At 38.6% G+C, this 106,248-nt stretch overlaps 3 protein-coding genes across 4 annotated transcripts; 1 reads left to right on the top strand and 2 right to left on the bottom strand.

The window, feature by feature from the left end:
* The first annotated feature begins 3,280 nt into the window (after positions 1 to 3,280).
* On the top strand, positions 3,281 to 23,729 carry LOC135478252 (tubulin monoglutamylase TTLL4-like). Its single transcript, XM_064758525.1, is given in 21 exon segments — positions 3,281 to 3,331; positions 3,333 to 3,405; positions 3,408 to 3,521; positions 4,426 to 5,494; positions 9,877 to 10,018; positions 10,056 to 10,092; positions 10,294 to 10,530; positions 11,359 to 11,469; positions 12,389 to 12,465; positions 13,467 to 13,661; positions 14,532 to 14,614; positions 14,759 to 14,887; positions 15,929 to 16,051; positions 16,918 to 17,016; positions 18,080 to 18,214; positions 19,757 to 19,891; positions 20,679 to 20,790; positions 21,566 to 21,776; positions 22,402 to 22,475; positions 22,780 to 22,886; positions 23,473 to 23,729. Coding segments are annotated over 21 exon segments (3,498 nt in total). The 3' UTR covers positions 23,657 to 23,729.
* Positions 23,730 to 37,237: 13,508 nt separating this feature from the next.
* LOC135477959 (coiled-coil domain-containing protein 148-like) lies at positions 37,238 to 54,197 on the bottom strand. The gene is made up of 13 exons (XM_064758196.1): positions 54,118 to 54,197; positions 53,595 to 53,753; positions 50,923 to 51,307; positions 49,491 to 49,669; positions 48,351 to 48,549; positions 47,302 to 47,449; positions 43,924 to 44,130; positions 41,999 to 42,139; positions 41,417 to 41,535; positions 40,464 to 40,581; positions 39,591 to 39,641; positions 38,827 to 38,913; positions 37,238 to 37,523 (listed from the first exon to the last, which is right to left on the bottom strand). Exons 2-13 carry the CDS (start codon positions 53,659 to 53,661, stop codon positions 37,374 to 37,376), a joined length of 1,851 nt encoding a protein of 616 aa, XP_064614266.1. The 5' UTR covers positions 53,662 to 53,753; positions 54,118 to 54,197; the 3' UTR covers positions 37,238 to 37,373.
* Positions 54,198 to 61,270: 7,073 nt separating this feature from the next.
* On the bottom strand, positions 61,271 to 94,559 carry LOC135478071 (polypeptide N-acetylgalactosaminyltransferase 13-like). Of its 2 annotated transcripts, none has more exons than XM_064758338.1 (14): positions 94,520 to 94,559; positions 81,810 to 82,375; positions 80,132 to 80,303; positions 78,978 to 79,144; positions 77,354 to 77,458; positions 76,891 to 76,993; positions 76,264 to 76,434; positions 75,381 to 75,498; positions 72,643 to 72,823; positions 69,850 to 69,989; positions 69,393 to 69,491; positions 67,850 to 67,984; positions 62,514 to 62,592; positions 61,271 to 61,409 (listed from the first exon to the last, which is right to left on the bottom strand). In XM_064758338.1, exons 2-14 carry the CDS (start codon positions 82,012 to 82,014, stop codon positions 61,354 to 61,356), a joined length of 1,731 nt encoding a protein of 576 aa, XP_064614408.1. In that variant the 5' UTR covers positions 82,015 to 82,375; positions 94,520 to 94,559; the 3' UTR covers positions 61,271 to 61,353. The 2 variants fall into 2 exon arrangements, with proteins under 2 accessions (XP_064614408.1, XP_064614407.1); XM_064758337.1 differs by lacking the exon at positions 67,850 to 67,984 and adding an exon at positions 66,810 to 66,947.
* Between the last annotated feature and the right edge of the window lie 11,689 nt (positions 94,560 to 106,248).

Here is a 106,248-nt window from a genome sequence, read left to right as displayed (position 1 = left end):
GTACCACAGCGGTTAGTGAGTTATTAGTGGACTGTTTTTAATTCTGACAACCTAACAACAGGTTAGTTTTGTATAAACATGAGGTTGACATCAGTTTATGCTAGGGAAGGTTTAATGCGCGTGTGAACTGAGGTTAGTGTTCCTTGCTGTCAATCCGACACATTTGGGGCTGTTTCTCCGTAACTCTCGCAAATATAATGTTCGATCAGAGTTACCCCACTCCACAACTACTAGCAGGCCATAATTTATATACCTTTCCAAAGAAAACAACATCAATCAACATTAAGACATCCTAAAAACATCTATGAAACACATGGCGTATCCATACTGATCGTTTGAATATAACTTTCCAGAGCTGAAGTGAAAACGAAAGTGATTTCGACAGCTCAAATCTCACAGCTTTGGAATAAACAGCGTCTAGCAGATCTATATTTGTTAACTAATATCACTTTCTTATCCTAGATCAATAAGTTTTACAGATTGCTAAGTGAAAACTATTCCAAAATCTTGAGCAGAAACCGATTTAGTCACCAAAATACACTGGGTAACATTTCTCACCATGAACAACTATCAAATTTCGCCCTTCCCGCCAAATGTGGAAGGACACCTTTTCTACCTTTCTTGTCGAAAGAGCTCCACACTCCATCCGACTTACCTCCCTTTTATTCACAGCCGCAAAGATGCCAGCCAATTAAAGCAAATAAGACAATTATATAAAAAATATTTTCGTTGTGATTGTAAACAAATAGCCGCTTCACACCCCTTCTCGCAAAGACATGTTATAAAAATGCGTAATTATCGCCAAGTCTTGTCTTGTTCATGAGATGTAAAAGCCCAAATAAAAGCACAAATTCTTATGTTTAACAAAGTTCTACGTCACTGTAGTTCAGGTTTCCCACACTGACACAGCATAAGAGAGTGCAGTGTTTCCTCCCCCCTTCCTCCCCAACACAAAAAACCCGTTAACTATTAATGTGTAAACTGAACCTCATTTAAAGCTCATAATTTAACCATGTTCCTGCACCACTTGGTAATTTTTCTAATTTTTTATTTAGCAAACATTTCATTTAAGTCAAAACTTCAACTCCCTTGCCAATGTATCACGTTGTCTTTTTCATACGTTTCTGCAGTCAGTGAAATATTTGATTTAGAATAGAAAAAGACAGGTTCAAGGGAGGTAACTGTTTTAAATCGAAAATATTTGAATATTTTTAAAATTTGGCGAGTTGTCTTCTCATTGCAGCACATTTTGGCGCGCTTTAATGGATATAAAAATTTCATTGGTCAATCAGATCTCATTCGATGTTGTGATTGGTCTCAAGCTACAGCACGTGACCCTGCTCCCTAGCATCGAATTGCAGTTTATGTTGGTTGCGGTGGAAGGTTGCAAACAAAATTCCTGTCTAGCGTTTTCGGGAAATACGTTATGGTTGTAAGAAAACATGAACTCCTCCAGTTAATTCGTGAATAGGATATAGTATTTGGATGCAGAAAGGTAACGACATCATATTTTTACAAAGATTTTCTTAGTGCTATTTTGTTAAAGCTTTGCAAATTTGGCTTCTCGAAAAGTGCGCCTGTTGCTGCTGTTGTTGTTGTCAACGAAGTTGCTCGCTTTAATTTTATTCACTTCACAGTTTTCAGTGGTTGATGTGAAAGTAGAGATAAAAACTGCCAGTGTTGCTATTCCCCATTACGATCTGTTACTGTTGCAGTTTATTATACACATTACTGCAAGATATCATGTCTTGTCTGTTAACGTTGACAGTGATGATGATAGGGCTAGTGCATGTAGGTATAGCCCAAAGCTTACATGGAAATTCCTACCGTAAGGCCTAGCTCAGGTCATATAGACTTCCACGCGGACCATTTCATAAAAAAAGTTGATCGAACCCTACCTTATTTTTGCTATCCACTGATTCCCTAAAACGATTGTCTTCGTTTTCAAACAGGTCTCGTGCAGATAAAAGGCATCGACTTAAAGACCTGCTTTCCGCACCTACCACATGCCTCCATACGCCTCCATACTTGTCTACTTGATTTAGAATAGATTTATTACAGCCATGCAGGCTTCCATGATATATATACGTTCCTCAGCAAATGCCGCCATCTTCCCATGCGCATGTCGCAGAGGCGCACATACTGTGGAAGCCTTCATGGCTATAATAAATCTATCTGAAGTTGGGAAGGGACATATGGTGATGGTGCAGTGGGTGCGGAAAGCAGGTCTTTAGGTTGGTGTCTTTTAGTTGAACGAGACTTGTTTGATAACAAAGACAATTGGCCTGAACCGTCATTGAGTACAAAATGAACATTGTAAGTGTCGAGACTCCAACGACTCTACGCCAGTGTAAGAAAAGGAGTTGGAGTCTTTCGGGACTAGCTAATGATATAATTTCTTTCATTCGGGTTGTTATCCTGTGTTTAGCACACTATATATTTATTTATTTGATTGGTGTTTTATGCCGTACTCAAGAATATTTTACTTATACAATGGCAGCCAGCAATGTGGTGGGAGGAGCGTACGAGCGCACTATATAAAATGTATGTGCAAACTAGCTGATTGAAATCATTGGGGTCTATGTTGAAACATTGTATTTTGTTTGTATTTTAAGTGTCATCAACTTAATTGATCAAGCGATATTTTTATTTCTGACTGTTTCTAACACCATATGGTCACGCTGAAGCACTCTGAAAAATTAAATGCAGAGCTTTAATATTTTGTTAAGATAGATAGGAAAAGGTTAATTCAACAAAGCACTGACTAATAATGTGCAGTTAATATATACATGTATATAGTGACCATTTTGGAAAGCAGGCATTTTGGCTTGACACTACGGGAACCCAGCAAATGCCTGGCTGCAGTGCTCACGATGAATCCAAACTCATCATAATGGCTTCACCTTACAGTGACATAATGACTTTATAGTAGAAACTGATACAATGTAACATTCCATTAAATTTTATGCCTTTTTCCCCCGACCATAATGCTGGCCATTGTCATGGCATTGTTCATGCACAGTGCAAATACTTGAGAAACATGGCAGTTTTCATTTCCTTTTTGGTTTACTTTGTACAAATTTATTTTGGGCTCCTTTGAGTGTCTTGCTAAAGTAATTTTTTTCACACTTCCTGGAAAAGTTTCAGTCTCATTGGTGAGGAAAAAAACATCTGGTTTACAAAATACACACGTATAGTATATACACAAATAAATATTTGTGTTTTCTCCAGACATGAGATCCTTGCCAGTATTAGGAATTCATTGGTGAGCAGATTACAGATGGGGGACTCGAACCTAGGAAAGCTGACGGCAAGTCTGGAGGAGCTGTCTTTTGAAGAAACAGCTGCCACTTCGTCAGCAGGCTCGCAAACCCTTGCTACAGTACACAAACCAGCTGACCAAACCGTGCAGCTGTTCAACCAGTCTGATATCCTAGCCTTGAGGAATGCGGCCAGTAGCACGGGTTCACCCTACAGTTATGGAGCAAGTGGCATCCCTTACATGTATATGCTCCCTTCAGGTATTGTCTGGTTATCAATTTTTTTAGGCTTTGCTCAACGTGGAAAAAAAGAGGTCTTAGTTTGGGTACCTTTCCTACTTTATTATGTGTATCTTTACTACAATATTCCTACAAGTCTTGCAGCTTAACGCTTAGAGCTGTAATTACTGCCAGATACGGCACATAAGGTAGCGGTTCAATCCTGGCCATTGACAGGAAATTTTTAATGCTCTGTTTGTTCATGGGGCCTTGGTGACAATAAGTGGTTGACAGCATTCATAGGGCCAATTGCACAGTTGTACATGGAGAGACATGTTAACTGTTCTTAACTGTTCGCCAGAGTTTGTCAGTAAATTGTAACAGATCAGTACGTTACCAAGGCAACCCTGTTCCCTTCACCCATTAAACTGACAACAGTCATTATGTGCATGTATATGTTAAAAAAATCTTTAATATGGTGTTAATGAACAAGCAAATAAATAAATACTTGCCAGACACCATGTAAATGTATATTAGTTATTAGGAAGATTTGTTAGTTATGTACATACAACCGCCATACAACTGAAAAAGAAGCTAGTATGGGCTGGACTTGAGCTCACAGTGACTGCAGTGGTGGGAGGGCTCCTGTGTCATCGTGCCACGCTGGTGTACTAACCACCTTGGTCCCCTTTGCAGATTTGCACAATTTGTAATATCTATACAGTGGTATATGTCCGTACATATGTGTACAGTGAAATTGGAGTGAGATTTGAAATACAAGTTATATGTGTGCTATGTGCATTATAACATCCAACTCCTGGTGCATGTAGAACATTAGGATAGATTTGAATGTTCAAACAGATTTTTTGCAAAAAGTAAAGTGTGTCATGTTGTTAGCTCATGTTTTCGAATTACCGTAACAGTCCAGGTGTTTCTTCCTTGACAGGTAAAGTTATATCGACAAGCTTCAAAGCTGCCCCTGATACATCACAAGCAGGAGGAGGAGCCAAGCCTGCACCACACCCTACCCCATCCCCTGTGGAACAGGGAGAAATTAGGAAATCCCCACCAAGACATCACAGTCACGCCAACCCATACAACAGACCTCTCAGTGCTAAGGACCTGGCAAACATTGCTCCTCAGTATAAGAAGCCTGTGAAAAAACAGTACTGTGGACAAAGTAGTTCAAGACGAGACAGCACCGCCTCAGGAGCATCAGAGGTGTCACCCAACACTAACTCCACATCTCTGCAGACAAACTCCTTCATGCGTCCACAAAGCGGCATGCGGAGGGAAAAACACACACACAAGAAATCTGCCCCGTCTTCTGCACTTTGCTCTGAAATAGATCGCCTAGCCGAGACGCTACGTTCTCAAACAACAACGGACAAGAATCCCCCAGGAAAGGATGCCTGTAAGGCTTTAATTGAAATTGGCAGCCTCGTGTCTGGCATGACTAGCGGTGCCAATGGAAGAACAGTCATACAGACAGATGCACCCTCTGAAGAGATACACGCTGTGGCCTCTGTGCCGTCACACTGTTCAGATCTTAGTTCTGCGGATGGTTCGCAACCGTTGTCCTGCACCTGTCAGTCTCGCTCAGAGTCATCTGTGTCTTCCAGCGGATCATGTATGCACCAGTCATCTTCCAGTTCCGACTGCTGTGTCAGTGTGCGAAACCCGAACTACACTCCCACAAAACCGTACTGTATGGTGAGAGAAGTCGGGCAGGCTGAACTGGATCAAAGTGGTCAGCAGGTGCTTTCGCCCAATCAGACCCACCCATCCTTGGCCTCACCGCTTCCTGAGGGCAAGCATGCCTTTCAGTTTTATCGAAAAGGATCGAAATCGCATGAACAGCTTCACGAACACGGGATACGACTGAAAGGCGACGGGGCACCTGCCACATCTTCACTTTCTGCTAAGTCTAAAGACGCTGGGAACAAACTAACGCAGTCCTCGGACACCCTCTCTGTGAACGACAATGACAGTTCGGACTGGGGATCGCCCTCTGGGTAAGTCTGTTTTATGAACACTGGGTCATTGATGTTGCTAGGTACTTGCCCTGTTTCTCTGACGTACTGAGACCTCAAAGGACACACTAAACTCACTATTGACACATCAACACTCCCAATTTTCCCCTCTGGTGATTCTTCATTGTGAACAACAAATGCTTGTTAAAAACCTAGAAATAAACAAAACAAACAATAGAATTCACCCGGTCATATCTAGATACATGTACATGTATACTTTATTTTATATGAAGCGCATTTTGCTGACTTGCATGTTTCTCACTTACAACAATGATACTCAGGTGTGGCACATACATTATCTGCATTGACTGTATACAGTAACTGACTGGTATGAGATGCACACATTGCCAATTGAAATGATGCTGACCTTTTGAGATCATTGTGGAGTTTGGTATTAAAAATGCTTCACAAGTTTTTTTCAACAAAGGAAATTTCCAAAACCTCACTTCCATCAGACCCCTAGTTAGCAGTTTGTCACGTGGCGCAGCGCAATGCCTGGAGGTCCGCGCCCTGCCTCTAAAAAACCACTTTATTTGATTTCCTGTCCTTTTCTGCAAAACAGTACTGTAAAGACATTCGTGGGCTTGTATTGTATTCACTGAACAATGCTTCAGATTGCAAGACTTTTTTTCCCCTCCAAATATCGAGGAGTAACTATAAAAGCGAAAATCTTTGTTAGCTTCATAACTCCTACTCCGAGATTCTAACATTCAGCCAACCGCGCATATATAATGCACAACTGTAGATCAACAAGCTTGTATTGACAAGTTGTTAATTGTTAAACTTAAGACAATTGCCAACAGCATGCCCAGTTCGATTCAGCTGAAGAGGGAGCGTCAGTCCACCCACAAAAGACAAACCGCACTGAACAAGACTGTTCGATTTTTTTTTACGAACTGGACGAACGCAGCTGTCAAAGCAACAACAGCGACAAAGTGCTGCCTCATACTCATGAATTAATCTTGTAGGATAAGAAAATTATTATACAAAGTTCTCCTCAAGCAGACCAGTCAAAACTATTCAACAAAATGAACTTTATTTGAGTGACGTCAAGTGACGTCAGTCAAATAAAACTGACGTCACTTAAGTGACATCAGTCACAGGGCGGTGTTTTGTTTCAAATGCCTTACTCACTATTATGTCATAATTCCTGAACAAATAACATTCATGTCCAGGTTCTTTCCCTTTAAGAAATAAATTAAATGTGATACTTATGTGATGTCTGTAGGAAAGGCTTACACCTAAGTGTGAAAATATCAATTTTTTACTAACAGTGGAGGAGAGCTCCATTGATGACATGGTATTTACAGTGACATGTATTTAAACCAGGACTCAAACTAGATTAAAAACTGGTATTGAATTACAACATAGCCATCAAGAGCGATGGCAAGTTCTTGGCAACCGTAGGGAATGCAGACGCTCGGCTATTATGGCTAGGACACTCATGCCCCACGTCTTTCATAAATCCTGGCTAGGGGTCTCTACATGTAATAACAATAATTTTAGGGAAAATGAAAAACTTGTATTGAGGTTCATTTATACATGTACAGTACGTGTAGCTGACATGTGTAGTGTTGATCTGTATAATGCACTCTCAGGACTCATAGTCTGTTAATACATGTACTTGTATACGAACATTTATTCAGGCAAGGCTGCTAGTGCCATCAAATCTTCCCCACACATGATTGAATAACTCTAGCTGTTCATTAAGCCTGTTAATGTGACAATGAAAGTGCACCTGCACTTAGCAGTTAGCAGTCAATAGAACAACAGTTGCTACCTTGTTACTTCCTTTAACAGGGGAAAATGCACACTGCGTTTAATAGGTTTTATGTCCTGACCTGTGGTTTAAGGGGTCAAAAGATTGTTAGCTCAATGGGCTTTGATCAGTACTTCTGAATGGGGGCCTAAGATCTGCACACATGTATGAACATGTCCAAGGGTTGTCCCTGAGTAAGGGATTTTCTCTTGACATTATAATAGGCTTTACTCTTTGAAAATTTACTACTGTTGACTGTGTAAACAATCTGAGGACTGTCAAATATACAGCCTTTACTCGACATGATTGACAGCTTGGCTGGCAGGAAGCCAGAGGAGTGATTTTGATCTGGACTTTTGCCTACATGTACAAGTATACCTTTGTGACAGGCACAGATTAAAAAGTTGCTTGTTTGGGGTAACACTAAATTTACATTTATATGCACCTCACTGTACCCAATGGAAACGCGTACCCCCTTCCCAAAAGTTGTGTTTTTTTTTTTATTTATTTATTTGATTGGTGTTTTACGCCATATTCAAGAATATTTCACTTATACGATGGTGGCCGGTATTATGATGGGAGGAAACAGGGTAGATCCCGGGGAAACCCTAGACCAAAGTACGGCCGGAGAGGAAGCCAACATGAGCTGGACTTGAACTAACGGTGACTACATTGGTGAGAGGCTCCTGGGTCATTACCCTGTGATACCGCGCTGACCAACTGAGCTACAGAGGCACTGTTTTTTTTTATTTGACAAGCATGGTTTGCTACGTTTTGTTATGTCAGGTGAAATTTCTTTTGCAAATACTTATCCAGAATTTGTCAAGCAATTTTTTGACCTTGTTATTTCAGAAATGACAATATGAAAATGATTTCGAGTTTTGACTTACATGTAAGATCGCTATGTGATCACAAGCCCTGAGGTATTATTACATAGAAATGACTGCTGCATGATGGGAAATTTCCTGATACAGGCGATGACCAAGGTTCCAAAACTTGTTTCCTGTCAAATAGATGCATAACATTGGAATGTCTTTTAAATTCCAACTTCTCTCTCCCTCCTCCCAGTCAGCAATAACAGTGTTTAATAACATTTTACATTGTGTAAGAAAGCTTTGATGTTCAAAGGCAAAGAAAACACTAAGAGAAAAGTATTTATCAGATAAAAGACCATTAAACACTGTCAACAAATATAGTTCCTTTTTTTAGAATTTTGCTAACCTACTAAAATTCATTTAAAGCAAAGGAGTCTGTAATGGTCTGTTGAGACCCGTAGGGTATCAGTGACATCACAGCAATATTTTGGCTTCAAATAGTTTGTTTCAAGGTCCATTCATAGCTCTAAATGAAGATTCATTTTGAATTATGAAATATACATGCTGTAATCTACATGTACATGTATGTGTGTCAAATGACTGAAAGCGGAAGTGATATCACTGGTCAAAAAACGTCACAGCAAAAACCAAAGTTTTAAATGCATTTTACTAGGTCAAAAAACATATAAAAAAAAAGAATTGAACTATGGTCTTTCATCTGAAATGTTCTTCATGTCAAGGCAAGTCAGAATGTTTTGGAACATGACATAAAAGTGACAGCATCCTTAGCTTTACCTCAGTTGGCATGCTTCTGTGGATAGCACTAAATAGTGAATAATTGCAGATTGTTAGACATGTAGATACATGTACACTGTACATACCAGTAGATTCTTCTATACAATTCAATGTTTGAAGAACATTGGTACTAAAATACCATAGACGACTTCATTTCCTCTCTACCTCGTCCTGACTTTTCTCGTGTATTATGTTCGCAGTTTGAAATTTTCTGTTTGCTCTGTTTAAAATTGATGATTTTTACATGAAAACAAGACATTGTTAGTAAAAGCGTTGCTCATGCCTCCTTGCTTCACTTATAATGTTAGGGGAGTAGCCATTCCAGTTGTTGGTACAGAATTTTGCACACAGCTGATGATAACGTGGCATGTTTCATTTCCCCTAAAATTTTCCCAGAGGCAAGTAAAAGTCATGAGGTCAATGCATTGACTTTGTTGCTGACACTTACATTTTTCCACTGGGATATTATCCTACCCTCCAAACAAACCTCAAAACACTTTTCTAAGCGGTCTATAGAACTGGCAAAATGAGTAATGTAGCCTCAGACAAGTTTCGGTCTGCAGTGATTTACAATGAAAAAGCTGTAGTTTCTATTTTGCTACAAACGATATAAACAGTTGGGTTACACGTGTATCTCTGATAGATGCCAATTGTTTTGCTTGATGATAAAGAAATGGTATTTTATGCCCATTAATAAAGAACAATATTAATAAAGAATATTTTGAGTGAGATTGCTCAAACTGACCACACAGAGAATGCATGTGCTATTTCTGTGAAAATCTACATGGCAAATGGAAGAGGGAGCCAATAAGATTAGTGTTCCTTGAAACTTACTACATATATTTAAGTTGACATTAAACAAAAATTAAGATTGTGCAGATCATTGCAAACTAATGGCACTAAATGACTGGTGTTCTTCAGCAGTTTATTCAGGGGACATAATATTCCACGGGACATTTTTCTCAAGCTCATGTAGTGTTTTGGGTTTGTTTCAGAGAGCGCCTGCCTGGTGATGGAGAGGCTAGTACTGATGACTATGAAGAAGATGATGAGGTGGAAGTTGATGATGACCTAGATGACATTGATCAGGAGGATGAGGATGCTATCGGTGACCTGGAAGACGATTCACTGATGACAGTATGAAACATTTGTGATGATAAACTTCCTTGCGAAGGCTAATATAAAGATAGATGTACATATGAATATACAGTGTTCTTCCATTGCCCCTTTTTACTGATTTAATTGAAATATTCATTGGGAATAAGAGTTAAAAATTGCAAACAAGATAAATGAATTAAATACAATAAACATCATTGAATCACTTCTATAAAGTTTTCTGATGTATTTAGTCATGGAACTTGCAGAATGAAATGTGCTATTGGATGTATGAATTTTGTTAATTTTGTTCACAGATGATCTGGATAACTATTCCTTTACCAGCTCCCCATCAAAACGCCCCATGTCGGTGAAATCACGTAGTAGCGCTCACAGTGCGACTCCATCGTGTCGGCCGCTGAGTTCGACCAGTGAGAAGCACCACCTGCGATCGCGATCGGTCAGCTCTGACATGCCAGTATTAGCTGCTCTAACACCGAGCCTCTTCAGCAACATTCCACCAACCATAAACTTTGTCGCGGAAGGGGAAAAGGGTAAGAGATTTTCTGAACTGCCAAAAAAAAAAAAATTTGGATAACTTCATTTATTTTAAATGTAATCAATGCGGAAAAAACAAGGTATTGTAAGCAGAGCCACTCGGCCCTTATTTTTTTTAGAAAACGTGACTGTAAAAAAGACATAAAAGTAAACTGATTTTTATGATGAATGAGATGATTATAATTCGAACAATTCATATCCAGGTCCTTTCAAACTAAACACATGGGCATGCCACATTGTAGCCCCAGTACACTGAAGTACACTCGCACTGCAATGTCACAGAAGAAAAAACGATGCGTTCTGCTGTCCTTTGAACCTGCTGTGTACATGTAGCTCGTCCTCGAGTCACTCATTGTGGGTACATATTTGTGAGCTCTTCGAACACATGCATGAGTAGTATGTGTGCTCGTCAAACACATGCATGAGTAGTATGTGTGCTCGTCAAACACATGCATGAGTAGTATGTGTGCTGGTCAAACACATACATGAGTAGTATGTGTGCTGGTCAAACACTTGCATGAGTAGTATGTGTGCTGGTCAAACACATGCATGAGTAGTATGTGTGTTGGTCAAACACATGCATGAGTAGTATGTGTGCTCGTCAAACACATGCATGAGTAGTATGTGTGCTCGTCAAACACATGCATGAGTAGTACTCAAGCACTGTGATGTTATAGTATTTTATAATTTTTCCTTGCCAATTAAAGCTCATTGTGTAGGCTGTCAGAATCTCACTGCGAGATGTTTTTTGGAGTTTTTTTTTTTTACCTCTACACCTCTTTCAGTTTCACGTAATTTGAGGTTTTCCGTGCCTTTTGTTTCAGTGGAGAAGTTACCATGGGAAATGAGGAAGTTGCTTAAGTGGAGAATGAGTCCTATCACCCCAAATGTGGTCAAGTCGGCTCTTTCCAGATCTGGATTCCGCATCACTAAACGTAAGCTTTGGAATGGGACAAACAAAATACAGCAGAACATGTTTGTCATGGTACATAAAGTTACAACCATGTGCTAAGTTGATTGTAACTACCATGATACATGTAGGCCTTTAACATGTTTGTCATGGTACATGCAGTTACAATCATAAGCTAGGTTGATTGTAACTTCCTTGATATACATATGTGCCTATAACATGTCTTGTCACGGTACACGTAGTTACAACCACGAATGCTAAGTTGATTGTAACTACCCTGATACATTTATGCCTACAACGTGTTTGTCATGGTACACATGGTTACAACCATGGGCTAAGTAAGTTGATTGTAACTACGATGATATATATGTTTGCCTATAACTTGTCTTGTCATGGTACATGTAGTTACAATCATGCGCCAAGTTAATAGTAACTGCCATGATGCATGTATGCATACAACATGTTTGTCATGGTACATGTAGTTACAATCATGCGCCAAGTTAACAGTAACTGCCATGATGCATGTATGCATACACCATGTTTGTCATGGTACATGTAGTTACAATCATAAGCTATGTTGATTGTACATGTTGTAACAGTCATGCTAATTTTATAGTAACTACCTTGATACATGTATGCCTATAACATATCTTGACATGGTACATGTAGCTACAGTCACATGCTAAGTTTATAGTAACTACCTTGATACATGTATGCCTATAACATATCTTGACATGGTACATGTAGCTACAGTCACATGCTAAGTTTATAGTAACTACCATGTTACATGTATGCCTATAACATGTCTTGTCATGGTACATGTAGTTACAATTAACTTAGCCTCCATTTTGCTAGTGAAGCCTTGCTCAGGCTATACATGTGTCATGTAACAGGGACATGCAATGCGACATCACAGATCAAAATGATAATGGGTATTCTTGCAGGCAACCATGATTGGGTGGGCTGCTTCGGTAAACATATGAAATCCCAAGCCTTCAGATCTATCCGAGAGTATCAAAAGGTGAGTGATAGTGATGTAGAGGTTGTTGGGGAAAGTTAGTGTGCAGTGCGGGTCAGGATATGGATATTAAAACCACATAATGTGCTCTTTCAAAGGCACAGTAAGTTGTAGATGTAAAATGGTCACCAATGCTACCCTAATTCCTCAACCTTTTCGCCAGTGAAAAGTGCAATTTATCCACAGTTAGGAGTCAGAACTACATTGGTTAGACTGGCCAATTTTAGGACTTCAAAAAAAAAGTATGATTTTATTTCTGTACACAGAATAAAGCCATAAGAATATATTTGAATAAACACCTTGTAAAGAAGCGCAAAGGTTGAAGAATTATAGTATGGTTTATTGTCATCGCCCTTTGTTGTGTATAAGTGTTTGTTTGTATCCAGATCAATGGTAGTTGAGTGACCTTTCAGCTCTGATTTCTTTTCAAGATCTTTCCAGCTTCCGTGGGATTTTGTATGTGGTGTGAATTGCTTTAGAAGCCACATAATCTGGTGATGTGATGATTTCTTCAAATGAATGACATATTTTTGGGTTAGAGAACTATTAAAGTATCAGTCAGTAATTCTGAAAATTTGTGACAATGACAGCCACAGGCTCATAGAACTACCAATTCTATCTCGCTAGCAATTGCTGCGCTGCGACAAACAAGTTAACTGCTTGGCATCCATTAGCTATTAAAACTTACATTATATGTGTTTCATTGTTAAATTACATACATTAATTTCCATTTCATTATAACAAAATTTTGTGACTGTGAACGGAATGGAAAATGGAGACCCAGCAAACGCCCAGTAGCAGGACGTCACAATAAAGCCAGAGCATCGTTACAGTAGAAAGTAATACATTCTAAATGTCGTGTTACAATCATATTTTGACATATCAGTGGTTCGAGGCCTTGCTTCACACTAGCATCACCTTGTGGGATTAAAAAGTATGCCAGCTCCCCATTGTTGTTAACAAATGTGACATTTTGCTAATGTCAATCTTGTTTTCCCCGCTAGATCAATCACTTCCCCGGGTCCTTCCAGTTGGGTAGGAAGGACAGATTATGGCGCAATCTGTCACGAATGCAGGTTCATTTTGGCCGTAAAGAGTTCGGTTTCTTCCCCCAGACGTTTGTGCTGCCTTTTGATCTTAAACTCTTGAGGAGGGCTTGGGAAGATGGTGGCAGCAAACAGAAGTGGATTATCAAACCGGTAGGCTCACGCTGCTGGACAGCGTGCATATTTTTATACGTGGTCACAATGTAGAAAAGGACAGATAAAAAAGATTATTTTTTTTTGAGTTTTGTTGAGTGCACATATGCAGAAAACTTTTTTTTTTCATGTGTGATTTTTCATTGATGCAGCAGTACATGTAAGGGAAAACATCCTTTTGTTAAAGAGGCCTCCTGGTTGGTATGCCAGCACAGCACAGTGATCCAGGAGCCTCTCTCCAATACGGTCACTGTGAATTCATGTCCAACTCATTCCAGCTCCCTCTCTGGTTGACAGTGAGAAGGTTTGCCAGCAACCCTGTGGATGGTTGTTGGTTTCACCTAAGTTCTACCCGATTTCCTCCAGCAATAATTCTGACTGCTGTCATTTAAGTGAAATATTATTGAATACGGCATAATAACCAATCAAGTTAATAAATAAATAGGGGCCTCCGTGGCTCAGTTGGTTAGCGCGCTAGCGCAGCGTAATGACCCAGGAGCCTCTCACCAATGCGGTCGCTGTGAGTTCAAGTCCAGCTCATGCTGCCTTCCTCTCCGGCCGTAAGTGGGAAGGTCTGCCTGCAACCTGTGGATGGTCGTGGGTTTCCCCCGGGCTGTGCCCGGTTTCCACCCACCATAATGCTGGCCGCCGTCGTATAAGTGAAATATTCTTGAGTACGGCGTAAAACACCAATCAAATAAATAAATAAATAAATAAATCACTTTGTTAAAATTTGCCGAGTATAATTTATTTAATTGATTTGTTCATAGTCATGTGTATTTGGTTTAGGAAATGAGGGTGCCTGACCAGACTGTCTGGCTTACAGTATGAGCATTACTTTAATCGTTGAAGTGATTCTGCTTTTTTTAGCCAGCGTCTGCTCGTGGGATTGGGATAAAGGTGATTCACAAGTGGACACAGATTCCTCGTCGACGCCCAGTCATCGTACAAAGGTAAGTAATAAGAGGCTATACCTGCATAGTGGCTCAGTGTAGACCAGGTGACTCTATTCTCAACAAGTTTCCTCTTAAGTATTCAACATCTGTTTGACAAAAATAATCTTTTCTTTTTTTTTCCTTGTTTCTGTTCCTGTGTAGATACCTGGCTCGTCCGTTCCTGATCAACGACAGTAAGTTTGACATGAGGGTGTATGTGTACGTCAGCAGCTGTGATCCCCTCAGGATTTATGTCTACGAGGACGGACTGGCCAGATTCGCCTCTTCCAAGTAAGCCATGTAGAATAAGCACTTTTTTTTTTTTTATTACAGAACAGCCATTTCGTTGGTTGAAACAAAATTTACCAGTGTAACAGAAGAAACAGAGAAAAAAGAACCTGAGAAAAAAGAACCTAGAAGAGAAACAGTTCCAGAACTATGTAAAAACAAGCAACAATCTCCTCAAAAGGTTGTATGCATCTGATCTGAGATAGCGGTCTTGATTGCAAATAACCTGGTCAGAGATTCAGATTTCTGAGCTCTTGTTTAATAGATATTTTGATGGGAAAAAATACTTTATTTTTTATATTGCCATGACCAAGATGGGCATAGTGCCATCTGGATGATGTTTAAGGGGAAGATAACTCAGTTCTGTAATGGGCTCTGTTTCACTGAGTTATCACTGAGTATTGTTTCCTGTTCCATCCTTGGTCAAAGTGTTTCTTGATTACCATGCTCTTATTGTTCGTGGGCCATTTGGGCCGTCTTGATTGACCTGTCATCCACTGGTATTGTCTACAAGTCTGATGGTCAAATGTTTTGAGTCCGCTTCGGGGGCAGTAGATCCATGGTCAATCCTGGATTGAGTCACACCTAAGACCTTAAAAGAGGAAGCTGTAACTTCCTAGCTTGGCGTTCAGCAATAAGGGGATAGTGGAACGACTGGTTGACCCGTATCAGTATCGCGGCTCAGACAGGGCAGCTTACTTGCCATAAGTAGGGCGCCTCAGTGAAGCAGCCCTAGATAAAAGAGCGGTGGAAATCCGTCCTGCAACAAGGGGGCACATCACATGCACACTAAGGATTCCTTCGTCGTGATATGACTGAAAAAGTTTGAGTACGACGTTAAACCCCAATCACTCACTCACTCAAATGTTGGAAAACTTGTCAGTAACTTGCACAAAGTTGGTGGTTTTTATCTCGTTTATCTCTGCTGTTTATCTCCACCCATGAAACTAATGGCCATCATCTAAGTGAAGAAAATTATGGCATTAAACAGCAATCAAATAACGAATAAAATTAAACAAAATGATCAAATGGTTTTGTGTTTAGATACTCATCAGCGATGAAAAACCTGGCTAACAAATTCATGCACCTGACCAACTACAGCATAAACAAGAAGAACAACCAGTACCAGAGTAACTCAGACGAAACCGTGTGTCAGGGACACAAGTGGTAAGCTTATACCTTCAACCGCTGAACACTTTGTTTAGTGTCCTCTGCTATAAATCGGTAATGTGGTTGATATTTTTTATTTTAGCGGATGGTCTGTTTCATGTAATGTGAGCTTTCTTAAAAATATAAGTTCGTAAAATGATACTTTTGATGCCAACACTTATGTTTTTCTTATAAGGAATTAATCAGTCTTCTGTAAAAACTCTTTATGTGGCTCTGTCAGGTGGATGAATCAATAAAAATTATGCAAAATGTGAAACAAAGCACTAAACTTTGGCTGAATTAGGTTATTCCTACTATCTGTACAGCTTTAAGTTATAGGAGACCATTTGTTGTCCAGAATTCACCAATAATTACTGAAAGAATCAGGGTACTAAGGCGTTTATTTCTGTGTTGTAGGAGTCTGAAAGCACTCTGGTGCAATATGAGGAAGCAGGGTACTAACAGGTTTATTACTGTGTTGTAGGAGTCTGAAGGCACTCTGGTGCTTCATGAGGAAGCAGGGTGCTAACAGGTTTATTACTGTGTTGTAGGAGTCTGAAGGCACTCTGGTGCTATATGAGGAAGCAGGGTACTAACAGGTTTATTACTGTGTTGTAGGAGTCTGAAGGCACTCTGGTGCTATATGAGGAAGCAGGTTACTAACAGGTTTATTACTGTGTTGTAGGAGTCTGAAGGCACTGGTGCTACATGAGGAAGCAGGTTACTAAAAGGTTTATTACTGTGTTGTAGGAGTCTGAAGGCACTCTGGTTCTACATGAGGAAGCAGGTTACTAACAGGTTTATTACTGTGTTGTAGGAGTCTGAAGGCACTCTGGTGCTACATGAGGAAGCAGGTTACTAACAGGTTTATTACTGTGTTGTAGGAGTCTGAAGGCACTCTGGTGCTACATGAGGAAGCAGGGTATTAACTCATCTGCCATTTGGGACAGTGTGAAGGATCTCATTGTCAAGACAGTCATTAGGTATGTATCCACTGTTACCATTATCAGTTAAGATTGCTTTGAGTTCAAGCTGAGCTCATCCTGACTTCCTCTTTAGTTATACATGGGAAGTTCTGCCAAAAACCTGCAGATGGATTTGGCTGTCTTGTTGGGTTCTGCCCGGTTTCCTCCTACCATAACGCTGACCGCTGACATATAGGTGAAATATTCTTGAGTATGGCATAAAGCACCAATGAAAAAAAGTAAAATGAACATTATGCGGTAAAGACCAGTAGATTTTTCCAAGCTTTGCCTGGTTTCCGGCAACCCATATTAGCATTGTTATGAACTCAAATGCTATGGTGTGATTTAGAGACCGGGGCCTCCGTGGCTCAGTTGGTTAGCGCGTTAGAGTGACCCAAACGTAATGACCCAAGAGCCTCTCACCAAGGCGATGGCTGTGAGCTCAAGTCCAGCTTATGCAGGCTTCCGACGTATGGCCGGAGAGGAAGCTCACACCTTGCAAGTTCTTACTGACGTACATGTACACTTGTATTGTGTCCTGATGGGTGTTCCAAAGACCCTCTGTTCCATAGATCCTCAGCTCCATAGACCCTCTGTTCCTTAGATCCTCTGCTCCAAATACCCTCTGTTCCATAGATCCTCTCCTCCAAAAACCCTCTCCTCCAAAAACCCTCTGCTCCATAGATCCTCTGCTCTATAGGCCGTTCTATATGGAGCATAATGAAACTAGCATGTGAAAAGAAATAATCCAATCAGAATTCTGTAATATTATCGCTCTGAAGCAATGCATGTTGCTCTTCTACCAGTTTGTCCATTGGTCCCTAGATAATAAAGTTACTGGGCCACCAGTAAAATACATATACATGTATATGTGTAGATACATGTAGTTGCAATATATGGTTGGAAAGTTGCAGTCTATTTGTGGATAGCTGCAATGATGCATGTTTTGGATAATTGACGTATATTTGTGGATAATTGCAATATATTTGTGGATAATTTCAGTACTCACATATATGTGAGGAGTTGCAATATATGTTTGAATACTTGCTGTACAAATTTTGTTTTTTTCTTCCCAATGCAGCGCGGAAGCCTGTATGAACAGTTTGATCAAGGCCAATGTGAAGAGTCGCTACAGCGTTCACGAGCTATTTGGGTTTGACATTCTACTGGACGAGGCCTTGAGGCCATGGATCCTGGAAGTCAACATCAGCCCAAGGTGAAGGACGGACATAAGGACATAAACTGGTCTAATGGGGTAGTTTCGAGTTCAAACCCTTCCATTGCTAAAGGTGAAAAAAGTCCTATTATATGATGTGCCTTGTCAAAAATGTGAAAAAAAGACTGAAAAAAGTAAATTAAAGTAGACGAACAACGGAGCAAGTTGAGAAGCTGAACATTTGTGAGGTGTCATTTGTGCATCTGGAACACGGTGAGACACAACGTCAATTAAGTTTTTTTTTTACAATATACAGTAGGACTTTTTTTACCTGAAATGAAAGAGTATTCGAACTCAGAACGCCTCTATTGGAGGATCTGCAGCCCAAACGGCCAAATGGGCTGTATCCAGCTACTCCAGCCCATGTTTGTATGGCTCTATATAGTATTTTGTTACTGTCATAACATATCACTGTCTCTAAACATACATAAAAACTACAGTTTTTATCCCAGTAAAGTTTGTGCCCACTTTCACAAAACTTCATAAATCAGTTTTCGTTACTTTTCTCGTAAATAACGTCGCCTTGTGACACTATAACCTAGACATCTTTTATGAAAAAAGTTATGAGAAATGTGACTTAGGAAGTTTTGTGAAAGTGACCCCAGGAATTTAAAGATGGATTTAGGGGTAGTATTTGTCCATCAAAGTTTCATTTCGACACTTTTGACCTTTTACAAGCATGAGTTCTATTCCGAGTCTTTGTCTTATTCTGAGTGAGGTAAATCCCAGATGTGCGGAGAAAAGGGTAGGCTTAAAGCTCAGTTTGGTTTGTGCAGTACACCAAACAAATAGCCAAATGAAATCAGGACATGTTGCCGACATGACGTAGGCACTGTATCAACACGATGTTGTTCGTTGTGTTTAACTGGGACGTGTTTAACTGGTCGTGTTTAACTGGGATGTGTTTAACTGGGTCTTGTTTAACTGGGTCGTGTTTAACTGGGATGTGTTTAACTGGGTCTTGTTTAACTGGGTCATGTTTTACTGGGTCATGTTTTACTGGGTCATGTTTAACTGGGTCTACTCTTACTCCACATCGGGCCAACACAATGTCGGCATCATGTCTGAGCTGGTTCATGTGTCTGAGGCCCCTCTGAGCTGGTTCATTTTACAGCTGTAAAGGAGTGCACAGTGTATGAGTTTTGACAGCAAAAACTTGCGTAATTGTTTTCATATTTACGTTTTCATTCAGACTCGGTGTTTGTGTGTATTGTACTTTAAAAATGCCCAGAAATAAATATAATATCTATGGTATATGGCATACAATATTAAAAATTTTAATGTGTAAGATATGTTAGAGGACTGTACATGATCGACTGAATTTGAGAATCATAGAACAATTTTTGTAGGCATACGTTGCTGCTAAACAGTATTTAAATGACTTCAGCATGATCTGTACAGATCTCTTGAGAACAGGAAAGGGGCTATTCCTGGGACTGTAGAAGAAGATTTTGGGATTTTTTATTTAAGATAATGTGGGAACATGAAAAACCAGAGCGGTGCTGTCTGCTTAAAAAAAAAATGTCTTTTCTTTGTTTCTAGTTTACATTCCAACTCACAGCTGGACATTAACATCAAAGGAAACATGATTAAGGATATGTTCAACATGGCTGGGTTTCGAATTCCAGATCGCTATGACGTCACGACATCAGGAAGCTCAAGTACCACGGATCTCAGGTGAGTTATGCGCCCTTGTTTGAGGATGTGGAACAACCAGCTACAAATAGGCTTTGACTCCTGAAGCGCCATAGCTTGTCTAAATCTCATTGTCAGAATTTCTTTCCCAAAATTTTTCATACAAATACTATGAAACAAAAAAATAGTTTGAAAGAGCGTAAAATGTGGATAACCTGTCCAAGTGTGTATAATGAAGAAAAATGTAGACATGCAAAAAAGTTTGGTAGTGGTGCACATGTATTGTGAGGACTAAATGTTAACACAGTGACAGTGAATATAATGCCTTCATGATTTGTGAGGAACAACATATCAAAGCCTGTTAGGTGGGATCTGTAGTACCCATATTTCATGATTCCATGGGGAAGTTTGGAGGGAGGGCTACGAATGGTCCAACTGTATCATGTGACCTGTGAAAAATGTTGTTTGACACTAATTTACAGATGGCCTGTGTTACCATGTTCCAGAGTCACAAATTACACCTCTTTTCTCTGACCTTTTCAAGCTGAAAATATTCATCTCTTCAGGTTTCTCCAATGTTCGTTTTTAAATCTTTTCCAGACTGCCCTGTTGTAGTATAAATGTGATCAAAACTAGTTGCCTTTTAACATCTCTGAGAGGTCACATGAGGCAGAAGGACTGTTTTTGGCTTTTAGTGAAAAGAGCTCAAAATTCAAAACTCCCCTCTTATAAATTTATGTTCAGTTTTTGAGTTTGTCCTTTTTTCCATGCAGATACACAAACATGTTGTCATCTCTGATGAGTTCCTCTCTGTGTTTTGTGTTCTTAGTAATTACTTGCCCTCCACGAATTACTGCATGGACAAGCGCCAGTTTTGTAGTCAGCTGGCGCCCGATGAGCGTGCCAAACATGCGTACTACTGCCAGAGGTACCAAGATGAGGTAAGTACTCTAGCAAACACAACCTCCCTCTTCTCTACTAGTGCACTAATTGCATTTACCTGCCAGTTGGCTTCACATGTGCACTCTGCTTTCATCGAGCCTACTGCTTCTCATCAGTGAAAACTGTGAGGCCATTTTCTGCAGGCTTTTATTTATTCATGCACTTAACCAACTCAGATACCAGTTTGGAAGATGTAAATTTGCCGGTAGTCCAATAATGGGTGGAAACACACATGTGCATGCACTTTAAATCCCTCTAACCTCTTTGGTTACATAATGATTAGAGCACCTGCCTTGAAAACAGAGGAACAGCCATACCAAAGACTTTAAAAATGGTACTTGATGCTACCTTGTTTGGCACTCAGCACTTACGGGTTAGAGCAAGGAAACAGGGAGTTTCAGTGGCCCAGTGTGAGTATAGTGTGACTGGGTTGGGTGTCGTGTCTGGTGTCCTTGGTATCATACTTCAGTGGTGGAACCACTTCGGCAGCATGAACTCACCCTGCCAGAAAAAGACATAGTATACATGTATGTCAACACACCTAATGACGTCTCGTCATCATATGAGTGAAAAACTGTTGAGTAGGACATGAAAACGCAAGCATATATACATACATTAAATCCTTGTAGTCTTTTAATTCTTTGTTTTTTTCAAGCGGCGATCGCAAACATCTACATGAATACATGCACTTCCGCTTAAAACAGTACTCATCTCTGCATATGGCAAGTGTTACATGTTTTTCATAGTACTTTCAATTTTGTTTTATTTTTACAGCACATTTTGCAGACCATCCTTGACACCCTCACCCCGGATGACATCCGTATTCTGACCGAGAGCATTGATGAGGACAGCCGTAAAGGAGGCTTCCAACGGGTGTACCCCACCCCAACCACCAATCGCTACATGAGGTTCTTCGAGCAGCAGAGGTATTACAACCTGCTGTTGGACCAGTGGGTGCAGCGATTTAACCGACTTGAGTCTAAAGGTATGAACGTCATCAAACTGTTCTTTTTGCTCAGATTACTGAAGGCATGAAAGGCAATCTCATTTGAGTTACAGACCAAAAAAAAGTCATTTTTTCTCCTGAAATAAAGACAGTATGTTGAGTTTAACTTTTTTAAATAATTAATACCTTTGCAGGCTATTTTTGGTCTTAGAAATGCATATTATGCTCCAGGTCTTCAGATTATGCCTCATAACAACCAGGAAAAGCCTTGAAATTTAGAATCGGCTTGGCATGTGCACTTTGGGCTGATTGATAGACAACAGAACTAACCGGTACTTAAAAGGCTGTCTACCCGTGTAGTTTGCTGTCTTTCTCTTAGAGAAAATTGTTTTCCAATTTCGAATATTAATTCCAGTTATATGTCTGAAAAATAGGTGTGGAAAAATTCAGGAAATTTGAAATTATCAGTGTGACCTGGTGGTCCTTTTGGCTGTATTAAAACTAGATCAGAACTGGAAAGAGCTGGTTTCAATCTGTTGATATCACCCTCAGACGATTGGCTAAGGCAGTAGTAATTTTTCAGCCGAATAAACCAAACGAGGTCCTAAATAACAGTAATAATGATCTTTTATTGCTAATCAATCCATGCCTTTGTTTTTTTAAGGTATCAAAATGTTGGAATCCTTTTGTGCAGCCGGCATTCATTTTGACGTGCCAACGGATGATCATAATCATCAGGTAAGCAGAGTAGCAGAAAAATCTGTTAAGCTTAAATACTGATGTCATTTGTTAATAAGTGTACTAGCACTACAAAAAACTAATGTTAACTCAAATCTAGACTATATGTTTCATTTGTATGGTACCTATTAACACCTCATATTATGATTTCATTTTGATCTATAGAGGCTATACTGGAGATTTGTGGTTAGAAATCCATACTCGCTAAAAAAAGTTCATTGAATGTGTGCAGTTAGACCTGTTTGATGTGGAAAATTAAGTGTCAGTCATTCAGTCAATAAGCCAACCATAATTCATTCCCCAGTGGACTCCGCCTTCCTCCTCCAACATGAGTTTCCGAGATCCAAGAATGACCAGTGCACCCATACCTAAAAATCACAAAGACAGTGACGCAGATCTCAGTAAAGCTAGGTATGTGGTTATTTTCATCGGTAAATTTTTGAATTTTTTTTTTATTCCAGATTTACTTGATATAGTAAAGCCGTTTCTGCTAATGCAGGTGTACTGATTTTAATCAAGTCTTTGTTTTCACTTTTCATTTTATATGCTTCATATGACTTGAAATTTTGTTTGACTCGGGCTCATTTTGCCTGATTCTGAGAGAGTTCTGTTGATCTTAGAACCGTTAATCGTTGTCTGTTAAGTAGGATAATAACGTAATGGAGATATGAGAACTATAGCGCAAAGCAATATTGACTTTTTTTTGCCACAATGCCTACAATGCATGTTCTGGGGTAAATTTTTAGGCGAGTGCAATAGTTTGTGTATTTTTCGTTAATGTTTAATTCGTCTAATACAAACTAAAACAGGTAAAACCACAGTCTTTCAAAAGTATTTTAAAGGAATGCAGAATGGATGCTGATTTGCTGAGAGTGGAGGATTTCCTGGGCTATACCATACAGTCTGCCACGCCTAAGATTCAGCTTAGACTGGGGCTAGCCTTGACTTGTCTATCTTTCACATCATTGTTTTAAATATTTTCGAAAATCCATTTCAGAAATGTTAACCAGCAGCATTCTACCAGTTGCAGCCAGTTGTCCTCTGCAATCTACACAAAGCGCCCCAAGGGCGTGTCAGCAGTCATGAAGGCTAATAATGCTGAGCCCACTGTGACGTTATCAGGTGTCAAGGGCAAGCCCCCACGCCCCCCGGGGAGTAAGTTTGATGGGGCGTCCAGGTGACTAGGAGTCCGTCTACCACCACTAAACGAGCATCAGCCATCCCCACACACGTCACTCGTCACAACTGTCTTCGGACGACACACCAGGTCACAGCTGGACAGGAGTCACCGACGGAAAACCATCCAGGAAGCCAACCAAGAAGGCCTCATCAATTAGTCTTTGATGATGTGTCTGGTTATGTGTGTGGGTGTGTCATGTAACATGTGTATCAAGTTTTGTATCATTCATGGCTGTGATGTATCATGGCTGTGGCTAGATCTCCTCTGATGATACAGTGTATCACGATATCATTATGATAGTGTATCACTCCTGTCTGTGTCACAGGATCCCCACTGAAGGAATGATACTATTTTGTGGGAAGCTGTATCACCATAGCTTGTGTCACAGTATCAGACTAGTGTACAGCCCTAACTACCTACAGAGCAGCTGTTTCACCTCAGCATGTATAACAGTATCACACCAGAGTACAGCCTGTTCTACCTACAGAGCTGCTGTATCATCACACCGGTGTACAGCCTGTACTACCTACAGAGCTGCTGTATCATCACACCGGTGTACAGCCTGTACTACCTACAGAGCAGCTGTATCATCACACCAGTGTACAGCCTGTACTACCTACAGAGCTGCTGTATCATCACACCAGTGTACAGCCTGTACTACCTACAGAGCAGCTGTATCATACAGTGTACAGCCTGTGACTACCTACAGAGCTGCTGTATCATCTTGTATCACCTCAGCACGTGTCACAGTATCACACCAGAGTACAGCCTGTTCTACCTACAGAGCTGCTGTATCATCACACCGGTGTACAGCCTGTACTACCTACAGAGCAGCTGTATCATCACACCAGTGTACAGCCTGTACTACCTACAGAGCAGCTGTATCATCACACCGGTGTACAGCCTGTACTACCTACAGAGCTGCTGTATCATCACACCGGTGTACAGCCTGTACTACCTACAGAGCTGCTGTAATCATCACACCGGTGTACAGCCTGTACTACCTACAGAGCAGCTGTATCATCACACCGGTGTACAGCCTGTACTACCTACAGAGCTGCTGTATCATCACACCGTGTACAGCCTGTACTACCTACAGAGCTGCTGTATCATCACACCGGTGTACAGCCTGTACTACCTACAGAGCTGCTGTATCATCACACCGGTGTACAGCCTGTACTACCTACAGAGCTGCTGTATCATCACACCAGTGTACAGCCTGTACTACCTACAGAGCTGCTGTATCATCACACCGGTGTACAGCCTGTACTACCTACAGAGCTGCTGTATCATCACACGGTGTACAGCCTGTACTACCTACAGAGCTGCTGTATCATCACACCGGTGTACAGCCTGTACTACCTACAGAGCTGCTGTATCATCACACCGGTGTACAGCCTGTACTACTACAGAGCTGCTGTATCATCACACCGGTGTACAGCCTGTACTACCTACAGAGCTGCTGTATCATCACACCGGTGTACAGCCTGTACTACCTACAGAGCTGCTGTATCATCACACCGGTGTACAGCCTGTACTACCTACAGAGCTGCTGTATCATCACACCGGTGTACAGCCTGTACTACCTACAGAGCTGCTGTATCATCACACCGGTGTACAGCCTGTACTACCTACAGAGCTGCTGTATCATCACACCGGTGTACAGCCTGTACTACCTACAGAGCAGCTGTATCATCACACCAGTGTACAGCCTGTACTACCTACAGAGCTGCTGTATCATCCACACCAGTGTACAGCCTGTACTACCTACAGAGCTGCTGTATCATCTTGTATCACCTCAGCACGTGTCACAGTATCACACCAGTGTACAGCCCATACTACTACAGTGGAGCTGTATCACCTCAGCATGTGTTACAGTATCACACCAGAGTACAGTCCGTACCACCTACAGAGCAGCTGTATCATGTTGTATCACCTCAGTACGTCACAGTATCACACCAGAGTACAGCCCACACTACCTACAGAGCAGCTGTATCATCTTGTATCACCTCAGCATGTCACAGTATCACACCAGTGTACAGCCCGTACTACCTACAGAGCAGCTGTATCATCCTGTATCACCTCTGTATGTGTCACATTATCACACCAGTGTACAGTCCATACCTACCTACAGTGCAGCTGTATCACGTCAGCATGTTTCACAGTATCACATCATTGCACTAATACAAATGCAGGTAGCTGATCTTTGTAGCATCTTAAAACAGAAGCATGAGATAAAATTTATACGATGAAATTGTGTTTCAGGAATGTGATGGTGATTTCTTTGTTGTCCAGAAGTACATGCATACATATGAAATTGCTGTGTTTCGTTTCAAAGACTGGAGACACTATTGAAAAGTTTTGAGTACACGTAAAGATCCCTGTTGGATAAATTGCGGATATACATACCTGGTAAAATAATGCAGAAAATACTGTATATGTAAATAAATTTACAAAAAAAAATTTGTGTAAAAAACATATTTTGAAACATTGCAAAATTGTTGACAGTTGTCTGTCATCACAGATCTCAGAGTTACCTCCCTCATTGCTCCTACGTAAGGTATACAGACTTTCCAAGAACTGCAGATTATTTGAAAAAGATGAAGTAACTTATATTTTGCTATTGAGATTTTGGAAAAGGCATATTTGTATATCTGAAGTTGGGAATTAGATCTCCATGGAGTTTTTTAAATCCACCCCAAAACCAATGACTGGCTTCACAAGAGTTTGAAGATGCATGATAGTACATCATTTCTCTCCACTGTAGTACTTCAGTGCTTGTGCACTATCTGAGGGCTTTGTTAGTTCACAGATACAAACTAGTTCCTGCATGTTACCATAGTTTACAACTGTATTTCACCTAAAGTTAGCAGTTTTGAAGTGGCACATTTTGCCTGATTCTGATCAAGATGTTTTTGTGAAATTTGATTAATTTCTGATCAGAATAACAGAAATGTTGCTATCAGAAGTATGGGATCACGTGAAGGCCTTACCTTCTGAAATTCAGTCATTACGTGCATATTAAACTTTAAGTGAAATACAAGTATTCAGCTCTCTTCGATATTTTGTTTATTTTTGTTTTGGGGAGGGTGTGGGGAATTATTTGCGTGCTGTTGAAGACATTTTCAAATCAAATGAAAAGTGAGTAAAAATTTGATCAGTTGACTCGTTCATTTATGACTGTCTGCAGATCTTAAACCTCACTGTTAAAGCAATGCTTTAAATCCAAACATAACAAGCAAATACCTGGCCTGAGTGAATTCGCAAGAGCCATGGAAGCTGCTGTCATTTACATATTTCAGGCTTTCTATGCTGGGATGCCATCTCGTAAAATGCTATAACAGTAATTATGATAAGCCGAGTTACAGACCATGGCTGCTGAATTAATAACCATGGTCTTCTACTGGAAGAATTTGAACATTAGGCACACGTGCTGTCCGTATAGAACAACCTATTCACTAATGAAAGCCATCTGATTGTTTTCCTCTGGACCAAACCCTGTCATAACATGTACACACATATACACAAACACATGAAGTGTAGTTATTATTATTTTTTTTATTTTTGATTTTTTTCACATTTTACATTATTTATTGCGAGCATAGTAATTCATATCAGTGTGGTAGACGGATATACCAGCTTTTATCCCTGGCTGCGGGATGGAGTTCTAATTTTTTTTTGTGTACCTGTGTACAAATATGATATATTTATGTACTTGTGTACAAAATGGTACACAAAATGTCCCTTTATTTTGATCATATGCATGTGTGTAAAATAGTAAATGGTGCATGTGCGTGATATATTTGGGATGTGCCCCTACAGTGCTGAATCGGATTGACCACTGTTACATAGGTCTTTTGTCTACTGAGATACATAATACGTTGATGTATATATGGGTTTTATCTGCACCATCTGCTACATTGGATTTTACCTTTAACTTATGTCTTGATTATGGCAGAAATCTGTTTACAGGCATGAATGGCACATGTGCAGTGTACCTTCACTATGAGTAGCCATAGTTGTGTAAAAAGGAAGAAATTAATTCAGCAAAAATGGACATATTATATAATTGACACGTTATGTTCTCAGGGAGAAATCATTTCTACAATATAGCTATATTTTGTGATCTGTCATGATTGAATTGATAAAGATATATATACGTACAGTATTCTCTTGTATACATTGTTAGTGCATTGTGTTCAGATGCAAGTAATACATGTACCTGATGAATATTTTTGGTGAGTTTTGGCAGATATGCCAGCTGTACTAAATTTTATTTTTAAATGTGGAAGAATCTTCATGACATGTATACAGCTTACATTGTTTTCTCTGCAGTGTACAATCCCCAAAGATTTTTCATAAATTCCATGTATATATTTTGTACTTTGATCAGTAAGAAAATGTTGATTAATTGAAAGATACATGCTAACTTAATGTATTGTAGGACATACGTGTGTTGACAGTAGGGTATTTATTTTGTTGGTTGTATATACTGATTTGGTAGATATATAGATATGTAGTGGTAGTGTACACAATATAGCTGGTACATATGTTAATATTTATGCATTCTTTTTTCCTGCAAAGAACAGGTGCATATATTATTTATTGCGAGTTAATCCTTGGACATGTTTGTACATTCTGTTCACCAATGGTCAAACGGTGAAGACCTTTGGTAAAAGTGTCCTTCAATTTTGATTCCAAGATTTGTTCAGATTGACAATGTAAATTGTTGGCCTGACTATAAATTCTTCCACATTTCAGGGATTATAAAGGCCTCAGGTTATTCTTTATAACTTGGCAATTTAATTTAAATCCAAACTGTAAGTGATATTTTAAAACCATGCAAAGTCAGTTGTGATCCACCGTTTGTGGAAATGTTTGAATATGATAAAAGTTTGTGATAAGTGTATGGACTGACTGCAGATTTGATGTGACATGTGCCTTGATGATGAAATATTAAAATATTGAGTTATGAAATGAAATTAAATATGGCTTTCAAACATGGTCTGTGATGTACATGCATGGCCAGGACTCCTTGATAATGTGGAACATTTCATTCTATATCTGTTATATATGTGTTTGAATGAATGTCACCGTGCAACATGATGTAGTTCACGGAACAGGGTAAAAATGGGTCCAAATCGGTCTCAAGGATTATGTGATATTAGAACAGTATTGCTGCCTTGACAGGACAATGTATGTCACTGACACAACAATGTTGCATGCTCTCTAGATAAGACAATATGTCACTGTTTTGATAACTGTATATACCTTAATTCTTCAACCTTTTCAACCACTTCTGCCACCAGTATTTTGAAACATTGCAAGAGAACTGTGTGGTGCAGAGAAACAGTTTGCACAGTTTTATGAAGCTTGTTATGCATGAAATGCATGTTATGTTAAGTGACACAAACAAATCATTTTCGGTGTCTTTTTTCATAATAAATGTACGCATAAATGCCACTGGAAAAGTGCGACTGGCCGTGGTAACTCACTTGGTAGAGCATCTGCTTCAGGAGCAGTAGATCCAGGGCCATTCCTGGGTCAGGTCCCACCTTAAAAGAAGTTGTAACTTCCTCGCTTGGCGTTCAGCATTAAGGAGATAGTGCAACAACTGGTTGACTCGTATCAGTATAATGGCTCGGGCGGGGTGACTTACATGCCTTCAGTAAATCGTCCCAGTGAAGCAGCACTAGATAAAAGAAATCTGTCCTGCAACAAGAAGGCACATTAGATGCACTCTAAAGGCTCCTCGTCGTCATGTGACTAAAAAATTGTTCAGGACAATATTGAACAATATTGGTTCAAAAGGTTGAAGACTCACAGTAACTGTCTTGACAGAAGAATATGGATTCGTGGAAGAACAGTTTACAGTATATAGAAATAAACTATGAACTAGAGATGCTGTATCAAATTTTCATCATTTTCCAGCATGAGCTGTTTCTTAATTGTGCTCTTCAGTATGTGATAAACTTGCACTTCTCTTAAAGCATTGTGTGTTTATTAGGATATTCAATAGGTTTTCTTTCTCTTTTTTAAAATAACTTATAAATATGACGAGATGGCCAATTTTGGTGCTGGTAAACAGTTCAGAGTTTGATAGTCATTGAGTATTTAATATGATATGTGTGTGTATTTGTGTTCATTTTGTTTAATGTTGTTCTACTGTAGTCCTATTGCACAGGTATGCGTATGATGTTATTGGACTAGTTTATTGATGGCTGTATTAACTGCATTTGAACACACTGTCTTTGATACAGAAGTGTGTGCCATTGTTCACGAGAACAAACCCAGTTTACACCTCATGTTGTCTGGGTAGTAGGACATTTCACTGTGTCTGACCAAATTCACCTACTGTTGAAAATGTTGTGTTGTATGAATTGTTGGCTGGCTGAAATTCTGTGTGCTGAAATAGCATTGACCCATTTTCTGACTTAAAGACAACTGGTGTAGATTTATAGTGATTTAAGAAAAGGATGTTGCGAGTGTATTTCACCGACATTTCTCCCTTGTCATAAATCAGAGTTAGTTTTCATTTCATCACAGGTATATATATATATATATATAGATATATATTGTCATGAATTGTTGACAGTTTTCATAAGTTTATAGTACAGGTATGGTGTTTAGTTAGAGAGTAGATCTGGAGTTCATTGAATTAATTTTAAATTTTATAATGGAGTACATTTATAGAGAGAAAAGAGGAGGTAAAAAGCATCTACGTGTGGAGGTCTATACACCTACTATATACATCGTTGAACATTAGGTAATGTTAAGATGTTGTGGAGATACAACAGATGGGTTAACCAAAATTCCTGTGTGAAAGTGTGGGTCATCAACACCATTTACATGTACCAGAATTTTTTCTGTGTAGATAGTTGATTAAGTAGTTTAAATTTTCCCAGAAGCTTGAAATGTACATGCAATATTTCAACCTTTCCATTATCTCAGAATTATGAATACAGGTACATGTTAGTCAGGTCTAGATTGTTTTATATCCTTGTTTGTTTTAATGCTCCACACCTAGTCCATGTTAACCACTTTGTATATCTTGCCTTTTTTGATTGCAGTATTAATCTGTTGATTTTATATCATTATTATAAATATTAATATTATATTATTTATGGTTTTAATTAAGTCAGACAGTTGAACTGAAAGATGAAATCAGTGATGTTTGAGAAAATTGTTTCCTCTTAATAATACTTTCATAACTTTCACAAAACTTCAGACTTCAAAACATTTCTGTTAATTGTGTTCAACTTTTTTTCAATTTTTGTTCCAAAACCAGTGAAATGATCGGCTGACAACTTGCCTGAAATGAGTACATTGTGTGATCTGCTTTTTGTGTTGACATTTTTGTTTATGTATTTTATTTTTGAGTTGTTGGGAAAGGGGAGGGGGGGTGTAGTTATATTGGCTTGCCTTTTATAGTAGTTTGTGTTTGTTATGAAGCATTTTAATTTTAGTCTGTTTGATGTCAAGGCCTCGTCTTGTAAATAATTTGACAGTTTTGTTACATTTGTAACATCAGACACCAGAAACAAATCAGTTGACAAAATATTACAACACATAAAGTGTATAATTAGTCTTAATTTTTCTGTTTAAGCAGAAATGATTTTGTTCGTTTTCATAATTTGTATACAATACTAAATAATTTATGCAAAATGTCCTAAAGCTGCCTATTAATTTAATTGCTTGTACCATGATCAGAATTGCACATGTGCATTGAATTTCTTAGAATCAGGCTTAAGCCATATAGGTTATGACTATATGCACCTGATATTAACTGTAAAACAATTATGAAAACTATTATAATGTTAAAACTTTTCTGAAAATCAAGCTGTGTATGTTCAAACTAAATGCAGCTTTAACATGAATCTTGCCAGGTAAGCATGTAAGCCTGTACTGCTGAAAATTGATTGCTCAGTTTTGACGTGGTTGACCACTATTTTGTTTTACAGTAAATCTCAAACATAATTAATGCCATTGAGTCATGTTTGTTGTACATTTAATACATGTATTTTTGTACCGTCAGACCAATATATACTACATTCTTTCGTGCTCTTGAAATTCCAGTCACAAATTAAAAATCTTCCTCGATAAAAAGTTGTTTTGAGGTCATTTGTTCACAACTCCATATATTTTATTTGATTGACGTTTTACATTGTAGGGCCTAGTAAAGAATATTTCACTTATACTATAGCAACCAGCAATATGGTGGGAGGAAACCGGGGTCGGGGAAACCCACAACCATCCACAGGTTTCTGACAGACCTTTCCACGTATGGCCGGAGAGGAAGCCGGCATGAGGTGGACTTAAACTCACAGCTACCACATGATGGTGATAGTCTCCTGCGTCATTGCAACATGCTGTCGTGCCAACACCAGAGCCACAAAGGCACCTCAACTCTATATATTGTGTAAGATTATAATATAAATGTTCCTTCTACATAGAATCAGCCATTACTGTACAGCATTTCACCTAAAGTTAGCTATTTTCAAGTGGTGCTTTTTGCTTAATTCTGATCAATTCCATTAGCTCATAGGGTCTTTTTGCTTAATTCTGATCAATTCCATTAGCTCATAGGGTCTTTTTGCTTAATTCTGATCAATTCCATTGGCTCATAGGGTCTTTTTGCTTAATTCTGATCAATTCCATTACCTCATAGGGTCTTTTTGCTTAATTCTGATCAATTCCATTAGCTCATAGGGTCTTTTTGCTTAATTCTGATCAGTTCCATTACCTCATAGGGTCTTTTTGCTTAATTCTGATCAATTCCATTACCTCATAGGGTCTTTTTGCTTAATTCTGATCAATTTCATTACCTCATAGGGTCTTTTTGCTTAATTCTGATCAATTCCATTACCTCATAGGGTCTTTTTGCTTAATTCTGATCAATTCCATTACCTCATAGGGTCTTTTTGCTTAATTCTGATCAATTCCATTAGCTCATAGGGTCTTTTTGCTTAATTCTGATCAATTCCATTAGCTCATAGGGTCTTTTTGCTTAATTCTGATCAATTCCATTAGCTCATAGGGTCTTTTTGCTTAATTCTGATCAATTTCATTACCTCATAGGGTCTTTTTGCTTAATTCTGATCAATTCCATTACCTCATAGGGTCTTTTTGCTTAATTCTGATCAATTCCATTACCTCATAGGGTCTTTTTGCTTAATTCTGATCAATTCCATTACCTCATAGGGTCTTTTTGCTTAATTCTGATCAATTCCATTAGCTCATAGGGTCTTTTTGCTTAATTCTGATCAATTCCATTAGCTCATAGGGTCTTTTTGCTTAATTCCGATCAATTCCATTAGCTCATAGGGTCTTTTTGCTTAATTCTGATCAATTCCATTAGCTCATAGGGTCTTTTTGCTTAATTCTGATCAATTCCATTAGCTCATAGGGTCTTTTTGCTTAATTCTGATCAATTTCATTAGCTCATAGGGTCTTTTATGCTTAATTCTGATCAATTTCATTACCTCATAGGGTCTTTTTGCTTAATTCTGATCAATTCCATTAGCTCATAGGGTCTTTTTGCTTAATTCTGATCAATTCCATTAGCTCATAGGGTCTTTTTGCTTAATTCTGATCAATTCCATTACCTCATAGGGTCTTTTTGCTTAATTCTGATCAATTCCATTAGCTCATAGGGTCTTTTTGCTTAATTCTGATCAATTCCATTACCTCATAGGGTCTTTTTGCTTAATTCTGATCAATTCCATTACCTCATAGGGTCTTTTTGCTTAATTCTGATCAATTCCATTAGCTCATAGGGTCTTTTTGCTTAATTCCGATCAATTCCATTACCTCATAGGGTCTTTTTGCTTAATTCCGATCAATTCCATTAGCTCATAGGGTCTTTTTGCTTAATTCCGATCAATTCCATTAGCTCATAGGGTCTTTTTGCTTAATTCCGATCAATTCCATTAGCTCATAGGGTCTTTTTGCTTAATTCCGATCAATTCCATTACCTCATAGGGTCTTTTTGCTTAATTCCGATCAATTCCATTAGCTCATAGGGTCTTTTTGCTTAATTCCGATCAATTCCATTAGCTCATAGGGTCTTTTTGCTTAATTCCGATCAATTCCATTAGCTCATAGGGTCTTTTTGCTTAATTCCGATCAGTTCCATTACCTCATACGGTCTTTTTGCTTAATTCCGATCAATTCCATTAGCTCATAGGGTCTTTTTGCTTAATTCCGATCAATTCCATTAGCTCATAGGGTCTTTTTGCTTAATTCCGATCAATTCCATTAGCTCATAGGGTCTTTTTGCTTAATTCCGATCAATTCCATTAGCTCATAGGGTCTTTTTGCTTAATTCCGATCAGTTCCATTAGCTCATAGGGTCTTTTTGCTTAATTCCGATCAATTCCATTAGCTCATGGGGTCTTTTTGCTTAATTCTGATCAGTTCCATTACCTCATACGGTCTTTTTGCTTAATTCTGATCAATTCCATTAGCTCATAGGGTCTTTTTGCTTAATTCTGATCAATTCCATTAGCTCATAGGGTCTTTTTGCTTAATTCCGATCAATTCCATTAGCTCATAGGGTCTTTTTGCTTAATTCTGATCAGTTCCATTAGCTCATAGGGTCTTTTTGCTTAATTCTGATCAATTCCATTAGCTCATGGGGTCTTTTTGCTTAATTCTGATCAGTTCCATTACCTCATACGGTCTTTTTGCTTAATTCCGATCAATTCCATTAGCTCATAGGGTCTTTTTGCTTAATTCCGATCAATTCCATTAGCTCATAGGGTCTTTTTGCTTAATTCCGATCAATTCCATTAGCTCATAGGGTCTTTTTGCTTAATTCTGATCAGTTCCATTAGCTCATAGGGTCTTTTTGCTTAATTCTGATCAATTCCATTAGCTCATGGGGTCTTTTTGCTTAATTCTGATCAGTTCCATTACCTCATACGGTTTCTTAGTTTCTTGTGTGAAGTGTGATTAATTTCTTGCAAAAAAAAAAAAATTTTTGAAATATTGGTATCAAAAGTGTCATTTTAAGGTTTTTTGTGAAAGTGCATTTTTAACTGAAATGCAATAATCTATCCTATGAAGTAGGAGCAAGATATGGCTCAGTGGTGAAGAGTACGCCACTCAACAACTGTTGGCATGCCAGTGCAGCGAAATGGCACTGGGAGCCTCTCAATAACGCACTCACTGTCCAGCTCATGCTGGCTTCCTCTCAGGTCGTATGTGGAAACGTCTGAGAGCGACCTATGGATGGTCGTGGGTTTTCTCCCTTTGCACTGCCCGCTTTTCTCCCACCATAATGCTGGCCTTCTTAAACACCACTCAGATAAATAGGTTTGCCCGCTTTAATTTTTTCCTTTTAAATTTGGTGACTATTATAACGCGGGCGGTGGTGCTCGTGTGGCTGTCTGCTCCCTATTATGATCTTAAAGATCATTTGTAATTCCACCCATATTGTGAGCAAGCATGTGGATAACAAGTGGGAAAGCTGGAATTAGTTGCCACTAGTCTAACTCGCCTGCGCAAGTTGGTATCTTCCACTCGTAAATCTACTTGAAGCTTCGCTTACCCGGCCTGCGCAAGTTGGTTTCTTCCACTTGTAAATCTACATATAGCGTCGCTTACCTGGCCTGCATAAGCTGATTTCTTCCACTTCTAAATGTACATGTAGAGTCTCTTACCTGGCCTATGCAAGTCGATTTCTTCCATTTGTAAATCTACATGTAGCGTCGCTTACCTGGCCTGCGCAAGTGGGTATCTTCCACTCGTAAATCTACATGTAACGTCCCTTACCTGGCCTACACAAGTGGGTATCTTCCACTCATAAATCTACATGTAGCGTCGCTTACCTGGCCTGCACAAGTGGGTATCTTCCACTCATAAATCTACATGTAAGGTCACTTATCTGGCCTGCGCAAGTTGATTTCTTCCGCTCGTAAATCTACATGTACATGTACATGTGTCGTTGCTTACCTGGCCTGCATATACCTAAGATCAAGTTCTTGAGTACGGAGTATGGCATTAACAACAATGTAATAAATACTCTATGTACGAAAGTTGCCTTGAACATCAATTGTTTCAGTCATCAATTTTAACAAAATAAGTCCAATTCTAAAGGTATTATTTGGGTTTATAACCCTGGTGTGTATTCAATCATAAACATGGATATACATAAACTGAGTATAGTGTATATATTATATACCCGAGGTTGCTTTTTTTTTGTTTCATAGCCAATATGAATAGCACTTCAAAAAATGTCATTTGATGTTTTATTTTACAGTGCCACACACGCTATGAATCCTCAGTGGCATGTCAGTAGTTCGCTACTTCCACACTCGTAACAGGTGTCTGCAATTAAACTCCACTCAACACTTTATACATCGGCCAAGTTGGTTTCTGAGGAAAATGTTATTGCATTTGTTGTTATAATGAACACTGGGATACAGAGTATACATACAGTGCATGCTGAGGGATGCTGGGGAATTGTCAGTTTGAGAGAAGTGCAACAAGTGCAAAGCACAAGTTAGAGAGCTGAAAATTCCCGATATCTCATTCCCCAGCATGCACTTCACATTTTATTATATGGAAAAATTAGTGTACTTTCTCAGTTGGTGTTTTAAATCGCTGAATTTGTACCATCGATACAGTGGTGCCAGCCATCATCCGGTTGTTTACATCACAAACAAGTGAACCTCAGAGCACACACACACAGTGGTAATGAACTGCTGAGCAATAAACATGGCATCGTTGAATATCAGCATGAGATCGTTGGCTGTTGCCTCGCGAACGTGGGATATACTTTGTTAGCGAGTCGTTGCTGGCTTGAACGTGTGACCATTGTACATGTTTTGAGGATATCATGTGACCATGCACTGACCAATGGAAACCAACAATCACTCTATGAGGTATGATAAAGTGATATGATGATGGGTTATTTGGGATGAGGAAGTTTCTTTTACTATTGCTTGACAAACAATTGCATGTACGTGGACACGAGCACCTGAAATAACAAGATCCAGTTTTCACGTCTCATACAACTCTATCTCTCATTTAGATTATGGCCCTTCCCTTGTTTCTTGATGGGACTTCTGTTTAGGGAGAAGACATACAGTTGGTAGCAAGGCCAAGGCAAGACAGATGAATGCAGAACTTCAGCTTAGGTGGTGAGTTTTGAAATTCATAGTAAGTAATACACACACATCTGTGCTTTACATGTATCAAAGCCAGAGTTCCTTACATGCAGTACTGTGTAATTTACAGTAATATTTGAACACAGCTGATGCCATGTGTCTCCTGGGTGGGTTGCTGGGGTTTCATTTTGGACATGACAGTTTGTGTTTAGTTCTGTTGAACACAGTTGACTCCATGTCTCCTGAGTGAGTGGATGTGTCTCTTGGACATGACAGTGTGTGTTCAGTTCTGCTGAACACAGTTGGCTCCATGACTCTCCTTGGTGGGTGGATGGGTGGGTGTCATTTTGGACATGACAGTTTGTGTTCTGTTCTGTTGAACACAGTTGAATCCATGTCTCCTGAGTGAGTGGACATGACAGTTTGTGTTTAGTTCTGTTGAACACAGTTGACTCCATGTCTCCTGAGTGGGTGGATGGGTGGGTGTCATTTTGGACATAACTGTTTGTGTTTAGTTCTGTTTGAACACTGATCACTCCATGTCTCCTGAGTGAGTGGATTGGTTTCATGGACATGGCAGTTTGTCCTGGACAAGACTCTTTGTTTTTAGTTATATTTGAACACTGTTGACTCCATGTCTCTCCTGGGTGGGTGGATGGGTTTTATCTTGGACATGACATGCCTAGCATAGTCTGACTGCATCACCCCTGCCTCCCTAAGCCTGGCCTCTAGCCTCACCCTGGGGTCACCAATCACCTGTTACATATAAAAAAAGTATGTGATCAAACAATGTTACGTTTCTGGGAAGGTACATGTACAGTAAACATGACTTAATCTTTAAACTTTTCATAAATGAATGAAAAGTATTCCATAATCTTTTCTACTGAAATGTGATTTGAATTTTATGTTTTTTTTTGTTTTTTTTTTTATTTTGGGTTGAACAACACACTTGCAACAAACTGTTTTACTCTACTGATCAAATCCTACTTGTTAGTACTGAAATGGAATCTCTATGAATACTGTCTGCTCTATCCTCCACTAATAATCCTGTATACTGTCATATGAGTCAAATGCATGTTCTGTCGTTCTCAAGGCTCTGTCATATCAGAACTACCACTACTTACAAGTATATGTAAAACCTCTACAGTTCTTATGGTGGTAGTCAATAGCAGCTGATTTGAATCACAAGAAATGTGACAAAATTGGGCAAGCATGTACATTTATGGAGCTCATGTAAGTGTGACTAGATAATGAAGTACATGTACATGTATAGTGTAAGCAAATGTGAGTGTGACTAGGCCATTCAGTGCCTGTACAGTGTAAGCAAATGTGAGTGTGACTAGACCATGAAGTATCTGTATAGTGTAAGCAAATGTAAGTGTGGCTAGACCATTAAGTACATGTATACTGTAAGCAGTTGTAAGTGTGACTAGGCCATTCAGTACCTGTACAGTGTAAGCAAATGTAAGTGTGACTAGAACATTAAGTACAAGTATAGTGTAAGCAAATGTAAGTGTGACTAGATCATTCAGTACCTGTATAGTGTAAGCAAATGTAAGTGTGACCAGACCACTCCGTACCTGTATAGTGTAAGCAAATGTAAGTGTGACCAGACCACTCCGTACCTGTATAGTGTAAGCCAATGTAAGTGTGACCAGACCACTCCATACCTGTATAGTGTAAGCCAATGTAAGTGTGACCAGACCACTCCATACCTGTATAGTGTAAGCCAATGTAAGTGTGACCAGACCACTCCATACCTGTATAGTGTAAGCCAATGTAAGTGTGACCAGACCACTCCATACCTGTATAGTGTAAGCCAATGTAAGTGTGACCAGACCATTAAGTACAAGTATAGTGTAAGCAAATGTAAGTGTGACCAGACCATTAAGTACAAGTATAGTGTAAGCAAATGTAAGTGTGACCAGACCATTAAGTACAAGTATAGTGTAAGCAAATGTAAGTGTGACCAGACCATTAAGTATATGTACAGTGTAAATCATCGGCAGAAGAATAGTTTGAAAAACAAATTCAGTTCAGTATGGTACAGTTTACAAACCTGTTTCTCTGTGAAGGTGTGCACATCAAACAGAGGCTTCTGCAATTCTACATCTGCTTCTTCTCCCAACAGTCTGTTCCTCCAGGCCTGCAAAATTATTAAAAACTGATTGATTGACTGAGTGAATGATTTATAGCCCATTATGGAACTCATAAATCTCCTTCGCCACCTGTAACAAAACCGTTCAAAACTGTGAGCTCTTTTGTTCTTTTGTTTTTTTCTTAATTTCATCACAATTATTGGTGTATCAGTGCTGAAGCTAACATGAAGTTTACAAACATTGCAGTGTGTTTGGTGTAAGGAAATGTAAGTGTGACACAGAAGAAAACTGTGTGTTACACTGTGATTTGGAACTTTTGTGTACCTCGTCCTCAAGTCTCCCATTCTGTTGATTTTCAGGTCGTGTACAGTGTACAAGTCAAAGTGTAGTTAGCCTTTTACAACAACGTCAACACATGATGTACCACTCATTGTATTTACAGGCATGGGAATTGATTGTCAGAAGTATGTCTGAAGTGTTTCAAAAAAGTCTGAAAATTCATCACCCTAACTCCAAATAACAATAGCAATCAGCAGGTCTGATGAAGCCCGTTGCTTTTTGTTTTTCACATTTTAAACTACAAAGTCTGAAATCTATAAACAGGAGAAAAAATTCCCATGCCTGATGTATTACGGTTAATTGACTAAAATTTTGCCGTGAAAAGGTGGATTTTTAGCTGCAAATTAATGTGACACTTTGGGCTGAAATTATGACAACAACTGACCTCCGTATTTCGAACCACTCTGGCCGGATCTGATTCAGCCACAATTCTGACCTGAAACAGGAAAGCCAAATTTTGAAAACAAAATGTAAATACATCTACATAAGTGGGAAGGTCTGCCAACAACCTGTGGATGGTCGTGGGTTTTCCCTGGGCTCTGCCCAGTTTTCTCCCATCATTAACGCTGGTTGCTGTCATTTAAGCGAAATATTCTTGAGTAAGGCATGAAACACCAATAAAATAAATAAATAAATACATCTATACTGAAATAACATGTGAAATGGAAAATCATAACGGTAGTTTTGTTGAAAGAGGTCTTGAGCTGAAAATAATAATGATAAATCTGTTATCAGTGTACCAGACAGTAAAAACACAAGAAAAATTCTGTACAGAAAAATACGAACAAGGGGATTATTATAAATTGTCCCTACATCATTGATGATCCTCAACTGCCACTGGCTGATCATGCTGACATGCACTTGTCGGAGCTGCAGGCCATCCTACAGCCAGGATAAAGGTTATGTCAATCATGTATTACTGTGCAGACAGACATGATTTTTCTTTGTGACACGGACTTTGAACCCTGCGTTGCTGACACTGCGCAGACTGACATCAATTTTCTTTGAGACACTGCATTCCATACCGCATTATTGTGAGGTAACGCCACCATATCAGAGCTTACGTACCATCGACATGGCTTACTTGATTTTTCCTTAGCTCAGCTTTATATATGTGCTGGAATTTCTTTCTATGTAATAAACGTTGTACGAACAAAATTGCTATCCAAAAAAAAGGGCACATGTATATGGGGAATTATACAGCGTTTAAACTCACATGTACCCTTCTCCACACACAGATAACTTATGGAATTCTGACCTGCTCTCTGAGCGCATCCAGTCTACGCTCTTTCTCTTCTTCTTCCCTGATTCTCTCCCTTTCCTTGGCTTTCCTGTCTTCATCCTTTTGTTGACACACCTCCTCTCGATATTTCACTCTGCAGAACAAGAAATCAAAATCTGCCATGTAAATTATTGTTCATTTTTCACGAAAACGATTATGTTCACAAGATTTTCAAAAGTTTGTTCATAACTTTGGAACAAACAGAATGCATTTGTTGAAGAAATGTAACAGTCAATCGATTATTTGAAGTTTATGATCACACTAACCATTATTTCTTTAAGTTATTTGCAGTGTTTGCAGTGATAGAATAAGATGCAGTCATATTCACAGTACTCTCCCCTGATTGTTAACACATCACACATGCACTAAAACACCCCATATCATTCCGTTGATGCACACTCAGTTACAGTATACCAAAGACACCTGATATGACACCCTGTTGTGACCATAGCAGAAACACCAGATATGACACCATGTCGTGTAACAATGTATCAGAAACATCACTGACAGACTGAGACATGGTCATCATGACCTAATATGACCCACGGCATAGGCAAATAAAAACCATACTCTTCACTACAATTTCTTAAGAATGTCAGCCATGTTTATGGGCAGATGAAACCGGACACACCAGAGTAAACCACCATGCCATCGTTCCTGACAACCTCCTGTCTTAAAGCCACAGCTGCCGTACCAGTGAAAAGCTGATTCAAACCTCTGACCTTCTTAATCTGCAATCAATGAGAGGAGCAAGCCCAATGAAAGGAGCAAGCCCAATGAGAGGAGCAAGCCCAGTGAGAGGAGCAAGCCCAATGAAAGGAGCAAGCCTAGTGAGAGGAGCAAGCCCAATGAGCCAGCAGTCACATTCATACTTACAACTAGATATAGTTACACATTATGAAAACAAAACACTAAGGAATATTCCTCACCTTTGCCGATCATACTCCGCCTGCTCAGCTAACATCTGCTTCATCTCCTCAAGTTTTCTTTGTTCTTCTTCCTCAGCTTTCTGCTTCACAAGGTTTTTCTCTTCTTGAAATTTATGGATCTATAATGAATTAATGTAACATTATTTACAAATCTGTGCTCAAACACACTGGAACATCCTTCTCATTGCTATTTTAGTGTGCATATACCCATGAATATTCTAGCACAAATGCAATTTAACTTTTCTTTTAACAGAATGAAACTGTTTACATTTCACCTTAATTTGACTCCATTACAAAACTGCTGAAATATTATGCAGAAATATGCTTACAGTGAGACAGAATTCTATTTCAGAACATTTCTATTTTTTACTGACTTACTGTATTTGACTCAAAATTTTTTCCATGATTTAGAAAGGTGTCTTGATGTTTGGAATGATATTCTAGTGGAAAAATTTAAGTTTCAGCATCAAAAAACAGTGTTTTATTTGCCTCTAAAAATATACTTTATTTGGTAAATTTTACATCATATACTTGTACAGTAATTTATGATGAGATAGCTGTACTAGAAAAATTTCGAGCAACCTTTTCTTTTTCCACTTTGCGTCTCTTTTTCTCCTTTTCATCCTCCAGCCTCATCTGCTCCTCAGCTTCTTTTCGTCTTCTCTCCTCTATCTGATTCTCCAGCAACATCGCCTCCATTTTCTGCTCTCGCCATTTCACCACCTGACAACATCCAACGACATAGTAGCTTGTTTTTGTTTGTTTCTTTCTTTTCCTGGAGTTTTTAAAATTATTTTCAACATTTTTTTCCACTGCAAACAAACTCATAGTGATGCCAAAATACACCCGACATGACATCCACCCAGTTAAGGTACATACTGATTTCAGAGTTTTAGTTATGTTACATATCATGCCATTACACAAATAAAATCATACTATTTAACAACTTGATTAAAAACAACTTAAGAAAACTTCATCTGACCTAATCCCAACTACCTACAGTATTTTATACAGGTCTCTCTGGACGTTATCTTTACTGCATTATCACACAGTGTTTTACACAGGTCTCTCTGAACATAATCTTCACTGCTTTATCACACAGTGTTTTACACAGGTCTCTCTGAAAATAATCTTTACTGCTTTATCACACAGTGTTTACACAGGTCTCTCTGAAAATAATCTTCACTGATTTATCACACAGTGTTTTACACAGGTCTCTCTGGACGCAATCTTTACCAAATTATCACACAGCATTTTACACAGGTCTCTCACCAAATGAAATCTTGATATAATATCTAATTCTACAGCGTTTTATGTAGATGTCTCCGGACGTAATCTCGACTATCTTATCCTACAGCATTTTACACAGGAACATGTATCACCAGACCTAATTACCTTTAATATCATACAGCATTTTCTACAGGTCACCCTGGACATAATTACCTTACCATACAGTGTTTTGCACATCTCTCTGGACATAATAACCTTACCATAAAGTGTTTTGTACATGTCTCCTCAAATGTTATTTCCTTATCATACAGCATTTTACACTGTCTCTCTGCTGTAATTACCTTATCAAACAGTGTTTTACACATCTCTCCAGATGTAATTTTCCTTACCATACAGCATTTTACACTGTCTCTCTGCAGTAATTACCTTATCATACAGTGTTTTACACATTTCTCCAGATGTAAATTTCCTTACCATACAGCATTTTACACTATCTCTCTGCAGTAATTACCTTATCATACAGTGTTTTACACATTTCTCCAGATGTAAATTTCCTTACCATACAGCATTTTACACTATCTCTCTGCAGTAATTACCTTATCATACAGTGTTTTACACATTTCTCCAGATGTAAATTTCCTTACCATACAGCATTTTACACTGTCTCTCTGCCGTAATTACCTTATCATACAGCATTTTACACATCTCTCCAGATGTAAACTTCCTTACCATACAGCATTTTACACTGTCTCTCTGCCGTCATTACCTTATCATACAGTGTTTTACACATCTCTCCAGATGTAAATTTCCTTACCATACAGCATTTTACACTGTCTCTTTGCCGTAATTACCTTATCATACAGTGTTTTACACATCTCTCCAGATGTAAATTTCCTTACCATACAGCATTTTACACTGTCTCTCTGCCGTAATTACCTTATCATACAGCGTTTTACACATCTCTCCAGATGTAAATTTCCTTACCATACAGCATTTTACACTGTCTCTCTGCGGTAATTACCTTATCATACAGCATTTTACACATCTCTCCAGATGTAAATTTCCTTACCATACAGCATTTTACACTGTCTCTCTGCCGTAATTACCTTATCATACAGCATTTTACACATCTCTCCAGATGTAAATTTCCTTACCATACAGCATTTTACACTGTCTCTCTGCGGGTAATTACCATATCATACAGCGTTTTACACATCTCTCCAGATGTAAATTTCCTTACCATACAGCATTTTACACTGTCTCTCTGCTGTAATTACCTTATCATACAGCGTTTTACACAGGTCTCTCTGCTTCTGTTTGCAGTCTTCCAAGGCAGATTCCAGTTCCTGGGTGACACAGGCCTCAGAGAACACCACCTTAGCTTTGTTCATTAGCTCTCGTCGATCTCTCTGCCAGTCATGAAGAATCGATTTGTGGCGGTTACAGTAATACTTGTACCCTAACCACCAGTGTTCATGTTCTACCTGACAACACAGAAAAACAAATGGCTCCATTACACTGCCATAGATGGAAATGTCAGGGCTACAGTAATACTTGTACCCTAACCACCAGTGTTCATGTTCTACCTGACAACACAGAAAAACAAATGTCCCCATTACACAGTCATAGATGGACATGTCAGGGCTACAGTAATACTTGTACCCTAACCACCAGTGTTCATGTTCTACCTGACAACACAGAAAAACAAATGGCTCCATTACACTGCCATAGATGGACATGTCAGAGCTACAGTAAAACTTGTACCCTAACCACCAGTGTTCATGTTCTACCTGACAACACAGAAAAACAAATTTCTCCATTACACGGTCATAGATGAACATGTCAGGGCTACAGTAATACTTGTACCCTAACCACCAGTGTTCATGTTCTACCTGACAACACAGAAAAACAAATTTCTCCATTACACGGTCATAGATGAACATGTCAGGGCTACAGTAATACTTGTACCCTAACCACCAGTGTTCATGTTCTACCTGACAACACAGAAAAACAAATGTCTCCATTACACAGTCATAGATGGACATGTCAGGGCTACAGTAATACTTGTACCCTAACCACCAGTGTTCATGTTCTATCTGACAACACAGAAAAACAAATGGCTCCATTACACAGTCATAGATGGACATGTCAGGGCTACAGTAATACTTGTACCCTACCCACCAGTGTTCATGTTCTACCTGACAACACAGAAAAACAAATGGCTCCATTACACCGCCATAGATGGAAATGTCAGGGCTACAGTAATACTTGTACCCTAACCACCAGTGTTCATGTTCTACCTGACAACACAGAAAAACACATGGCACCATTACACAGTCATAGATGGACATGTCAGGGCTACAGCAATACTTGTACCCTAACCACCAGTGTTCATGTTCTACCTGACAACACAGAAACACAAATGGCTCCATTACACAGTCATAGATGGACATGTCAGGGCTACAGTAATACTTGTACCCTAACCACCTGTGTTCCTGTTCTACCTGACAAAACAGAAAAACAAATGTCTCCATTACACAGTCATAGATGGACATGTCAGGGCTACAGTAATACTTGTACCCTAACCACCAGTGTTCATGTTCTACCTGACAACACAGAAAAACAAATGTCCCCATTACACAGTCATAGATGGACATGTCAGGGCTACAGTAATACTTGTACCCTAACCACCAGTGTTCATGTTCTACCTGACAACACAGAAAAACAAATGGCTCCATTACACTGCCATAGATGGACATGTCAGAGCTACAGTAAAACTTGTACCCTAACCACCAGTGTTCATGTTCTACCTGACAACACAGAAAAACAAATGTCTCCATTACACAGTCATACATGGACATGTCAGGGCTACAGTAATACTTGTACCCTAACCACCAGTGTTCATGTTCTACCTGACAACACAGAAAAACAAATGGCTCCATTACACTGCCATAGATGGACATGTCAGGGCTACAGTAATACTTGTACCCTAACCACCAGTGTTCATGTTCTACCTGACAACACAGAAAAACAAATGTCTCCATTACACGGTCATAGATGGACATGTCAGGGCTACAGTAATACTTGTACCCTAACCACCAGTGTTCATGTTCTATCTGACAACACAGAAAAACAAATGGCTCCATTACACTGCCATAGATGGACATGTCAGGGCTACAGTAATACTTGTACCCTAACCACCAGTGTTCATGTTCTACCTGACAACACAGAAAAACAAATGGCTCCATTACACTGCCATAGATGGACATGTCAGGGCTACAGTAATACTTGTACCCTAACCACCAGTGTTCATGTTCTACCTGACAACACAGAAAAACAAATGGCTCCATTACACTGCCATAGATGGACATGTCAGGGCTACAGTAATACTTGTACCCTAACCACCAGTGTTCATGTTCTACCTGACAACACAGAAAAACAAATGTCTCCATTACACGGTCATAGATGGACATGTCACGGCTACAGTAATACTTGTACCCTAACCACCAGTGTTCATGTTCTACCTGACAACACAGAAAAACAAATGTCCCCATTACACAGTCATAGATGGACATGTCAGGGCTACAGTAATACTTGTACCCTAACCACCAGTGTTCATGTTCTACCTGACAACAGAAAAACAAATGTCTCCATTACACGGTCATAGATGGCCATGTCAGGGCTACAGTAATACTTGTACCCTAACCACCAGTGTTCATGTTCTACCTGACAACACAGAAAAACAAATGTCTCCATTACACAGTCATAGATGGACATGTCAGGGCTAGAGCAATACTTGTACCCTAACCACCAGTGTTCATGTTCTACCTGACAACACAGAAAAACAAATGGCTCCATTACACTGCCATAGATGGACATGTCAGGGCTACAGTAATACTTGTACCCTAACCACCAGTGTCCCTGTTCTACCTGACAACACAGAAAAACAAATGTCTCCATTACACTGCCATAGATGGACATGTCAGGGCTACAGTAATACTTGTACCCTAACCACCAGTGTTCATGTTCTACCTGACAACACAGAAAAACAAATGTCTCCATTACACAGTCATAGATGGACATGTCAGGGCTACAGTAATACTTGTACCCTAACCACCAGTGTTCATGTTCTACCTGACAACACAGAAAAACAAATGTCTCCATTACACAGTCATAGATGGACATGTCAGGGCTACAGTAATACTTGTTCATGTTCTACAACAAACAAAAGAAAAAAACAATGGGGTAATAAGCTTTTAAATTTTGCTGGGAGAGAATCTGAGTGAAATACCTGGAGAGAAACTGAACATAAACATCAACAAACAATGTCCATTAAACTAAAATATAACAGCTGAAGTGCAGAACTCCTCAACTCTGAACAATAAATGTCCCATTTGATAAAACCACAGTGGAGTAATCTGCTTCCATTTTAAAATTCATCTGGAGTAAAGCATCTCTGTAAGAAAGCAGTCAATTCATGGCACAAACTAAGGGAAAAGCTTTCGTAAATACTTGCTTGTACAGGTGTGTGCAACAACTACTTGGGAGAAGATCTGAAGGACACATTTGTGATTTTAACAAACTTCTCCCTTACTCTATAAGAAGATGTGTAAGCTTAACCTGAAAACCAGTACTGACAGCACTGCTCAACTAACCACATGGAATCTGGTTTTGTGAGGAAGATGTTTGCTGATTCTGTCCAGGATTAGAGCTCTTCTGTTTGGGAGGTCACAAGGGTACTGTTCATGAATAATTTGGAACATGAAATGATCATCTTCACTCCATCCACCATTCTGGTCCTGACTAAAAAAAAAATTAAAAACAAAAAAAAACAACAAGATCGAAAAAAAAAAACACTTATCTTCTACATTTACTTTATTTTGGGAGAGTTTAAATTGTACCAAAGAAATGATACATGTTGCTTTGTAGGATATAACCCGACACTATACGAGAAAATATGGTAAGTTCTTGTCTTCTTTTCACTCTAACTAATGATAAAGATTGGGATTTTAAGGAAATTAATAGTGAGGGACGTATTCTAACAAAATCACAATAAAAACTTTTGGCCATGTCTACAGTGTTGGTTGGGTCAATCACGACAAACATATTTTTGTTTGTATACTACAGTATGTTATTAGGGTCAATTCCACAAAGCCAGTTTTGACATAAGTCAAAATTTGAAACATGGTTTTAAAGTTTATTTTCAGGCCCTGTAAATTATAATTTTGACCACCTCATAAATGTTAAGACAAATGTGTGAAAATTTCACCTTCTAAAACCAAGAACTAAGCACTGTGACAACGTTTTAAATTTTTACTTTAATAAGTCATAAAATCATAATAAATTGGTCGTTGGTGCTATCAACTATATTTAGATTTCCTTTCATAGTGAGCCTCATTAAAACCAGTAAAACCATTCCTGGCCAAATCGTAACTCACTGGCTTAGTAAGCAAGCAGTGTCCTCTAGTCCTCTAGGCATGCTAGGCAGCAGGTTCAAATCTAGCCTAGACCCTTTCGTTCAGATCAAACCAGCTGCATGTATATAATAAGTGAAGAGTTTTATCAAGTATCATTGAAATGGCAGTGGCTTTCTCCATCAGCCACTCCCGTTTCTTCCACCACAAATCTGTCTATGATGTATGAGGGATAGATTACTAGCTACAGCCTTAAACACTAATGAAATAATAGACTACATAACCAATACCTCAAAACAGAGCGGTGTTGCTCCTCCAATGCTGACAGTCTTTCCAGGTACTTTTCATCAATCAGGATAAACTGTTGTAAAATTGAAGCCTTGAAATCCATATCAGGACACTCCAGGTCAAAGGCTTCCTCGGGAATGCCTTGATCCCGCGGCATGTGGGATTCTGGGAGATACGCGTTATACAACTCAGCTAAACTTCCTGAAAGAAAAAACAAAGAAAACAACATAACTCAAAATAACAACAACTTATGAAAAGAACATAGTTACATGTGTGGAACACTGAATAAATTTTATTTATTTCTACGACTGTTGTTTAACAGAACACTCGAGGACTTTTCACTTTGTATACAATGATGGTTAGCTTTATGGGTGGAGGAGTGTCAAGGATAAACCAACGACTTTTGGCAAGTTTCAGACGAACTACATATACACACGTATGACAGCCATATTGGAGGAAGACAAGTGGTCTTCCACAAACATTATATGTGCAAACAGCCAAACAAAGTGCCATCAATGGCTTTAATTTATACTGTCACCAATGTCCCACAAACTGTATGCGGAGGACAGTCGAAGAAATTTTTTGATGGGATAAATTGTATGCACTGTGTCAAATAAATAGACTGCTTGCTCCTGAGTTGTCATGAAAATTGGCTGAAATTTTCAGCCATGCAATGGGGTGATATGCTTGAATCTATCACTCAAATGTTGGGCTGCATCATTTCCTCAGGTTTCTGGAACATGATTTTATAATTACATTTATAAGCTAACTGAAAAGGTAATTTATTATTGGGCAAAAAATGAACTCAGCCAAACAGTTTAGTCGTCCTCAAGAATATTTCACTTATAGGACGGCGGCCAGCATCATGGTGGAAGGGAACAGGGCACAGGCAGGGGGGAAACCCATGACCATCCACAGAGTGCTGGCACACCTTCCCACGAACAGGCTAGAGAAGAAGCCATGGTGAGCTGAACTTGAATTCACAGCCACCACATTAGTGAGAGGCTCCTGGGTCATTCACCATGCCGGTATTACCTTGGCTGCTTAGGCCCCCAGCTGGAAATTCTTCAACACCCAAATCAAATGCTTAAACACTGTTATACAAACACGCTTATCAAATGCTATAAGAATGACGATCAGACCTAGCTTAAGTTCTCTCTCCAGTGACACACGGTCATTCTGCAGTCTCCTGAGAATCTCCCTCTGCTGATGCCACACGTTATCCACCATACAGCGAATCTCCACGTGTTTCTCCACAGCCTCCGGAGTACCGTTCCTCAACTCAGCCTGATTCTCCGTCAACCAGTACTGCAGGTCCTCTCTGGTTAACATATGAACTCAATCCATAATAAAATTGTCACCATAAATGTAGAAATTGAAAAAAAATTAAAAAAATTTAAAAAAAAAGAATTGTTGGAGAAATAATCATTAATACATATACATTGAATACTGAGATCATTGTATCTTCATTAAAATAGAATATGCTTTCAATGAACTAAATTTTCAATCCAAAAAAAATGCACTTCGGACACAAACAAAGTCACAGAACATCTCTTTTGGTTCTGAAACTTACATTCCTCAAGAAGGATGTCATTTCTACCTTCAAACCAAACCTCAAAATAAATAGGACAAAATACATTAAAGTACATGTAGCTTAGCAATGGGTGAAAGTTTGGGCCATTTACCGTGTAAGAAATAATTATCCTTTCTCAGTATAAACTGAGCAATAGTATTATTTCCATGAGGCATGCTTACGCAGTAAAAGCTACATACCCTCATTCTTTAACGTTTTCATCCACCCCTGCAGCCAATATTTTGAAACATTCTGAGAGAACTATGAGGTGTAGAGAAATAATTTGCACAGTATTATAAAGCTTATGTCTTTAGGGACACAGAAAAATCATTTTTAGGCTCATTTTCATAATAAATGTATACATAAATTTCACAGAAAAAAGTGCTTTAGTGGTTGAAAAGGTTGAAGATTTACAGTATCCAGGGATCCCCAATGTTTCATTAGACCATGAGAGTGGATAGAAACCAGACAAAATGGATAGAACATCTTAATTCTGTGGTAATTCAATTATGAGCTCTATTTGGTACATGTAGGCTAAAGGTTGAAGTTCCTTTCCCTATCCATGTTTTCCTATTTCCCTATCCATGTTTTCCTATTTCCCTATCCATGTTTTCCTATTTCCCTATCCATGTTACCTTGTTATTCATGTTATTCTGCCCTTTTCATTTGCCGGAAAGAAAATAAATAATTTCCTACAGACTGACCCTGTTTTTTTCTGACAGCATCAGGTTACATGCAACAAACAATCTTTTAATGATGACCCCATGGGTGTAGGCTGTATACAGTAAATCTTCAACCTTTTCAACCACTAAAGCCTTTTTTTTTCAGTGAAATTTATGCATGCAATTAACATGAAAATGACACTAAAAATGATGTCTTGTATCATTGAAGATAAAACATCATAAAACGGTGCATACTATTTCTCTACACCCCACAGTTCTCTCAGAATATTTCAAATCATTAGTTGCAGAAGTAGTTAAGATCACAAAAAACTAATCTACCTCAGCGCCCAAATTGGACTGGTGGTGGCCTCTTTGAACTTTGCAAAATCTGACGCAAGCAAATTCTCAAAATCTTCCAAATCTTGGAAAAGCTGCGTGCACTGAGGATCAAGTAATCCTTGTCTAATGTGAATGTCAATGTCGGCCTGTAGTTTCTTTCGATGGCTGTTCAAGCGGCTAAATTCTTTTTGCCAAATCATCTTGTGTTGCTTCAGAATGTGGCCTTCTTTTGTTTGTTTTGACATCTGTTCAATTTTCTTCATCTTAATTAAGGATTTGTGGGAGGAGAATTTTTTCTCCGTCGCCATGGCACGGAGTTTCTCATAATCCACCTGACCATATTTGTCACTGCCCAATCCATCAGTCACTCGGCGAACTAACGTATCTGAGTAAAGAAAAACAAATACAGCCATAAGTTATAAGCTTTTCCAGCTTATATGTACATGCATTCACAAAAAAAAACAATACATCTCTCTATCAGTACAACTCAGTTCATTACAGCCTCATTCAAAGTACAAAGTTCACAAATTCGTACATTCTTTTGAAAGTTTCAGTAAAGAAAAGTTTCAGATTCTTGCATGTATGTATGTATTCACAGGGTTTAACATTCTATTTAAAAATTTTTCAGTCATATAACGAGGTGTCATTTGGTGTGTGTACATATACTGTGTTTGTCTTGTGGCAGGGAGAGTCCATGTCTGCTGCCAACCAATCAGGTTTCCTTGCTCTAGCCACTCAGTGCTGAGCGCCAAGCGAGGCAACAGCAAGTATCATTCTTATTGTCTTTGTATGACCTGACTGGGACTTGAACCCCAGGTCTCCCGATTCTTTGAACTAGGAAACTTGATTATCATTTCATAATTCAATGAAAGCCATGAGATCGTCCTGGTTTGACTTACAGTGAACATCCAGTATCACACAGCCTATTCATGTGCTATAGGATATATGCACGCATAAATATATATGTTCTTTAGGAGACCTTGCTCCTGATATGATTTAACTGATTGGTAAGTCATTTAGTAGTCATGAATATTTCATTTGTGCGATATCAGTCACACTTATGCAGGGCAACATCCAGAGAAATCTTAGATCTGGAAATCAAACTGAATTCACAAACTGATGGATACCCAAATTAATCAAACTGTATTAAAACTAACATGTAAATTCAACAAAAAATATGTTGATTTACATCATAATCGCATTTTAAAAAGTTAAGTTTCCTTACAAATTTCTTTCATTCACAGACCTAAAAGCTCTCAGAAAGCACCATTTTGAGTTACATTTCATAAAATTTCTTTATGCACGGTCACAATGTCACATTTATATCAGACAGGTTTAGATGTCATTTTAGAAAGTGGATTAAGTAACAGTATTATCATTAATAGGCATTACACTTTCTGAATATAACATATATTCTAGTGCTGAAAATTGGCTGAGACCACTGAGGGTTTCGAACCAGCATCCTCAGAGTCAGGCACGTAATCGCCAGCAATACATGTTAACCGTTGAGACCACTCGACCAACAGGCCTTCCACAAAAATAGAAGGTAGTTGACTGGTAGATTTTACAGCGAACATTCATTACCCCTCTGATGATCACAAACGACAATAGGTGAATCACTCCCTTATGTGAATATATCAGACAAGTTTAGACGGTTAACATGTACTGCTGGTGAATTGCCTGACTGAGGATGCTGGTTCCAAACAGTGGTCTCAGCCAATTTTCAGCACTAGAATCTGTGCTATATTCAGAAAGTGTAATCCCTATTAACGATAATACTGTCACATTTATAGTTTCAGACCAAAACCTTCAATGTTGTTCTGCATATAACACTGTTATGGGTAGAGGAGACCAGGCACAGCCCTGAGGAAATCACAGCACCTTGCCTGCCACCTGATAAACCTCATAACTTAAAGCTTTGGCCAAACCATCAGTATCAGGATACGAACAGGTGACCTATCAGCAAGCTCCGCCATTCAAACTGATGCATGTGCTGCCCTACACTGCCATTTCGCAAAGGTGACAGAAGGCGAAAGAAGGCAGGGAAGATGAAGGTGACAGAAGGCAGGGAAGATGAAGGTGACAGAAGGCGAAAGAAGGCAGGGAAGATGAAGGTGACAGAAGGCAGGGAAGATGAAGGTGACAGAAGGCGAAAGAAGGCAGGGAAGATGAAGGTGACAGAAGGCAGGGAAGATGAAGGTGACAGAAGGCGAAAGAAGGCAGGGAAGATGAAGGTGACAGAAGGCAGGGAAGATGAAGGTGACAGAAGGTAAAAGAAGGCAGGGAAGATGAAGGTGACAGAAGGCAGGGAAGATGAAGGTGACAGAAGGCAGGGAACATGAAAGCTTAGGGAGCTATACTGTGTTTCATACAAAACAGACCCTACATACATTTGAAAGCTTTATTGCAACATGGACACAATTTTAACAATGGATATGATGCCATGTTAACAACAAACCCATTTCATAAACAAATGTCAGTGAGTTGAACACCCCAATTCATTGTGACATATGTTTTTTTGAAGTGCGGTAATGCTGGTTTTTATCACTCCCTGAAACTCTCATATTTTGGTATTTGAAACCTCAGAGCACATTATGACTGATATGAGGTATTATTTCAACACATCTCTCTTTTCACCAAAAGACCTTTGACATTTATGTCGATTAACAGACCTTTCTCGGCTGGATTGCTGTAGAATCTGTGACTGGTGACAAATGTTCTCAAATCTCTTCCACTCATTGTCAGACTCGAACATCAGATTATAGCCTCAACTGTCACTGAAGACAGATTAGATAGCTCGGCCATCAAATGGGTAAACATGCCATGTACATCTGTAAAAACCAAAGTCATAATGCATACCCTGACAAAACAAGACTGAACACATTTGTTTTAAAAATAGGAGATATTTATCACACGATGAACAGAGTGTGTGGATAGTGAACTACTCCAGTTTCCACAAAGCTTTGTACGTCATAATTCTCATGAATTTTTTGAAAAAGATGCTGTTTAGGTTATAGTGTCATTTACTAGAAAAGATACAGAAAACAGATTTACAAAAAATTGTGTGAAAGACATGAAAGAGGGCCCAGGCCACCATCAAATTAGAAGTAAATTCAACATTAACCAACTATCAAGCTAATAAAAGATTTGGAAGTGAAGTACATATGCAGTTCACAAACCATCACAAGAGCTCACCAAAACAGCTTTCTTAAGTAAGGCACACGGGTCATTTCTGTCGAATTCCTGATGATGGACAAACGGCAACGACAGCTAAAGATAGAACCAGAAGAATTGCATACCGGTTCTGAAATGCACATGGGGTTCAGGGGTTTAAACCTGATTCTACCTTTCAAACTAAGAGTAACCTGGGGCTATGGCCTGTAGTTACAATGTAGGCTTAGATGTCATAGACCCAATGGCTATTTCAACTCCTCTCTTCATGTGGGGCATGCAGATTGTCTCAGTATTATAGCCACACTGGGAACCTATGGTAAACCATCCATACTAAAAAACTGTTTTACGCCATATCCAGTAAAGTTTTTCTGCAGTACAACATAGTTGTCAACCCAATGTATATTCCAATAAGTAATGGCATGCCAGTCAAGATTGCTCTGAGGTTAGGTTTGTCAAAAATTTTGTTCCCCCAAGAATAGCCCCAACCAACACCAAAGCGCTTTCAACTTAAGAAACTGATACAGTTACCTGCCCTTGTCAATTATGTCAAGGCTCTCAGTTTTGAGCATCACCAAGGAATCTTGGACTCACGTAACCTAGGAAATATGCAATCGACATTGTGCTTGTGATAAATCAACAGACAAAAAGATAAGGAATATTAGGGCTGTGTAGACATATTTGATGGGTAATTTTTGTCTCAAATGCAGCTGCAATCTGTCACAGCAACTAACCTATGTTTTTAAATGGCCCGAGGTGCTCTCTGACAATAGTTTGGGGCCAACCTTGGCCGAATAAAATTTTGCCACATCTGATGTCAATCTCTGACTAATGGAACACCAGCCCAGACTTCATCAATCATGACCCGCATTCCCTGAAGCAGCAGTCACTTTGTCTTAATTCACCACAATTATGGGTCTTGACAAAGACGTCAAAACAAAGGTTGTGCATTAAACGTGAATTGTGTATGGTTAACCATAGGTTGCCCCTGTGGCTGTAATATTGCGCCCAGTATGAAGAACGGAGTAGAAATTTGTAGAATAGACGTTGTTATGAAATCATACAGTTTACGATGTTTCTGCAAGTATCCAAGAAGTCATCCAGAAAACAAATTAGTCAACTAATGTTAAGTGACTGCAATGTAAATATTTAACTGTAAGTTGACACAGCCTAAAACCTGACTAGAAAAGCCGGACTGCGAGAAAGCGGTTGATCTCTTCCGATCATTGGGTGTTCAAATTTCGTTGCACTGTGTAATCATGAAGGTCATAAATCATTTATTAAGCACTAAAACTATACCGTACTACTTCATTTAGGGCTTGTGAACAAATAAAACTTTAAACAAAAGAAACTACTTCAAACAAATGCTAAAATTACGAATGTAAACAAACCTCAAATTTCCTTCGCAACAATGACAACAGTGTCTGAGTAGGGAATGTACCTCTGAATGACGAAGAGTTACGAAACGGGGGATAATCATGGGGAACTCCGAACCAGGCCATACTGTATTCCATCTAGACTTTGCTATACTGCAGCAAATTACAATTCATCCCCCGGGAGCTTTATCATCGATATGCGAACTAGCTTCAAACCAGCTCCATAAACAAATCCCTGGAATAAGTTACCTGTCTAATTTATGGGACGCCTGGTCTGCTCTTTTCAGGCATGTACATGAACCAGGAATATTTAGTTTCGCGTTATTTTCACATCTGATGGTTGGTAGCCTAATGTCAATGAGATATTATGCTGTAACAGGCCTCTATACTGATAGTACTGGCACATTTGCATATGTTAGTCTATTCGTTTTCACTGTTTTCATTCAAGAATAGTTATCTCCGTCAAAGCTGAAGTCATGATTAACTTCTGTTTGCCGAACAGTCACTGTGCGGAACATTCCGAGCCTGTTAACAGACAAAATACAACGGCACAGGTACATATAAGCCAAGAATTACTTCAGAACCTGTTTACTTAGCACCAAGTACCGCTACCTCTAAACCTTCGCTAACACTCAGCAGTGCTGGTGTAGAGGTATGTGGAGTTAGCACTACTTGTGGGAGGGTTTGTCAATTACTTGTTAAAGGCCAGTCGTTTTGTCCTGCTCTCAGCACATAAGATTCTTTTACTCAATCGGTAAGGCATCTCAGTGAAGCAGCACAAGATAACAGAGGAGTGGAAAATCGTCCTGCAACAAGGAGGCACGTTACATGCACTCTAAGGATTCCTTCGTCGTCATATTATATGTGTGCATAAACTGCACTGAAAGTTGCCCTTTCATATGCGAACAGGTTGAGGATTTAGGGTAAGTCAAACTTAGTCTTAACTTCAAAGCAGTTTACTGCAATGACACATCTTAGGATTTTTTTATGAGTCCTTATCAGTAATACATGAAAATTTGTTGTTTAAATTCAAACCTGAATTCAGGAGTAATAGGCCTACCACAAGTTAAGGTAAAACTGGACTTGTAAATCTAAGGCAGCTTCATGATCCTGGGATAATAGGACTTTTAAGCAATCATTCTTGAATGAGAAAGCTTGCATTACAACCAACACTATATCAATTCAATCTTCTTCTTGCTGCAGGGAGTGGTAGCACTATTGATTTATTTTTTGACTTATTTGATTGGTGTTTAATGCCCTACAAGTACGTAGAGAATATTTCACTTATGCTTCGACAGCTAGCATTATGGTTGGAGGATACATGCTTCACATCATGGCCAGAGACACTGAACATGATTGTTCTGTGGCTGAAATAATATTAAAAAACACCTTAAACCCCACAAAAACAAAAAGTTTAGTGAAGCTTAATGTGGTATTTGTTTATTTATTTATTTGATTTGTGTCTTACGCCGTTTTTAAGAATATTTCACTTACACGACGACAGCCAACATTATGGTGGGAGGTAACCGGGAAGAGCCTAGGGGAAACCCATGACCATCCACAGGTTGCTGGCAGACCTTCCCACACATGGCTAGAGAAGAAGAACGTGGAGCATCAGTAGGCTATAACTGTCCTTAAACATGGCTGCTTGTTATACTGATACATGCAAGTGTCACCCGAGAAACTCGTGCACTCTGTTCATGGATTCTTATAATGGAGAACAAACACCCAAGAAACTCATGCACTCCGTTCATGGGTTCTTATAATGGAGAACAAACACCCGAGAAACTCATGCACTCCGTTCATGGGTCCATACAATGGAGAATAAACTAAGCAAGCGATTTGTAAAATGGACAATTTGGTTTTTATTATTTATCAAGTGAATGGTTATCGTAATTTACCTTCCAATGAAACCAAATTACAAGCATATGATGAGTAGGCCGACCTGTCAGAATGTAAATGTACATATACTCTTATGGCTAAAGCATGAAATACAACAATGTTCTGCAACAATTTATTTTCCTACCATTATTTTACAGTGACTAATTAATGCCGCTTGCTAGAAAATGTATGGCAGCTGTTTAGCAAAACAAAAATAACAAAAACAAATCATCCAAAAATTCTTACTACAAATTAAGCTAACACTTAAAATGATTATACTTAAATAAATTGGTCAAATTTGAATAAATATTTCTCTATTTCTGATGGCAACTCAACACAATCCATGTTTTTCTGCAAAACAAAAATATGTTTTTTAACATACATATACCTGTGAATTGAACGATGATCAATAAAACAAATCCATGCCAAAGTACTGATCACAAAATGATGTGTCATAAAAGTTCATGTATACATGCATGGTTTAGAACCAATTTTTCCTTGATGTTTCAAGCACCCCCCCACCCCCACCCCCCAACTAATAAAAAGACGTTGCCTTTTAGCCTCATCACATGTTGTCGTTTACCCCAGGATTGTTAAGTTTGCAAGAGTCGTCCCACCATGTATGATTTTGCTGTAAAAAATGTTACTACCTTTTTTGTCTTTGCGACAACAATATCAGTTCAAACCAATGCTAATGTTGGCCTAGGCGACACCAATCTAAACTGTTGTTTTACAGGCAGAGTAAATATTTTTCCAATCTCTGAAAAAGATATGAAAATTATTGAAATATAATCTTTCATTGTCAGCTGGCCCATAAAACACAAAATAACATTGGTGATCATCAACCCAACATCCCTTTTCAAATACAAGGGAAATAAAAAGTCCAAAGTGGGCTATATATTTATTTACCTGTATACAGACAATTCATATGGTAGTATATTTTCAGAAGATCTAATTGCCTTAGGCCAACACATCTTACAGGGTTCAAGTCTGAGTTTAGATATTTCAACAAATATAAAAAAGTGTATGTTTTAACTTCACTGCTTTCCAACAAGTTTCACTTTGTACATTCAGTATCAATATATCCATTGTCAACAAGAGTAGCGGAAAAAATTGTGTTATGAGAAGTCATTTGAATTCACCATTTTCATAAATAAATCTCGTAAAGTGCATTGCTCTCCAGCAAAGTATTTAGGACATATACATGGCAATAAAACAACCCAGTCATTCATATTTTAAATAGGAAAAATAAGAGAATTTCATTTATTATTAAAGAAATGTAAAGCCTAAACCCCAAAAGAATGAAATAATTAACAGTGTTCAAAGTAAATGTTCATGGCAAAAAATGGTTACATGTGTGAATTTTAGCTCTTTTTTTATATACAGTACATAGATACAAACCTTCCAGCATGATAAGTATCATAAGTAGTGACAGTATTAAGCTCATTAACAAACCCACCTGCGCTCATATTTCATGAATCACATTATACACAGTTGATAATATGAGAAATCTTTCACTCAATCATGTCATTTTGTAATGATTTTTATCTGTGAAGTGTCAAAGCCATTAGCCCCCACTCAATGTCAGACTGATGATATATGCATCAAATCACAGATACAAAAGCATATCTTTCTTTAATATATTTCATAACTTTTCTTTCAGTACCATAATGTCAGTCTTCACAATGCATAATGTGACCTATTTATATACATGTGATTTTTAACAATGACATTGTCGTCAAAACACTTAATTTTTGCTACAGGACTGCAGCCGATCTAAGATTTGGAATAAATTAATTTGTCCAAAATTTATCTACCATGTTAGTCTTCTTATTGCTAACAGAATCTCATCATTGTGATGTCATAAAACCGATCCATTCTACCCAATCAAAGATATCTTTTTGTGCCTTGTTTTTATTTCATGTACAATTACATTTTACTTTTAAAAATATGCCCATTGTGGAATAAATATATCCCTAATGGGTAGTATGAATCAAGGGACACAACCTTTGCAATACCAGATAAGTGTTGTTCTTCAACTTTTCCACTAAGAAGATAAAATAACTGTACAGATTTTAACTCAATTGAATGCTCTAAACAACGGCAATTTTAGCATCTCATTAAGATGTTAAAAATGCCGTATGAGTGCCGTCTAAATGACATTTACATAAAGACTATGAAAGAGTGATTTGTAATCCACATCATAAGAGATTATTTGAAGGCTAAAGATTAGGTCAAAATTCAAAAAAAGCCATCATTAATGCAAAACTTGCTGGAAACATTTCTCTGAATTCAAGTTCCCTGAAACGCCAACAAAATTTTATAATAATGACTCACCTGATGCAGTGTATATAAATGTAATGATTAAAACCCTTGGATGACACCAGTAAATTTTAACTTTGCAATTTGCCAAATTTTACCTTCTTTGCATATATTTTTACAAATTGTATGCTAATTATTATTTTTTCAGTGGTTTTAAGTTTGTCTGTGGTGAACACTAGACTAGATTTTTCATCTAAATTTCCTATGGATTCAAAATCAAAGGAAACAAAATTTATTGTGTACATTTCTGATGAAAATACAATTATTAAAATAAGGGAAGTAACATCAACATTTTTGATGTTAATCTTTAGGCCATAATTTCACTTAGGTTTTGTGTGCAGATAACTCCTCAGTGGGTTAGTGATAACTCGTTACCATATCTCACACACCCAAACGAGTACACATGTACCTACATTTACATGTATTTCAGACATTTATAGTACACAAACAATGATTACTTCACTGAATGCAATTTTTTTTCATATTAATATTCTCGTAGTTTGTACAGAATATATATATATAAAATTCTTCAATCTGAAGTAGCATGATATGATACAACCTTAAGCTTGCCATTGACAGCACAATGTTGAGTTGTTCTCCTGATTTTTTGGACACAAAACAACTCTGTTTAACAAGTTTCAGTATTGTAACAATTCCACCAGGAAAAAACAAAAACATGTACACTTCTAATCCGATTGAAAAGTCAGTGTTCCAAAAGCAGGGTTCCTGCACATCGTCTGGGATCAGAGTTCTGAACTTTTGAGTACAAATTGTAAAACACAGGAAATTACAGGAAAATACACACAAGTATGTCTGAAATATATCTAGGCATTGTTTGAAATCCCATGGAAAAGTCAGAAGTGTGTTGCTGATACTTATAAAACTACCAGTTCTACATTTTTCAATCAAAATTCTAGAATCATGTTAACAAGATTTACCAAAGTACGCACCATATTATGGATTCATGAACATGACTCAGCTTTAACCCTGACAAAGTACAACAAAGGTTCTAGAATCACTACACGATCCAGCATGAACTCTGACAAAGTACACACCATATCATGGATTCATGAACATGACTCAGCTTTAACCCTGACAAAGTACACCAAAGGTTCTAGAATCACTACACGATCCAGCATGAACTCTGACAAAGTACGCACAAGAGTATGGGTTCATGAACAAGAGCCAGCTTGAACCCTAGCCTACACCACAGGTTCTAGAATTACTACAGCAATCCTGCTAGAACCCTGACAAAGTACACCAAAGGTTCTAGAATCACTACAAAGATCTAGTTTCAACCCCACTGTACACCACAGGTTGTAGAACTATTACAACGATCCTGCTAGTGCCCTGACAAAGTACACCACAGGTTCTAGAATAACCCAGCCAAAGTACACACCAGAGTATGGATTCAGGAACAACATCACCATTCAATCCTACTACAGCACATATAAGCCTGGATTAACGTACCAGCTACAAACTCTGTTTCCTTAAATCTACAGGAAAATGTATGTCTGAGAAGATAAGGATGGTGTCCTGAAATTAGAAGAACTGGGCAACATATGTGTACACATGACTAGCACAGCCATGGATATACAGTAGTTTCAATGTGTATATACACCTAGACATATAATAAAATCTTGTCCCGTCCTGTGAATATTTTCTTCCCTCGGCCATCCAATCACCACTTCATGTCTGTTAGAATCCACTGCTGACCAATGCTGTCATTACATGGGCCTTCAAACAGAAACAAATAATATACCAACAACATAAACAATATCAGTGTGTGTATGAACTAGGCATTGTGGGATTGAATGAAAGGATTGGATGAAGGGCCTGGTTTGGTTCCAACATAGAAAGAGTTTTTTTTGCAGAAAACATGAGGTAATTGAAGTTCTTGATTAAACCTCTCCAAAAGTTTATCTATATATTCGACTGATGTTTTACACCATACTCAAGAATTTCTGACTTTCACAACGGTGGCCAGCGTTATAGTGCAAGGAATTTTGATTGAATTTGATTGGTGTTTTATGCCGTACTCAAGAATATTTCAGTTATACAACGACAGCCAACATTATGGAAGGAAACCAACGATCATCCACAGGTTGCTGCAGTCCTTCCCACTTATGGCTAGAGATAATGTGGGAGGAAACTCCCACAGTTAAATCCACTGACAGCATTCTCAAACTAGTGTACTGTGGCAACTCTAACAAATGACACAGGATAATAAATACATGATTTTAATATTTCAGTTTTATTTTAACTATCAGCAGAAATGAAAATAATTAGACAGCAATCATCGATGTCGACTGGCATTAATTCCTGTGGTGACTGACAAAGCTGTACCCAATCTTGTGACTATATACTTGGATAATGGTAAGATAGCTAGGACTCATTTGGGCAAGTGCAGAGCTTGGTATATAATTGGAAAAGTGGAAAATCAAATTTTTCTGCTGATTTTAAAAATGTTAAGGATGTTACATGTGCCAAGATTTTACCACCTATAATTTTCTGAACATTATAACTGTGGCGAATCAGAGATACTGCTGAGTCAGCAATTTATTTATTCATTTCTTTGATTGGAGTTTTAAGCAGTACTTAAGAATAACTCAATTATACGACGGCAAGCAGCATTATTGCTACAGGATGAAATGTGGCAGACTAGACGAAACCAGGAGAAATTGTCATATGTGATCAGAGAGGACTCCAGCATGAGCTGGATTCGAACTTGTAGTCAGCGCACTGGTGAGAAGCTCCTGGGTTAATGTGTTCCACTATCATGCTAACCACTAAGCCACAGAGGCCCTCCTGAGCCAATAACCCCACTAGGGTTGGACTCACCTATTGAAGGGGTATCAACCTCTGGAGGTTTTGGTTTCCCAAGACACTGGTTACTATTCACATGTTTTAACTGGAGAGTCTGAAACACAATGGTCATACGGAGCTGAAAAAGGTCATTCTTGGGTTAAAGGTCCCACAGAGGTCACAACAAAAACAAAAACAAAATCCGTCTTAATGATGCCAATCAAAAACAGGCAAAAAATTCATTAATTCTGAGTATTTAAACAGAAAATACTTTCAAAAGGGTGAAATTTCTGATGACATTTATTTCTCAATGAAGAAATGAAATTTCTTAAATTACCCACCATGAACAAGGGTAGCTATAATATAACAGCTAGTTATAAATCCAATTATAAACATACATGTATTTTCACAGTAATCTGATATATACATGTACAAACTTAAACCACACTATGAGAAACATTGAGATCAAATAAAATCAGCGACAGATCAAAAGAAATGAGGAAAGTATGCATGCTTGAATTGAACAGAAGGAAGACACATAATTGACGTGAAAATTGACCACAGTATATCGCTGAAAATAAATGTAGTAAACGACCTCGAATTTCACCCAGGATAAAGCTGTCGTACATTTTGCCCAAGTCCGAAAGCCCGTTGATAATGTTGTGAAGGTAGACTCACAAAAAAAAAAAAACCTTTCAGCATCAAAAGTCATATCTAATGAAATTTATTTTGGGGGGCGAAGTTTCAGGTCATCTACCACATTGGTTATTTGTTTTGTTTTTTTTTTTTTGTTTTTTTTTTTACACAGAACTATATGCAGTCGAATAACTGATTTGTTAGATTGTTTTTATTCATTTGAATTACATGTCCCTCTCAATAATTTGAACACTGAGAGTTACAGCTGTAGAAACTACTGATACAGAGCTGATCAAATATGCTTGCCAGGTATACCACAGATGACAAAAAAATCACTGCGATGGGGAAGTGTCAATAATGCTCTGCTAAGAATTCAAACATTTGATGACTAAATATAATCCTGTGCACAAGAATGTTCAATACTGCAATTATTTTAAGAGACTGATTTGATGATGTGTACTGGTATATCAATAATGACATACACTGTATTTGATAAAGCGTATCACAGGCATAAAAATATCAGACATGCATTTACATATCACATCAAACAAAATCAACCACAACCAAGGGGAACAACTCTCTGCACATAAACAAAAGCAGATCAGGTGTTTGAATACAAATGGAAGAAAGAAAACTGCCACCCTTTAGCTTCATCTACATCCGTACACATACATGTCAATTCAGGTTCAAATTCATTGTAAGAAAGGCAAAAAAGTCCACACACTGACCCTCGGTGCTATGCAGCAGTTGTTCAGAACTGTGTGGTAATTTTGTGTTGGTACTGCAGTGTCCCTGGGTGAATCGTACAGTGCAGTGGTTAACTGTGAAGTACTCCACAACAGCTACCACAAGTACTTTGTGGCAGACACATGAGTACTTTGTAACAAACACACAAGTACTTTGTGGCAAATACCCGAGTACTTTATGGCAGACACACGATGACTTTGTGGCAGGCACACAAGTACTTTGTGGCGACCCTACCTTACTATATAGTTCTCACACAGTTCCACTCAACTGTACTTTGTGGTACAGTGTATGGACGTTTCTGCTCAGTACTGCACAGTATACAGTACCACGTAGCGAAGGTTTCGCTCTGCATCCATATACACTTTCATAGTATCCTAAACCCAACCTCACTTCACAAGGCCTTACTGTACATAAGCTAATGCAGTGATCAGTCTCCATATGGAGCTGATGAGTTGTGGCATTACAACGTTGCGGTGACGTCCCGTTGAGCTGTGAACTTTGTTACTGCACCGTGGTTCGTGGGGTAAATCGATGCATTTTTACATGGCTGGGTATATACAATAATTAACATTATCCATAGTCATGTTTTATTACCTGAAATATTTGTTTCCGAGGATTGGGCAGGTAATTTTCATGATTGTATATAAGGGATCATCATAAAACGCTAAGATTTACCCTGCCTTGCTGTAAAGCAACAACATCTCGTAACAAAGGGACGTCAACTTGATGTCGACATATTTTTTATCCTGTTGCTACCTGACGAAAAGCATGAAACTTTACTGCAAAAAGGTCAATAATTCAAACACATAGCACAATCCCCAACACCTCGTCAGATTAAAAATAAAACCCACATAGCAAAGAGGACATAATCAAATAAATGTATCAGCTGTATTGTCATTTTCTCTTTGTGTTTGCCACAACCCAAACTACACACTCTGGTTGCCTCCCTTTAGTCCTTCTTCTATTCTACTACACCACAGATTCCCATAACCAAGAATTTTGGTACATGTATTTCAAACATGAACAAAAACAACAAAACAAGGGGTAAAGTGTCTGAGCACCCTTAAAGGTGAACTGCAATGCTTTCAATTTGGCAAAAAATGTTGTTAACTGGCTTTCTGCTGTTAATGTACATGTATTACATAGTGAAGGATTTTCTGAAACTTGTGAAGTTCTCTACATATACCCAATGTGCATGTACACAATAGCACAGATATACAAATTGACAGTGGCATGTTAATCAGATGTTAATTAGATGTTAATAGCTACAAATGCAAGCCTATTATGATCAACATGATGCACTTATACATGAAGAGTTCAGGAGCAAAACCAGAGAAATCCAATAGAATTTTTCATTTTAAATTAAATTCAATTTCATTTACCTTCTGTTAATATTTAATGCAGGCATATGAAGGTACTAATGTAGGTGTTACAAAGTTAACTTTTATAAAGTTGGGGGAATTTATTGAAAAATATAAAAATTCCATAAATTCAATATTTTTAACATCCTGGCATGAACGGTGTTCATCTGCTCTTGTGCCCGAACTCTTCATATACCGTATATAATGGGTTGAATTTAAATGCTACATATATTTTGTTAAATTAACTGTTTCCCCAAAAAGTTAGATACGTATTTTCATGTTAATGAATTATAGGTTGAATGTAAATTCTGTACATTAAAATGTTCAAAATACATTAAATGTTAAACAAAAATGCTGTCTGTGATGCTATGAAATGAAATTTGTGATAACGCTGCTAATACACCTCCCTTTCACTACACTGTTGTGGTTCGAGGAGTGAGCGAGTGAGTGCCTAGGGTTTAATGTCATACTCAACAATTTTTCAGTCATATGACGACGAAGGAATCCTTAGGGTATATGTCATGTGCCTCCTTGACGGAGGACGGATTTCCACCGCTCTTTTATCTAATGTTGCTTCACTGAAACGACTTACCGCAGGCAAGTAAGCTGCCCTGCCCAAGCCATTATACTGATACGGGTCAACCAGTCGTTGCACTATCCCCTTCATGTTGAACACCAAGCGAGGAATTTACAACTTCCTCTTTCAAAGTCTTAAGTGTGCCACGACCCAGGATTAATCCTGGATCTACCGGTTCCGAAGTGGACAGTACAAGCATAATGAGCTTATTTCACATTATTATTTCACATAATTTCGCTTATTTCAGACATTACGCTACTGTCCAAATGTTGAATAAGCTTTATATTACGGTTGCACTCTGGCATTTGTGATTATGTCATATTAAATCGTGTTTAAATGCAAACTTGTAAATTTGATTTGAGTGTCACAGCCACAAGAGTTACAATGTGAAACAAAATTAAATGCGTCATAGGATATTTTGTACTGTCTCTGTGTGTAATTCGATCTGGCACCTTGTTGCACTAAAGCACCTTATTGCTCTGTGTGGGACACAGTGTAACAGAATAAAACACACCTTTTTGCAGTCTTGGGGATTAAAAAAGAAAAAAAAATGCGTGTACACAGGACGTACAGACGAAAAGTCGAGATGGGGTTTTCCCTAGCATTCCTGGTACAATGTGCAACAACCATTGCTTTTATTTGAACTTATCTGATTGCTGTTTCACTCTGTACACAAGAATACTTCACTTATACGACGTTGATCAGCATTATGGTGGGAGGTAACCGAGCAAAAATCAAAGAAATTCTTTTTTTGGGAACTACAACACTTGTAACTGTTCCGCCTGCACCATTCGAATCAAAGCTACATGTTTGCAAGTAAATCGTGTGCTGTGCTGGAGTATGTTTATACGAAGGAGAGGTGTAATTGCATAAACAGTTTAGAACCATAGATAAAGCCACACAATGTGTTAGTGCCTTATTATGATGTTTTTTTTTTAATATGTCCAGGTAACCACACCCATCTGAGGGAAGATCCGTTAATTCTATCTACTGACTTAGCGAAGTATCTACCTCTTTATTGTACTCCCAAATATTTTCAGCATTTACTGGCGGACATTTTAACAGCTTGAGTTCATTAGACCTTGTGTGCAGGATGAGGCAAATATCATCGTCCAATCGCAGCTCTTTCTTCTTAGAGTAAACAAACACCTGATCAAGGAAGCCAATTAGAACATCAGAAACAGTCATATTAACTAGTGACGCACACAACAGCACAGCTGTCAGGGAGCCATAACAGGGGAGACAACTCTAATGGACAGGGCAGACAGGATGACACAAAGAACTCTTTACAAATGTGATTTACAAAAAAAAGCGGGAATTTCTACGTGCATGTGCACAACAACAGATTGATCAATTTTCAAAAAAGTTTTTTAAAAAGTTTTCTTAAATTGATGGAATGATCAAAATTTTGGTTATGTGTGATTCATAGACACCCTTAGAAATCAGTAAATTACAAAAAGCTTTTCTTGCCTCTTGCTGTTTTTGCACACAACACAGGATTTTGACCCTTCTGAAATATACATAAGATACAAAATCAGAAATTCTGAGAAAATGAAAATCAGAAATTTTGTCTGAGTCTGTGTATCCTCTGCCTGCATACCCTTCCAAGTGTTGAGCCCCTAAAAGGGCCGGTGACAGTAACCACAGCTTTGAAATTTTACTAACCAAACACAGTGATGCATGTACACATACAACCTTACATATACATGCACAAGTTACATGTAATAACAAAGGCAGGCAATTTGTGCAACATTCAATATCAAATAAGGTGGCAAAATTTCAAAGCTGCTTATCTGCACATGGGGACGTTGGTATACACATGACGAGGCCATTCAGATTTTAGATGCGTGGAGGCCATACATGTAGATTGTAAAAGATTGAAAACTCTTCTCCGGCCAATCAATTTTTGTCCACATAAACTCCTTTGAACTACATGTAGTTTCTGATAGCATCTACATTTATCACACACATTTATCTGAATGACCTCGTATTGAAAAACAAACAACACCATATTGCACAGTTACGCCCCTTCAGTGGCACTCTCCAGTTACCTTCTTGTCATATTCCCACAACTGATTCCCCCCTACCCCGTGACAATGGAACAGTTTAACTGGACCTCCGACGGATGACACGTCCAGACATACATCATCTGTCTGCAGAGCTTTGGATTTTGTGTATGAAAACACCTGTGTTGTCACATAAATGAAATGTTATTCCATGTCACATATATCTGGTCTGTCACAAATGAAATGTTATTCAATGTCACATATATCCAGTCTGTCACAAATGAAATGTTATTCAATGTCACAAATCTGGTCTGTCACAAAGGAAATGTTATTTCATGTCACATACATCTGGTCTATCACATAAATGAAATGTTATTCAATGTCACATACATCTGGTCTATCACATAAATGAAATGTTATTCAATGTCACATACATCTGGTCTATCACATAAATGAAATGTTATTCAATGTCACATACATCTTGTCTGTCACAAATGAAATGTTATTCAATGTCACATACATCTTGTCTGTCACAAATGAAATGTTATTTCATCACACCCATTTAGGCTGTCACATGAATGAAATGCCATTCAAGGTCATGTATATAAAATCTGATCTGTCTACTAGTGACTAACCCACCTTGTCAACTATAAACACTGGTTTTCTGATGTCATCACATTTGTTCAGTCACTTAAAAAAGATGTGTTGCCAAATAAGAGAATGTGCTTTGTCAAAAGCTTACCATAAATATAAATAAAACTGATTGCTTAGTCCCTCTATCTATCGTACATTTATTTCTTTATTTGAATTGTGTTTACGCCGTACTCAAGAATACTTCACTTATATGACGGTGGCCACAATACGGTGGGAGGAAACAGGGCAGAGCCTGGGGGAAACAACTGACCACCTGAAGGTTGTTGGCAAACTTTCCAATGTACAGCCAAGAGAGAAAGCCAGCATGAGCTAGACTTGAATTCACAGCGACCACATTAGTGAAAGGCTCCTGGGTGATTGAGCCATGCTGGCCACGGAGGCCCCAACAAATGTTTTATCTTGAAAGAGTCTCTAGTCTGTCAAAGAGATGCATCTTTATTGTCATAAGAAAATTTGCGATAAAGAATAGTTGTTCTGTCACATAATAGAGGTTTAATGACAATGATAACAATGACTTTTTTTTTGCCACATGAATAAATACTTAACTTTTCAAAAATGAACATTTGCTTTCATCTATCAGGAAAATGGTTACCTAGAATCATCAATTTTATTTATCTTTTTATCTGATTTGTGCTTTATGCTACACTCAACCGTATTTCACTCAAACATATTTAACTCACATCACCAAAGCCAGTATTTGGGTAGGAGGAACCCACACTCAACAGCAGGCCATGGGTAAACTTTCTCACATACAACTCGAGGGGAATCCACAATGATCTGAACTTGGTACCATCACTTTCAGAAAGTGAATACTTGTAGAACAATGTAAATTTTACATCTGAACATCTCATTTTAAGATCTCAGCATATCAAATATTTGCAGTGTGTTTCTCCCGAAATACATGTGTAAGGGGAGACAACTGTGTTAAACATACCTGGTTACCTCCCATGTTGTGACAGCCCACCATCCCCAGTTTCTCTCCACTTTTGCGTCCCATGCTGTCTAAGCATTGGTGTGTTTCTTTATTTTTAATCTGAAAATTGGACACGTGGCTATAGTAAATATGTGTAACATGAACCTGGAACCATCTTGTTTTCTTCCCCCACCCCAACCCTGTAAAGAAATTAACTGTAATGAATAACCACTCCGAAACAATTTGTTATACTCCATGCTTCACATTTTAGAAAAGAATAACCAAGTCAGTACAGAAAGGTATCAAACTTAAAAATTAAAGCCTTTTTAAAAAAAAAATACAATCAAATACATGTACATGTACAAACTGAGCAATGAAAAAGCAATCAATGCCCTCTCTAACAAGACCACACTAAAATCAAGGGAGATAATCGCAGCAATTTAGAGGTACACATGTAACTTCTTGCTGTTCCACCTACCTCCCCAAGGGAGTAGTAATCCAGAGGCATCTGGGACTCCGGGTAAATATTTTCCAGGTACCACCTGAAACTTTTACATTTTAACTTTTCACGTAACTTTTTCCTCGGCGTGACATCTCCATAATCGACGTTTCTGACTCCTACAAGAATACACATAGGTTGTTACCTTTTGTCAATACTGAGAATGTATAATAAAAGTTCATAATTCTAAAAAGTAGCCATAAATCATTATCCCATGTTGCCACACACCTATCAAGCAATGTTGCCATAGATCTATTAGTCAATGTTTGTATGTATAAATCTGTTAGCTCACATTATCATAAATCAATAAGCCCATGTCGCAACTTTAAATCTATTATCCCTAACTGAACACATCTATTTGCAAACGTTTCTATCTATCTACTGCCCAAATCACTTTAAATATTTTAGTCCTTTTTGCTATAAATTTGCTAGCCCATACTGCTATAAATTTATTATCCAATGTTCCTATAAATTTATTAACCCATGTTGCTAATTACACATCTATTAACCCATGATCTATAAATTCACAATTGCTACTGTATAAATGTCTAAGCTCATGTTGCTGTAAGTACATTAGCCCATGATGCCATAAATCTATTAATGTTGTCATTAGTCCAACTTACTATAAATCTCTTAGCCCAAGTTGCTGAACATATAAATCTTAGTCCATGCTACAATAAATCTATTAGCCCAATTCGATATAAATCTATTACCCTAAGTTGCTGCATGTATAAATCTCTTAGTTCATGCTGCCATAAATCTATTAGCCCAAGCTGCTAGAAATCTATTAGCATATTTTGCTCCATTGCTATATTATTTAACATGATGCACAGCACTTCAGCATTCTCCAATGCACTTCATTGTTTTCTGTGTTTATCTGCATGCAATCCTCAATGCAGTGTTCATGCAATCCTCAACACAATTCAATATTTAATTTGAAACTTTCTTTAAAATCCTCTAAAAGAACCCTCAAATATGCCACATGGACAGGTAAATATCTTTAAATGCCCAGTCTTTTTGATCACTGTGTAGAAAACGTATGCTAGATTTTAACTGTTGCATGTGTCCGTGTATAGGGTATGATAGTTTTACTTTGTCACAAGTTATAGATATCTTCCAGTGAATGTTTTAACTAGATGTATGTGTTAATATAATGCTGGCATTCGGGATATTGTAAACATACGATATTTGAACATACGATATGGCAACCGCCTGATCCCCTCTAAGCAGCTTTGTTCCATTTTATGATCCGTAGCCCATAAACTAAGGCAGAGGCCGAAAAAATAGATACAAGGCATGACCTATATGGTATGTTATCATATTGTTTATGTTCATGACACGAATAATCTTGGATTTAGACCTACCCTCTACACAGTATAATTTCTCATTGACATTAGGAATGTCAACTTTTAATCGCTAAACAAGATGATCACCATGATACAAAGTAAAAAATGATGTCAATTTTAACAAATTTTAACTTCCTACTTTTTACCCAACTCAATAGATTCATGACAGTTTTGTTTGTTGAAAGAGCAGTCACCTTCAAATAGAAGATTTCCTATTGTTGTATTTCTGATTTATAAGCTTTTTCCTGAATGGCAGGCTCTTTTTGAAAAATCCTAAAATAAGGGCTGTACAATCAACAAACTGAACTACCCACATAATGGTCACAACTTGAAAAAGGAGGAACAAAGCTCAAAGAACTTGATATAAAGAATCGTTTTTATCTGGCAGAATTATTTAACAATATGAAAGTTGAACACCCCTGAACGACATCAGCAATCATAAAGATACAACAGCATGAAGGTCAAAGATGATGAAAATGAAGAACTAGGCATGGGGGTTAAATTGTTACAATGAACAACCATGCAAGGGGGTCAAAAAGTTTTAAAATCAAGAAATATACATGAGGGTCAAAAACTTTTAAAATGTAAAACCAAGTGTGGGGGTTTAAAACTTTTAAAAAGAAACACCAAACATGAGGGTCAAAAACTTCTAAAATGAAAAACCAGACCTGGGGATTAAAAACTTTAACATGAAGAACCAAGCATGAGGGTCAAAACATTCTAAAATGAAGAACCACGCAAGGGGTCAAAAAACTGTTACAATGAACAACCAAGCACAGGGGTCAAAAAGTCTTAAAATGAAAAACCAAGCATTAGGATCACAAACTTTTAAAATGAAAAACTAAGCGTGGGGGTTTAAAACTTTTAAAAAGAAAAACCAAGCATGAGGGTCAAAAACTTTTAAAACAAAAAACCAAGCCTGGAGGTCAAAAACTGTTAAAATGAAGAACAAAGAATGAGGGCCAAAAACTGTTAAAATGAAGAACCAAGCATGAGGGTCAAAAACTTTTAAAATGAAAAACCAAGCATGGAGGTGAGAAACTTTCAAAATGAAGAACCAAGCATGGGGTCATAACTTTCAAATGAAAAACCAAAGGTAAGGGGTTAAAGACATTGTAAATGAAAAACTACAGCTCGATAATAAATCCCCCAAAAACAATGAGGGACAAAGATTTTGGAAATGAAGCTTCAAGCAAGAGAGTCAAACAGCTTGAAAATGAGCAACCGGCAATGAATGACACAGACACTGGAAAAGACAATTTAGGATCACATATGACTTGCAACTTAAGAACTATGCTATGTTATAACAGTAATAAGTAAGTATTATTAGACCAGGGATTTTTACCATTACCAAAGCCTCAACAGACACGTGTACATGTATGTATGATTTACAACAAACGCAACAACATGCACACGACAGACAGACCTGGATTTATCTTGTAAAAAAATTCTTTGTATTCGTCCATCCAGACTTCGACGATGCGCATCGTGTTATGGTTGATGATCCTCGCTACTCCCCCTGGCCAGGAGTATGGTGAAGTCTTGCGGAAGACATGACCTACTCGTGAACAGGTCACGATCTCGACTTTACCACCGCACATCCAGACCTAAAAATCATGGAGATAACGGATGTGTGAGGATAAATACAGCATGCACATGCTCCAGGCTAGATGTAGTTGTAGCCAATCAGGGCGGAGCTGGGCAGAAAAATGCTCAAAAAACACTTACATACAGTACAGCATGAACCAGGCTAAAGTTCTCTACAGGCCACCCAGGAGCGAACCACTAGCCAGCCTGTAGTGTGCTTGTGTTTCACCTGTAAAACTGCATGAACGAAGGTGTGGGATTGACTCAATTTCCACAGAACAAAAAAAAAACCCGCTCAACAGATGCATCCTAGACGAAAGATAGCGGTTAGAATTAAGCCTGCTACTGGTGTGCTGGTGGTAAGCTAGTGGCATGCCAATGAGAACCTTTAGTTGATTGGTACTGAAGATACACGTACATGGATTACATAAGCTGTGTGCATTATATACATGTGCACATACCTGCACTATGTCTTGCTGATGCAAGTATTTACAATGTGTGTAGAATGATGCACACAATACATTGGAAGCACTACTTTCTTCTGCATGAAATTGGATGTAATCATTTGTGTGCCAAAAGGAATATATATACATATATATATATATATACATGTATGTGTGTGTATAATGAAGAAAGATGCCAGACATCAGTCAGATGAGCAAATAATCTGCAGAGCAATGCATACCAGGCTTTCCATGGCATTTGCTGAAGCAAATACAGCAGCCATGTTATAAGCCAGCTGCTTTGTGTGTCCAGGGAAGCACTCAAAGGGAGGTAACTGTGCAGGGAATTGAGCTGACAATCATTACAGTATGTTATGCGTCAGCCATTGGGTTTCTGCGACCAGGGAAGCTCTCGGTGGGGAGGGGGTTGTGGGATAACTGGGCGTGGAGCTCAGCAAACAATCATTATACTATGTTACAGTTTAGCCTGCGATGTTTTTTTGAGGCCTGGAAAGCTGGCAGGGGGCGATAACTAGAGTTCAGCATACAGCCATTGCAGTATAGGTTTCAACCTGAGTTGATCTGGCGTATGAACTCTTTCCACTCGTCCATCCACACTTCGGCGACGCGGGCCGTGTTGTGATTGATGATACGTGTAGGGCCTCCGGGAAAAGAATAAGGCGAGTTTTCACGAAAGACGTGGCCGACCCGAGAACATGGTACAATAAGCAGGGTGCCACCACATTGCCAGACCTGTCATACACATATCAAGCCATGGTCAACTCAGCACATATACCTACATGTACTTTTGTATTTTCCCAACTTCTTGATATTGTATGAACATTTAAATCATCAACATATTAGAAATGAAAAATCAGTGGAACAGTGCAAGCAGACTGTTCCTTTATACAGTTTCATTAATTAAAGTAGGAGTGATACAAATGGCATTTGTTAAACACTAAGGTCCTTAAGAGGCTTGCCACAAGCTCATCACTAATTCACCATACGCCCACCACTAGCTCACCACAAACACACCACTAGAACACCACACACCCATCACTAGCTTACCACAAGTACACCCCTAGCTCACCACAAGTACACCTCTAACTCACCATTAATATTCACCCCACCCACTACTAACACGCCACTAGCTTGCCACTAATGCATCACACACTGATCACAACTCACAAGCACACCAGGTTACCACAAGTACGCCCCTAGCTCACCACAAGTACAGCTCTAGCTCACAACAAGCCCACCACTAGCTCACCACTAATTCACCCCACCCACAACTAGCACGCCACTAGCTCGCCACTAATGCATCACAAATCCATCACTAGCTCACCACAAGCACACCACTAGCTCATCACAACCACACCACTAGGTCACCACAAATTCACCTCTTCATATCTTAAAGTAACTCCATTGTACACAGCCTTTGTCTGTTGCATCGCATTTGTCTACAGATATGAAAGCCAGTCAGACAATTCAAATGTTAACTTTCTACAACCAGTCTACTACAGTTCCACTAGCTGACTATAGACACTAACAGGATGCTGTGGCACACAACTGTCTTGTCCCGAGAACCTAACCAGGCTTTCACACTACATTCAACCAATCTTCACTTGAATTTGATACCCATGGAGAAAATTATGAATTTCCTCTTATTTAGGTACATCTGTGAAAGAACGGCTGAAATTCTGAGGCAATTCCTTGTCTCATGTCTTGGTGAAAAACAAAAAAGTGAAAAAGCCAAACAAAAGGGGACAACTGCACTGACTAAGCCAAAAACAAGATTTAGCACGTTGTGTATTGAAGGAAAAGATAGCAACATTGAAGACTGTAAGTTTTCCTATCTTATTTTGATTATTTATTTATGTTTTTATTATTTTTTTGTGAGGGGGTGTGTGTGTATGGAGGGCGGTGAATTTGTTTCATTTCCAATTACCCGGCATCACTGAACTTTAACCCCTCTATGTAATGCCATTAAACCAAATACAATGCTCCACTAAACAAAGGTTACGGTCATAAATTTTAAGTTGAGGTGCTCCACTTTGTTTTGGTCTTTCACACACACAACAACAGGAAAATCTAACCTACCAAAAAATAAAACCCCCCAAAAAAAAGAACTTACCCTAAAGGACATTTCTAAATTCTCAGCCCCCCAGATATCCATGCCTTCATCATAAGACCCGATCTCATAAAAGTACTCCCGGTTTATGGAAAATAGTCCTCCAGCCATGGTAGGAGACCTAGAATAAAATTTCATGTCATTTTACATACAGCTTACCTTTCGGTCACTATGTCAAATAAACTCTTTATTATTTTGTTCATTTCTGATAACATTTCTCTCCAGTTACTGTAACAAATCAATTTACATGCACATGTCTATACCAGTGGTTAGATTTATGCTGTAATAGTGCACTTTAGAAGAAAAGACAACAAATAATATAATTTATTCAGAGGTGGATTTAAAGAGATGTGGAAACAGAGCAGAACGACCACAGACATTTTTGTGATGTGCTTGCACTGGTAAGTCAAAGAATGAATTTCTAATATGGAATTCTAATGAGGCCATGGGATGCGCCGAGTTAAAGCAACAAGAAACATGATGTCACATAGTCCATATACCACCCACATATAGTTAAATAGCAATCCAGGATTCAAATGACATAAGTGGAATCAGCTGGGTTCCCGGGTTACAGACATGACTTCATCAAACTGATTAGTTGGGGGTGCTTCTGATTTTGTCAATGTGTGGGATTTTGCTTCCTTTGATCAGCAATACCTCCATTATGCGACATCATAAAGACAAAAAAAGCATGTTTTCTGAATTTTATGTGGGACACATTATCAACACATATATGCATCTAGTCTGGTGTGACCTTTTCTTTTAACACGTGAAAGCAGTCAGAATTCTGGGTGGAAGGATTCATGCTAAAAAAAAAAAAACACCACTCTTTGCCAAGTCCATAGCTCTTCACACAGACCCTGGGCAGCTGTTATGATCATCTTACCGTGTGGGTAGGCTCCTGTCCCCACCCCTCCTCTCCAGCTCCCTCTGGGGGACGGGGTACCAGCGGAAGTTCAGTTTCCAGTTAAACCCTCCCCAGGTCATGTCGGATCCGGTGATGTATTCAAACGTGTCGTCGCTGATCACATCAATGATGGGGCACACCACGGCAGACCTGTAGGCACACAACAACAGAACATGTATTTGGAGGCTTTTCTTTTTGAAGGGAATCCTGTATCCGTTTAAAGATGGGTGACGGACAAAGAGTGAAGTGGAAAGGCAACACGTCTTTATTAGCTTCATATATTCACAGATATATCACTACATGTACATGTACACGTAAACAGGCCCTTCATAAACAAGCGAGAACTATGTATAATTTACAATACACATGTATTTCTCTCAAATTTACACTGAAAAATAACTTTCACTTTTACAGTACACCTTTAATGAACGGGTGACAGACATAAAATGTAGTGAAAGTGCAGCAACTCTTAAACGGATTATTACATTCACAGGTGTGACTACCAGTAAAGGGTCACTCATAAAACACCATAAACAAGAGAAAACTATGCATACTGCATGATGTACATGCATTTCACTCAGTGGTTAATTGCCGAATGATTCTCACCTGTCGTTATATATCTCATTAAGGAGTGGTTCCAGCCAACCCTCAGTACATTCACAGTGAGCATCCAAAAACGTCAGCACTTTACCTTTAGCCTTTTCAGCACCTGTGTAAAAGTATGAAATTAAAAACATGTGTCAATTGAATGCTTTGATCAATCTATTTAATTCATAGCACACAGGGACTGTTTCTTCCACATCAGAGAAAGATCTTAATTTTTCATTAATACTGTGGATGTAAGGCTTATTCTAACAGGTTGAGGCAGGCAGAGATTTTAAAGTAACCACCTTTTTGACTTTTGAACCAGGAGTATCATCAACTGGCTGCTTAGAGCACTTTTATTAGTGACCCAGCAAGAATCTCTGTTTAGAACCTGGAGAAAGATTCTCAGTTAACCAAGTACAGATACTGGCAAAACTTCCTGATATGAGGCCATATGGTGTAATGGTCTGCACATTAGATGTACCTTTCAGTCGTGCCCGAATCAGCCCAGTCCTACTCTCAGACCTCAGTACGCTCACAGACACTGGTAGGGTTGCCACGTAGTCATCCAGCTTCTTCCCCAACTCATCTGAAATCAGAAATGTGGGCAATAAACAATGCTTGTACACCTTGAAGATTTCACATTTCCAGGCTTTTCTTAGGCTTTTTCAGGCCCAAGAATCACATTTTCTCCCCGACTACTTGAATCATAAAATATTGTACACGTGTACAATGTATAATGATCTTATTAGCATGCATGTTCATAAAGCAATTTGAAAAGTATTGGAAACAAATTTCTCAGTGTCAGTATTCTATATGTATATGTGGTAACGCAGAAAAGTATCTTTAAATTTCTTAAAATTTTAAAGTTTTCAAGGTCACAAGCAATGTCCAATTTTCATAATAATAAAATAATAATAATAATAAAATAGCCTTTTCATCTACAGTCTGCATACTTCTTTAAAAATGCAGAAATTACAATATTTTTAAAAAGGAGAGGGTGTGCTAGAAACGTTTTTTATTGCCAGTGCCTACAATAGTGGCACCCTTATTGGGGGAGTGGCAGTTCGAAAAGATTTTATTGTTAGTGTGCCTACAACAGTGGCACCCTTTTGGGGGAGGGGTAGTTCGAAAAGATTTTATTGTCAGTGTGCCTACAACAGTGGCACCCTTTTGGGGAAGGGGAGTTCGAAAAGATTTTATAGTCAGTGTGCCTACAACAGTGGCACCCTTTTGGGGAGGGGGAGTTCGAAAAGATTTTATAGTCAGTGTGCCTACAACAGTGCCACCCTTTTGGGGAGGGGGAGTTTGAAAAGATTTTATTGTCAGTGTGCCTACAACAGTGGCACCCTTATTGGGGGAGGAGGAGTTCGAAAAGATTTTATTGTCAGTGTGCCTACAACAGTGGCACCCTTTTGGGCGAGTGGAAGTTCGAAAAGATTTTACTGTCAGTGTGCCTACAACATTGTCACCCTTATTGGGAGAGTGGCAGTGCGAAAATATTTTATTGTCAGTGTGCCTACAATAGTGGCACCCTTATCGGGGGAGGGGGAGTTTGAAAAGATTTTATTGTCAGTGTGCCTACAACAGTGGCACCCTTATTGGGGGAGGGGGAGTTCGAAAAGATTTTATTGTCAGTGTGCCTACAATATTGGCACCATTTTTGGGAGAGTGGCAGTTCATAAACATTTTATTGTCTGTGTGCCTACAACAGTGGCACCCTTTTGGGGGAGGGGGAGTTCGAAAAGATTTTATTGTCAGTGTGCCTACAACAGTGGCACCCTTTTGGGGGAGGGGGAGTTCGAAAAGATTTTATTGTCAGTGTGCCTACAACAGTGGCACCCTTTTGGGGGAGGGGGAGTTTGAAAAGATTTTATTGTCAGTGTGCCTACAACAGTGACACCCTTATTGGGGGTGGGGGAATTTGAAAAGATTTCATTGTCAGTGTGCATACAACAGTGGCACCCCTTATTTGGAAGAGGGTGTTAGAAACGATTGTACTGACAGCGCTTCCAACAGAGGTACCCTACAGGGGTGTACTAGAAACAATTTTATTGCCAGAGCGTACAACAATGGTTCCCCCAACCTATGACACCTGCACCCCTCACCTCTTTCGCTGGCGTCATCCACCAGGATAACCTCTTCCAGCAGGTCCCGTGGCGAGCGGTTAATCACGCTCCACACGGTCCGCAGCAACGTTGACCACGCCTCGTTGTGGAACACTATTATAACACTCGTGCTCGGCAAAGCTTTTGGGTAGACTTTTGACTTACACCTGAAACAGACAAGGTTTAGAACATTTTTAGACGAAAAAATTTACTTCAACCTTTTCTGTACTGGCTTACTTAGTCGACTACAGGTTTACTCCACATCACTGATCAGGGCAAGATCTACAGTCCAGAAAACGTTTTGGATCCCAAACAATCACGCCATACTAAAATAATCTGCATAGTCACGGACTTACACGTAAAAGCTCCAAGAGAACATAATTTCAGTTTAATCGAATTTTCTTAAAAAATATTGCTATTCACACTATATGGAGTCAGAGGCTTTACTTTTACTCCAATTATAGCCTTGCATTAAGGCATGTACATGCATGTCAGAGGTCAGGTTTACGACTATAGCAAACTGTACAGATACATAGCCTACAGGCAAATAACAGGCAGATCTGACAAAGCTGCTCCAACCCTTGTGACCCCCATCTGGTAAATAGGCTGTCCCTTTCAGTTAAATGACTGTAGTCTATGATAAACAAACAATATTCCACTTGACCGGACATCTCTCGTTACCTGTAGCCTGCAAAGTATTTATTTGATTTACTCATTTGACTGGTGTTTTACGCCATACTCAAGAATATTTCACTTATACGATGGTGGCCAGCATTATGGTGGGTGGAGGTCAATCACTTTTAATAATATCATGGATTTCTTGGTTGGACAACTGGATTTTTCAGTTTATGCTCTGGTAAATATGATTTCAATATATACATACCTACAAAGCATCTGATGCAATTTTATGATGGAATGCACTGGTATATGAGCATCAATATAGATACATGTAATAGAGAATGTGCATCTCAGGTCCATGTAAAAACAGTGTAAACTGACAGGCCTTTCCTTAGAACCTGTTACTCTTTTATATCACCAAACCCATGGGCTCTCATGAGACTTTCTCAGAAGTTAAATATCACTTCAACATTGACAGTACAATTGGGAACAAGAGGGGATCATGGGTGTCTCTTCTACTAAGCACTCTGCATTACCCTGACATCCGATGGTCTGGTAACGATCTATTCAGTGACATCATCTCACTGGCCAGTAAATTAAACTGGTGGATTTTAAACTTTTGCTTGGACTCTTCCTGCATCTCGACAGGTATCACCACAGCCTTCCCCATTTCCCCGGGACCAGTCGGGGAGCGCGGTGGGAGGAGACCTGTAACACAGAGGAGAATCCACGTCAAAATGAAGAAATGACTGAATGACTGAATGAATGGATGGATGAATGGATGAATGAATGAATGAGTGGATGAATGAACGAACGAATGAATGGATGGATGGATGAATGAGTGAGTGGATGAATGAACGAATGGATGAATGAATGGATGGACGAATGAGTGGATGAACGAATGAATCAATGGATGAATGAAATCTGATTTACAGAGGGCAACTCCGAAAAAATGGGGAACTCAAAAAATCCTTCTCGCCTGCTGCAATGTAGTCTAAAGCTATGAACTCTTTTCTGCTTTTCTTTATTATGTCACAATTATCCGTGTACTGTATGCATGCTCATAAAACACCTATGGGTTTTTAATTGTAAATCTCTGCTACAGTTGGCTATAGCAATGAAACGTGTGGAACTGGCAAAGTTGTCTCAAAGTAAAAATGAGATCATGTCAGATGACTAATAGGTGCTGTATTCAAAGAGAAAAGTGGGTTTGTTGTGGGGTGGTAGTGTGGGCTAACATGCTAATCTGTGCTGGCAACGTTGCATCCACAAGATATAGATCAATCAGTCCATCTGTGCTTTTTTTTTAAACCATAAACCATGTGCACATGTGCTCCCACTCCACCACAATATACACGTTCTGTGTGATCCTCAAAATCTGCTTATATATATATATATAAACAGATTCATGACTACATGTACAAATTCTGAAAGGATTTTCATTCACAATTTAAATTTGCAAACCCACACAATCCATTAAACAGTTCAGAAAGTTTATTCAGCTGTCAACTTGAGTGACTGAACAGAAACTGCAGCTGTGGAAAGCTGCAGGCTCTGACAAAATACAATCAACATATCAACATGAGTAGGATGTTTCTCCACATCTGCTTTGAAAACACCTGATCTAGTTTACTTAATTGATTTTTATAGTCAGTTATAGGCAGATGTTTTCACTGAACCCAATAAAATGTATTACTTATTTGAAAAATCTATTTGCTTTCCACTTCACCCCTTCCCGTCCCCTAACTCTCAGATTCTGACACGTACATGTATCACTGAGACCTGTCATTACTTGTCCGCTTGGCGGATGATCTCGCAATCAGTTTTCTTGTGTGCATATTTAACTATTTGAAGAAACAATTTACATGTGCACGTATCTGTGAACACCACATTTCATACACAGGCTACTATTTAAGACATTATACATACAAGAGCATATGACATACAAGGAGAGTTCAGGCGCAAAAACTGATACATATAAATTCATTTCAATTTTAAAATTTACATGTACCTCCTGTTTATAGATATGCAGGCAGATGAAGGCAGGTGTAAAAAAAAAAAAAACTAACTATCACAAAATTGAGAGAGCAAATGCAAATTAACAAAAAGGTTAAAATTCCATGAATACATTTTTTTTTTCTGTCTAGGCATGAATGGCGTTTATCTGCTTCTTGGCATGAACCCTTCACATGATTCATGTAACAGAACACTTACCTCTTGGTAAAATTTTATCTAAAAGGCCACCAGGTTTTTGCTCCGATCTTTTCTCGCCTCCTGCTGAGTCGCCCTTGTTTGAGCACTGGGCATTAGAGCCGGTACAATCCGTGTAGTACATGAGTAGCGCAACGTCCAACAGAAACCAAACCATTGACGTGGCCATAATAACCTTACAATACTGTAGTTTCAGACGACTAACCATTTTTGCTGTTTTTAGTCAAAAACTGTACTGTACAACAACAACAGAATATAATGTATAAAAAAAATCTAAATCACATGTAATGGCACAATAAAAAATAAATAAGCTTACTGCTCTTGTAAATGTTAATAAAGTCCAACAGATCTTTGGTCTGACATTGTTAGTTTAAGTCCTCTATCTGAGGAAATGTGTAAAATTCTCCCAAATACATTGTCAATGGTACTGATATGCACAAAGTCCAAACAGCCATGTTTCTTGTTGTCATGGCAACCATAATTAATGTTTGATTCACATTCAGTTGATGTAATGTTGTTTCAATTCCACATCAAATCATCCTGGAAAGTGCTCTGGTGCTCTTTAAAGCCTGAAAGCAGAAAAAGAAAACAAATAATTTATTAAAGTTAAGCAGGAACCAAAGGTTTACGATGGTGAGAGATCAAATACACAGGTTCATGTACTGCAATATACACTTCTCCATACTGCATGCACTTTACATTCACATTGGTTTGTAAACACATATATGTACATATTATATACATATATCAAGATACCTGCATATATGTAAGTCTTCAAAGAAAAAAAAGAATCTTGCCACCATATGGCTGAAATGATATGGCTGAAACATGCCAACATGGTGCTACAGTATATAGCCACAATCATTCAGCCATTTGTTAAAAACAAAGAATGATTGGGCTTTACAATGCCATGTTAGCCAATATATTTACAGCCTGGTTTATACAAGTATTTATACGGTTTACATTTTTTCTATTTACCAAGGATTTAAACTGGCCCTAGGAAATCAATCTACCCATCTGGACCCGTATTTCAGTCATAAATTGCAAGCCCTTAAAAAGTCAAACTCATGACAGTAAAGAACTCAAACTGTGGTTAGTACGTTGTTCTGTAGTAAAGAGAAGTAGTACCGTTATCAATAGTGATTCAACCTGGGGAGAAAGTTATCCATCAAGACAAAATTACATGTACATATCCTAAACCACTTAGACCCAAGCCATTTAATCATTAACAACCATACTAATTATTTGCTCTATTTATCATCATTTTGCTCTGTAAACCACTATATAAATGTACAGATGAATAATTGAGTTACTGGAGGCTATACTATACATGATAAGGATCAGACTTAATGAGAGGAGGAGGCGATATACAACATGTATTATGAATACACATGTAGTAGATACTTGATTTATTTATTTATTTGATTGATGTTTTACGCCGTACTCAAGAATATTTCACTTATACGACGGCGGCCAGCATTATGGTGGGTGGAAACCGGGCACATCCCGGGGGGAAACCCACGATCATCCGCAGGTTGCTGGCAGACCTTCCCACTTACGGCCGGAGAGGAAGCCAGCATGAGCTGGCCTTGAACTCACAGCAACCGCATTGGTGAGAGGCTCCTGGGTTATTACGCTGCGCTAGCGCGCTAACCGACTGAGCCACGGAGGCCCCTGTAATAGATACAAGCATACAACTACTGTACATACACAGTATATTCAAAATTAAAATAATACTAATATTACTTATACATGTACATGTACAGGTACATGTACATAAACTGTCACATGTGTTTTAATAGTCCTGGTGATTTCCTAAAGACTGATTTATTTATCTGACTGGTGGGTTATGTAGCAAAGACTATTTCACTTTTAATATACATGAACATGTCCAACAGCCTCCACCATTATGGCATAATATTAGGTCACACACTAGAAAGTGATAAATGGATTGTCAAACATATTTAGCATTAAAACATTCTCATAAAAACTATTTACCCAAACAACACAAAATATGCGAATATGGGCACTGTGTATATTTTATATTCTAGATGAAATATAATTTTAGTGCTCACTATCTCTTAATACAAATTGTGATCATTATAAATTATATACTGAAACGAACCACTTTGAAACGTTTCATTTCTTTGCTTCAAAATATCTACACGTGTGTTAAATAATAATGCATACCTGTACCTGTGAACAATTAGAACCACAGTCCCTGCAGTTTACACAAACAGTTCTGACTTCACCAGTAAGCACTACATATACAGTATCAGCAGGACTTGATTCCTATTTAACAACACCCTTATCCCGTTACCTGGGTATAAGGTTTCAACTGCCATGGCAACATCATGCCTACTTGTACATGTATATACTTTAGTACTGGTTTCCATAGCAATTGTGACAACTTGAATTGCGAAGTCAACCTCCAGTGGTGTCATCACAAAATAAAAATAGAAGTGCACTGAACACGTACAAGCAACTTTAGTCCACACTGTTTAAAGTTTAGTTCAGATAAAGATGTTTCCCGTTTGACCATGTCAAATCTGTCCACATATCCCCCTAATCATTGGAGTGCATTTTTTACAAGCATAAAATATAATAATAAATACGAAATGGCTGATGACTACAGGTGCATCAGGGGTTGATCAAACCAGATGTATCAGCCTCACCTTTTTTATGTGTAACACGAAAAGTGTCAACACTTATCATTTGGGATTCCGAACTTCCGACGCCCAAATCCTTTGGGCAGGTTCAAAAATACCTTGGATCAGGCCATGTGCATGTACCTGTATTTGTACGTACGTGTACTTGTGGATGTAGCAGGATGTATGTACCCAAAACAGTCTCTTCCAGTGGAGAGTCAGCTGTTGTGTAGTGTACACGGAAAATGTCGGTGTCAGAAGTGGGATTGAAGTTGTGTTCCACTCCTGCATACAGGCACACTGACTTCAGCCTAGTTTATAAAACCCCTAAGACCACAGGAATTCTCTGATTAAGCTAAGTCAACATAACACACAGTCGGTTCACTTACAAGCCTGGCAAAGCCTGACTTACAAGACAGTCTGTGTGTCAACTTTTAACGGTTTCCCTATTTAAAATCATTCCAGTAGACAGCTGACATAGCTTTGGCTTAGCTAATGCCCCAGGTAATACTGCAAATGTACACAATGTAGACACAGTCAGGGATACAATAGTCTTATGATGCAAAACTACATTGTAAATGATAAGTGCAGATACACTTGGCCATCATTAAAAAAAAGTTTGTTTGACGTACCTCAACCGACCTTCCAAAGAAGAGCTCTACTCTAAACTTTTTCCTTGAATTCTAAACTTTTTCCTTGAATTTTATAGACAGAACTTTTATCCCCAATGTTAATGTCAATAAAATATTGATATTAATCATAAGCCAGAATAAAAAAAGAAGTCCATATCAGCCTATCCTATTTTTTCTCTGATATGGTTACATTATTGCCCCGGCAACAAAGAATTTTTTATTTTATCTTACTGAACAACGCCCTGGACTTGCACACACGGCTTAACTTGACAATAGTGATCGTCTATGTATTGTAGTCATCAAAAAGATCTAAGCATGAACTCTATACTATCTCTATGTATATTTCATTTATGAACATTGTAATAGTGTGCATACTGACTTCTTTAAAGAAATTTAATGTTATGTTTATTTATTTGATTGGTGTTTTACACAGTACTCAAGAATATTTCACTTACACGAGGGCTCAATACATGCAACACAATTTTAACAAACACTGTCTAAGCCGTTACTGGACACAGATGTCAACATTCTGGATAGGACATAACCTACTGTACATCTTTATTTATTATGCCAAAACAAGTGTTTGACACGAAGATTTAAAAGTTATAAATATAAAAATTAATAATTTACTTTATTAATATCAAAGACGAGAAAATCAAAATGTCTACATTCCAATAAATTGCCTGTGACCTTAAGACTTATCTTATTACTACTCAGTGTACCCACTACACTGTACATTCCATTACATTATTGAACACGATAAATCATTACAGGTCATGTCTATGTGTAGCTACCTGTATTTACACCAATGTGAAAGAGCAAATGGCTTTGCTAAAACCTCCCTCAGTCAATATTTTTAATCTGACTTGTAGTACACCTAGTTCCCCAACACAGCCTATCTACAAAATATCTACATGTACAGAATATATCACACTAAAGGGAATTTTGTGCACATGTGTGCAAGCAGTATTGGACGGAACATACGCTGAGGAACTTGTAGATTCCCACAGATTTTGGTCTGAAGACATTCATGAACAGCTGACTGAATGGCACATTTTCTCATAATAAAATACAGGCTGATTTATCCTAAAATACACATACATGCAGATAACCTTTACATGCTGTATGTACATATATGTAGACATATTGGCAGAACATATATGTATAATGCCCAATATCGCTAAAACCAGATCTATTGGCCGCTCTTTAAATACATGCAGGCTTGTTGCTGATGTGATCTGAAGAAATGCCTATTGACACCTTCATTCTTGGTCCGATCAAGTTCTTGCTTTCCTATTTTGAGAAGCAAAGTTTGCCTTTTCAATCATTTCTCTACTGACCTCAGCAACGATATATGGATCACTTGAGGAGATGGGAGTACATGTAGGTGTTTCCTTTGATCAAGCAGTCAGTATTGGGAGTAGCTACTAAATTTGACCTTACGGCAAGACTGGTTCAAAACCAGTCATATACATCTAGGTCTGAGTTAGACTATGCTGAATGTTGGGGATATATGTATGACGTGCACAGATTAACTAATTCTAAAGGTAAGAAAGCTACATTAACGAATTAGGTAAGAATATTTGGCGTGACAAAATGATGACATTTTCCGTGTGAAAAAGGCTAGTAAATTACGGCTGGAAAAGGCTGGAGAATTTTGGGAAGAATGAACAAAATAATTTGGGAACTGAAGAACTATCGGGCATAAGCGAAAAAGGTTGATCATGAAAAGTAGCTATATCTGCACATGTACATATATGTACACTGGATTGTGAAAGAAATAATAAATTTCTGTGAAAACACAAAAACTGAAAAATTATGGTTCGAAAAGATAAAGATGATAGATTGAAAAAGATTGTAGCATTATGGATTGAAAATGTCATAGGATTATGCTTGGAAAAGATTATGGTATGAAGAATTGAAGCATAAATGTATATATGGATTGAGAACATAACAGGATTATGAATTGAAAAGCTTGTATGTGGCGGATTATGGTTTCAAAAGGTGTGAATTAGCGGATTTTGCATGTGTGCACATTTCCTATTATTATACCTCATAGAATGATTCTAGTTTTCCACCGGTCAACACACGGTCACATGACATTCTGCAACACATGATGTGCAATGATCTCAAGCTTAAGCAAAGTAACGTCATGCTCACAAAGTAATATCCCATGTTCACAAGGCAATAGCCAATAATCTCGTGCTAATAGCCAATGATCATTTGCGCTAATTCTACTGCAGTTACCTCCCTTAGTGTGCTTCTTTGAAATGTAAACAACCAGAGGATGGTTAGCCCCGCTATCGATGCACAAATTCAGTGATTTAAAGCACAAGGTAACCAAGTACCCGGTTATTTCCGTATAAAAAAACATACAGCGCATGCTGAGGATGGGATATACAGGTATATCAGGAATTGTAAGCTCTCAACCAGTAATAATCAACTTGTGCTTGTCTCGAGCTGACATTTCCTGATATCCCGTCCTTCAGCGTTCTCTATCTGTGTGATGTCAAGATAAATGTGCAGGGCTACAATCATTGCGGTTTATTGAGGGTCTGCTGATTACCAAGTTTTCTCCACGTCTGTTGATTTCTTACACCTGCATGGTTGTACTGGTGATCTCTGATGGAGAAATGTCACCGTCCACGTATATTGAAGTGCCTACTTTCCAGTTTACTGCTTATTAAATTTTCCCAGGTGCTCATGTTCATGTACTTTTACTTTACACCTGTACATGTACAAACAGCCTCCAACACTTTGAATTTTCATGTTTTTTTATGGTAACCCATTACAAAAACCAGAGCATTCTTTGTGATTATGTTCTTGAATGATACATGTAAATCACAAGGTGCTATAAAACAAAGAGTACGGTGGTAAGGAAAATTAAGAAAAAAACATATGCCAAAAAAAAAAAAAAATTACTTTTTTTTCATCTTTGGGGTGTATTTTCTTTCTTAACAGCACCTCTGTTTTATGCATCAGTGGTCAGGAATATTCGCAAAATGACAGTATCAACCACAGCAGGCTACTTTAATATGTCTGGCCACACGTTATGCTCCATATTAAGAAGTAAAAACGAAGTAATTCACAAAAAACTTCCACAACTGCATACTTTACTAATGGATAAAAAAAAAGTCAGATTTCTCCAGTCACTGATTTGTCACTCCTGCTGACAGGAAAAGCATGATCTCTTTATTCATGATCTCATTAGATCTAATGTCCTCATTACAATTTAATCAGCACTAATCACATATACATGTATTCATGAATGATCACTATGAACAAATGCAAATGTGCGGAGGTACATGTACTTGTACAAGGAGTCATTTGCAAAACGTTCAGGATTTTAAACTACAAACATTGCTTTGATCTTCGGGCCAGCAAAATTCACCGGTATTTTTACACCCTAGCCATTGTAAAATGAAAGTACAAATTTTCCGTGCATTCAATATGCCATACAGAAAAAAGGTTTTGTTTTCACATGCTGTAATATGAGTGAAATTAGAGAACACAGATACTAGTAGTCAATTTTAGAAAAAAAGATCTTTAGAAAGAGTCTTTATGTCTGCATCTGATCAAGGAAATGCAGGATAGTTTGATTCAAATTTGAAATTTCTGAGCTTGATGTACACACATGAACAGTATTCATTATTATGTGACTCTTCGTTAGTTCTTGTAAAATGTTGTGGCGCTACTGATATCAGAAAACAAGACAGCCATGTAAAATGTTACTGTGCTTGTCCAGCAGCCTATTCAAGACATTTAACCGTACATGTAATCACTTCTTCAAATTTCAGACTTTAAAAGAAAAGACAGAGGTCAGGTGAACACCCGTGAAATCAATAGGCCCACACCTTCCCAGTTAGTAAGTGAAAGAGTTTCATCATTCTTGATGCAGGCTCTGCCCCAGATGTATTCCATGTAATACTGATTCCAGTATGAAACATATTCTTCTTGGCTAAGTGGATGTCCACACAGTTGATTCTTTGTACAGTTTGTTTCACAGTATCGCTGGGCGATACTGTCATACATCATGTGAAAGAAACATATTAAGATATAGTGTGTGTACAAGATTGTTATGTTTTCTTAGCTGGTCTTAAAGCTGTCCGTCTCTTTCATTTTTTCTTTGGAACGTTGTCATTTTCTTATCAAAAGCTATACATGTAACTGACATCTTGGTTTGTAACATGTTCCCTCCATGATAAGGTTGAAATACTGCCAAAGTGGCATAATGCCATCATGGCCATTTAAACAGCCATACAAGCATTTTGGACCTCTCCACTTCATTACAAATGCCCCACAAGCAGGAAGTGCAGGACAATTTACCAATTCCACCGCCAAAGCCATGCATGTCTGAACTTGCACCTTATGTGTCCCATACAAGGAAACTGAAGGGAAAGCACTTTTATCCACCGTTCACTCCATGGACTTCTTAGAAATAGATGATGCTTGATGTAACATGCAATAGGCTGTTCTGAATTACCTCCCTTATTATACATGTAAGACAGCGACTATGACGTAACGCTGTTTTTGAGGCGTGAAACTACATATAAGAGAAGTGGGACAAGAAGCCAGTTTCATGAAGCTCAGTCAGCCAGACTTGCCCTTAAATACCATGATGACGTATGTTACAGAGATATAAAGTGCACTTAGCTAAGGGCGACTTAACACTAAGTAAGCTTTGTGAAACCGGCCCCTGACCTATATTACAGCATTCAGTATGTAGGTTATGTCACATCAGTGATAAATATTTTCTAGGCAAGAGAGTGTAAAACAAACCAAAAAAAAACTCGATATCAGCCTTAGACAGTTGCAGAAATATTGAGAAATTTTAAAATGAAATCGTTGTTTTTCGGTTCAAGGGTAGAATATATACTATTTGACAGAGTTCACCAAGCTGTCAACTGTATATAAATTGGACCAGGATTTTTAAATCACATGTTCCTCCAAATGGATTAAACACAGAAATACATGATGTTTATCCTGGGCTTATTCCTGGGCTTCCAAATAGATGTAAGTTAACAAAATTATAACCTGTGTTAAAGCTAGGTCTTCAACAAGCCATCAACCATTTTCTGAGGTCACATGTTAGATGACCTGATAACTTACTCCAAAAACACCCACCTTTTAAAAGAGAGAGTGACCTCCAGGGAGATACATGTAATTTGGTGCCAACCCTATTAGTGACAGTGCAAGGGTAAAAACAATAAAAATTAGCTCTGTGTGCACCAGTGCTATCTTGATACTATATATGTGTATCTATTAGCGGAATAATTAGGTCGAGGGATGACTAATTGAATCGATCAAGACCTCAGCAGAGCAGAACAACTGTCATGCAAAATATTTTTGTAAAGGGTCGTGAGGAACATTGAGTTAAATCTCACCTGATGCACCAATAGCAGATCAGCGATCAAATTGGAAATTAATGTGCACTCACAAGCAAACTTCCATTGAGAGACTTAGAGCATTAATAAATTTTAATCTCAGTGGTTTTTAAAGAAACGACATTATATACTGACTATCTTCATATCAGCAATCAAATAGGAAATTAATGTGCACTCACTAGCAAACTTCTGGTTAATGTGATTAAAATGAATATTTAAGCTGACTCTCTTAAGTCTCTGAGAAATATTCATTTAAAATAAATGAGAGTTGTGGACAAGAAAATGAGAGCATATACGGATTATCTTCATGCATGAACATAATCTATTTAGATTTAATTGACATGCACAGTACATATGAACTGTAAATGCAAATGTGTGCCCTGTATCTGATTATAATGTTCACTGTATCAAAGTACTAATCAGTGTTCATCAGAGAAATGTAAATTGTATTTATGTATACTGTTATTATCAGTTTAATATACACTGTATTACAATGTTGTACGTGGTATCAAACACTGTGTACACTGCATGACTTAAATAATAATGAAAACTACATTCAGGGACTGTACATGTGTTTAATGTCTATTTACATGTACTTGATCTGTTCTAAAGAATGGCTCACTTTAATAGAGGAGAATTGTCAGGTTTAAAGGTGCTGGAAACCAGAAAGATTCAAGAATAAAAACTGATTTATGAAGTACACTTCACATGTTTTAGTATGTATGTACATGCTTGGTGTTTAACATCACACATTACATTTTTTCACTCCTACAGGTACCAAGACGAAGGGTAATTTGGTGTCCATGTATATTTATCATATAGCTACATGTATAAATGTGGTCCAATTAAATTAGCCATATCGCACTATGTGATTGTCCTGTACTTATTGGAGAGTCATACTGTTTTCATACTGCTTTGACCTACATCAAAGAGTGTACAAACAGGACTCCTGCCCCATGAGTGAGTGAGTGAGTGAGTGAGTGCTTGGGGCTTAACGTCGTACTTAACAATTTTTCACCTGCCCCAAGATGATTCAAATCCTTACCTGAGGTTTCAACTCAGGCTTTCTCTTTAGGGGGCAATATGAAGAGAAGCGGGGGCACCTGTCTAATTCATGCACCTCGGCACAGTATTGTAGAGGAAGTACATGTAGGCGGGGTTAATACTTCCCTAATGATTGACCCTATTATTGCTGATAGGGTCAAGTTATGCCCAACAAAGAATTCTTTACAGATGGCCTTATTACACATATAACTTTATAATCCTTTTTGATTGAATAAATACTTTAGAACTCTTATTCTTCAAATCAATCAAAACATTAATGATTTAGCCCTTAATTCTCAAGACTAATACATCGCAATTGAAAGAGCTAGAGAAACTAAAAGAGGAATCACGATAAAGAGAATTTTTTTGGGTATATAACACATACATGTTACAGTCATATAATGCATTCACTAGATCTAACATCATATATCCTTCTGACAGATTTCAAGTTAACTGGGTCTATATTACACTATAGTATATGTAGATCATAATATATCATATATAAATATAAAAAATAAAGAGCCAGATTAATCAAGAGCATGATAAAGGGGGAACTGGGTGTGTCCTTCATTATTTATAGTGCAACACTATAATCATTACATGTATTAATTGAGTCTGATATTTACAACCCTTATGAATGATTCTTTTTTGTTTGTTTGTTTTTTGTTTGTTGTTTGTTTGGACAACATTGATTGCACTTATAAAGTGGTATAGATAGTATAAATCTACTTACACATGTATATCAGATATCAGTACTTTGAATCTGAAGCTATCATGGCATTTAGAGGTAAACTGTCAATTTGAAATAGGATAAATAACATCATGTTTATAGCAGGAACAGGTGTTTTTTCCATCTTCATGTACATATACCTCACATTCTGCCACAATACAGCTGTGATTGATGATGTGATACAGCCTAATAGAAGGGGCCTCCTTGGCTCAGTTGGCTAGCGTGCTAAGACTATCTAAATGGCCTCATGAAAACTCTCACCTGCCACTAAAGCTTCTGAGAACTAATTTCCTGTAAAGGTTACAGCTGAACCAAAACCTTATAACTGAAAAACAAGTCACAAGCATATTTAGAAATCACATTGTTATAAATACCTGCCCATCCCCACCAGACTGTATGTTTTATTTCAGGGGCCTCTGTGGCTTAGTCGGTTAGCGCGCTAGCGCAGCGTAATGACCCAGGAGCCTCTCACCAATGCAGTCGCCGTGAGTTCAAGTCCAGCTCATGCTGGCTTCCTCTCCGGCCGTAAGTGGGAAGGTCCATCAGCAACCTGCGGATGGTCGTGGGTTTCCCCCGGGCTATGCCTGGTTTCCACCCACCATAATGCTGGCTGCCGTTGTATAAGTGAAATATTCTTGAGTACGGCGTAAAACAGCAATCAAATAAATAAATAAATAAATAAATGTTTTATTTTATGTTTACGGTGATATTCAGTGGAATCGGACACACCCCGTATTTGCTGAAATTCAGGCATATTCACTAGAGGCTTGACTACAGGTACAATGGTGTATTAGCCGATCAAGCCACATATATGATGCAACAGTTTTTTGAGTGTGAATCCGAGAAGATCATAAAAAGCAAACAGAGTACATCTGTTTCAAATGCAATTATGCCTTCATGCATTTGGTCACATTCATGGTAAAAGCGCACAAAATTTGCAGCCAAAACTAGAATCAAAAGGCAGCTGTTTGCAACTTGTTACTATCCTTTATGAAGAGCCTGTATGTGTATACATTCTAACACCAGATTGCATAATACATCAACTTTCACAAGCACCATGCACAACAACCAATGGAGATTTTTTTTTTTTTTTGATTGGTGTTTTACGCCGTACTCAAGAATATTTCACTTATACGACGGCGGCCAGCATTATGGTGGGTGGAAACCGGGCACAGCCCAGGGGAAACCCACGACCATCCGCAGGTTGCTGATGGACCTTCCCACTTACGGCCGGAGAGAAAGCCAGCATGAGCTGGACTTGAACTCACGGCGACCGCATTGGTGAGAGGCTCCTGGGTCATTACGCTGCGCTAGCGCGCTAACCGACTGAGCCACGGAGGCCCCACCAATGGAGAAATAGGGTTGATAGAAATAGAAGGCCTTCTAATAACTTTGTTAATGATAACCTCTAGCTCAAATCGAAAGAGAACTCAATTTTCATTCCATGTTCTTATATGTAAGGTGTCATTCATAGAGATTATAACACATTAATTACTTACGGAAGAAATCTAGACAAAAGGTAAAAGAAAAATGTACCACTGTTGACACTAAAACTACTTGTAAATGTGCCTTCTTTGCTCAGGTCAGTCTTCAACATATTGGTATATGTCATTTTAATTAAATCTGACATTCAATTACAACATGTCTCTCACCACTTATTAAAGAATAATTTATGCTGGTCTGTGCTGTGTAGTCTTCACTGCATTTTGATATATATATACATATAGGACTGTAACCCTTCCCACGCTGAAAGAAACTAGCTATTTGAGACTATGCACACCCTGGCACTTGCTCTTTCGCGTGCACCATCAAGTTTTAATTCCGGACACAATGCTGTGAAAATACTGTCTAAGTAACCAGGAATTTCATACAAAATTCTGTTGCACTTCGATGTGTACGTCTCGAGCTATGCTTGGCTCAGATTCCCATTTTATATACAATTTGCAAAATGCTCAGTTGTGTAATGTACACTAATTTACAAATAATATCAGGCATAGTTTACACTAGTAAACGGTTCAGTTGTCCATCGTTCAGTCATCGTTCAGTCACTCACCCACTGTTCACATCGTCACTGCAGCGGGGTGTTCAGTCAGTCGTCAGAGCAATGTGCTAACTACTTGTGCTAATCAACTTTCACTGTAAACTTTTCACGCACAACAAGCGCCTAGGCCCGAATTTCAAGCTGCTCTCTTGAAGAAAATTAGTCCTGCAAAGAACACCGAGTTTCTCCTCGGCTGTATGAACATAAAAATGGATTAACAAAAAGGTTCCTTACCTTTCTACTTTACGTGTCGCCGACATTCACAACTGTCGTGTTGTACCGGATGTGACGTCAGGGTCACGATTTCGCTGATACAACAACAGCTAACATTTAGAATTGATTAAATCTAAAAAAACATTCAAATACTGTCTTAAGGCATTAGAGAAGGAAAACAGACACCCTGTAAATGATGGTGGTGTAAAGCTAAATGGATTTACAACATGTTAGGGAGTTCTGAAGAAAAAAATTGATTTTGAGCTACCGGGAGGACTGAAGGGGAGTAACTCTCGCAAGCATATCGTTCGTGCTGAGTGACAGTTCATATCTTGATACAGGAGATTAAAGAAAAATCTCAGTGTCAATTTCAACTAAGACAAATGTTATTTCTGTCAATAGTTTATTCATGATTAAGAAATTAAGGAAAACTAAAAATCTGCTTCTCTAAGAAATTAAGGAAAACTGGAAAACTGCTTCTCTAATCTCAGTAAAGTACCGCACGTTTTAATCAGCTGAAATGCTAAGCCAATTTAATCTATTTTAATTTCTAAGGAAATATTTAACTCAGACTTACAAGCGTAAACCTTTCACCGCATCATAAAGCTTCAGTCATGATTATGCAGTTGATTGTTGAATATTTATATGAGCAAAGAGCTGTACAATGCCCCATTAAAATGCATTCAGTACTAATTAAATGACCTTATCTTAGCACACGCGCCTCCCCATTTACTACATGTAGGCCTATATAGATTTCATTTTCATTTCTTTTGGCATATTGTATAGTTAAATTATCATTACAAGATCCTGTTTGCGATGGAAATGTTTTAATGAGAAACTTCGAGAATGTCAGAAACAGATTCATCCGCTAATTTTAGGAAATTTGTCAAAATGTCATAGTTTTTGTTAAAGACGAGACATATATTTACATCTATTTATTTATTTATTTTTGAAAACAAATTGGAATGAATTTGCTTCTCTGAAATTTGCAATTCCAAGTAAGATATATGAGTTAAAATTACCAGGATCTTACTTAAATAAAGACCTTATTTGTCCAATAATTTGCAACTATACGGCCGTCACAGTAAAACACAGCATATAGAGCCACTAACGCTAACAATTTTTGTAGCGTCAACACAAGGCTAATGATTTACTAAATGATAATTTATCGTTTTTTTTTAACCTTGAGTAATTGCTATGTCAACAGGGCATTGACTACCTGTATTATAGTACATTACAGAAGTACGCTGTGTTATAGTCTATTTCTTTTAGAGTCGCCCATATTCAGCTGTCCGTAAAATCAGTCACGCTCGCTACCAAAATTGCCTTTAGTTAGTGACACGTAACAACACAAGCTCTACACATTGATAGGTTGGACGTCCATGTTATTACAAAGAAATTGCAGTTAGAATACTTTTTTTCTAATTGATAATGTTAAACTCATAAGCTCAGTTTCGAAAGTAAAAACGCATTGCCTCTGGTTCTTGTCGTCGAAACCGAGCTTATGGACTTAATAAATTAGAAAAGGTGTTCTAACTTCATTTTTCTAGCAATGTTTGAACTCTAAATATCTGTTGTTTTCAGTGATTTCTTGAGTACCGTTCCTCAAACGTAGGCCTGCCTACATGTGTCACAAAGTTCGTTGTAAACAAGAAAGCGATAAATAGGCCTACCTGTAACATACGTTGCAATGGTAGTTACAACTATATTGCATGCTAGAAAATTGGAGTGAGGTGTCTCTGGACGTTTTTCCTGGCTGCGTGGTATTTTTGCACAGGTGTTTATTCTCCTCTGGGCCTAAAGAATTAGTTTGCTAATTATATATGTACGCAAAGTGCATAGTCTCTGCCTTCACCATCACTCCCACCACAACCACCTCGTCCTGTTTGAAGAAATGAGGGAATATATTTATTTATTTATTTGATTGGTGTTTTACGCCGTACTCAAGAATATTTCACTTGTACGACGGCGGCCAGCATTGTGGTGGGAGGAAACCGGGCACAGCCCGGGGAAACCCACGACCATCCGCAGGTTGCTTCCAGACCTTCCCACTTACGACCGGAGAGGAAACCAGCATGAGCTGGACTTGAATTCACAGCGACCGCATTGGTGAGAGACTCCTGGGTCATTACGCTGTTGAGGGCATATAGCATCGCCAATAGGAAACCTACGGCCTGTGACATTTCTTGGTCGATGTAAACGCCTCACCCCCTACCCAACCTACAGACAATTTCAAAAGATGACTCTTTCTGTTCTACCTCGCAATCGTTGAGAATCGTTAAGAAAAAGCCATGTATCTGTACCCCGAATTTAAATTTAATGGATTGGACATTAGTATTAAAATAAGTTGTGTAAATCCCTGCATGTCTTTTGCTTGTAAAGTTGCCGAAATAAAGGAAGCTTGAAAAACACATAAACTCCCTTAAAATAAAAGAATCTTGTTGGAAACAAAAACCAAATCAAAAATAATAATTAAAAATACCGGCAGAACATACTCATCGACATCCACATTGTGTAACAGATTTAAATTCACCTGGGATATATGAGTTATTTGAGAATATGGCTTTTATTCTAGTAAACAATGCTTAGATTCCCGGTTGGAAAAACACTAATTTTTCTTGAGGTACCCGTTAAAGAAACTTCCGTGCACCAAAGCTTGTTATGGACGCGTCTTCGGGGTAGAAGACACAATTAATAGACCACATGGACCGATTTTAGATACGAAAAGAAAACAGACCGCACTTTGATAGGCCTTTGTGTCAGGGACATTGGACGGATTACTCTGGACAAATTGGAACATGATATCTGTTTTTATTTCCTGGCAGAGTAAAGAACAGATCGCGTGACTAGCTACGATGCTAGATTTCACAGCGTGATCTCACTCTGATCCGTCGCACGTAGACAAACATGGCTTCACAGTGGGCGCAAGGTACCATCACTTGGCCTTCAGTTCTTGTGGTATACCAAAGTGAACCTTTATACACTGTAAGAAAATGAGGTTCTTTGTCAAACTCTTCATTAACGTGTTTGATCAATGCTTTACGCCTCTGCGGCACAGTAACTTTCTTCACCGAGTGGTATATATTAACTTCTGTTAAACTCAACGCCAGCTGATCACTACACACTGAAACGTGGGCCTCTATTTTTTTTTTTTTTTTTTGATTGGTGTTTTACGTCGTGCTCAAGAATATTTCACTTATACGACGGCGGCCAGCATTATGGTGGGTGGAAACCGGGCAGAGCCCGGGGGAAACCCACGGCCATCCGCAGGTTGCTGGCAGACCTTCCCAGGTACGGCCGGAGAGGAAGCCAGCATAAGCTGGTCGTGGGCCTCTATGGTTCAGATGGTTAACGTCCTGGCCCGCGACAAATGGGGTCGTGTGTTCGAATCCACCTCTCGTGGGTTCGCCTGTGGTATAATGTTGTGAGGTTTGCCAAGCACCTGGCAAAACTCGAAAACTTTGATTTTCTTCACCCACAAACATGGGTTCTGTCATAAGTAAAATTTCTTGGGCATGGCGTTGTACACCAATCAAACTGAAATAAGCAAATAAATCTTCATGCACAAAGTACAGCAAGGGTTCTTCGCTGACAAATTTTTTGATATCCTTCAGCGTTAAACACCAATCAAATAAATAAATCAGATTATCTGACATACTGACGATACCTACATTGTATTAGCCGTAAAGGCTGTGTGATTGACCTTTCAGGCAAAGCCTTTTATTTTGTAGGCCAACACTATGCATTGCGGTGTGGATGCGAAAATGTTTGAAGAAGGGGGAAATGGCACTTTTCCAGCGCCCGACTTAAGCCACTAGGTCCATGCAGACAAAGTTTTGTAAGAGAGTCGACAGATTTATGTGTTTTTATTATATATTTGAACCGTTTAGGTGGTCTATAATGATTAGAGGGTCCGCCTCGAAGTCGGGAAATCAAACCTGGGTCGCGGGTCATTCAATAAAACGGTACTTGTTGATGCCTCGCTTGGCGTTCATCACTCGCAGGTTAGAGTAAGGAAACAGGATGGGTTGGGTCCGATGTGAATATACTGTAGTAATTGGGTGGGGTGTCATGCCTGCTGTCTTCGGTATGATACTTCAGTGTCGGCTGCACTTTAGCCGCGTGGAAACGCCTTAATTGCTACAAGAAGACAGAGTACATGTACACACACCTAATGTCTCCTCGTGGTCATATGACTGGAAACTTGCTGGAAGTACGTTGAAAAACGCCATACAGACAAACATGCATACATATTTTATAGGTGTGTTGATCGCATTCAAGAATAGTTCACTTATACGACGGCGGCCAACATTACGGTGGGAGGAAACCGGACAGAGCCCGTGGAAAATCACGACCAATCGTAAGTTGCTGCCAGACCTTCCCACGTGCGATAGGAAAGGAGGCATGAGCTGGACTTGAACTATATCATGCTGCACCAGCAAGCTAACCACTCGGTCATACATGGTAGGGTTTACGGTTTGAGTAACAGGAGTAAACGCAACCACTTTCCTTATCTCGGGCGTGTAAATAAAATTTTCTCGAATAGGCTATAATATGGCGTAAAGTAGGACTCTAGTGGAAAGGAGATATATAGGTCTATGCAAATTTGAAATGTCTTTCTAGAAGGTTTGCATAGTTGATGACCGGCCTTTGTAGCACAACTGGTAGAGCGTCCTCTTAGGGAGGTTGTAGATCCAGAGTCAGTCCAGGGTCGGGTAACAACTAAGACCTTCAAAGAGGGCGTTGTAACTTCCTCGATTGACATCCAGCATTAACGGCATAGTGCAACGACTGACTGATTAGTATCGGTATAATGGCTCCGGTGGAGCGGCTTACTTGCCTTCGTTACGGCGTCTCAGTGAACCAGAACCGGGGGAAATCCGTCTTACAACAAGGAGGCACATTACATGCACTCTAAGGTCTCCTTCGTTGTCATATGACTGAAAAATTGTTAAGTACGACGTTAAATCCCAAGCACGAACGCACAGAACGTCGTGAATCTCTGGCATTCTGTTCCATAACTGTGTGTAATTCTGCATTGCCCTGTGCTGTAAATTCGTCCTGTTGAAACGTCACCGTGCACGTTTGATATGAACAGAGCTGCAAACGAAGCGCAACTGCGATACATACTTTGATTATTGACTACTTGTAATCTAACGTGGTACACGATTCGCAAAGTGATTTTTTTCATTGCCTAGAACATCATTTGAAAACTGTTCACTGCTTTTCTTTGCAAGAATCCGTCTTAATTTCACAATTTATATACTTTCTTAGTTCTTTGCAGGTTTGCATGTTGAACGTCACTTTGGGGAATTGGTCTTTCGATTTTGACCTCGAACGTCCTTTTTTGCTGACGCCCGGTATACCAATGTCTGTTTTGACGCCTATATACGAAGCCATTTTGGATTAAAGTCCAAAACTTCAAAAAACTCTTTCTTACAAAACAAATTAGTTGAAGCTGCGTGGATATACAAACTGATCTGAAAATGCACTACAACAGCACAGAATCATCTTTGATTTTTCCCATGGATTTTATAAATGTATTTAAGAGTTTAATTACTTTGCATTACAATATTAGACTAAAACCCGTGATCTACCTGTTTGTGAAACGAGTCAAACAGATCTTGCTCGGTGAAGCTGGATTCGTACTACGCCATTTTAACTGACGATTGTTTCAAGCTGTGGCCACAATACATTTGTTGTGACCTCGAATTTCACGTCTCATTCAACAGCCTGAGTATTTAGGTCATATTACAACAGCGCGAATGGAGCAGAAATGGAGCATCCGTTATGAGTGAATGAGTGAGTGCCTAGGGTTTAACGTCGTACTTAACAATTTTTCAGTCATATGACGACGAAGGAGCCCGTGGAGTGCATGTACGTGTAATGTGTCTCTTTATAGCATGGCGGATTTCCACCGCTCTTTTATCTAGTGCTGCTTCACTGAGACGACTTACCGAAGGCAAGTAAGCCGCCAAGTCCCAGCCATTATACTGATACGGGTCAACCAGTCACTGCACTATCCCCTTAATGCTGGACGCAAAGCCAGAAAGCCACAACTTCCTCTTTCAAGGCCTTAATTGTGACCCGACCCAGGACTGACCCGGAATCTACCGACGCTCTACCAACTGAGCCATCGAGACCGGTCTGCGTCATGAAGCTGTGGAGAATAACAATGTACTTCGAAAGACTGTGCAAAACTTTACTGAAAAAGACATTTTTACTGAAGTGTATGTACAGGTCCGTAATTTTTCCCTACAATGCCTACCAACGATTGATGGTCGAGCAGCATGAATTAGCAGTCCGATTTCGCAAGCTTTCAGTCTGTGGTTTTCAGTCTATCATCATTTCTGTATGGGAGGCATACATGTACTTGCACACATATAAATTATCTCAGATGGACGTGATTGTTTCGATTTGCCCAACATCCACTGTAATGAAATGACATACGAGCAGGAGACTAATACCCAGGCATCAAAGCGTTTTTTTTCATCCCCTATGACCACCGTCGAAGATTGCTATCGAAATGTCGTACAGCTGTGAAAAAACTTTTGGCTCACACATGGCAATACTGGTGTACAGAAGGGATCGCTAGAGATATGGCTTTTAAGAATTAGGAAGAAGTGTTCGAGAACAGGTGCGTGAGGAAAAGCGTTCTGTTATAAGGTCACTGTAAATGTTTTACCACCTGTAGACCTTACCTGAAGGTCACGTGGTATTTGATATACGGTTATGTTGGTTAAGGTTAAAGACCGCACATCACAGGAACGTCTACATGGAATTACTACACAAGAAAACGTACAGACGATAAACAGATCTTACAAATGAATCGGGAGATCCGGGTCAAGCCCGGGGTTTGAATGGTACTTGTTGCTGCCTCGCTTGGCGCTCAGCACTGAGAGGTTAGAGCAAGGAAACAGGACTGTTAGGCCCGGTATCAGTATAATGTGATTGAGTGGGGTGTCCTGTCTGGTGTCTTCGGCATGATACATGGACTCGCCCTACCACAAGAAAACTCAGTACACGCACACACCTATAATGTCAACACCAAGCATCCATTCATTCTTAATATCAGGCTGTGGCTTTAAGTTATGAGGTTTGACAGGGCAATGCGTCAATGCGGTTTTCCTCCATGTAGTTATCACAATCCTGTCTGCCCTCGTATGGACAAGCGAAAGTTCTCAATAGCAGCGGTATCGCCTGTATATGGTTTCGTATCGACTTGCACCCAGTCCGCTCGTTATTGGAATAGCCCGTGTGTGAAAAAAAACAACAACAACAAAAAAACACACACACACAAGAAGACTTTAAAATCTTAATGGCCATTTTAGGAGATTGGATGTCATGAATTTTCACCAACTGAACCTACACAAAAACGACGGATTTAAAGAGTTCCTACAGTAGCAGCTAAAAGTTTTTAAAATACATAAATTCCTCACATAAATCAAATAAATCCATGTGAAATAAATGCTGACGACATCTTCAATGAACAGTTGCTGTAAAGGAACTCCACATATCTCCATTGCGTAGCCATCCAATATGAAGTCGATAAACAAAATGTTGGCTGAGGTATAGCGATTTGAAAGAAGTTCGTGGCTACAAGGTGTCCTGGCGCCCATAATTCACTGAGGCAGCATGGAAATTGTTATACATGATATTTGCACATTAGTGTCGACGAATTAAAGGTGATTTAAGTAATGCTGGAAGCTGTGAATAAATTCCACAGCCAGCACATTTGGTCCGGTTTGTAGCAAGAAGGACCATTAAAAGTCATTTGCATGTCATGTCAAGCGCATGACTAAAAATTCAGATTCATTTCCGGAAACATGATATGCTATTAACTCATTAGGTGTCTGTATCTAAATTCAACGTCTCACTAAAACTACTGTGTGCCAGTGGTACACGATATACTGTGACAGAAAGGCACATCGGCATAATTTTGTTTTTCATGCGTTCACATATGTGTAACATCCACAATGTCATTGTGAAATCGCATAATTGTACACATTTTTATAGTATAGCATGCATATGACAAGCAGAACACAATGGTGCCAACTATAAACATTTAACTGGCTGCAAGGACATGGCTCGGTCGATTGTATTTGTCAATTTATTTGCGATGCAATAAATGTATAAAAATGGGGGGGGGGGGGGGAAGAAAACAACTGGAGAAAATGGCAAAGATCCCGAATGCCTGACACTTTTACACGAGAGAGATGCGCTGAGGTAATATATAATTTCTAAAGTTAGTACATTTAGGATAAATTTGGCAAGCTAAAGATGTATATGATAGTGTATCGCCAGAATCACAAAGTCAGTGGAAACCCGTTACATGTACATAGGCCTATACATCTATAATCACTGGTATGTAAGGTTATGCATCTACAGAGTGATGCATTTCGTGAATTTTGGCGCAGATATCCACTGCCAAAAGTTTAGAATGATAAGACTGGTATTTCATTGGTTGCGTTAAACTCACATGTCTGTCAGATACACAGCGTTCCAATAATTATGAGTCTTTCTATCTTTAACACACACACAAAAACTTACACACTTAAAGACGTACAGCATAGAGAGTAAAGTCAGAACTGAGACGGACAGTGTGACAGCAAATAGTCACACGTAACCCGTGAAATACGGCCTCTTGTTAACTTATCTCAGTCAGGGTTTTATTCTAAGTGTTCACGTAAATACTTGAATTGTAGCAAATTACACGTCTCTAGCACCATTGCTTAAGCAGAATTAGGTAAAAACAAAATTTCGTAATTACAAGTTATTAGACGTCACTGGTGTTAATTGAATTACTCAACGTGCGGTGCTGTCACCACACATAACATACAATAACATTAAAACAATGCAAATTATATTTAGATAACAACTATGTTCTTTTCTGGTATATATGTGTACCGGTCGTTGTATGAATGACATCCTGTTACATAGTGCGGTACTGATTACTGCGGTACTGTGTCTGCAAGAAAAGCTTGGAGGCAAAATCAGTGCCATTCAAAGCGCCAGACACAACTGTCCCCAAACCATACTTATTTCCGTTTTATATTTTTTCTTATTTACATAAGAAAAGTTTTGCAAACAGATATTTTCTTTGAAATCATATTTATCAGAATACATTCACATTTGCGTTACTTTTTGGCAAGACAAAACAAAAATTATAAAAAGTACTTCAGGTATTTCTGAATACTGTGTTATGTTGACTTTCGTTTTAGGGACATATTGTTTTGTTGTAACTACATGTGTATTATTTAAATAGATCTAAATATGTTTAAGAAAATATTAGAATTCCACAAATAACAGAATTAATGTTGAAAGTGCTTTAACCTGGATTAGTTACCACTGTAAATATACTTGAAGTGTACGTCTATGAAAATCGACCAGCCCCGATAGCACAGTTGGTAGAGCGTTGGCTTCGGGAGCAGTAGTTCCAGGGTCTATCCTGGGTCGAGTCACACTTTTGACATGAAAGGGGATAGTGCAACGACTGGTTGACCCTAAAAGGCAGTATATAGGATCGGGCGATTAAAAAAAAAAACAGGAGGCATATTACATGCACTCTAAGGATCCCTTCGTTGTCATATGACTGAAAAAAATTGTTAAGTACGACGTTAAACCCTAAACACTTACTCGCTCACTCTCTGAAAATTTAGGATAAAGCTAAATGTCTCAGACTTTTGTGACAGGACATCCCATCTGTGAGTACTGTCTCTTTGTAAATCGACACCCCATCTAGCTCAGTCATGCCGATACTGTGTTATTTTTTCCACGCATGTGTCCACCCTTATATTCGGTGTACTCCAGTCTGGGGACAAAAGTCCTGGAGGTTACTATGGTCATCTCCAGGCTAAATATAGGTCCCTGATGGGAAGAGAGGTCCAGTGTGGACGGCCCGCGGTGAGGGTTGTTAGCCATTCGGCGAGAGGACAAGTCTTGGAGAAAAGCTCGTTAGCGACGTGAAAAAAATAGGGCTGGCTACTCTAACGAGTTTCCTCGCCATAGATACGTGTTCAGCACTGGAATGTAAAAACCACTGTACAAACAATACATTATATACCGTAAACATGGTCATAATCTGACATGTCCAGCATATGTAGTTATGATATTTTGACCTAGTCTGAAGGCTTCGTTCATAAAATCTATCCACATATGGACGAGTTGATTGCTTCCAGATCCACAAGAAGTGGACGCAGTGTCCCTTTACATCTCACATGCAGTCATTGGTTCGACCCCGACAAAGGTCATGTCTGGGTTTTTTTTTCTAATATTGAGGATTTTGCTGCCTGTCTTCAGTAATAATGGTCGCTTCAGTGGTTAACTCCAGTAAGAGTTAACATGTACTGGAGTATCACATGAGTTAACATGTATTTCAAATGGGTTTTAAAAAGATAGTTTATCTCTTTTTTTCATAGTGATACCAGAGACATTTTTCATGAAGCATTTGCGGAAAATCCGTGGTCAAAGGACCTGGTACACTTGGGCTTGGGGAAATGTCAAGTTTGGAAAGCCATTTATACCTGCTTAACCAATTAAAGATCTGTAATGCAGAAAAGGAGTGAGAGAGTGCTCGAGTGAGAGCTTGAGGTAATGCTGAATGTCACGTTACATAATATCAAAGTAATGCTGAAAGTCACGTTACATAAAACAGAAGTAATGCTGAATGTCACGTTACATAAAAAAAAACAAAGAAATGCTGAAAGTGACATTACATAAAACCGAATTAATGCTGAAAGTCACCTTACATAGGCCTATGACCGATGTGATACTAAAGATGACCAGGAAAATGCTAGCTAAAATTGATCTTATATAAAATTTATTTATTTGATTGGCGTTTTACGCCGTCCTCAATAATCACTTATACGACGACTTTAAAATGAGACCAGAGAAATGATGAAAGAGACGTTATACAATGTTGAATAATATTCAACGTTTTATAATAAAAGGCGAAGAAATGCTGAAGCCGTAAGATGTTACCGAAGTAATCCTGAAACGATGCTACATAAGACCGGTGTAATGCTGAAAGGTCGTTTCATGTACGAATGAAATAGCCTGTGATGAATATGACATTGTATAAGTAATGCTGCAAACAAATTATAGCAACCAAATATGCCTTGTTTGACCTGGCGAGAAACAGTTATGTTGGTAACACATATCGGAACAAAAGGCCTACACCACAGTCAAGCATGATTAATAATTTTTAAAAGTCTTTTGAAAAGAAATTTAAGTTTATGAACGTCTAGTGATAATAATTAGAACACACTAGGCCTAAATAGCTGCAAATCTAAACCCAATTTAGACATGCAGAATTCACATGGAAAATTTGTACTGTAATTAGTGTTACTGTTTTATTAAGGTTAATTACTGGTTAATTAGGCAGAAAGTGGTTGCTATAAACGACATGGTATAGCTCTGTGTTTGTCGAATGTAATTTTATAGCGTATGCACTAAACAATAGGATGATAACATTTGGTATTTACACAGACCCGTTGATGTTATCACTGTATTGTTTGATATAACAGCCCGGGTCGCATCTGCTTGTTCAATTTAAACAGATTGACTGCTGAACGATACAGGCACATATACAACAAATCTATATAATCTACGGGTCGAAACAGACATTCGTATACCAGCCGTCAACCAATTAGAACTTTCCGCGTCAATGATTGCAAGGCAAATTCCCAAAACGACGTTCGACACAAACTACCAAAGAACTAAGAAAGCATATAAAGTACGAAAATGGGGCG

The sequence above is a fragment of the Liolophura sinensis genome, chromosome 11 (genome assembly GCF_032854445.1).
Source record: "Liolophura sinensis isolate JHLJ2023 chromosome 11, CUHK_Ljap_v2, whole genome shotgun sequence".
Classification (NCBI taxonomy): Eukaryota; Metazoa; Mollusca; class Polyplacophora; order Chitonida; family Chitonidae; genus Liolophura; species Liolophura sinensis.
The sequence above is the reverse complement of the archived record's forward strand: the minus strand, read 5'-3'. Positions and strand labels throughout refer to the sequence as shown.

Bases quoted from the DNA above. Each gene is read 5' to 3' on its own strand.
- LOC135478071 (XM_064758337.1), bottom strand. From the start codon at position 82,014: ATGGTTAGTCGTCTGAAACTACAGTATTGTAAGGTTATTATGGCCACG. The intron at 76,435-76,890 runs GTGAGAATCATT...GTGTGCCTACAG, and splicing joins AATGAGATATATAACGACAG to GTCTGCCGTGGTGTGCCCCA. The intron at 75,499-76,263 runs GTAAGATGATCA...ATTTTATTCTAG, and splicing joins GACAGGAGCCTACCCACACG to GTCTCCTACCATGGCTGGAG.
- LOC135477959 (XM_064758196.1), bottom strand. From the start codon at position 53,661: ATGAGTGGAAGAGATTTGAGAACATTTGTCACCAGTCACAGATTCTAC. The intron at 48,550-49,490 runs GTCTGATCGTCA...TTTTTCTTTCAG, and splicing joins GGAGAGAGAACTTAAGCTAG to GAAGTTTAGCTGAGTTGTAT. The intron at 38,914-39,590 runs GTCAGTTGTTGT...ATAATTTTGCAG, and splicing joins GAGTGGTTCGAAATACGGAG to GCCTGGAGGAACAGACTGTT.